Below are 144179 nucleotides of genomic sequence, written 5' to 3' on the forward strand. Positions count from 1 at the left end.
CAAAACACAAAATAACAGACTTCAACTGCAAGTCCACAGGTTTCAGAACTTCTTGTGAATGTATGGGGTGGCCTGGGTGGGCATGAGACTCTGAATCGTTGTTCACATCCTATGTGAGTGTGTGTGTGTGTGTGTGTCTGGGTGTGTGGCGGGGGTATATGGCATGGCACACCTTTTTTTTTATCTTGGTGCCTGATAATTTGCATTAGGAAGCATTACCGTGTATGTGTGTGTGCGTGTGTGTGTGTGTGTGCGTGTGTGTGTGTGTGTGTGTGTGTGTGTATGGGCTGCATGTGCATTCTCAGTTGTACACAGAAAGAGAGCGCTGTGTAAGAAGGAAGGTGTTACAGAGATGTCTCGAATGCTAAGTCCTCTTCTGACGATCCGTGAGAACGGCCTCGTCTTCAACCTGCTCGGCTCCGACTGCACCGTGAGTCCACTTTACTGTTTGTATCGATTCGCTTTCCGCTTTATTACGACACGCTTCCTGTTCTCTTCTGTTCTGATCTTCTGCTAAGAACCAGCGTCAGTGTTCACATGTTGTTTTTGTTGACACCAAAAGTATTGCGTTAATGATACTTTAATACTGATTAGAGGTTCTTCCTGGGCTCTCAGGTGTGAAAACTCTTGTGTCCTGAAGAGATCAGAAAAGGATTAAAGTTACAGTTTTAACTTTTATCTGATACACGGCACTGAAACTGGAGACTCCTTCCATAAACACTAAATCATCAGTAATAACACAAACATGAGTGATTTAATAAAACCCTGTAATTTGCACCGTGCACATCTGACAGTGCTGCTGTTATAGAAAGTTAATCACCACCTTCTGACCAATCAGAAGCCAGAATTAAACAGCTGCTCTATAAAATGCCTGTGTTTACTTACTACCTGATTTGTTTGTGGCTTGTATATCTTTCTCTTCCTGCATTACTAATTTTACTAGAAAAACAACAGACAGTATCCGTGTGTGTGTGTGTGTGTGTGTGTGTGTGTGTGTGTGTGTGTGAGATTTAGGCATCAGCTTGTGCTGTGGTGCAGTTGTACCTGGCAACTAGAGGAAGAACGTCCGAATGGCAGAAACACAGCTGTGGAGTCGTCTGTCTGGTTCAGGATAAAAAACTACATTCGACATTTATACGCCTCTTTTGTGTGAAGGTTTTACACACTTACAACACACACACACACACACACACACACACACACCACACACACACACGCACAATACAACACAATAGAACACAAAAGAATACATCAGACTTTGATTTACTAAAGTGATTTAAAGTTTTATTTAATGATGATGTTATTTTGGTCTTTTTACCTAAAAGTAAATACAAAATATAATTTTGCCTCTTGTTGTGCTTTATGAAATTTAATAATTTAATTTATATAAAAAAAATTAAACAGACAAAAATCGGTATAAATTAAACTTTGATTCTTGGATGTATACATTTTCTTTTATAATTGAATTTACTTTTTTTCTTTGTTTCTTTCTTTTCTTTTTTAAATCTGCATATCATCTGTTCTGAAATGAAAAAGGGGAAATGTAACTTTTTTTTCCAATTCTTCAGTAAAATGGGAAATACTAAATAAATGAATGAATTAATAAAATAAAATCACCCTTTTAAAACCAGGTCACCAGCAGGAGGAAACACACGTACTAAACTGGAAACTGAGTGATCGGCTTTCTATTGATTTCTGTGTTGTTGTTTTTTTTGTTTTGTTGTAGACAAAAATAATAATCACAAAATAATGATAAATTTTTTTCTCCAGACTGTTTTCTAGTTATTCTAGTTTCTAGATATGTTCTCTAGAAATCAGAAAAATAGCATCAGCAGGACAAAAAACCCCTCTTCAGCTGTCATGTCGTCCTTCTGTCCAGTGACCTTCTTGCTGTGTTTATGAAGCAGGCAGCGATCAGTGTTAGCAGAACATCAGGTCACCTTTAATCTACTCACTGATCAGCGATGCACAACTGAAAGGAAAAAGAAATTAAACAAATGAGCTGCGCTGTTCTCGCACTACTTTACTTCTTAATTCCAGTTTGCTTTTGTAAATTCTTTATTCTGCTGATAAAACTTTCAGTACCTGCATGAACAAGTTTTTCAGGGTGTTTTTGGAGATATTAATAACTCAGAGCTCTGTTCTAATATACACGTCAACATTCACTCACATTCTCAGCCATAAAGAAGTGACACAATAAGTCTTTTTATTTCAGCTATACTTAGGCAAAAGTAACAAACTGTTGAACAATAACCAAAATTAATATTTCTGTTTGTGTGTGTGTGTGTGTGTGTGTGTGTGTGTGTGTGTGTGTGTTTTGCACTAGAGGGCTAAGCTGCTCTGGGAACAGGAGCTGTTCGCACCCTTCATTTATTCGACACCCCGCCCCTTTTTCCACACTTTCCCCAGTGACGTTAGTGACACCAGCCTCCACTCTTAAATAAAAAATACTGTATTTATTATTATTATTGTTGTTATTATTATATTTTAGGTTTAAAGTATGTAATGTTAAATTTAACCTTGGATTGCGAGCATAATTTGTTCTGGAAGCATGCTTGTATATCAAAGCACTTGTATATCAAAGCTAATTGTCCACATAAGAAATAATGGGAACTCTGACAATTCGTAACACAACCCAAAAATATTCATATAAAAATAATTAATACAAAATATAAAGTGAAAATAAAACAAATTACCCTTCATGTTACCTTCATGAAGAATCCTGACACACACACACACACACACTTACTCACTACCGGAATCACTGCTCTAAACTATCTCCCGCACTGCTACAGCCTTTTTGTCTTCACAGCGGCCATTGGTGCAGTACAGTTACTAAAGAACAATCACTACACTCGGACAAAAAAAATGCTTTACACGCACACACACGTGGTCACAATGATATAGTAAACGGGGCACGTGTGCACAGATGTTGACCATACAAGTGATGCACCCGCAGTGAGACTGATCATGGGAGACGATTACCCACAATCCCACTGCGCGTGAGAAAAGGACAATTAGCTCAGTTGCGATCACGTGATGCAAAGCGCATTTGTACTACTCGTATTTTAAGACCTCACTCGTTTATTATGTTAAAATTTATACAAAAATAAAATAATGCTCATCTTGCAAAACTCTCACAGACCAAGTTACTCACAAAAGTATTTATTTTTGAGAACAACCAATAGTCAACTGTAATGCCCCTGAGTGATTTGTAATTTAGTTTATATTTTACTAAAATACAAAATAAAGCCTTAAATTGAATCTCCAACTGTGTGTAGATTAAACATGCTGCTTACAGCACACACACACACACCAATAATCCACCAATACACACGCTTGTATTGCCCTCAAATCAAAGGATCAATGCATCTGTGTAGGAATGTTGTGCCGGGCTGAACTTCTCTGATGAGGACGAGGCAAGTCACTTCCACACTGCTGTACAGAACTGCATCGGTGGTACTAAAGGTCCGCACACACACACACACACACACACACACACAATCATCAGCTCTACTTCAGCAGCGTCCCTGTGCTGTGTGTGTGTGTGTGTGTGTGCGTGCAGCTCGTCCCGTGTTCATGCGGACTCACAGTCTGGACTCGACCTCCGGGTGGCTGCTGAGGAATAAACTGAACTCGTGTCTGTCTCTCACCCGGTAAGAAGCTGAACAATAAACCATCATAAAAAAATAATTCATCTAGTAGCGTCAGGGAACCGGTGTGACCCAGATCAGGCAGTTTCTCAGGAGGAATGAAGAGACAGAGTGTGTAAAGACGTTGTGCTGAGACTGATGGTCACATTAATGAGGATTCTACTCTGCTTGTGGGTTTTATTTCTGATGTTAGTCTCAAATAACTTGTGGAAAAACTTCACATTTCTATTTAAATCTGTTCATTCTGAAATAATATATTTGTATGCATGTGCATTCCTAATCTATATATTTGGTAAGTGTTCCAGATTCATACCGTGATGTGCAAAAGTCTTGAGCCCCCTCCCTTATTTCTTCATATTAAATTAAATTAAATAATGTGGATTAAATTAAAGAAATAGGAACAAATGTTTTACTGCATCAGGCTGCAAAGTGCCTGAAGATTTTTAAATTGGTTGTTTATGGTGGGTGGCACAGTCGCCTTGTACCTCCAGGGTCTGGGTTCGATTCCTGCCTCGGGGTCTGTGTGCGCGGAGTTTGCGTGTTCTCCCCGTCCTTGGTGGGGTGTTAAAGCCAAAAAATGAAAAAATCTCATTTCTATCGTATAAAGTGTATTAATTAATCACCGGCCTGATCATATGTCATCATCTGCACCCGTTTCTCCCTTCAGGTCTGCGTCTCCCAAGGATCCACCGCTCCCTGAGTCAGACGTGACCACTCCTCAATCCCTGGCACAGAGGAAAGGACCGCTCCCACCCGTCCCTCATAAGAGAGACACAGGCACGTCTTCTTCCTCTTACTATGAACACCTTAATCAGAAGATTACTATTCCACTCCCTCCGACCTTCCCGGCACCAAAACTGAACATTTACCCGACAGCAGTAAAGAAAAGTGCCAGCTTTTCACCAGTGAGTAAACAACAACAATAACAACAACAAAACAGCAGCACCATCCGTAAGCGTGTGTGGTGTTCTCACTGCACGAGTGTGTCTCATTTCTGTTTATTGTAGGGAGGAAATTCTTCTTTAGCCATTCCGCAAAAAAGTTTGGAATTTTCTGGTAAGCACCTTTTCTCTCTCTCTCTCTCTCGCTCTCTCTCTCTCTCTCTCTCTCTCTCTCTCTCTCTAGCTCTCTCTCTCTATCATTTTTTAAAAACACAAAGTTTTTTTTTTCTAGATGATTTATGAAATGAAGATGAAGAAGCATCTTTTAACAACTCAACATTAACAGCTCATCCTGCATTTAATTCTTTAAAATTTTTTTAAGTATCATATTTGTCTTTTATTTTTTTCTACTTTATCATGTTTTGAAGATCCAGTTAACTTTTTTTTGTGGTTAAAAATGCTGTCTCGTGTGGATTTATTACTTTCCTTTATTCTTATTTTTTTAAATAGCTAAATATATGTTACATTTAAGATACAAAGCTTTATTTACAGTCAATTTTGATCTCAGTGATAATAGACATTTATTTCTGCTTTCCTTTCTCTTTTTATCTTTAATAAAAAAAAATTCTTTGCCTTTAAAAAAAAAATTTTTTCTCTTTGATGAGTGATTTTCATAATCCAAGGGAAATAACTAAATAAAGGTAAAAGGTACACGGTTCTTGCATTGCAGTTCTTTTTTCCTTTTACAGATATACTTAAACTCAACAACTGTTTAATTCCTTATGGTGTATTACACATCCTCAGCTCTGTGCTAGTTTTGGGCTGTGTCCCATGGCAGAGCGAAAGGTCATTTATATCAGGGGTGTTTAAATCAAAATAAGATCGAAATGGTCGCCTTGCACCTTCAGGGTCCGGGTTCGATTCCCGTTCCTGTGTTGTTGGAGTTTGCATGATTCTCCCTGTGCTTGATGGGTTTCCTCCATGGTACTCCGGTTTCTTCCCAAAGTCCAAAGACATGCAAATTAGGATGATTGGTGTTTCCAAATTGCCCATAGTGTGTATGTGTGTGTGTGTGTGTGTGTGTGCCCTGCGATGGATTAACACGCTGTCCAGGGTGTAGCCAGTATTTAGGATAGGCTCCAGTTCCCCTGCGACCCTGAATACAGGTTGGATGATGATCACATTTCCTTACAGTCCATACAGGGTTGAGGGTTCAGCACTGACCTTCTGAGAGGTTTTAATGATGTGTAATTTTCAGCAGTCGCCTTTGCTTGATGGAGGCCAATAATTAGATCTTTCTAAATCACAGGACCACAGGATACATGTTGCAACAAGATTGTTTAAGAAATGACAAGCTGCTCGCTCGCTGCATCAGTTTGGGTTAAAATAGTGTTGAAAATATACATCACTGCATTAATTAACCAATTAGATTTTTTTTTTGTTAGAAAGTGTATTTTTAAAGTGCATTTCTAAATACTTATTAAGAGATTTAACACAATGACTGTAAATACATTTATATTAATAACGTTGGAACTTTGCACACGGAAGTCTGATATAACAACACAGTATATCCAGGGTTATTAAAATTTAAATACTGGAAAAATTGCTTTGACACGTTCACACTGCGAATACAAATAGCTGATGTAATGAGCAGGATTGAGTCAAAGTTTTCAACTATCTTTCTTTCTATAAAGTCCAGGACATCCCCCGAGTTACAGTGAACTGGTAGAAGCTGTACATGAGTTCAGGACGAGGAGGCAGATTAATATGTATTTCAGTGATGGAGGCATGGCATGTTAAACATAATTCAGGTCATCATTTATTTAATCCAGTTTTCACTTTATCCGTGCTGGTGTCTCTGAGAACACTTTGCACATGAATCTGTAGTTCACATATTTCCACTCACGCTGTGATGTGGCTCCTTCAGGTTGATGTCATCTCCATGTTAAAACATCTGATTCAGTTCAGGTGAGGTTTGATCATTATTCAGGGTGGAGGTTAAACATCTGATGGACATATTGTGTCTGCGGGATACGTATGATTTGTCCTCATGTCCATGTCCAGACAACATATGGCTTAGTGATGGTCTGGCATTTTGGTCCCCATTAGTCTCTCACCATGAGGCCCATAAAACTTTATCCATGACCCCTGCATGTGTGTCAGCACTGCTTATAGGGGCCACAAGCTGGGCCTATAAGTGATGCCCATCATTCACTGGCCCCACATGGAACAAGCCTTTTGTGATGGTATAAAGATTTGTCAATGTGCTGTAAGGTAAATTGCCACTGTTGGGCCCTTGAGCAAGGCCCTTAACCCTCAACTGCTCAGATGTGTAATGAGATAAAAAATGTAAGTCGCTCTGGATAAGAGCGTCTGCCAAATGACTAAATGTAAATATAAATGTAAATGTAAATGTGACAAATAATTGAATCTTAATTAACTGATTGATTGATTGATTGACTGACTAATTGATTAATTAGATGTTTTTCTCAATTTGCTCACCTGCAGGTATGAACCCTATTATACTGTACAACAGTTACCCTGAACTGGAGACAAGTGTGTATCTAGAGCTAGCTTCCAATATTCATAACACCCAATCGGAGCTAGCTCCACTCATTAAAAAATACATTTTGTGAGTTCCTGTTCACAGACTGGTTGACTGGTTCAACAATCAACAGTGCTCGTTACAGTGAGACGCCTCCTGAAGAGCTGAAGCCTACACTTCGGATTAAACACAGAGGACTGATATCCAAGCGCGGTGTGATCTTGCACGATGACGCACATCTGCAACTTAATTTTTTTGTGTGTTATGGCATCCTCCCTATACATAATACATGTTTTTTTGTGTATTTGTCTTTTTAAAAAAGTTAATTCAAATCAATTCTACAGCCAGAATGCGAATAATTTCACCCATTCGTGTGTCATAATTTTTGTAGTGACAAATAAAAATAAATTAACAATAAACAGTTTTCGCTGTGTTTTGTCATGACCCTGAAAAATGTTAGAAGCTATAAGCTACAGGCTTAACATTGTGCCTAAAGCTACAAGCTTAATGTACAGGTTAGTAATATTAGCCATAAAGGGGGTAAAAAATCTCCAGATGTTTTTATCCTTTTGATTTTCATCTGACCTTTTTTTTTTTTTTTTTTTATCTCTGCACATGTCCTGATGTGTGTTAGCTGTTCTGTAGCGTGAGACCAGGTGATGTGATGGCTGTAAGTGATGCGGTGCTGTAAGCGAGATCAGGTGTCTGTCAGGACTTCAGTAGCATCTTGCTGGGTATAAAGGTGGAAATATAGCAGCTCAGGTCTGTAGCTCATACCAGCGGTTTACACACATACAGAGCTCTGAGTGGATTAAGGACATTTTAAATGATTATTCCTGATGGATTGTGTCCATGTGTGTGTTTTTTCTCCTGTAAGGCTCGCATCAAGGCTGTGTAGGAATTTCGGCTTTCTTCCAAAACTCGCTCAACTTCTCAGCAGCTATCGTCCCTTTAATCAGGAGCCGTGTCAAGAAAAGAGGGAGAAATTGTTTTGATTCTTTTATTGTGTGTGTATGCATTACAGGTTAAAACTTCAGCGTGTATTGCTGAATCATGTCGGAAATGTATCCCAAAGCATTCCTGAGTGACGGCCTATCTGCACCTGTCAGAACGAAACGACCTGAGGGCTGAAAATTAAATAATACAGGCACTTAACATTACCCTCTCGCCTAAAAGCCGCGGATTGGCTAACATGTAGATACACAAAAGCTACAATACATTACGAGATATTTTAACAAATGTTGAAAAGCCAAAGGTCCTGTTTTATCTTTTAAAGTATAAAACAAAACACTTTATTTGAATGTTCCACCTTTTTACAGTTATCTTCATGCTGCTTATTGACAGGCAGGATAAGGGCCTCGCTCAGGGGCCCAGCAGTGGCAGTTTGGAGCCTTAACCTGCTGAGCCACCACTACCACACCATTCTCAACCGCTTACTCTTTCTGGAAAATTATTTTCCCTATTCATACTAAGCTGTCTATATCCATTAAACTTTTCATTTGAAAACTGCTGCATAGCAAACCTTAACACAGACATGAAGAGCAAATCGCAATGCGTGATCAGTGATGCAAAACTACCAAATGGGCAAAATTAATGCTGTTGCAACAGTTAACAGTTTTTGATGTGTTTGGTGGAATTTTGGAAAATGTAAAAGTCAAGACAAAGGGACATTTCAGTCCCTTATGGTCATTGCAGTTCCCCTTGCCGTAATGGATTTCTATGATAAGGTGGTGTGGTCAAATACTATAGCGGTAAATAAAAACAAACAAACAAACAAATAAATAAATAAATAAATAATAATAATAATAATAGCTTTTTATTTTGTTTTTAATGTTTTTATTGATCTTCAACTAATACGCTTATCCCAGTGTTTATCAGTACATGTGAACAGAGGTTGTGTAGAGATTGTGTGTACGGTTTCTACAGACAGGTTGTAAGTTGGATCGGGCGTTCCACTTACTAACTATTGATGTGAACTGATGTGAAGGTGGGGCGCAGTGGGCCTTTTTTTTTTTAAACATTTGCACCATTTAAATGTTTTACTGTAAGTATCATCACCACACTTTGCTTGAAGTCTTCTTTAAATTAATAAATTTCTTGCCCTCTCTCAGAAATGTCATCACCAGTCCTGATTCAAATGCCCCTTGTAGAGCAGTTTTCATCAACACATATTGGCATGGGCATAAACACAACCGCTGAATGATTTATCAATTAGGATAAAGTTGTTGGTGGTTTTATAGCATTTTGCAAAGTAATACATAATATTTATGTAGTTTTGCCTTTTAACAACCTTAGACCTTAAAGATTCCATGAACAAAATTAACCATGTGTAATATATTGCAAAACTTTTTTCCACCAATGCTTTATCATCTCTAAACAATCAAAAATCATATCAACATAAGTTATATTTTAAAGGTTTGAAGAAGAAGAATTAATTTAAAATATAACAAAAGGTTTTCAATTATATAATATAAAAATTCATATTAGGGTAATCATTTTAAGTAAACACCTCTGATATTTACGCATGTACATTAAAACAGTTTATAATCACAATTTAACATTTTATTAAACTTTCAGGACTTCTGCTATTGATAAATAGGATTTGCAGAAGATTAATTGAAATATTGTTTATTTGCGTATGCAAATATGTATACTGATTCATGATTTTTTTTTTTAAGAATTCTGAAAAACAGGGCAAAAGAAATCAGTTCTCAGTATTTAGGATCCCAATGGCTCATTCGGTCTAACAGTAGGTCTAACATCTGATATAAATTGATACAAGCTGTAATAAAGATGCCTTTTCCTATTCACTGTTGATTTGCTGTAATGTTAAGACTTCCTGTGAAAAGACTTTGTAGCTCAGAGTGTTTATGTTGGAAACCAAACACATACTTGTAATTACTTGTTAGCGTCATGGCACAAGAACTAAAGGGAGAAATACTCCTCGGCTGGTGTCTTGGCTGATGAACTGCATTCAGTGTATAGGGGGTAAATCGGGTACATTTCATTTTGGCAGAGCCATATCTTTAAAGGGAGGAGCTGTGGAGTGTAAAAGTGCCTCAGGCTGGAAGCAGATGTTCATACAGTAGACTCGCATACACACTGTCTCTATCATCTCACACTCGCTCTCTGAGGCTCGGTGTCTCTTTTTCTCTGTCACTTTGGGATGTTGAGTGTTTCATAACGTCTGATTCTGGATCAGTGGGATTGTTGTGTTGGTGCTGAAACTCAGGACCAGAGGTGAGTAGAGAAAAGATAAACGTGTCACTCCACACCAGTTAGAGTTCGGACGATTTTCTTTCTCAGGCAGTTGTCGCATGGAAAAATGACAGTGATGAATCAAGGCTAAAACTTACATAAAACATTTATCATCAGTTTGTATGAATTATTCAGTATTTACACTAACACTTAAATTTTTAGATTTAAAGGTTGGAGAAGGTTTACCTTTCTTATTTAAAAGAATGTGGCTTGAAGCAGCTCTGGGTTATTTACTGCACAGAAAAACTATAGACTTGTAGCATTAAAGGGGTAGTTCCTAAACCCAAACTTATTTAAATAAATAAATAAATAAATATAGAATTTATTTTACCTTAAGTTGCAGTGTAATAACATTCATTGATATCATTGTTGTAGAAAATGTGGACAATTTGGGACTGCTTGTTTGACCTGACTGTATGTAGTTGTAGTTAAAGTTTTTATTTTAAGGTCGTATAAGCATCTCACTGCATATCGTACTGTGTATGACTGTGAATTTGAATTTGAACTGTAAGCTAATATTAAACAAATGTATATAGCATAAGAGCATACTTATTGAACATAGTCATAACCTTCTGAGCTTAGAATATTCAGCTTTCAGAAGCGTGTGCGTGTGTGTGTGTGTAGGTGCAATGCGGCTGCATGTGAGCTGGTTGGTGTTGTTGCTCGGGCTGCGGTGTGTTTGCTCTCAGCAGGACGATTATGAGGAAGACTATGATGAAGAAGAAGAGGAAGAGAGGACCATAAGGGGAAAAGCCAAAAGCAAGCCGCTCACATCCAACCTCACGCCAAAGAACAACGCTCAGGGTGAGACACCACAAAAGCAAAAAACACAAATGATTATTGTTTTTATATTATCTTAAGATTAGGTGTTTGACGAATCTTGGAGATCTCCAAAATTTTTATGTTCCATCTGAAATACAACTCAGTTCCTGAGTTCTGGTTGCTTGATTGTCCTTTTCTTTCACTCCTTTCCCAAGCACGCTGGTTTAGTGTCTGTAGCTTTAAACACCCCTTTGAAGCAGTACATTTTTCTAGCCAATCAGATGCAAGGACCAGAAACTTTAGTGTTTAGGACCTTATCAATCATTTTAGCTTCTTCATACCTGCATTTCTAATGACCCCCCAAAAAAGAGAAACTATTGTGATTAATATAGTAATATAAAAGTTAGACAACACAACTAAGAGCTAAAGAAGGTTAGGTTAGCTAAGGTTTAGTTGCTAACCATTAATAGCTAACCCAGTACTTTTTAAGAGCTAATGATCACTAGGTTAGCCTTACTTATTAGCCGCAAACTGTTGAACACTAACACCTAACCTAATTCTTCTTAAGAGCCAAAGATGGCTTGGTTAGTCATTAGCAGTTAGCCGCTACCCTAACCCTTCTTTTCTGTATTGCTCCTGAAGATGGCTTCCAGAGAATATCAGAACTGGGCAGAGCTGAGCAGTGAGACAGGAGAGGGTCTCTTGATATATGAGGTCACAAGAGGAGGAAAATCTAATTGGCTTTTCAAGCCCTGGCCAACACAAATGTGGAAAAAAGACAAACAGCAGGAAATATTTTATTATCATGGTTTTTTGGTTTGTTTGTTTTTGGTTTGTTTGTTTGTTTACACATACCCAGAGGTCCTAATAAAGATTAGCTAAAATGGTGTGGTATTAAAACTTGAATATGGGCTTTTATATGACCGTTTAGAACATGAACAATGTCCACGTGATATTTATGGTACTGTGGTAGAGTATATCGTGGAGTCCTATAGTGTTATTGTATAGTGAATTGTATAGTGTCCTGTAGTGTGTTATATATTGTGTTTTATTTTATTTTATTTTAGTATTTTATAGTGTAGAATAGTACATTACCTTTCATTTCTAATCCTGTGTAATTATGGAATTACAACCGCAGCTTTATGCTGATTAATCTGAGGAATTTTAACCCTGGAAGATGTGATCTTATCTCGTCTTTCTGTCTGTGTGCTTTATGAATTTAATTCCCATTTACTGTCCCGAGGCAAGTTTCCTTTATGCCATGTGTCATATGTGCTCTCTCTCTCTCTCGCTCTCTTTCTCTCTCTCTTGATCTCTCTCTTAATTGTGTGGGTAATTTATAGGAGCCTTTGGCAGATTTAGATCTCTAGAAAGGAGTTATGGGATACGTCTCACCACAGCTCGGTAATGAGTAGGTGAAGTCACCGCTTATGGACATTTGAGTTTTGAACTTTGGTTGAGGTCCCTGGCTTGTGTTGAACTCCACCTGTCTTTTTTTCATCATTGTTTTAAGTCACTCAGTGGTTACTAGCTGTTCCTGATTTGAGTTTTATTGGCAGCCCTAATGCAACGGCTGTTTCTACATGCCTGGCCCATGCATAAGTGCAGACATTTATTAAGCAACTCAATACATCTGGAATAATTTCTGTACCACAAAACCCAAGATTCACCTGGAAATTTTAATGCGTTGATTGTATTAATTGGTGATTCAAGAAAAAAAAAAAAAACAGTGCCCTGCTGTTGGTGATTTCAGTTGTCTAGTCAGCTTTACTTTTCATTCCATTACAGGCTGTACATGCCACTGCACATGGTATACATGAAGCTATAAATTAAAAGTTTCTCCTCCATCTTGACATAGACAGTATATTTTATAGGAACCAGATGATCAATTAAGTGTCATGATCGACTCCCGCTTTGATTCCTCCATTAATGTTGTTCATCAATATATCACTTCACTTCCTATTTACACAGAGTTCTTCCCAAACTTCTGGCTCCGTCCCTTTATACGTCCCTATTGGTTACTTGATCTTCTGTCTCGAGTCAGGAATCTCCAGTCATTTTTATATTGATTAATCTTGTGCTCTATTGATCTTTGAGATTTCCATAATGATTTACTACATTATCACTGGTGGAATAATATCCAAAACATCTGCATAACTAAATGAGGGGTGTTCAAGTCAAACTGGGACTTGTAATAAGTCTACACGAGTCTACACTTCAAAATGTTGGTTAAATGTACTTCAGTTCAACAGTCATGTGACCATGATTAGTTTTAAAATCTCTTAGGCTTAAGTAGAACATCGTTATTTAATATAACTCATGAAAGCGTGATCTGCTATTTATGTTTTCCTCAGCGCTCACAGGTGACGACTGCAGCCTCGAGCTGGCATTTTTGCTGGACAGCTCTGAAAGTGCCAAGGACAACCACGGCCAGGAGAAGGAGTTAGTCACTGAAGTGGTTGAGCGCCTGCAGAACATGAAGCTCCAGAGTGGAAGCAGGCTGAGTTTCAGATCTGCACTTCTTCAGTACAGCAGTCACGTGATACTCGAGCAGACATTCAGTCAGTGGAAAGGCGTGGCCAACTTTAAAGCCAACATTGCACCCATCACCTACATCGGGCAAGGCACGTATGTGACGTATGCCATCACCAACCTAACACATCTCTACCTAAACGAATCAGGAACCGGAAGTGTCAAAGTGGCTGTGCTGCTCTATGATGGAGTATCTCATCCGAAAAATCCAGACGTATTGTCTGCTGTGACCGATGCCAAGAACCAAGGGGTTCGATTTTTTGCCATTGGTGTCACACCCGCTGCCAGAGAGATGTCTAAACAGGCACAGCTGAGGATGCTGGCCAGTTCTCCACCACACAGCTACTTACACAACCTGCAGGATAAAGACATCGTCACGAAGATCATTAACGAGTTGGTGAGTCCTCAGCGTTTATGTTCTTTTTAATCTTCACTCCTGCTTTTTCCCATGAATCCAGGTTTTTGCAGCAGAATTCATAGTTTATTATTTATAATATTTGTTCATACTCCAATATAAATTAATTTCACTGATGATGATGATATCCCAATGTATAAAATTATAAGTCACAGCTACCAGCATCTTTAAGCATATAAATCATACTTGAGACTCCATTCTATGAATTAAAATTAATGCCTTCTCACAGAAATCTATACAAGCTTATTAAATTATGTTACGTATTTTATATATATATATATATATATATATATATATATATATATATATATATATATATATATATATATATATATAGGTCTCTGTAGCTGAGCAAATACGTATTAGCACCATGTGTATAAATATTTATAATAATATGTACTGTATACAATCTACAATCTAGCTGGCTTAATATCATTTTAACTGCAGAGTTACAACCACAGACGTCATAAATGAAAAAATCTAACTTTGGAAAAAGAAAAAATCTTTGTCCCAAGCTGTAAACGTTTATTTTTGCTGTATCGTCACAGGGCTCTTTGGGGATTTACTCACTTTTGGAGCTAGTGATCATTTGAGGAACTGCACTTTGATCTTGTTTTTAGAGCGCGAGGTTATAAGAATTAACACTTTGATACAAACCTGTAATTTGTTTGCAGCAATGCTGTCAGAGCAGCTGTTATATATAATTAATCAGATTAATAAATGTTAATAAAACACATATTAACCAATCAGAATCCAGAAATTAACAGTGCTTGGGTGTAATAAATTATAAGCAACACTACTGAAAAAAACAATAAAAACAATTGACACATATATTAGTTGCCTTAGTGCCTTCTTGTTAATAGTTTCGTTATCCATCTTCATCCATCTGTGTACATTGCTCTTGTCGATGGTGTTATCTCCATAATAATTCTGTAGCCTTCTGTTGATGTCTGACAGCCTGCGCGTTTGTCAAGAATTTAAGGACAGAAGACCATTAAAAAGAGTTAGCATTTCTGCCAGTACAGTCCTTAAAGATGGTATTGAATAATGTTGTTAATGTTTTATTAATGCTAAAGCTTATAGGCATCGGTGGCTCAGTGGCAGACTTTTTGCTGGCTATATGGAAGGCCTGGGTTCATTTCTCAGCTACTGAATGCAGGGCATCTTTAGCAAGCTAAATGTTTGGATGGTCCGCTGTGGCAACCCCTTAACGTGAGAAGCCAAAAGAACAACATTATTGCTAACGTTAATCATTTGTCTATTATAGACTAAAGCACTAAATGATGTTAAACAATACAACCTTAATGTAATAATATAACATTAAATATTCAATTCAATAGACCAATCAGTTAATTACAACTACAACAAGAATAAATAGACAGTAAAATTTGTGTGGTTAAGTGAATACCTTATTCCTATTATGCAAAATTCACTTTATAGTCAATTTTAGACATTTAGATCAGTCTCCAGTCTTTCAGAAAAAAAAAGAAAAACATTTACTCTTTCTTAATTTTTTATTACACACGGTTTAAACAAGCATATCAGATATTTTCCCCTAATGTGACCTCATATAAGACGAGATCCTCCCCTGGCTTGAGGCTCAGCACTGCAGGTCTATAGAGGGGTGTGTCTCAGCAGTAGCTCATTTGCATAAACACTGAAATGACATGTTTGGAAGGGGAGTGTAAGGAAATAACGGGAGTTTGAGGTGTAACAAGCACTATCTGAGAAGTATTTCAGCTGGAGCATTAACACATACTTTGGGGAAGCTCTGAGACCTTTGGTCACTTGTTACACAAATAGTGAAATATAGGGAACGTTGTGCACATTGTATTTTCCACGAAATACTTCTTTAAAATGTTTATTGTGTGTCAAAAAGAACATACAGGAGCCTCACTAACAGAGAGGACAAACATTGTGGTAAATAATTTACGGTAGAATGATGAATATGTTCCAGATACTCAGTAGTGCTCAAAGCACACGTTTGTTTTGAACCGAACTCCAAAGTTGACTTGGGCCATTTGTAAAAGTCTGGATGGCAGCACGATCAGAGGCGTCACTGTTAGCACAGCTGCCATGAGTCCTGCTTCCTGCTGTCAGGATCGAGTCGTAATGACACACAAAAAACATCTGTCTATTTAATGTCTGTTTTTCTCGCTTTGAACTGGAGACGTTTTTACAGTGTTTTGACTGGATGGAGCTAGCACCAGGGAGAGGCACCGGACTATCAGACTACTCATCAGCTACTGCAGAGTCACATGTCCCTAATGTCCCTCACCTACAGTGAGGTCAATGAGTATTTGATCACCCTGTGATTTTGCAAGTTCTCTTACTTAGAAATCATGGAGGGTTTCTCTTTAGATTCTGTCTCTCACAGTGGAAATGCACCTATGCTGAAAATTGTAGACCCCTCCATGATGTCTAAGTAAGAGAACTTGCAAAACCACAGGGTGATCAAATACCTATTGACTTCACTGTAAGTCTTCTTGATGTCTTTTTAAGCTCATTATTTAATATCCATTTTTTCAGTTGGTTTTTGTCCAGTTGACATTATTAAGTGAACCCTTTTTTTTTCCTAGTTCATGCTTATAGTTTCTGTGTCATGCTAAGTATTTCTGTTTCATACCGCAGTAGGTGTATTTACATGGACAATAATGATCCACTAATGATGGGAATTATAGCCTACTGCTCAATCAGAGCAATCTGACCCGAGCCGGCCCAATCGGAAGAAACTTTCATCAGAATAAGAGTGTGGTGTAAAACTTTACTAACCAGTTTAATAGGTAAACAACAGCCTCAGAAATCACCAATTAACAACCAGCACCTCAGATTAGAGCCGTTATGAAGCTTTACAGAGCAGAAGGAGCAGATATAAATCTCAATGTCAACTGTTCAAATGTATATTTTGGATAAACGGCTTCAGTATTGTTTTAGTGTAGAAAGAAATAAAAATCAGGAACGACCATGGAGTTAGAAAGTGTGCGGTATGTAGGTGACATGATAAATTTGCGGTAAGGGAATTCAGCTTCCCAGTCTTTTTTACCAGTCTTTACATCAGACTTTTATCCACTGGGTCTCTGGCTATCCAATCATAAATATCTAACCAATCCTAGATCCAGCAGATTAAACAGTGTACAGCAGAAGCACTTTGTCCATGTCAAAAAAAGTTATATTCTGATTAAACAGTTAACAGTTAAGCACATGTAAACCCCATGTAAACAGTTGAGTAGGAATCCCTATTTATAATGCCTAGCACATAATATTGTGTTTTTCTGAAGTAAAAAAAAAAAAACAGTAATAACTGATGATGATTCATCGTCTATACCACTTTATCCTGTATACAGGGTCACAGAGGGCCTGAAGCCTATTCCATATGGTATTGAGGTGGTGACATTAACTCCACCAGCTTTATTACACGTTCGTCATTATTTTCCTTTAACAGGACAATAAGGAGTTTATTTCTTAATTATGTATATAATAATAATAATAATAATAATAATAATAATAATAATAATAATAATGATGCACAATAAACTTTATTGTAAGCTTAAATGTGTCTTTGGCCTTCCAGTCACCGGCACTTTGTTTGAACATGGATGAACATGGAGTGTAAATACATTATTGTTTAGACTTAGGATAGTGTCAAGGATCTGCACGTTTAAAAATTCTTTATGAGCTCATTCTCTTTTTTCTTGTTATGTACAGGAGTTTAGATCAGAGCTTCATGAGGGAGTACTGAGTGTTCAATATGAGTGAAGGGCAAGCAATATTAAATATTTAAGGTATTAAAGTTTATCAGATTTCTGCCACTTAACAGCAAAATGAAAATAAAAAAACGAATTATAGTTTTGTATCGTAAAAGTAATTTAGTGTTTTTTATGAATTTTTTTGTTTATATATTACAAACATACCTTTTTCTGCAACATATCTCATTGCTTTTAATTAAGCTTTACACCTGACACACACACACACACACACACACACACACACACACACATCAGACTGCACTTTTACAAATGATCTTCTTTATTTGAGATTTCCTATTACATCACAGTCAAAGCATCTGAGACACATCTACAGTATTTCAGTTACATGTGGTTTACGTTAGTTTGGAATTTTAGGACTGTTTTATCTACATCCATGTCTGAAAGAAAAAATAAATATTCGGAAGTGTAGCTTGTGCATATGGATGACAACAAGATTGTATGATGTGTCAAACCGGGCCGTTTAATAAGTCTGTGTGCACGCAAGTGTATAAACATGATAGACGCTCGTATACTGTACAGATATCTTACTCTTTTAATAGACTCTCCTGCAGTGTTAATAAAAAGCAGGACGTTTTTGTATCTGGATGTGGCAGCGTTTTCCCCAGAGGATATGTCATGCTTGACGTGAGTTATGTAGCCTTTAGATTGAAATGCTTTGTTGTGGTTGTGGATCTTTATATTTTTACACATGCATGAGGAAACTGTCACTGAACAACTGCTAGCCAGAACTTTCATATCACAAAAATACATGATGAACAGGATGTGGGTTTGATTTCAGCAGCTTTAGATGAGTCAGATATAATTATTCATCTTATGGAAAGTTGGCATGTTGTATTGTAATGCTCCAAGGGAAATAATGTAACTCTTAATACTGTTGATTGATATTTCGATCAGGACTGAAGGTTTTATAAAAGGCGCAGTAATGTAAAGGTTGCGTAAAGAGGTAAAAAGTCTGAATTTCCAAGAAAGGTGGATTAATGCTTTCTATTAGCCAAGCATAACAGTTTGTCTCACTCAGATGTGTTGACATGAACTAAAATTCTGATTCTGAAATCCAAAAAGTGCTACAAAGTCAAGACTCGTATCCACTTTCTATAGCTGGGTGAAATACACACAGGCAAAGTCAAACAGGGATGATCGTGTTTCCAAACAGAGGGACGCCGATGAGGGTTAAGATTTAAAGTACCGTTACGCAAAATGATTTTTTTTTTTTTAGCATTTACAGTGTTAGAAAGGCGTACATAGGAAAATTCCCATTGTTGATTTAACACATGTATTGCACATACAGTATGAGTCCCAACTAGACCTATACAGTATAAACACTGCAAGGTTTTAATTCATCATTCAGGGTGTTTATTCAACACCGAACATTTTGCTGACAGATTAATCAAGGAGTAACACAGAGAAGGTGATCACGACAAAGTATTGTCATGACGTGGGCTGAGACAGGACGATAACACTGGGAGAGCGAATTCATCACTGAGTGGTGGCTCAAACGATTAAGGCTCTGAGTCGCCCATCGGAAGGTCAGGGGTTCGAGCCCCAGCTCCACAGGCATTTGTTTTCTGTTCTGGAAGCTCTGTCACTAAAACAAATTCCTTTTACGTGTAAGCGTACTTGGCAATAAAACTCTTTCTGATTCTGATTCTGATTATCAGTTGAGTTTTCCAACTGGGATATGTGGGTGAAAAAAAAACATTTCGCTGTACTGTAAGGTACATGTGACTAATAACTGAACCTTATCTTATGACCATTGTTTAATTGTGTGTCTTATTGACTAACAAAAAATGTGGAAAAAGTGCAAAAAACCTACACTAAAGTTAAAGTAAAGATTCTCTGTGGCAAATATTACTCGAGTAAAAGCAGAAGTCGTCCATTTACTTGTTGCGAGGTCTTATAATATGATGAGAAGGTTCCCATGCCCTCTGTGCCCATAAAATTGACTCCTTATATAGTAACACTTTTTATAACTGTGTCCAGACAAATATACATTCAAACAGCTCGTGTCTGCTGGAACGCTTTTGTTTAACCAGAAAACGCTAAATATATTTCTTCTCGTCTGTCTGTCTGTCTCCGGGTCTTTCTATGACTGACATGACTGGTTCTTTTGATGTATGAGACATGTATGAGACAGGGCACCTGGCCAAAAGCTTAAATATTCTCTCTTTGCTGTTAATAAACAGAGATCCTGACAGCACTTTCTCTGTCTCTTCTACAGATTTAGGGCCACAACAAGCGATAATTCTCTATTTGTCAATTCATCTTAAAACTTAACAATTTAAACACTCTTCATTTGTACTTGTGTACTTGTGTACAGAAGTACTTACTTTCAAATTAACTTAAGTATTAAATGTACAGGGCTTGTCTTAGATCAATTGTATTACATCACAGTCTCTCTCTCTATCTCTCTCTCTCTCTCTCTCTCTCTCTCCTTCCCGGTTGTAAATGTGCTGTTTTTGCTGCTGTCTGCAACCAGCCCCGCTTCTGAATCCAAACACCTCTACATTATTAGGCGTGTCTCCAAGGAAAGTCAAGTCACGCAATTAAACATAATAGTCAGCAGGGGGCGAAATTCCTGCTTCAAATACTACACATCACTGTGGTTAGGAAACGAAATGCCATGCGAAATATACTTAAGCAAAAGTATAGATATTTACTGTGCTTTTAAGTGGAGTCAAAGTAAAAAGTGTCCTCTACTTAACTACTCAAGTAAAGTGAGATTACGTGAAATATCTACTTATGTACAACTCTGTAAACAAGTGTAAACAAAGCAAAGAGTGTCCGTACACAGTGCCTCACTACAATTCCCAGAAAGGGCCAAGCAGGACTAAATTCATACCTTTATAACACACACACACACACACACACACACACACACACACACACACTGCAAAGTATCACACAGGACTTTACTATTTACACTTTTTTTTTTTTTTTTTTACGTCTGACTGTCTTGTAAATAAAAGCCATTGTCTGCACTGGCATCCGTCTCTGCCAACTGACAAGTGATCTTTCTGAAATCTTCCAAACACCCCATAGATCATCACTTAATAATAAAACAGTAAACTGCTGTTAAACATTATAAATGTGCCTGGGTTTTCCTTGGGGTCAGAGTGAGCAGAGCTTAAACATATTTACATACAAGCCATTTAATGAATATAAATCTTTATAATGTCCTCATACATTTTGATTTCCTTTTGAAATACGAAAAATGACTTCCATCCCATTACAGTAAGTGATTATTTATTCATCTCTACAGTAAGTGATGGAAGATTTACTCTGTAAATCTGTGATACTGGCAAAGTTTTAGGTGTAGGGGGGAAATCCAGGTGTAAAAACGAGACTGATGTTTCCCTTTTTCTTACTAGTAACTAGTATCACAGAATCCTTATCTTAATATTATATGAAAAGGAATTCAACGTTCTTGTTTTGTTTTTTTCCTTTCAAGGTGTTCCTCATAAACAAAACTGGCACTGGCCATATCTCAGCAACCGGACATGATACAGTAATAAACCTGGGCATAATAAACCATTAAAATGAAGCTTATTGGAAAAGAAAATTTGTCTTATTGGAAAAGAAAATTTGTTGAATTACATTTATGAAGAAAACAGTTTACATCATGATTCATTCTAACCTTTTATTGCATTTAGTGTGCATCTGGCATCTGTAAGCCATTCTCACGTTCTGGTCTGACTGTCTTCTTTACTTGGCTCAGCTTTACTTTGTCCTTTTTATAGCTTAACTCACTTTATAAAACCATCTCTCCAGAGAAAGATCTGTTCTAGACAGTTCTTTTTTTACTTCCTATTGTTGCTGTTTCTAATTTTCTGACATGCCGAAACATTTAAAATAAAGATAAAGAAAGATTGGAGACGACCTACATACTGTATATGTATTTCCTCACTCCATGTGGCTGACATCTGCTTGGAATTTGCACTTTTTTTCCTTCATATCCGTGTCTGGATATTGTTACAAATGCTTAGGCTAAACTAGTTAGTTTTGATATGGGATTAGCCCCCTTTTTTTGCTAGTATGTTACCCATAATTAGCCATTTTAAGTGACCAAGTGTCCCATAATTCACTTAAAGTCTAAAATCGAAACCTAAAAAGCTGACGAATGTGTACAGAAATGAAACATAAGATTAGCCCACCATTTTTAACAAATAGCTAGCGGATTGTGTGAGATTAGCGGATTTACTGAGTTCTTATTAACATTTTGGTTAGTTGTTAATTAATGAATGTGACCTGTTAGCGTTACACTTCTTGCATTAAGACCTAGCATACACTATAAGATTATACAAGAATATATTCAATATTTGAGTATTTAAATCAGAATTTAAAATATCTAAACAAACACTTGCTAGGGGAAATGAGAGTGTGTGTTAAGGCACGTAGATGGCTTTTTTTTAGTTAATCTAATACATGATAAGGCATGATTTTCTGCGTTTAGCATTCGCACATGGAGTTTGTTCAATCTGAGTCAGCACGTATAATTCCAAAGCAAACTGAATCAAAAGTTAATCCATGACATGATGAGACTAGAGAGAGAGAGAGAGAGAGAGAGAGAGGGAGAGAGAGAGAGAGGGAGAGAGAGAGAGAGGGAGAGAGAGAGAGGGAGAATGAGTCAGAGTAAAGAATCTGTGATGAACTTATGAACTTTATTGCATCAGTTATCTAAAAGTAATACAACATTTGATCAATAACATTATGCCATTGTCAAGTAAAAAAAGATCCATTCATAAGATTTACAGTTTGTTCTCTTACACTTTAAAATAATTCAGTATTTGTGTCTTTAGTAACCCAGTGTAAGGATCTGTCCAATGATGGAACCTTAAAGCACTTTTTAAAATATTGGTTACAGTTGATCATTTGTTGTTTTCCAAGAAGAAACGAAAAGAGTAATATATTACAGTAGACAAGGGGGGAAGAAATCCTAAAAAAAAACAACAACAACAACAGTAGATCCCATATTGCACTAAAGAAAGGCACATCACATGGAAATGGAATGGAAAAGAGGAAACGGCATCGTACAAATAATACAGCAAGCAAATATTGCACTTGAGGAGTGGTATGGCTCAAGGTCATGGGTAAATGACTGTGGAAACAAGTATAGTATTAATATAACATTGTACCACTACTGACAAACATTACAGAGAAGAGTTGTATAATTTTATGGCCATTGAGAGAAAAAATCTTCTGTGGCGCTCTGTAGAACACGTCATCGGTTTCTGCCTGAATTTGCTCCCCTGGTCAGAGAGCACACTGTATAGCAGGTGAGAAGGATTATCCAAGATTGATTGTATTTTGAATAGAATCCGCCTTTTTGCTACAACCTCAACACCTCAAGCTCCATGCCTAGCACAGATCAAGCCCTTTTAATAGCCTTGTCCAGTCTAACTCTGTCCGACACCTTCATATTGCAGCCCCAACAAACTTCACTTGCTGCAATGGGTTTATAGAACGGAGCTAAAAATAATGCCGGTGCTGAAAATACAACCGGCACTTGTAGAGTGCCATTGTGTTAAGTGACCAGTCCAGTTTTTTGTCGAAATTAACTCGCAGATACACTAATGCATCAAGGTTTTATCACAAACATCAGTATTCAGACTGCAGACATAACTACAGACATGTGTATGATTCTGACTCAAACCTTCAGCCTACTATTCATGCATGACATCACTTTGAGCTGGAAGCAGCACGAAGCCAAGTGCCTGCAATATGTCACACTAAAATGTGTGCTTTCATGTGTCTAATTCATATAAAGTCCATGACAAAGTTATTATTTTTTTCCATCTCACTTGAAAGCTATCTCACTTGGCTTCGGGATGAAACTATAGATGGATGATGTCAGCAAATCGTTTTAATAAAGCTGCAGGCGTACCAGATGAGTGCTCAGTCAGCTTTCTGTCCAGGAGAGCACTTTCAATTAACAAAAAAAAAAACAATGTACAGTATTAATTTATTACAATAACAAAATTAAAAAAAAAAAATTAATTAATTAATTAATGATAATAATCAGGGCCCAGAGAATAGTAACCTATTTTTCTTCAGCCCTTAGTTATGTTTTAACCCTTATATATCGCTAAGAATTGAGCATATCATCATTAATTAACGCTCTTACATATGCAGTATTTCAATTCAATTCAATTCAATTTTATTTGTATAGTGCTTTTAAGGATTTACATCATCACAAAGCAGCTTTACACAATCAAAAGAGTATTTGCCTGTTATTATGTCTATTAAAAAACTATGGGTAGGACAAAGCTTGAAAACGGTGGGGAATTGGTTGATAAGGTCCTGAACATGGACGGTTTTGGTTGCTGTGTTCTGATTGGCTAGGAAAATGCCCTTCTTTAAAGCTTTTAAATGTCTAGGAAAATGCACAAAAACCCGTTTTGTTGTTTCACGCCGGTTGGCATCCAGTAAGTTGCATTACCGCCTTAAGTAATGCAACTTACTGGAGTCAACCACCAGAAAACAAGAAAACAGGTTTTGTTAGTTTTGTTTATTGTTATTTGTCTTTTTTAATTGCATTTCCCTAGACATTTAAAGTACAGCAACAATAAACATCAATGTTCAGGACTTTATCAAGCAGTTCTCTACTGTTTTCAAACTTTCCCCCACCTCACTTTTGACAACCAAAATAAAAAGGAAATACTGTAAGAGTGTTCGGGGAATGTTGAATAAAAGCTACAGACACTGAAACATTGCGTTTGGAAAAGGAGTGAAACAAAAATCCAAGCAGACAAAATACAGGATCTAAGTTGCATTTTAGCTGGAATATTAACACTCACATTTTATCACTCATCTAAGTCTTCTGCAAACTTGTCTTTTAAAAAAAATTTAATATGTGACAATTTAATTCATTCTTTTTGTGGTTTGTCAAATAATTTGCTGAAACTTTTTATTAAGCCTGGCAGCTTTTTTAACCTCCAGCCAAGCATGACTTTTTCTACTGCTGTTCTTTTAATTTATCATGAAATATATAATCAAATATATACACTTATATCATGTGCTGTGCAGTGCAATATGCTATGATGTGCTGAATCAAGTGCTCTTTTACCAACATCAGTGTTGGGGGACGTTACTTTTAAATGAACTTAGTACATTACAAAGTTACTGTCATTAAAAAGTAATCAGTTACGTTACAGCGTTACCTTCTAATAAAAGTAACTAGTTCAAGTTTTTTTCCATTGCAGAAAATGAAAACTCCTTTGTGATTCCTCATGCACGTTGCTTTAGTCAAGACCTTTATAATTATTCTACCGTCATCACTAGGTGAAGTTTGGCCCATAATCTGTGCATAATAAGATCTGGCCGTAAGTACGGTTCATCATGATCACCACGAGTTTTGGAGCTGTGATTACGTTCCTATCTTTCGTGTTAGATTACTCGTTACCTCAAAAAAGTAATCCAAGTACTTACTTTGTAATGCGTTACACCCAACACTGACCAACAGTAATGCTTCATGACAAAATGATAATTTTTCTTTTTTATATTCTAGATGAAGTTGGCAGATGAGGCGGTAAGTATGTCCCTAAAAATGTTTAATTAGTCATTAAATCATCACACCTGTCTATGGAACATATATTGTGTCTATGTGTGTGGTTATAGTGTCCTTTGGAGAAAAGGTGTGTATGTGAGAAAGGAGAGAGAGGACCAAGTGGACCAGCCGTAAGTGAACACACCCTAACCTAAAATAAAACACTTCTATCATGATGGGCGTGGTCTCTCCCAGGATTACTCCACCTCTATTCACACTGGATGGATGAGAATATGAATAATGTAACTGATATGTTCTCGGCTTTAGATCGATTTTTGAGCGATGTCTCAGACCGCGATTATTGGAATATACAGCATAAAGGGTGCCAATATTTCTGGATCCAATTTTTAATACACATTCTTTTAGAAGAAGTGAAATAAGAGTTAAGGGAAATATAACTTATGCGTTCCTAAATTGAATGAAAGCTGGAAGTGCCGTGAATCTAGTAGGCCGTCCTGTGGAAATTGGGGCGATTAGACACGGGTCTGTGGGGGATTTGGATTTCTTTTCATGTTTCTTGTTTACACACAGTGTCGTTCAGGGTAAATGGGCGCTGAGATGTTTTTCAGTGTTCACCTCAAGTCCAGAGAATCCAGTGATAATTAACCTGCAAGTTAAAACACATTCACTGGATTCTTTTTCTTTATGTGTGGCATTTATTTGTTCAATGAGTTTTATCAGGGAGAGGAAAAAAGCCTGGAACATTACTGCCTGTTGCGTAAGTCGTTTCTATACAGTACTGTAGATGTAGGTTAGTGCTCTGTAATTAAAGGATTCACTGAGAGTTTATATCCGGCATCTGTGGTGTGTGTGGGATTCCAAATAATGTGTGTTGTCTTTTAAAGAGCAAATACTTTTGTCTCCTTCTTTACATTTCTCTCTCTATTGCAGGGGAAAAGGGGTCGACCAGGAGATGATGGAAGTCCAGGAACAAAAGGGCAGAAGGTCAGAAAAACACATATGTTCTTATTATACAGTAGATTGGAGATAGAAATGCCAAAATGTGTGTTTCTTCTTGTGGTTAAACTATGATATTATTTGTAAAGATTAAAAAACCTCATGACAGAAGACACAAGTGTGTGTATAAAGCATTGTTGGTCATCAGGACCCCCAATATCGAATACACAAGCTTAAATGTGCGGTGTGTGATATTTAATATTTTATTTCAGCATATATCCAACACGTAGGTACAGAATTTTATTATTTTTTTGTGAGTATTTTGTGTTCCTGTTTGCATAGGTAAGATTTTGATTAGTTTAATGATTTCTATTTATTTTATCTAATTTATTATTATATTCTCTCTCTCTCTCTCTCTCTCTCTCTCTCTCTCTCTCTATATATATATATATATATATATATATATATATATATATATATATACAATATGTCCAAAATATTGAGCCAGCCTTTATATTTTTTTATACTGTATATTGCTTTGACTTCCTTGTATTTTTAAATGTACTTTTGAGGAATAGCTCTCTCTGAAGAACTTTTTGGTTCTCATTTTTGGCATGATTTGTCTCTCATTTTCAGGCCAGCGAGCAGTTTCAGCGGGATGTTTTTTCTTTGTTAAGCCCCACAGTGACCTACTGTATAAATCATAAAAGCATAAAACACTGAAAATCTAACGTAAGACATGACCCAGTGAGTAACATGTGCAGATGATGACCGATGGTCAGGCTGGTGATTAGTTATACTGCTGATGCTGAATGCTGAGTAATTGGAAGAGACGAGAGGGGAAATGGGGTCGCTGCTGAGGTTTTTACATAAACAAGCACTTTTTAAATTAAACTGTATGTTTAGGCACTTCGCAGTAAAACGTTTGTTTCCTTTTTTTTATTTAATCTACACGATAAAATTTTATTTAATGTAAAGAAATAATGGCTGGTTAATTTTTTTTTACTGAATATTATAGAAAATCATATTATAATATTTATTATTTTATATATTTTGTTATACCTTATTACACATTATAATATGAACAGGTCATATTATTAATACCAGTATTAATGTAAATGTTAATATTTATAATAGTAATGATGAGAAATAACACAGAAATATTAATAGTAAATAAAGGTGATATAAAGAGTGTTTTAATCACCTAAAAGACACAAATGGGAAGCGTCAGAGAGTGTTTATTATGTAGGATGTTAATGCAGTCCAAAGTTCCTCTCAGCTTTTACTTTGTCAATGTCAATCCCATATACGAAGGTATGTTTATAATTTCTTCATTGTTATTTTAAAGTGTGAGAAAAAGTGGAACATACAGTACGGGATAATGACATCAATCTCTTTAAGATAGTTTTAGTTTAATAGACTAAAATCTGACTTCCTGCAGGGTGAAGGCGGGCAACCAGGACTGCCAGGGCTAAACGGCGGAGAGGCCAGTCTGCATTTTATTCTGTTTTTTTATTTATACATTTTGTTTAATAAAAATCATTACAGTATGTAACATGGATCATAATTCTTTGTCATTGCTGTTCTTTTGGTCATCAGGGCAAATCAGGAAGTAGAGGAGAGAAGGTACGACTCATGGTGGCTCAGTTCAGTATTTCAGTTTTTGCTACATTCAGTTAGCATCATATGCTAGCATACTGGAGCTGATATGACCTGATATGACCTTTCCAATTCCTGCCACGCTCGTCTGTTCATTGTTACTCAGCACTTACACGTGTAGTAAATCATTGCCTGTTTTTTTTTATTTCCCAGGGAGAGAGAGGAGAATGTGGGATGCCTGGTGTCAAAGGAGACAGAGTGAGTATGCAACTCTTCACACACACACACACACACACACACACACACACTTTGATCCTCCACTGGACAACTCTAAATTGAATTAATTTTGAAACGATGTTTTGTGTGATTGGTTTCTAACAGGGTCCTGAAGGTCCAGTGGGCGTCAGTGGAAACAGAGGACTGCAGGTTTGGTGTTTATATATAGTTATATAAATTCTTCTGTTAATTAATGAAGTAAATAATGAGGCAGTGAGAGCCGTGCGGGAGGCAGAACACAGACAGAGGCAGTGGTTAAGGGAAAATCAGGGATCTTTTGAATCCAGTTTATGGAAGATGCAAGAGGGAGGGGGGATAGATAAACAAACAAACAAACAAACAAGTGTCAACAATAGGTAGACAGCTACCAATCTGAAAAAACATCACGACCATGTATTATCTTCTTCATATCACTGTGTCGGCGTGTCTTCTTATGTTTTTCGGTGGTTGTTTTAGGGCTTGCCTGGACCTAACGGTGACATTGGACCCCAGGGACCAGCAGGACACAAAGTAAGCTGGATACACACATCTCTTACACACAGTATTTTGCCAAAGCAGCATTCTTATCAGTGGAGAATTATATTAAAATCACAACTCAGGTTTCTAGCATGTGTTACTGCAGGTACATTAATAAAGACTAAAGCGCAGTAGAGTGTAGACTTGGCACTAAATACAACAAGGCTGGAGTGTCTTAGCTGCAGAGTCTAGTAAAGATTGCAGACTAGATCTAGCTCACTATGCTGACTCTAACAGTGCACTAGCCAAAGGGAACCTTGTGTACTGCGTTCGTTCGGCTGAGACTGGTCTCTGTGCTGTGTCTAGAGCATTACATAATCTAGCTTAGATTAGTCTAGGGTGTAGTTCACTATACAGGATGAGACTAATCCACTATGAAGTGTACTATAGTATAGTATAGTATAGTATAGTATAGTATAGTATAGTATCTATATATGACTACTTATTGTAGTTATCCCAGTCAATATAATGCACCAGTCTATAGTGCAGAAGGTCTATATACAGTGTACTAGCCTAGTCTAAATATTGCCATAGACTCAATCTATATAGTGCACTAAGCTCAGTCTATATCGTGCACTAATCTTATACTATGTAGTGCACTAGGCTCAGTGATTGTGCACTAGGCTCAGTGATCATATTTTATTTCATGCACTAATCTCAGTCTATGTAGTGCACTAGGTTCAGTTCATATATTGCCCAAGCCGGAATCTATATAGTGCACTAGGGTCAGTCTAAGTAGTGCACTAGACTTATTCTATAGCACTATGATCAGACTGCATTGTCTTGCCTAAGTAGTGTGCATGGATCAATAAAGGGAGCATCATAGAGTGTGTTGTGTATTTTATAAAAAACAGCGATCTCATTCTGAGATAAGCGAAGGTTTCAGCATGTGTTTCTGTCAGACACACACACACTCGAACATGGATTAAGTGATATTACACTACTTTGGTTTGACTTTGATATGTACCCTCCCGCTCTACACAAATCCACTGCCAGTCCAGCAGCTGCCAGCGCAATGTTCTTTGAATCACTGACGTGGCATCCGCTGGGTGCCAAGTGTGTTCACTTCAAATTCAAATTCAATTGATGTGCAGTAAAATGCTTATACGACTGCTCGTGACCTTAAAAAAGAAGATTATCAATAAGAAATGAATTAGGGAATAGAATAAGGATAAAACATAGAAAAAACATACACTGAAAAAAATAACTTGTAAGATTTACTTAATAAAATCCTCGTAACAATTTGCACACATAAATTTTAAGTAAATTTTATTGCTCCAATATTAAGTAAAACTCACCCGTAATTGTCAGGTAAAATCTACTTAACAATTAAATTAACAATTAAATTAACAATCAAAAAAATTAGGTAAAAGTTACATAATTATATTTAATGCACAAGTTAGATTTATTTAAAATAATCTAGTAAAGTTAATTTATTGTTGTATCAGCAGGAACCCTTGATTTTATGAAATTATTAAGTAAATCTTACTATCATTTTGTTTTATGAGATTTTCCCTTACTTGGTTTTATTAATTTATATTACTCCCTATAATAATGTACACATTGCTAATTTATGTTTTGCAAAGAAACATTTATAGACATTCATCTATATCATTCATAAATCACACAACCAAAATATAATTAAACAGTTTATTCACCAACATTACCAAATATTTTTGACATTCACAGTCTAGATACAGGTTGTCTTTTTAATAAATGTGCATTCAGATAAATTTTGCATCCATAGGAACATCTGCACAGCACCAGGGCCTGAAATACTTGTTTTAAACAAAATTGTGTAAAATAATAATAAATAAATAAATTAATAAAATACAGCATTCATTTAGAAATAAAATACAGCAGAAAATACATTAAATAAACTGTAGAATAAACTTTAAAACTTAATAGCCCTCTGTAGCAGTGAAGTTGCAACATTCAAATCAGCACTCTGGACTAGTGCACTTAAAAGTATGCCATTGAAACTTAACGCATTAAAACATTTTAAGCTGAACATGTAAACACTGAACATGTTCAGACAAGTAGTCAAGCCATATCAAATGTTTTAAGATGATAACTTTATCTTTAAAGCTTGCACTTTTGGTGATAGCTTAATCCCACCAAGTTCTAAAAGAACTTTCTGAAATAGCTCAAATGTGTAGCGCAGTGCTCGGGGGTCTGCAAGGTTTATGGCATAAATTACTCCCATAAGCAGTGCACATGCATTTGCAGTATTGCCACAATATTGCAAAATTTCCTTTCCTTCAAGGATTATGGATACACCAACTGGTTCCTCCCCTTCAACAGCACGGACAACAAGGATTTTAAGAATGTGCAAACTGGCATCACTTCGTCTGTCCTCCTGCATAAAATTTACAAGTAAATAAAAAAAATATATATATTTTGAGAAACAAAAAAATCTGAATTGCTTCAATCACCCACCTGTGATGACTTCATTATCACAGAGAAAAAATAATAATAAAAATGATTGATTATAAAAAATGACCATCACTTCATATACTTCAGATTGTTAAACTTGGGTTAAATTGCTTTAGCAATAATCTTGCATCAGTAAAACATTCTAAAACATGTCATGAGATGGCTACACTCCATAGATTACTCTGCACCTTTACAGTGTCAGGAAATCCTATGATGAATGCTGAGTTTGTATTTAAAGGGTTAGTCCAAACATAAAAATTCTTTCAATCATTACTCAGATTTATGTATTCATTTGCATTTGGTATATGCTTCTGTCCAATGCAACAAACACTATATTCAAGGTACAAGTTTTTATTTATAACTTGTAATTTACAATTACTTGCTTTTCCTGGGAATCAAACCCATGACCTTGGTAGCACCATGCTCTACGGTTTGAGTTAGATAAACTGTAGATGGTCATCACTAAGCAGGAAATGTCCACCCCTTCATCTAACTTTATCTTGTAGTAAATTTAACATTTTAAATTGTATAATTAATAAGAAAACAATGCTTTACCAGGCAATCATTAGAGATCCTCTTCAGATTCACGTCTCATCTCTACGCTTTGTTTCTGTGAAAATATTTACATTGTATCATTACATAATCTTTTATTAGTACAACTACATTTAGCCATTTCTTCATCTTTTGTAAGTTTGCCTTTATCCAAAGAAAATTACAAAAGAGAAAGGCATCAAGCATGTCAAGCAGTGCTACTAACACAAAGTTTCTGACATTGTTAGAAAAATACAAGATAGAATAGTGAGGGATTAATGAAAAAGTGAGAAGCAAGAATCATGTGTGGAAAGATGAAGCATGCAAGGTCACAGGATGACTTTACTTCTTTTTCTTGTCTGCAATGTGATTTGGACAAATTAGAGCTTCTGTCAATACTGTATGAACATATGTACAGGTTCATTACAGTAAAATTCGGATAAAAAAAAAAACGTTTATTGCTAGTGCTCTTTTACCATTTAATGCTTTAACACACCTGACTCAGTTTGTTCAGAAATGTCATCTCACTGGCGAGCCTTTCTCTAAACACGCCGTTTTCACGAGGGGTGGGGGTAAGAAACACGCATCTCGTTCTATTAAACCACGCGCTCGGTTCGTTATTATTTTATTTATTTATTTATTTAATTTTTACCACAGGACCCCTGTGGGGCTCCGTAGGTTCGGGTTTTTACACGAAAAACGGCGTTTTGTGAATCTCCACACTATTAAAAACCGAAATATTGCTAATTGTACGTCCTGAGATTAAGATGAACATTAATTGGGGGTCATGAAAGTGAGAATACATCCAAAACAGAAAGGTAAACTTACCTCGAACACGCCAAACTCCAGCTCCAGCCACGCCGTGCTGTACCTCCGTGATGATCCCCAACCGACTGATCCACAGCGCGGGTACAGCGTCTCCAAACACGCATGCGCGGTTTAATTTGAAATTTAAACTAAACTTAAAAAGTAAAATTTACTTAATATTATTAGGTTTATGTGCAGTGACTATAAAACATGTAAATGTTACAAGTAAATACATAATAATATTTAACTCTTTCCACTTAGTTAATTTATTACACGAATTAAATGTGTAGGTATTTAAACTTTTACTTAGAAAATTCTAGTTCTCCTTGAAACTTATTTTTACAATGTAAAAATTATGATGGTTGATTTAATATATTTTACCAAACCAAAAAATCATTTTTTTCAGTGTAGCTGCAGAAAAAAATTGAAGAACAAAATATAAAATATGAAAAATTCTTAGCTGTACAAAATATAGACAATATGGCTGTACAAATATGGAAAATACGAAAACTGGTGTGGAAATTGATTTAGAATTTAAAAAGAAATATCCGGGGAGTGTGCAAATATGCATAAATGTGAGATGTAATGACCTACAGTATAATATGCGGATGAGGCGCTCTGTAGAGCTCGTCTGTCCTCCACGGTGCTGATCTCGAACCAGGTCGTGATGTTTCCCGTCAGGATGCTCTCTATGGTGCAGGAGTAAACGTTTTTACGCACCCTGGAGGGCAGTCTGAAGTCTCTCAGGTGTCTGAGGTGGTAAAGATGCTCCCGGGCTTTTTTTCCCCATGGTGTTGATGTGACACATCCTGCGTGATGTGAACACTGAAGCCGTCCACTCTCTCCACACTATGATGTCACTCAGTATGATGTCACTCAACGTTATGTCACTCAGTGTAATAGCAGTCAATGTGATGTCACTCAATATAATGTCACCCTTAAAGTAATTACATTTTTTGGGTCCCCTGGTGGGTCTCCCAGCATAGAATAAGCGGTATAGAGAATGAGTGAGAGTAAGAGGGAGATTCCAGTGCAGAAGATTACATTAGGCGAAATGTAGTGCACTTAGACAAGATCAGAGGCTTGTAGAATGAGTCTAATATTAATGATAAAGCATCAGTAAGGTCTTGTAGCAAAACCCAGCTATATAATCAAATGTGTGTGTGTGTGTTTAGGGAGAGAGGGGCTTTCCTGGGCCACCTGGACCTCAGGGTGAAACTGGAATAGGCATTACTGGACCAAAGGTAAGGCATCATTCAAACCCTAGTTGTAGGACTGGAGTGAAACAGTTGAATGTGAGAAGCATCTGTGTCTGCCTGAGCACTCTGTAGTCAAACCCCGTAGCCACAAGCTTGTGTGTGTTTGAATTACAACCACATCTCAGGAACCAGTGGCTTAAGAGAACGTCTGACCTTTTCAAGGTATGAAATGAAAAACTAGCTTAGAGATGGAATTGTTTTTACAGCATTTCATATCAATGCTTTACTGCAGTTCTTTATCAGCATATGAAGAAAAAAAATGTAAATAAAAAATAATTGTAATTATTATACGTGTGTGTGTGTGTGTGTGTGTGTGTGTAGGGTGAGATTGGACTTCAGGGCAGAGCTGGACCTCCGGGACCTCCAGGACTTGGAGAACCTGGCTTACCAGTAAAGACACACACACACACGCACACACACACACACACACACACACACACACACTTATATAATAATCGGCATTTGTTTATTGGTTCTGTGTGTGTGTGTGTGTGTGTGTGTACTGTAGGGGCCTCAGGGGCCACAGGGGCTGCAGGGAGAAAAAGGACCTCCAGGAGAGGGATTACCTGGGCCAAAGGTAAGTACGTTGTGTCGATATTTGCTTGAAGGAAGTATGGTGTATTCACAGGTGTGTGTGTGACAAATCAAATACTCTGTTTGCAGGAACCAGTCACATGTCGAACTACAGTGAATGATGAAAAATGCTACTTGTGATATTTTTAATACACAAAGCGTTTCAATAAAATTTCAGGAGTTTTTTTTTAATTAATGACATAGATTGGATTACAGAGATGGAACAATACTGACATGTAACTCGCTATGGTCCTTCTTTATTTCCACAGGGGGAGCGAGGGATAGAGGGTCCGAGGGGACTGAGAGGACCAGCCGGACCTGGAATTAAAGGAGACAAGGTAACCATTGGCACTCGGGACGAAGATTAAACATGTCTTTAATTAAACCACTGGGATTTTGCCTTCTTGCCCTCTCAGGTGTGAAAATGATACTTCCTGAAAAACATTTAGGCAAGTCGATACACGTTCAAGAGTGATTGTGTCTTCAGCATCACATTTATCATATATATTTACAACTGTAAGAACAGAATTACCTTCAGGTTTGTTGAACTTACTGTATGTCAGCATGTTTTCTTGCACAACTCAAGGCCGGGATATTGATCTACAACATTTTCTACACCGAGGTCAAAGTACTGAATAGGAGAAACCACACTGAGGTTCGACTCACAGAACCTCTGGATCCAATTTACCTGTAGTGTATGATTAGGTGTCTAAGTGTGTCTATGCAAAACAAGACACGGGATAAGTGATATTTTATTTACTTAAGACTCCTTCATTCGTCGTAACTCATTGTTGATTATTTTCCAATAACAGCATATCACCAATCAGTTTAATTCCTTACTTATTTTACTGAATTTTAAAATGTTATGTGTATTTATGTAATGAATGTTAATTTTAGAAATAAGATTTTAGCTCTGGAGGCTCTTCTGTAACAGTTCATTGGCTCCATTAGATCATGACAGACAAAAATAATTTTCTCTCCCAGTGTCTTGCTGGTTTTATATCCGAGCGAGCCATGGCATGTGAGATTATTTAACCTATGGCTACGACATGCAGTCAGTCAGGGTTTTTGCACAGAGAGAACTTACGTATTATGAATGAATATAGTGAATGGAAAAAGATTGATGATATTACATGTGTTATTAGGGTTCTGTCATTACTTCTGTTATTTAAATAAGTTCCCTCAATAAAGGGAACAATTGAATAAAAATATACTGTGTTATACTGTGATAATATGTAACAGTGATAGTTATTATTATTACTACTGTTAGCAGTTTTACAACCACACGTGGAAAACTGTGTGTTTTAGGGCGACTATGGACCCCCTGGGTTACCTGGAGAGACCGGGTTTCCTGGATTAAGTGTGCAAGGAGACAAGGTGCAGATGTTCATTCCCACATATTTTATGTTTTTGTGTAATTTCCCTATAACTACATTTTTATAATAAAGTCTAGTGTAGTCACATGACGTGTACATGCTTTTAAATGCTAACTTTTACATACCATACTGAGAAAGTGGATTGCAGGGAGACACATTCTATTAAAATATAGAGAGAGATATGAAATACTATACAGTATACATTAGTCAAACTAAAGCATGTGAGTCTAATGGCTTTTTTGATGAACAATGGTCCATGTACAGTATATACAAAATATTTAAATAAAAATGTATTATTCATGAAGGATATCATTTGATATTTAAAAAATATAGCAAAAATGATTCTTTATGTAGAAGAAATAAATATTTAGAATATTTTAAATTTTGCTTTAATCATTATGTAACATTATAATGCTCTAGGTTTGAGGTTCTATGTTTGAAAATCATCAATATAAATATTCTTTTAAAGTGCTGAATAGTTTTTTCTATTAAATATTTGTTATATTTGCTTATTATGATTAGATCGCACAGAATATTTTTTAATCACATTTTTGTTAAAAAGACATTTGACATCTGATCTTCTGGACATGTTTTACATCAATTATGTCTGTTGCACAAAGGTGGTGCTTATGATGCTCATAATTAATGGAAAATCTTAAATGAAAAAATGATACTTTTTGGTTGAAGGGTGTTGAGGGACCACGTGGACCCCCAGGGCTCAGAGGGCCACCAGGAGAAGGTTATCATGGACCAAAGGTAAGAAAATACCAATATACTGTATATATATATATATATATATATATATATATATATATATATATGTACAAAGCATTTATGGAAAAATATATGAGCCAAGTTATGTCAAAAATGACATAATATTATATCGTAAGTTAAATACGGCACCAAAATACGCATCAAGGTATCTGAAACCGAAAGAAACCTGCACATGACTACATTATGACCAAATATCTACAGGGTGATCAAGGATTACCAGGAGAAGTCGGAGCACCAGGGGCGAGTGGAGTGGGAGAACCAGGGCCAAAGGTCAGTGTCTGACATCTGGACAATGTGGATTATACTGTACATAGTCTTTCAGTCACAAACCTCTAGATCAGCCCAGAATCAAGTCAAATCTGGTTTCATATTGTCTTTATTCAGAATGAACAAATCCATCTCACATGAAGAAGGTGGATTGCTCTAAGACCTTTGAACATGATTTAATGCGAAGCATGTTTGTTTGTTTTTTTTCTTCTGCAGGGTGAACCAGGGGCTCCGGGGTTATCAGGGTTACCGGGGTTACCTGGAGAGGATGGCGCACCTGGACAAAAGGTAGCAGTCCTAGACAAAATATCATTTTTCCTTCACTGGATTAACATGTTCCCAATTTACCCAGTCAAGCCAGTGTGATGCAGCTGAATCTTGCACACCGGCTTGTCCCATTTAGGAGTGGGGCTTAGTTTCATAACTGGGATTTAAACCCAAGCTACCATGATGAGAATGCTGCATGTTAGCCACCATCCATCATGCAATATAAATTCTCTGAAAAGATTTTGATTTCTTTGTATATGAGAGTTGAGCTCAGGCATTGGCAGTTCAGTGGTAGGATTCTCACTTTCTTAGTGGCATCCTTACTGCCAGTCCCAAGCCCTGATAGAATGGGGAGGACTGGGTCATGAACTGCAAACTTGTGCCAAATTGAGACAATGGCCATTGTTAAAAGCGCTATATAAATAAAATAAAATTGAATTGAATTGAATTGTATGTGGATCAGATGGTTTACTGTGCCAGTCACTTGATGGGAACATCCAAAAGAACAACAACTTACGTCAGGGATTTAGTATCATTCTATGGAAAATTTGTCACATTTGGAATTGACAATGCAAACATGTTTCAATGTGTTTGTGTGTATGTTTGTGTATGTCTGTGTGCATGTGTTTTAGGGAGAGCCTGGTCTTCCAGGTTCGAGAGGGCAGGAAGGAGCACCAGGTGTTGGAACACAGGGAGAAAAGGTAAGCACTCTCCTCCTTCCTGTTTCTCTTATTCTAAACCCCGACATCCATGTCGTTCCCACTGATTGTCTTAATCAGTCACGTCCAAAACAGTTTTTTGAGATTTTGAATTAAGAACTTATAAAGTGTGTCATACTTCCGCACAGGGAGATCAAGGCCAGAGAGGATTCCGTGGATTATCAGGACCTCCGGGAATCCCTGGGCCATCAGGAGCAAAAGTGAGAATTAAAGAAGAAACAAAATCGTCCTCTTTAAAATCCTTTGGGAAAAGTCTAGATGTAAATACCATTGTGTTTTGTCCTACTCTAGGGTGAACCGGGAGCACCGGGGCGCCTCGGTTTACCAGGACCTCCAGGACGTACAGTAACTGGAGCAAAGGTATAACTGTTGAGGTTATGTTACTGTCAATTTCATTTGTGCACTAATATACTGTATGTAGTAGACTTTGTTATAAACAGGCTTTAATTTTGTTACAGGGTGATGCAGGTCAGCCAGGTCTTCCAGGACCATTGGGGGAGACAGGGTATGGATTTCCTGGACCAAAGGTACTGTATATTATGTTCTGAAAGATAAATAGAAACAGAGCATGCAGATTTAGATAAGGACCTAAGGACCTGAGATTATATTGGAATAAATCTAGGATGCACTCATAGACATTAAAGAAAGATGATGAACTTTCCCTGATCAGGCTCTGATGTACTTTGATAAACAGGCCAATTTATGTGTGGATCAGATGCATTGTGTATTGCTAACAATAATTTGACGTGATGACATTGTGTTTGGAAAGCTGGCAGAGAAAATGTAATGTAAACCAAGTTTTAGTTGCTATTTGCTCACTAAAGTGAAGTGTATGTGAACGGGTACCATAAACACTGCCTGGCCTAAAAAGGTCACCATTTCAGAAGGGTCAGATTATTGGGCTGCATCAAGGAAAGGAAACAACTAAGGAGATTTGAAACTGAAAAACTCTTTAACACTAATTCAAATTTGAAAGTATAGTGCTGAACCATCAACTTTGTGGAAGTAATGTGGTGGAGGAAAAAAATCAGGACTAGAGATCACTTAACTGCTCAATGAAGTTGCATGGTAAAACCATCAACAGTAAAAACCAGAGTTATGTTTAATAGTGAAAGTAAGAGCATTTCCAGACACAACGTGATGAGAACTCACAGGATTGGAACTTAACAGCTATGTGTCCGTAATAAAACATGTTAGTGAAACTAATCAGAAAAAGGCTTCAGTTTGCTACAGAGCGTAAAGATTGGACTTTGGAGCAACAGAAAAAGGTCATGAAGTCTGACGAGTCCATATATTCAGCCTATTCCAAAGTGATGCTCCAATCATGCATCGTGTCCTCTGTACAAGTGTTATGATCTGGGGTCGCTTCAGTTGCTCAGGTCTAGACTCAGCAACGTTATGTGGCAATAAAATGAATTTAGCTGACGATCTGAATGTACTGAATGACCAGGTTATCACATCTATGGAGTTTTTTTCCCCTGATAGCGCAGACATATTCCAGGATTTAGAGAGTGAAAAAGTGGTTCAAAAAATGTGCTGTAATAAAAGCTATTTATGATGGAATGAAATCGTGTAGTGTATAACATCATTGTAGATGATAAAATCAAACAACTATGTTAAAAAAGTTTGTATACAGTAAAATCTGTGATCAAGTAGTTTTTAAGGGGTTAAGTCAGGAAAGTGGAGCCTCTGTTGGTGTGGAAGTGTAATGATTTGAAGGATGTAACAATAGAGTGGATAAATTGAACAATTAAATTCATGTAGCTGACAGACGGTTTAGCCTATCCATGCTGATGCCTGTCCGGAAAAATGTGTATTACAGAATATCTGACATGAAATCAGAAAAAGGTTTTACTTTAGAATGATATTTGGATATTATTATATTTTATAGCCTCCTTCTGTTTTGCTTCTCAGGGAGAACGTGGAGATGCAGGTCCTCCTGGTCCATTTGGGCCAAAAGGAGCTGGCTACCCTGGTCTACCGGTAGGGTCTACCATTGACCCCTGTGAACTTTCTATCGGCATGGAACATGTGTCATTAGTTCTTAATAATAAACAAATGCTTATTCTATGTTTGCATTTATTACAGGGGCCACCTGGGCTTCCCGGGCATCCTGGAGATCCCGGTCCGGAGGGTTTGGGAGTCCCAGGGCCAAAGGTATTCCCTTTCAGAGAAAAGTATGCATGTGTAGGGTGTGGATATATATACAGTAAACATGTTTTGTGTGTTATAGGGTGATATTGGGTTTCGAGGTTTGCCAGGGCCACCAGGACCACCAGGCGAGGGCCTGCAAGGTTTACCAGTAAGTCATATGAGAGTGCTCCTAATTGCCAATACAACCAACTTTAACTAAATCTAATGACGCCCACTGGAGACTATCTGACATAGATGCTAAAAGCAAGTCTGTGGCACGGCCCCTTCAACTTTCATAAGAGATTTAAGTCATATTTGCCTGACTTTCCTATTCGTATCCTTATAAAATAAATAAAATGATTTAATATTATTAAGGATACAGTGTGGGGATCTCCTTCAACAACCCCACAAACACAATATATACAAAAAAATACAGGGGTTTTATGTTTGTGTATTCTTATTTAGTTTCTTCTTCAGGCTCCCCTCATAACAAAAGTTTGTACAGTGTTTAGAGTCAAACGTTGCCAAGCAACAAACACTTTCTTTACTCCCTGGTGAAGTTGATTGAGAGGCAGTTTGCTCATTAATTGTAGACTCAACATTCCTGCTAATTCTTTTCCTGACTCAACAATTGGCAAATGTTAAAAAAAAAAATGGCTGTCTAAATGAACTGAAGGTTCACATCCTTTATTTCCCTGGCTGAAGTTTATCCAACACAAAGTGAGTCTGAGTGGGGTTGTGCCAGGATATGCCTACTAAGGGAATTCCCCTAGGGTTGTGCAATCGCAAAGGAATAAATCATTTGCCTGGACCTATTTGTTGTACATAAAAAATACAGTAATGATATACATCATAAAACAAAGGCTGTTTTTGGCTAGCCAGGGCAGTCAAATTAGACGAGCCCTCCCAGTCTATACCCACCCCAGGAAAAAAATCCAGCACCCCATCTAAAAAATCTGTGCTAATTTATGTAGAGTACAGCCAAAAAAAAAAAACGGAAAACAATTAAGCACAATGACAAGACAGTCCTTCTTTTGGAAATCTTTAGGGCACCACAGGAAGGCCGGGACCTCCTGGTTCACTAGGACCCCCAGGGCAGGGCATACAAGGCCCGAAGGTAAAAGTCACACAAACATTACAAGCAATGATACACCTGGGATATGAATTGTGCTGGTATGAGTGTAACAGATAACACAGTGATTAAAATAGTTTCTCAAATCACAAATCTTCAGTTAACATCAGCGCTGTGTTCAAGACCTAACACTAATTATGAATAAATAAAATGATTTCTAGCATATAATCAAATAGGAGTGTGCATTAAGTAAAATACCAATAGGTGTTAAACATGATTAGAGACAAGAGCAGTACTACTGTGGCTGTGTACGTGTTTGTGTACGTGTTTCAGGGTGAGCTTGGAGCTCAGGGCTTGGTTGGGCCAAGAGGACCACCAGGAGAGGGTCTTCCTGGGACAAAGGTCAGATTCTAACACTGTCACATGTAGAAAATAGACAAAAAGGGAGCGTATATACTTCTTTTTCCACTTTTTTTCCCCACTTCTTTTCTCTAGGGTGACCGTGGTACTCCAGGAGAGAGAGGCCAGAAAGGGGTCAAAGGTGACTTCGGGGATCCTGGATCACCAGGTCAACCAGTAAGAGCCATGATAATATAATTTATTTTCAAATAGCTAGGGTTTGGCTGGACAGTATCTGAATGATAATGTCCAAATTGATTTTCAATATACTCTCCTCCAGATCTAAATCTGATTACTTTAGCATCAGATAAAGTGAATTTCTTTGAATGCTGATTTTAGACCTGATTGTGGAGTTTCCATGTAAATTAAACTGTTTTTGTCTTTCAGGGTCGACAGGGAGTGAAAGGAGAGACAGGTCTGACGGTAAGATTTCTTCTCCACTGCTTTACTAACAGTACATGATACTTAAATCCCTTTTATAATATTCAAGATCGAGAAAATCAAACTGCTTATTAATGATGCATAAATACCACATTTACTGATTAAAATTTCTGAGATTAGAGAGTATTGCAATGTTGTATTTATTATAGAGATACTAAAACTATATACATTATTATGACAGCATATTAATAATCCATGGTGCCTCGTTCATTTTTAGAGAGAAGACGTCATCAGAATGATACGAGAAATATGTGGTAAGCCCTTGCATCTGCCTTTCCATGTTTTATTTACTTCTAGTTAGGAGTATCTGCTCTATTAAAACATTCTGCTCTGACATTTAGGATGCGGGATTAAATGTAAGGAGCGACCGATGGAGCTGGTCTTCGTGATTGACAGCTCGGAGAGTGTCGGCCCTGAGAACTTTGAGATCATAAAGGATTTTGTAATGGCACTGGTGGAGAGAGTGACGGTAGGAAACCGTGCCACCCGAGTCGGGCTCGTGCTCTACAGCTTGGAGGCTCGGCTGGAGTTCGACCTCGCCAGATATGCCGCGAAGCGTGACGTCAAACATGCCGTGCGCAGGATGACTTACATGGGCGAGGGCACTTATACCGGGACAGCCATCCGCAAAGCGACACGTGAGGCCTTCCGCACCGCTCGGTCCGGGGTCTCCAAGGTCGCTGTGGTCATTACGGATGGACAGACGGATGAGCGTGACTCTGTGAAGCTGGAAATCGCAGTGCGGGAGGCACACGCTGCCAACATTGAGATGTTTGCTCTGGGGATCGTGAATTCCAGTGATCCAGCGCAGGCAGAGTTTCTTAAAGAGCTCGATCTCATCGCCTCGGACCCTGACAGTGAGCACGTCTTTCAGATAGATGACTTTAATACCCTACCAGGTAATACATGGTTTATTACATTCCTGAATTACAAAGCTCTGGTAAAATAAATTGCAATTATAAATGTATGTAATGTAACATAAGCATTATTTTTTTTGTCCCATCCCTTTCTGTGTAACATTCAATTTGTTACAATCTGAAAGGCAGCATGAAAATGGAGACTTTAATTCTAGAGATTTAAACTTCGATCACTTCTCGATGGCTTCATTTCAAATCCAGTGTTTAGTGCCGAAAATATGAAAAGTGTCTGAATACTTATGCACCCTACTGTATGTTTTGTACTTTTCATTTAAAAACTTTAACATTGCAACTATTTTTGCATCGATTTTCCACGTTTTCAAAATAGAGGGACACGTTTATGTCTGTGAGTGGTTCAGTCTAATAGAACTCATGCCGGACATTCCCATCTTTCTTTCTCAGCTCTGGAATCCAAACTGGTCAGTCAGTTCTGTGAGGACGAGAACGGAGGCATCTTTAGCCCCATTAATGGCAACATATACAACAACCATCTCAACCGCATCAATGGTCTCTTGTATGAGTCCGATAACAACGGAAATCGCATCAGCAGTGGTGGACATTATAACGGAAACAATGTAGACCCAGTAAACGCCAGGACACACTCTGGAACACATTCAGGAAAACCCTCTGGTACTTATACACATACTGCGATACACAGCGGTACTCACAGTGGAACCCACACTGGTACTCACAGCGGGATCCACACTGGTACTCACACTGGAACAATTACTGATACTCACAGTGGTACACACACTGGTCCTCACAACGGGACACACACTGGTACTCACAGTGGAACAGTCACTGGTACTCACAGCGGTACACACACTGGTCCTCACAGTGAAACACACACCGGTACTCACAGTGAAACACACACCGGTACTCACAGCGGGACACACACTATCTCAGTCAGTCATGGAGGTGGAAGAGGTGACAGTATTCCAGTACCTGTAACCCCACAGGTAAGTTTTCCAGCTCTACAGTATATCTGGTCGGGTAATCATCAGATAGTTCACAAGAAAAAAAATACTTGTTTCTGTTACTCAGCAAACATCTTTTGTTAAGATTTTTCCCCCCTTTATTAATTTAACGTGGGTTCTTGTCGGGTCACAGTTGCAACTGACTGAGAAATACTGGAGAGGTCCAGACTTCTTTAGATCCACCCACAAAGATTTTCAGATTCCAGAATGCTAGTCAACTAAAACATAAAGGATGATGTCCCACTAGGTCAAAAAGTCCAGTACGTTTGAGTAGTGTGAACACCACAAATCACTTCAAAATGTGTTCATGAGCATGGTACACCATAATAGGTCATGGGTCAAATCAAATATGAAAGCCAAATGTAGTAATGTCTCCAAAATATGAATAATGTCAGTCATGGCACAGAGGCCATTATCCTTGTACTTGTTTGTGTTTATTGGCGGATCGCGAACCGACCAAGTCCCTACTGCCATCTGACCAGAGGTATGCTTCTAGGTGCTGGGAGTATATTAATGAAATCGGCCCGGAGATTGATTTCCGAGCTCGGAACGATTTGCGTTTACACTGACCAAATCAACTGGTCCCGGGGCCGAGACTTGAGACTTGTTAACCACATGAACAAAATGATGTTGTCCCATGTTGCGTCTCATCCATTCCTGCAGCCTTGTTGCTCTGAACATTTCTAACTGCTATAGGAATCTGAAAAAAAGCCACTGAAATTGCAAACATTACAAGGTTTCTGACACGGCCTCCTGGGTCAAGAACTTCCTCAAAAGTGCCCTTTCCACCTTTTAGCAATATCCCCATTAGGGGTATATACTTCTACAATTTCAAACTCAATTCAATTTCATGTGTATAGCGCTTTTAACTATTGTTAGTGTCGCAAGGCAGATTCACAGCATCAAAAGAAAACTATGGAAATCTGTATAAAAGTAAAAAAAAATTAGTATAAATCAAAATGAATTAAGGTTTGCAAAGCATGCATGATCTGACTTTTCTGAGGCACCCAATGTCTTTGGACAAACTAAAAGTCTGTTTTTGCTTTGTTTTTGCTTAGGCAAAACTTTTTCAGTTTTTCTTTGTGTTACAAGTGAGCTGAGGAACTAACTGGAACTAAATCATGTACAGTGATCGTAACTTGAGAGCTATACAGTACATATTTTTGCCTCAGTTTGAATGGTTATGAAAGTGTCCTTGTCATCAGGTCCCACACACCATAGATATTCACACACATGGGAGCTCTGAGCACAGCAACACGGGAGACGTTTCATCACACAACAGACCATCTACACGTGGCAGACCATCATCATCATCATCATCGTCATCATCATCGACTGTAGTCACATCATCCACTTCTGTGCATTACATTTCTGCCCCGCGACCTCCTTTACCTAAAGGTAAACACCCGAAACAGTAATGTTTTCAGCAGCCCCTCTTCTTCCTCTGTTGTAAAAATTGAAAAGATATTAACAGCTGCGTTAGCAGGTAATTTGAACTCCTTTGGCTGGAAGAGCACGCTGTAAACCCCCCACACACACACCTGACCTGACTTGGCAGACTGGCTTAGACAGACGGTTGTGTGTTGGTCTATACTGTGTAATGACGAGGTGTTTGTTTGTGTTCATTGTCAGAAATTGTGCCCCTTGACCCCCGCTGTGAGCTGATGTTGGATCAGGGGACGTGTCGCGATTACAGCATCCGCTGGTACTACGACCGCACCGCCAACGCGTGTGCGCAGTTCTGGTATGGGGGTTGTCACGGCAACCGCAATCGCTTCGATACTGAGGACGAGTGCAAGAAGACCTGTGTGGTCCCACGAAGAGGTATACACACCCACACACACTCACACCCACACACACACAAATGCACACATTTGGAGTTGCATGCCTTTTTTTTTATTAGTCTTCCTAATCTTTTCTGTAGCAAAACAATAACCGTTCAGCGAACCGTTTAATTTAGACGATAAATGTGCGAAATGATCAATCTGTGCATGACATTACCCTGTTTAAGGACTTCCAAAGATTCCCTAATTTTTTTTCCTTATTTTATTTATTTTATTTCATTTAGATTTAAAGTACAATAAGGAACTTTCAGGAATGGGATTTATTAATACTTTAATACTTTAATACTTCAATATCATATATATGTCAAAGTTTCATTAGCGGCATGGTGGCTAAGTGGTTAGCACTGTCGCCTTGGGTCCAAGTTCTCACAGTCCAAAGACATGCAAATTAGGCAAATTGCTGATAGTGTGAGAATGTGCACGTGACTGTTGCCCCGGAGGTCTTACCACGGTCGTAAAATGGGAATAAATACAATGGTGATCACAACTGGACTGCGCAGTCGCTAGTTGGACTACAGAGGTTCCTAGACGGATGGATGGAACATTTCATTATAGTTAAATATTATCGTACAGTTATCTGTACAGTGTGTTTCTGGGTTGAGAAAGTGGATAGACATACAGTAAATAAGGCTTAATGATCATCCCTGTCTGTTTTTTTTCCTCAGGAGGATGAGAAGCATGGATGATGCTGATGAAATGACATTGACTGTTATTGACTGTTATAATATCTGTAATACCTCATTTGCCATCTGTCTTTAAGAGATGTGCATGTAAATGGCTTAAATGTGTTTCCTTTTTACAAACTATAAACATGCATAGTTTACAGCAGTGATATCCTGTAAATATTTTTTTATCTTTAAGTACTAAGTAGTCAAATCTGATTGGTCAGGTGGTGTTTAATGAGTTTTCTATAACAGCAGCTCTGATGGTGGTGCAGCTACAAAACACAGCTTTATATTAACGCACTTATACTCATTTGTAGAAAAATCCGGAAATCACATTATATGATTTTTTAAACAATTTATTTGTGAATTACTGTGTCAAATAAGTATTTGATCACTTGCTTATCAGCCAGATTTCTGACCCTCAAAGACCTGTTATTTTGCTTTTAAATAGTCCATATGCTTCCTACGGAGCCACTCCTTGGTTTTCCTGGCTCTGTGCCTTGGGTCATGTTAGAAGACCCAGCCACGACCCATCTTTAATGCTATAACTCAGGGAAGGAGGTTTTTGCCCAATATGTTACAATACATGGCCGTGTACATCCTCTCCTTTATAGAGTGCAGTCGTCCTGTCCCCTGTGCAGAAAAACACCCCCAGAGCATGATGCTTCCAGCCCCATGCTTCACTGTAGGTATGGTATTATTGGGATGATACTCATCATTCTTCTTCCTCCAAACACGGCGAATGGAGTTAAGACCAAAAGGTTCTACTCTTTTAAAAAGTTCTTGGACTTTCGCTCATGACTCCTCTGGATCATCCAGATGGTCCCTGGCAGACTTCAGGCGGGCCTGGACATGGACTGACTTAAGCAGGGGAACCTTCCGTGCGATGCGAGATTTTAAACCATGACGTCTTTACTGTATTACATGTAATACGTGTATTACTGATGGTAGCCTTGGAAACGATGATCCCAGCTCTCTTCGCGGCATTGACCAGCTCCTCACGTGTAGTTCTGGGCTGATTCTTTACCATTCTTAGCATCATTGATACCCCATGTATCTACTTAGACTTTGGCTGATTGTGGGGTGCACAGGTGTCTTTATGACAGCTAACGACCTCAAACAGGTGCTAATTTAGAATCATGAGCAGAGTGTAGCTGGACTATTTAAAAGCAGAATAACAGGTCTTTGAGGGTCAGAAATCTGGCTGATAAGCAAGTGATCAAATACTTATTTGACACAGTAATTCACAAATAAATTGTTAAAAAAAGAAATCATACAACGTGATTTCCGGATTCTTTTTTTTTAGATTCTGTCTCTCACAGTGAAAATGCACCTATGCTGAAAATTGTAGACCTCTCCATGATTTCTAAGTAAGAGAACTTGCAAAATCACAGGGTGATCAAATACTTATTGACCTCACTGCATACTGTATATATGTATATATAAACACCTCACACCAGGAATTGTATGATATATACAGTACTATGCAAAAGTGCCCCCTACCCCACCCCAATTTCTTTAAGTTGAATTACATTAAAAATTACAAAATAAAAGACAAGATTTTAGGATAAGTGGTTGAAGATGGTTGGTTGGATGGATGGATGGATGGATGGATGGATGGATGGATGGATGGATGGATGGATGGATGGATTAAATGAAAAAAATGCAAACAAATGTTTTATTGCAGGAGCCTGTTTCTCACTGGGTCATGCCTAAGTTAGATGCTTTTGTGTATATATGATTTCTAGGTCACTATGTGGCTTAAGAAATTAAAAAACATTCATTTGAAACTGCTCAGGTACAGGGACTGGACTGAAAAATAAGAGACAAAAAAGTCCTTCAGAAAGCCTGGAGAACTATGCTTCAGGACTTCATTAAAAATAAAAAAAAGTCTGGCTCTCTGGAAGCAAAATATGAAGAAATGGGTGTCAAGACTTTTGCGTGAGTTTGTGCTTTACATTTTCTCAATAACACATATAACATCTTTGCAGGGGGTAGAAAAATATAAAATCCTTTTATCTAACGTTTTGGTAAAGTGCACTTCATCAAACCTCACCAGTGTTGATTATTTTTTATCATAAAAGCATGCCACAAGCTTATCTATTCTTTACACAATTAGTGCATTATGTTTATATTTTATATTTTATATATTGTATGTTATCTGTAATTGTTTTTTAATCAATAAGGACATTGACTTTTGTCTGGTGAAGAAGGATGGAATTTTGGGGGAAAAAATCACCTCGATAAAACTGGGATGCTGTTAATTTGTAACTGTTAATTAGATTTTTGCATTTGTTTTTAATTGACAGGGATTTTACAGGGATACATTCTAATTAAAATTTTATTTAACACATACAGAACCATACACAGTATAACATGAAATGCCTATATGACATTATATGTTCAAGAACTAAAATAGAATTAGAATTACACTACTGTACAAGTAAAAAATTTATACTAGAAAGTACAATTGAACTGAAGGTAGAATTTGCAATAAAATATAATAAAATAAACTTAAATCTAAAACTAAGTATGAAATAAAATAGACTTTATGTAGAAATTAAAATTGCACAGGAACATGATTTTTTAAAATGTAAATGTAAACTGTGAAAAAAAAAAAGAAAAAGAAAATGTAGTAAAAATGTAGTGTGAATATTTATAGCGCTTCTGTTGAATGCATTATGGCCTGTGAACAAGCTGTGGTTAAGCCGTGTCTCATGATTAACTCAGTCTAACCCAGTCTAACATACTTACTTCTATATATACAGTATGTGGTTGATTTTAAGATATAATTTTTTGTCAATATGTCTGTGAAATTGTTTGTATTATTCTAGTGTCCAAGGAGCAAACTTTTGTAATAAAAAGGGTCACAATCCTTATCCTGTTTGTCACTTGTTGTTTGTCGGTGTGCGCTGTTCAGTTTTTTTTCTTTCTTTTTTTTTTTGTAAAAAACAATAGAACCTATTATATACACTGCATGTAGCTATGTATGTAGTGTGACCTGCACTGGTTCAATATAATCAATTCAGATTTGCTATGAAATTCCCGCTCTGCTGGTGCTGACTGACATCAGTGGGTCGGATGTTCATTCAATGGCATGAGCACGTATTTGAATATATAGCTTCAGTGGGTAAAGCTTTGGTTTATTAATCAGAAGGCTGTGTGTTCACAACCCATCTCCATCAATTAGTTGTTGTTAGACAGGACCCTTAACCCTGAGCTCAGTTTTATACTTTAAAATATTACAGCTCATCGCTGGAAAAGTGTGAATTGTGTTTACTGTAACTTTTACAGTACCAACTTGGCAACCCTATCTACAGCCATCCTTAACATTGTAAATTAAACCATACCCACATAACTCACTAATCAGTGTAAATTTTCAAAAAATGTATGTTACTTTTTACACTTTGTACTTTTTTCATCAGCATATTAGCAACACAGGCTAACTCTACTGCCTATGTACACTGATCAAATATTTCCTTTACTCCATTCAAGCTTTTTTTTTAATACCCCGATGTACATTTAGTGAGATCATGTATGACAGAATAAAATGGTTATAAGTTTCCTTCCATTTTTACACATTCGAAATACATGGTTATGATTGTGGATGAAAGGTTGCTTTGTTATTGGATTAAACGAAACTAAAGGTTAAAATGAACATGATATAATTAAGGAACAATCCTGTATTATGCTGCAGCATGATTCTAATCCCCAAGTCTTAATCTCACATCTTTACAGTTTTAAAGGTTCTGTATTTTACTATTTTGTTAACATAGACCTCATAGATGTTAGTTAACACTCCAGCTAATAATCCCTAAATGTTTTTTGTATACCGTCTGTTTCACTCCACCACCAAAATGAGCAAGTGGAGGATTTCCCTCATATGAGGTCACAGTTGGGAAAGAAATCTAATCAGCTTGTTTACACACTGGCCAATACAAACACAAAAAAAGAACAAGAAGCAGGGCATAGATTTTTCACCCTTTTTTTCTTGTTTGTACACACACACTGAAGACACATCGAAATGTCTAAAACTGGATTTTGCATAATGGGTCCCCTTTAAACTAGTTGCCATTATCTGAGCTGTGTGTTTGAAAGACAGACCCCCATATTGTGTTACATCAGCTTCAGTTACACCAACTACCCATACTTAAACACACACCCCTCACACTGCAACACATGTACACATTTGTGGTCCTGCCTTAGTGAGGACCTTACATCATTATCAATGCAGCGAATTAACACTATGTTGGCACCGACAGTAAGTTTCACCCTGACGATAACCTCAAAATACAAAAGGGGGAAAAAGTAGTTTTTTAATTTTCGGGGACCAACCAAAGGCCAATATATTCCTATCCTGGTGGGGATATTTGGTCCCCACCATGATATAAAAACATGGCCATACAAACGCACACACCTTCCTGTGGTGAGGTCAGTGTTAATTTTAGTTCTCGGGTGAGTGTAACACGTGGTCCTTTCAGACTAAGAACAATCTGGGGGCACGACAAGGTATTATAATTGCAATTTTAAATCCAAAATACAGAAATTGGAAAAAAAAAAAGGAATATAACAAAAATCTAAATCAAAATCCTTACTTAGGGGGGAAAACTGTGGTTCTGCTACATTGTGGGGATGTTTTTGTTTTTTCCTGCCAAGGTTTGTCCACTTGTCCCATTAGAGTGAATCGTCACTACAAATCCAAACGTACTTGATTTCTGACTAACAGCCTTTATGAAGAATTAATATTTCACCTCTATGATAACATATTTTTTAAATCCTGATGGACATGGTCTCATAAAGGATGCCAGTTTCATCATGATGCTTGATGGGTTTCGCAAATGCACTTGACACAATACGCTTCTTGCAAAAACTGTTCCAGAACAACCGAGCAGCTGACCTTTGTGTCTTAAAATAACAACTGACTCTTGTTTTTGTTCTTACTTTTATAGCCAATGCTATATGTGTTATTTTATCGTTTTGAAAACCCCAGTATTGTGGTACAGAATGTATAAAATAAATCGATAATTTTAAAATTAATTAAACTTAATTAGAAGATGTGACTAAACTTTTGACTGATACTGTATGTTACGGCTTTTGTGTTCACCGGATCTTTCTCCAAATTATAACATCTCCATGCCATTATTAAAAAAACAAATGAAAGAAAAATGGCGTGCATCACTTTGAAACAATTCCATTACAGTATGTCACTTGCAGATTGCATTACAAGGCTCATTGATGCTGTTCAGCCGCTCAGCATTGCCAAACACCTTACCATCTTGCTTTTGGTTTGTTTTTGTTTAATTTGTTACTTATACTATACGTTAATTTCGATATCATTATTTGGATCACATTATGTCTAGCTTTTTTTTTATTGCACCCATAATAAAATCTGAACAGGTTTAGAAATCTGATTGCAGCGTCATCAACAGGTTACAGAGGACATTAAGGTAAACGTGCTAAGTGGAGCTGTGAGTATCCCGTGGCGTCGCAGTTAAAAGCTGTCACCTGTTGCAACAGCTGTTTCTCATCACTGTCACTCTGACCTTAGATGCATTAGCATTCACACACTAACACATACACTTACACAGAGAGAAATTACATCCACATTTTCTCCACAAACCACTTATGAAAGTGTGTCCATGTTTATAGAGTATTACCCTCTCTGAGTGAAGGAATAACATATTGCTCATAGTGTATTAAATCCCTGAGAGTCTCTGTGCAGCCTGTTTTAGGTGACAGCTGCAGTTCGGAGGTGCTGTCACATTTGGTTGAAGGGGGTAGAATGGAGGAAGGGTGCAGGTTAATTTTAGAAGGAGCAGATTAAATAACAGCCTCTTCAAACCAGTAAGCTTTTCGGCACTCTGTCCTTTTCCGGTTGGGACGGCGTGGCAAGCAGGAGTGCAGCCACCTTCTTCTCTCCTTTTCTCTTTTTCTCTTTGTCCTCTGTGAAAATGGATCCTAAAGCCCTGCAGGAAGAGCTACGTCTGTTCCAGAGCACTCTGCTCCAGGATGGGTTGAAAGAGCTCCTGAACGAGAACAAGTTTGTGGACTGCACTCTGAAGGTAGGCGACCTCTGCTTCCCATGCCACCGCCTCATTCTGGCCGCATGCAGCCCGTATTTCAGGGATATCTTCTTCACTGAGGACGGCAAGGTCAAAGAAGACCTTAAAGAAGTGGCCTTGGATGACGCGGACCCAATCATTCTGGACATGATCATCAAGTACCTTTACTCGGCCGAGATTGATCTCACAGACGGAAACGTTCAGGAGATTTTCGCGTTAGCTAACCGTTTCCAGATCCCGTCCGTGTTTACTGTGTGTGTAAACTACCTCCAGAAGAAGCTCTCCCTTGCTAACTGCCTCGCCATCTTCAGACTCGGACTCGTCCTTAATGTACCTAGGCTAGCCATAGCTGCCCGTGACTACAGTGCTGACCGCTTCGAGATCCTGGTCAAGGAGGAGGAGTTCCTTCAGCTGGCACCACATGAGCTCTACGCCTTGATTGGTGCAGACGTCCTAAATGTGGAGAAAGAAGAAACAGTGTTCGAGGCACTAATGAAATGGGTTCGCAGTGACAAGGAGAAGCGAACTAAGGCCCTTGGGGATGCCTTCGAGTGTATCCGTTTCCGTCTGCTGCCTGAAAAGTACTTTAAGGAGAAGGTGGAAACCGATGACATCATTAAAGCTGATCCTGAGCTCCAGAAAAAACTGCAGATCATCCGAGATGCCTTCAAAGGAAAACTGCCCCAGGGAAAAAAGAAAGAGAAGAAGGAAGGTGAAGAGGAGGATGAAGAGGAGCTCCTGCCAGGTTACCTAAATGACAATAAGAGGTTGGGGATGTACGGACGCAATCTTATCCTCATGGTCAATGATACAGCGGCGGTAGCATACGATGTTGCAGAGAATGAGTGCTTCCTCGCTGCTATGGCTGAGCAAGTGCCAAAGAACCATGTGAGCATTTGCACCAAGAAAAACGAGCTCTACGTCATCGGCGGCCTGTTTGTAGATGAGGACAACAAAGAGAATCCTCTTCAGTGCTACTGCTATCAGGTAGCTAATAAATTAAACACACATGAACAAAATAGACAGTAAACAGTATCTAGCTCTCAAAGGAATTATCTTGGTTGACACAGTTACGAGTAACCAACTAACATTAACCGAATACTGTAAGCTAGACAACAAATATGAGCTATTAATTATCTAAGGTTTATTTTTACAACCATTAATCCTCTAAAAATACTAACCACTAACTACCACTGTGCAACTAGCTATTTATCACTAGATGTTTTATTAACCTTTTCTAGCTTACTGACATCAATGCCTAGCTAACTGAAGTTACATAATCTGTAATTAGAGTAAAGTACCCATTATCTATTTTAAATAACATTAGCTATTAGCTAGCTAAGCTATTTTTAGGTCTATATTCAACTTTCTTCTCAATGTAGCATAGCCATCTAAGTCAAATATTACCAAACAAACAATCAACTTGTCCCCACCATGGCTAATGACATTTATCTTGCTAACATCTCAGCAAACTTGGGTATAGTTAGCTAATTAATAACTAATACCTTTGCACCTCTACATCAGCAACTGAAGTAGCTACTGAGCTATAGATAGCAAAAAGTAGTCTCGTATTAAAAAGTTCATAAAAATTATAGCAACCAAGGAACTTAGAAAATAAAAATAAAAGAAATGTTTCTTTAAGTAAACAATATGTTTAACATAAAAGTAATATTTTGTTCAGAATATTCAGACCGGAATGTTTGTATGAAGTAAAAGATATTTAATTTAGCTTAAAACTAACTATTTGAAATTGTTTTTATGCTAATAATATAGTAATGAAATGGTCTACTGTAATCAGACCTGGATTAATAATTAATAATACACTAAACTGTATTATAAAACTGTAATTGATTACATGATTTATCAAAGGTCTTGTTTAAAATGTTTTGAAGTTGATATGCAGTTGTTTTTTCCTCTCTTCCTATTACAATCCTGTTTTACAATTTTCTGACAAAAACTAGGTCTCTATATCAAATAATTTCTAAATTGCCAATCATTACATAAGACATGATCATTAATCACACATCCTCTGAGCCTGCTAAAGGCTAAAGCTATGAAGTATTGAGATTTGCTGTTATGCAAATCAATAGCATTAACGCTGACAACACTCGGGTAACTAAAAGACCAAACAGCACACTTTAAGGCTAAAATCCAAGTTAATATTTGTAGAATACTAATGACACAGTTGTCCTGGTGAAACAAAATTAAACATCACACTCAGTGACCTGGTTTGTGTATAGTGGTGTGATAGTGAACTGAATATTGCAGTCAGCTAATAATAACCTGAACCGATGTTTTACAGATCACTCATCTTTACTAAAGAGTCAGTTAATAATATGTTTATTTAAAAAAAATAAATAAATAAATAAAGACTTTAAAAGGTAAATTACACAATAAAGGAACAATAATACATTTTAATATTTATTATTATAGTGAAGAAAAATAGTTTAGCCTTGTTTAACATGTTTAAAGATGAGCATTAGCTATGCTGTATGCAGCATTGCTTTAAATTGAAAATCCATACCTTTTTTAATTATAAAACATTCCATTTTAAGTTTATCATGGCTGGTGTATATTCTGCAGATGGATGCGCTCGCGGCTGATTGGATTGCGCTGCCCCCAATGCCGAGTCCCCGCTGTCTCTTCGGCTTAGGGGAAAGCGGGAATTTGATTTTTGCTGTCGCTGGAAAAGATCTGCAGACCAACGAGTCACTCGACTCAGTAATGTGTTACGACACCGAGTGAGTTTCTGAGATTTATTCTTTATGTACTACATGTACTTTATAACATAAAGTACAGTGCTTTTATTTGTACAAATAGATCAGTCAGGATCATAAGACATAAAAACGATTGACATTTACAGAAGACAGTACAGTGATGAGACTCTTAGCCGCAGTAAAACATTTGAATAGTGCAAATGTTTTAAAGGAATTGTACACGCAATTATTCACCAACACCACTTACACATAACAGGAACTTAGCTGGGAGTTGACCACACTCCAAACCATTTCCACATGTTTGGTCTACAAGAAGTGCATTAGTGTAACAGGAGATTATTGAGTATTAATGTATTATTATTTTCTCTCATAACTGTGTTCTGTTATTCTGCACAACCAGAAGTCCCCTTTCGACTTAAAAACCCCTCTTACATACAGACATAGAAATAGATAATAACATAAGTAAACAGAATGACAGGCAGAACAATAAAAAAGACAAAGAGATGTGACAGATGTGGTCTGTCTTTGCAGGAAGATGAAATGGAGCGAGACGAAGAAACTTCCTCTGCGCATTCACGGACACTCAGTGGTCTCTCACAATGGCTTGGTCTACTGCATCGGGGGCAAAACAGACGACAAGTGAGTGTGTATGAGTGTGTGAGTTCACAATCTTACTGTAAAAGAGATCTCTTTACAAAATCTTTAGCATGTCATTTTTAGACATACTTTATCCAGACATTGCATTCGACCATGTGTAGCGTCCACACTGAAAAGAAAAGCCAACATATTACATTGAGAGCATTAACACATACCATGCATGCAGAATAAAATCTAATTAACTGCCCATGTGGTATAATATAGCAGTAATAGTGGGGGCTTTATGATGTCATGGTAAAAATTATGTCACTTTCTGTCTCTTTGTCTTTCTTCAGTAAAACTATAAACAAGGTGTTTGTGTATAACCACAAGCAGTCTGAGTGGAGGGAGCTTGCCGGCATGAAGACCCCCAGAGCCATGTTCGGTGCTGTGATGCACAATGGCAAGTTAATCGTCACTGGAGGAGTTACCGAGGATGGACTGACCTCCACCTCTGAGATCTACGACTTCACCACTAACAAGTACTTAAGACATGATTATGATAATAACTAGAGATGCTGGGAATTAATTCCTTTATGAATCACGATTCTTTTGTGTGGTGATTCATATGTTCCTACACTGACTCCAAACTCATTTTTGAAAATAGTTTTTTACATTTAAAATCGAGATGCACCGGTCAATTGGACACTGGTTTTTAGTTTGATCAGCCATGACTGGTGATCAGCCAATCAGCTTTAGATATAACCGATTCTGTACTGAGTACACAAGTGAAAATGCAACTGAAATGCATTTGAATGGCGTTACCTGATCAAAAATCGCTCTCGTTAAAAGCCATGATCAGCCTTCACTCTGCGAGTAGATTAGTCTCAAAACCCACTCTTGTTGTTTGTTTGTTGAACAAAGCCATAGAAGGTATAAAACTTTTGAGTTATGATGCAACTGTTTTTTAAGGTTCAAGGTCCTAAAATTGTAACAAAATCGGAAGACAAATGTAATCTAATTGGGATATTTATCAAATCTGATACTTACAGATTTGCAATATTAATCAAATCATAATATGGTCCCAGGTGATTCCCATAATAACTGCTGTTTATGATTAATGATAGTTAAATATGACAGAAAGTCCCTGCTTCGGCATACAATAAAAGAATTTACACTGCAGGATAAATATACTGTACATTAGTAAGAAATAAATGCTACTGCATCTTAATTTTGTTTTTTTAAGGTGGGACACATTTACTGAGTTCCCACAGGAGCGCACCTCTGTGAACCTTATGAGCAGCAGCGGGAATCTCTACGCCGTTGGAGGCTTCGCCATCGTAGAGCTGGAGAACAAAGAAGTTGGACCATCTGAGATCACTGATGTTTGGCAGTAAGTTTATTTCCCCCTGAAAAAACATCTTGGATTTATTTTAGTGTGATGTTAGTTTAATTCAAGTTTTTTTCTGTTAGGCCAGAGCACTTTAATTTACTGTGTCACTTTAATGAGGCTTTTATAAGTCTGGTTTTTAAATATTTCTTTTCAGGGATGAAAGTGCATACAAAATAGCACAGAAATAGAGTATTGGTGCATTAAATCATTGTTGTGTGTGTGTGTGTGTGTGTGTGTGTGTGTGTGCGCTTGTGTGTGTGCTCAGATACGAGGAGGACAAGAAGCAGTGGAGTGGCATGTTAAGAGAGATGCGCTATGCATCCGGAGCCTCCTGCATGGCGATGCGCCTCAATGCTGCCAGGATGCCCAAACTCTAAACACAACCTCTTTTAAGTATCGCTTCCTGTAGATGTGCTCTTTCTAAGATTACTTAAGAAGAAGAAACTGTTTGGTAACGAATGGGTGTGTTTCTGTATGTGTATGTTTGACCATAGCTTTGTCTTTAATCGCACACTTTTCCTGTGAGTCTTGTGAAGAATCTCAGTGAGATGTATTACACTATTACTACCTGGATGATTAAGCAAGGACTGTTGGAAAATTTTCATTACATCCTGCATTAAGTAAGGGTTCGAGCCTTTAGAATCGATTTCAGTTTATAACGTTCAACACGGCAGTGTGTTAAAGCGGCCATTCTGGAGTGTTAAATGGGCAGTTGTAGCCATAAAGGCTTTTCCAACATGATAACGTGATATTAGTGTGTTTGACATGCAACTGCTCTACAAACACCCAGGCACTAGGTAGTCAGATATTGTACATATAGTGTAAGTGTCCATAGTGTGCAATTTGAGACAAGCCCATACCTGAAATAAGGATAAACATAGTATATTCAGCTGTATAATGTTTCATTACTCCACTCAGATCTTAAGCCTTTTTTTTCTTAATAATACCAAATAATATAAACAACAGATGTGGCCATGTTCTACAGCTTTTTGTTGTTGTCGTTGTTCTTTTTTTTGTAAATTAAACAATTAAACATTTTTAAAACACATCTTGATGTCTGGTGTCTTTAAACAAAATACATTACAGTTGGACAGTAAAAGCCCTCTTGATATGTGTTTGTGTGTGTGTGTGGGGGGGGGGGTTGTGTGTTTAGTATGTGTGTGTAGGATGTGTTGTGGGTTTATATTGTCTATAGGTTGTTTGTGTGTAATATGTGTGTGTATGATTTGTAGTGTGTGTAGTATGTTTAGTGTGTGTAGTGTATGTAATGTGTGTCCATTATATGCGTTTCGCAAATGACCCAAAATATCTGACCTCCTGTTGAGTTGATAGTCAGTTATGTTGTCATTGTGCTGATGTCATAGTGCTTGGGCCCTAAAAAATTATAAAAATCCTTACAACAAGAGGGCCCTTCACATTCAATGACATCAGCACTTTCAGATATCAGCACTATCATGGCAGTGACGATGACACAATACCAATGACATCATCGTGCTGATGTCATAGTGATTGAACCCTTACTAATTGTGTACTTTTATTTACATTATTAAGCATGACCAATGTAACATTTTTAAGTGTATGTGGTAATAATACAATTTAAATTGAAGACACAATCTAAAGTAAACAAAAAACAAATAAACAAAACTCAAACTACAAGGTGGTATAAAAAGGTTTTCACAGATTCGGTCACTTTCGCTGTACGTCCGACTTTAAACCTGGATGTAGAATTTGCTATTGGTGGTCTGACCCTGGGTACGAATTAGTGATGCGCGGCTCGGGTATTTTTCCAACCCGCGGGTCCCGCTTTTATGAAATTATTTGGCCCGCCCCAGCACCAGTGTATCTATTTTTACAACCCGCCCCGCGTCATAAATTCCCGACATCAATTTCTCCTGCACCTCGTCTTCCATCTTCACTTTTATTTCTTTGTTTTTGTTGTGACTGGCAGCGGTAGCTGCTTGGCGCTTTCATGACTTGTCACGTGACGTAACCTTATCAAAGAACGTAATAAAATATGAAAATAGATATTCCCAAATATTTAATATAGGCTATAGGGAATTGCACGCAACATACATGTATTTTTTTATTTTGTTTTTAATGACCCGTCCTGCGGGTTACCAGACGACCCGCGCATCACTAGTCGAATCTCTGATGCACAATGCCACTATTGTTCGCAAATAGGATGACGAGGGGCGTGGCTTTAATTGGGCGCGTTAATATGGGGGCGTGGTCAGGTGTCAAGGCGATAGCAACCTTGGCTTTGTCACGTGTTAAGTGATTTATTTTCATGTTTTATTGATTTATTTTCAAATTATGTAAATAAATACATAAATATTTTTAATAATTGGATAAAAACTATAAAACAAAAAAATCCCGGAAGTACCCCGCGTGAAGGAATAAAAAATCCTTCAGAGAAGGACTGCATTAGCCTTCAGTCCATTATATGCCTTTGACATTTTTTATTGATATGTATAAATTTGAAATAGCAACATAATTTTAACTTAGTATTTAAACGTAATTAATTAATTCCCACTCTTGCTTGTATCGCTTCTGTTTACGTCACTAGGCCCGCGCAGGTTCTTACCCACAATGCACCGCTGTTTTGGAGAGCGCCATCTTTGTAACGCCGTGTTGGAAACCAAGCGCTGAGCCTTTATTTAGCGTTATTAGCCTGCTGATTGCTCTGCGTTTTATGATTGCAAGCTTTTTAGCACGTAAGTGAAAGTTTTGTTGTCAAATAGGAGACAATGGTCCTTATGGTTCTGTTGCAAATTTAATCGCCTGCGCCCGCACGAACTTGTAGCAAATCTATGGCGCCTGCATTTCCTCGAACACCTGTATTCCGACACGTTTCGCTTTTGCTAAAGAAGGAGTAATGGTTTGTCTGAATACGGGTGTGGAAAAATAACACATGCTAGCCATGTAGTTAGCTAGCTAAGCGATTACAGCTTTGAATGAGTGTTGTGTTAAATTTGTACGAAATAAGTGTCGGGACGTTGCTTCGTGAAATGTTTTACATAAAATATAAAAGTTTATTCGGGAACACGTGAAGAATTATATAGATGGTGTTAGCTGGTTAATGTAGCTAGTTATTTGCGCGTGAGGAAGCTAGGTGATTAGCTGGCTCGTCCGGTACAGTGGCTTTTTACCAGTGAGGTATGGTGATTTAAAATGTTATTCATTACCACCAGGCAGAGAAATGGAAGTAAAATGAAAGCTTTTTTATAACCATTTTAACAACTACTAGGATTGGTATGTCTAAATTTTAGCTTTGATTTTATTAGTATTATTATAGCAAAATACAAAACTTTTATCTGTTCTGTTCCTGTCACGTGACTAATTTGTTATCTCAAAGTTCTGATGTGTCTAACGTTTGAATGCTTAGACGTCTAATCATCTAAATTCTGATTTATTAACATGGTAGTCTAATCATCTAAATTCTGATTTATTAACATGGTAGTCTAATCATCTAAATTCTGATTTATTAACATAGTAGTCTAATCATCTAAATTCTGATTTATTAACATAGTAGTCTAATCATCTAAATTCTGATTTATTAACATAGTAGTCTAATCATCTAAAGTCTGTTTTATGTTAAGCATACTTGAGCATCTCGGGTCTGATTTAATCTCAAAATACTTTAGAAGTATCTAGAAGAAGATATACTATCAGAAGTCGTCAAAAAATGGTCGAAGTCTGACTGATCTCTAAAGTCTAATTTATCCTCAGTATTAGATTTATTAAGAAAACTTTGACATCTTGTTTTTGCATTGTCAGCATTGAGCTTGTCAAATGTTTAACGTGTACCTCACAAAACATAAGTGTCTGATTTATTTATGATTTCAGAAATATCATGTATTTAAATTTATGATTTAGTCTTAAATTCTGAAAATAATTCTTTAAAGTCAGATTCCAGCGGTTTATCTCAGAAGTCTAATTTATAACTGTTAGTGCGATGTAACCCTCAAGCTCTGATTGATCAGCAGTTGTCTGTCATTCTGTTCTACCTTCTGTTCACACCATACATCTAATTAAAAAGTGTTTTATGATGTCAATGTTAAGACAGATAGTAAGAGAGAATAGATAGAGATCATAACAACAGTAATATTTAGAGAAACTGTCACTGCCAAAGAAAGCCTTCTATAATAGTCTTAGTTAAACATTAAACAATGTTTTGTTTAAAATACAGCTGCGTTTTTATTAGAAAGGCAAGTCTTTAGTCATCTTTTTTGATGACTTGCATTTTATCTCTTTATACATCTGGGCAGTTTCGGGTTAAGGGCCTTGCCCAAGGCCTCAATAGTGGTAGCTTGTTAGTGCTGGGATTTTAACCTGGGACTTTCCAATTAGCAGTCCAACACCTGAGCTACCACTGCTCTCTTCTTTATTTGCAATGAAGGGAAAAGTCAGACTGGTGAGAAAGTGGCTGTTTATAGCTGCTTTAGCATCCGTGAATGTTGTGTGCATTTCTTTTGAAAATAAAATTAAAATTGATTGTGGACAAATTGCTGTGATAGAAGAGAAATAGAACGCATCCAGATGCACTTTACTAGGGAAGGAGTCCATTTCATTGTGATAACGCTGATTGTGCTGTATCACACTAGTCCATTGATGATTAACAGCACCCCCCCCTCTAGTGTTTGATTCTTTATGTAGTGATAGTTTACTCAGGAGCAAGCGACTGGGAGATAACCAGCTCAGTGTAAAGCTGCTATCCGTGCACATCCACCTAAGGGCTACCTTACCTAAAGTATCTTTCTCTCTTTGTGGCAGAACAATGGGGGTGAAGGTGCAACGTCCTCGCTGCTTCTTTGACATCAGCATCGGAAACACGCTCGGTGAGAACTCCTAAAGAGACTCGCGCTCTGACAGGTTTCTGTATTACACCTGATCAGCCATGATTAACTTGTGTTTGTCTTGTTTTCAGTTGGGCGTGTGGTGTTCGAACTTTTCTCTGATGCCTGTCCCAAGACGTGTGAGAACTTTCGCTCTCTCTGCACAGGTCAGCATAATAAATACTAGCAATTTATTATAAATGATCATATCTCTCAGTACAACATATACTCTTCTGTTTAAGTTTTTTATTTTGTTAACTTTTATAAATATTGCATGTTTTTTAGCATAATTAAAAAATATTTTTATACATGTATATGTTTACATTCATATTCTTGTGACTTTTATTGAAAAATTCTATTAAAAATTTAATTTAATTTTAAGGTGAGAAAGGGATTGGGAAGACGACCCAGAAACCTTTGCACTATAAAGGCTGTCTGATCCACAGGATAGTGAAGGACTTCATGATCCAAGGAGGAGATTTTAGTGAAGGTACAGCAGTGTCCTTGTGGATTTGCTTAAATTTGCTTATAAATCCTGATCTCAGTGCTCTTGTGTGTGTGTGTGTGTGTGTGTGTTTTTTTTTTTTTCCCTCCGTCCTTTAGGGAATGGAAGAGGTGGTGAATCCATATATGGAGGATTTTTTGAAGGTATTTGTTTTCCTTTTGGATAGTCTTGTTTATTAATTAGCACAGGTGTCAATTACTTTACAGAAAACTTTTACGGTGTACTTAAGTGCAGCTGAGTGAAGTCTCAGGTCTTCTACGTTAGGCCGATTTGGTTCGTGTTGTTGAATTCTTGATTCTGATTGGCCAGAATGTTTCTCCTTTTCTCTGACCTCAGCTAGAAATCACAAGGTTCAGTGTGTCCCAGCTGTTACTGATGCGATCAGGTGTCCCCCCCCCCCTTCTCATCAGAGACTCGAGACTTAACTTAATATTATTCACTAAAGCACACATTACAGGTCGCTTTTTTTACTATTTTATTACCCTGTTAACATAGGGCTTTAAGTGTTCTCTGCCTCAGATCAGACACATTTTTCACACTTTAACCTCTCTCTTTTTAACTCCTTTACCAAAAGCACCTTTTTATTGTTTATGTAAATGGGGTACTGCGTGGCCCCATCCTGTCAGAGAACAGTAGAGCTGAGAAACAAGGCAAAGGAGGTTATATCTTCTCTTATGACATCATTTTTTTTCCTTTTTTTGTTTGTACGCTTACACTAAAGACCTGACTGAATATCTAAACACGACTAATAAATGAAGTTTGCTTCATGCTTTACCCTTTAAGGTTACATTTTAATTGAATCATAAATCCTAAAATTGTAACCTTATTGTATCTAACATTTGTATTTGTCCTGTTGTCTCATGTTATAATTTATATAGTAGATGGCCTGCAAGGCTGTAATTCCGTCTCTTTTTTACAGACGAGAGCTTCTCCATGAAACATACTAAGGAATTCCTGCTGTCTATGGCGAATAGAGGCAAAGACACCAATGGCTCGCAGTTCTTCATGTGAGTCAGGAGACCATCAGGGGGCCATCGACCTGAGAGCCAATGCTTCATCGTGTGTTCTGTTTAAAAATATGTTGATGGTACAGGTGCATTTCCACTGAGGTTCTGGGACTAAACGCCTGCTGATGTTTGTCTGATCCTAAACATGCGTCTGTTTTGGGGTGTTTCCGCATATCGCTAGTGTAGTCTCTTACATTCTGGACTGAGTAGCAGCTATAGTGAGGGGTTTAACAAGATAGCTAATGGTAGCTCAAATTATGTTAATTATCTTCTCAAGAGTGCGTCCAGTATGGTCAGTGTTGGAGATTTAACAGTGACCCCAAGATAAGTTGATGCTCTTTGCACATTGTAAGTGGCCCACAACTTTGGATCCATAGCAGTTTTTCCTCACTTGAAATGCCAGGACTGGATTATTTTGAAACTAACAATAGTTAGTAGGAACAGGACCCGACCTAACACCACAGGACTTGGTTCTTCAGGCTGATCTAATAATCACCTTCTAGTTGAAAAATCTCAGCTCTGCTACATTAAGAAATGTTGAGCGTTCTTGTGTTCGATGTATGCGCAAGTGCCATCAGAGATTAACGATTTAAGCATTTGCTGTATTTTACACATTTAAATACATTATTCTCGATGGGTCGACATACTGGTACGCACTGGATATTGACACAAATGTAGGCACTGAACCAAATGTTTGTGTGGGAGATTTGAGTTAACTTGCCAAAAGTGTATATAAACACTGAATGCAATAGACAGGAATGTTGTAAACAAATAATTTCTATAATTATATTGCAGTGCGGTGTCATTCTCAGTGTTTGCTTAGTTTTGATTTCTGTTTATACTTGTCAGCAGTTAGAGCTGACGCGTGAATGGAACTTTCTGCACGCATTTAGCTCTCCTCAGAATTTTAGTTAGGGCGGCACGGTGGGGTAGTTAGCACTGCCGCTTTGCACCTCCAGGGTCCGGGTTCGATTCCTGGGCACACATTCCCGTCTCTCTGTGTAAATTCCCGGGCTCGATTCCCGCCTCTCTGTGTGCATAGAATTTACATGTTCTTTCCGTGCTTGATGGTTTTCCTCCAGGTACTCCGGGTTCCTCCCACGGTCCAAAGATATGCAGGTTAGGCTAATTGGCAACCTCAAATTGCCCGTAGTGTGTGTGTGCCCTGCGCTGGATTGGCACCCTGTCCCTGCCTTGTGCCCTAAGCCTCCTGGGATAGGCTCCAGGTCCCCGCGACCCTGAATACAGGATAAAAGCGGTATAGACGATGAGAGTGAGGTGAGAAATTGAGTTTAATCAAGGTTTAGTTATCAAACGGATCACTCAAGTGGAAATGCATCCCCCCTTGTACCCCCCCCCCCCCCTTGTTAATAGAAGGTTGTTTTTCCAGCTGCGAGTGTGTCCGGGGTGTACCTGTGAATTACCAATGATCATGTGCTGATTGACGAGAAGATGTGCATTAATCATTGTTTTTGTGTTTATTAGATTTGTATTTACATTCTGCCTCACTGTTTTGTGTCCCTGACCATAGAACTACAAAACCTACTCCTCATCTGGATGGGTAAGTGTGTGAGAGGTTTATATAGCAGTTTAGAGTTGTCTGTAAATACTGTAAATCTGACCCTGATTAGCATGTGCCAATTTGATCTCGTCTCCTTCTGTGCAGAATTCATGTGGTGTTTGGTCAGGTGATCTCGGGCCAGGAGGTGATCCGGACCATCGAGAGTCAGAAGACGGACACTAACAGCCGACCGTACGCTGAGGTCAAGGTGCTCAACTGCGGAGAGCTCATCCCCAAATCTAAAGGTGCGTCCGGTTTTCCCATCAGAACTAAACCTGACGTTTGACTGCTTGCATGGCTCGGTATGGATCCTGTATAACACGCTAACGATAAAGTATTAGAATGAGAATGTTGTTTGGCTTTCTTTCTGGCCTGTACCAGCTCTTACACACTTTGTGTAGAAACTGCATTTTGACTCCCTCAGAAATATTCACTTTTTTGCTTTTTTACTCAGTAACCAGTAGACAAGCTGATAAATATGAGCATCAGGAATATCTGTCCATCCCTGTAGGTGCTTCAAACTAACTTTTGATCAATTAATTTGTCATTTGTTATTCCCATAGATATTTCCATGGATATTTAATTATTATTTTTCTGCTGAATAAAATTATTTTCTGATTGTTTGGTTAACTTGCTAATAAATAATAACCCTAAGCTCCACCCTAAATAGTTTTATAAATAAACCTTTTTCCTAAGATATTTATTTTACAAATACAAATTTTGCAACTTAAAAAAAAAAAGTGTCAAGAATTAATGAGTCCTGCAGCACAAAATCAAAGCTGTGACACTTTAACATGAATTGAAAAACTCTTCTGCTTTAACATACTTACTTTAACACAAATTCTGTGAACAAAGGACTCATAAGTTAGGATTAGTTCAGTGTAGGTCTAAATATTAAAAATTATGTTTGCTGTATTCTGCTGAGAATTACTGTAGATATTGCTGTGGAGTGTATTCTAATTTGCTTCACTATCGAGTGCGGATTTTAAGCACTTATCTTTAAAAGCATGCGTTCACAGACTTGGAGCGTAGCAGTAGTGAAAATCTGTCATTTAATTTTATTAGTCTGTACACGCATAAACGGCGTGCGCTTGCAAGCAGTTCTGCTACACAAGCTATTCGCATATGCTGTACGCAGTCTGGATTTAAAGCTGATACTTGTAGACACTTGATTTAAATTTAGAAGTTTGTTTATCGTTTATGCTGTAAACAGCCATGTCAATTGCGAGAGATGTATATCTGTAAAATCTCTGGAGAAATTTCTGGGAAGATGAGGAGTTAAGAACCTTTTACTAATCTGTCTGCACAGTTTATTAATTCTAAGAAGACAGACTTGACTACTTATTCCGCTTTAGAATTGCAAGGTCTGACCTTCTGACCAATCAGAATATAGAATTCAAGAAGTATGAATCTACACGCACGAAGCACCTGAGAGTAGATTTCTCTACATTAGAATTAATATCAGTAGCCACAGCTAAAATAGTTTATCAATTATCCTTTGGTTTAAAGTTCCTAACGTACAACTGTGACAGCATGTTTCTCAGTGTTGGAGTCAGCAGACCGAGGGGCTTTACAGATCAAATCAGCATTTAACATTTTCACTTAATTTACTTAATTAGTCTAATGTATGCTTACAGTGGAACCTTGGATTACGAGTATAATTCGTTTCGAAAGCGGGCTCGTATTTCAAAACCCTCATAAACCTAAGCTAATTTTTCCATGATAGTATAATGGGAACTCAAATTATTCGTTCCATGACCTAAAAAAATAAATACATAAAAAATAAAAAATACAAATAATTAATACAAGTAAAAATACCGACAGATTAGTGTTTCCATTTATGCAGGTGCTGTCTGTGTGTATGTGTGTAAAGCTAAAGTGAGAGGAGGAATCAGACCCTCCCCTCTTTTCTTCTTACACAGTAACCCTTCTTCCTCTCTTATTTGAGTTTCTCACACATATTAACGGAAAGACTGTTTTATCAGAAAAATTAACAAGGGACATCGCTAATGACACTTGCGTGAGCGCATACTAACGGAATCACTGTAAAGTAAAAATAAAACAAATTAATCTGCTCTTTACCTTTGAAAAGAATTGCGACAGCAGTGTTTCCATTAGAGAGAGGGAGAGAGTGTGTGTGAAGGCGAGGGGAGGAGAGGTGTGTTAAGGCGAGGGGATTTGTGTGAGAGAAGGGGCACGATGTTCAATGATGTGCGCGCAGACAAAGTGCAGGCTGATACAGAAAGAGAGAGAGAAAATGAGTCTTTAATCTCTTTAACGAGACTTTCTTTTGCTTTATACGCGCACACGTGTTGTAATAAACAGTACATGCGTGCACGCGTGTTGATTATACCAGTAAGGGACGGGCACTAAGACCCAGCAGGGGAGACGATTATCCAGTCATCTGCAGTGCAAGAGAGAAAAACCATTGCCTCAGTTTTGCGCTCGGCGTCAAAACAAGAAGCGCATGCGTGATACATGATACTCGTAAACCAAGACTTATTCGTTTTCCAAGTCAAAATTTATTAAAAAACTTTGCGTGTCTTGTTGAACACTTCCAAACCGTGTTACTCGCATTCCGAGGATTCACTGTACTTTGTTTAGTAGCCGTGTATGTGTTTAAAGTTCTTCCCATCTTCTGGTTGTACTAGCCAAAAAGGAGAAGAAGAAGAAACAGCAGTCATCCAGCGAGAGCAGTGAGGACTCCTCGTCATCCTCTGAGTCTTCTGACGAATCCGAGGAGTCTGACAAGGAGGGCAAGAAGCACAAGAAAAAACATAAGAAGGAGCAAAAGAAGAAGAAGAAGGAGCAGAAACACAAGAAGAAAAAGGACAAGGGGTCTGTATGCAAACCGGACTCTTCACCTTTACCGTTCTTCTTATAATGATTAAGGTTCCATAGTGTTAATAAGCCAGAAGAGTCTGAATCACACAAGTTATATATTAATTACTGCTTAATTTGTTTTAGGTCTGATAATGAAGAAGAAGCAGCTAAGGATGAAGAGCCTCAGCAACCAGTTTCATCTGTACGTCCAGAGGAAGTCCCGCCCATTCCTGAGAACCGCTTCCTGATGAGGCGCAGTCCACAGGCTCAGCCAAAAGAGCAGCAGACGAAGGAGATGCAAAAGGAGAATTCTGGGAAAGAGCGGCAAAGGGAGCGGGACCGGGAACGAGACAGGGAAAGAGACAGGGAGAGGTGTGTTAGAAAAATATGTAAAGTATAAGAACATTACTGATTCTCTCCTCCTCATGATATGACGTCTTTGTGTCTGTGTGTAATGCTGCAGTCTCAGCTCTAGCTCATGCTGCTTTTGTCTAAATAAGAGATGTGTGTTTCAGACCGATGCAAAACTCGAGACCAAATCGTACACGCCTGGTTATGACCCGATCTGGCCGGAGGATAAAAGGAAGAGGACCCAGGGTGAGAACCTGACTCTGTGTGTTTGTAGCCAAGTGGAGCCAGTGAATCATAACTGGGGGATCTGGGATTAATTTTATAAATTAGTTGTGCTTGAGAAGCGATAGTGGTGCTTGCGAAGCTATTGTTATCCCTCAAGCTTATTATTCTTTTTTTTCTGATTATTCTTCTTCTTCCGTACAAAAGTTGGGCGCGTAATTAGACCCGTCCCCAGTTTAGTACGAAACTAAGAAAAGGGTTGCGTTGTACATATTGAACAAACACAAAATCCACTGTCTTAAAACACCTTTTATGCCTAATATTTTATGTTTAAATAATATCTTTAAATAAAATACAGTTGACCCCTGAGGTCATTCATGAAGGTGACGTTCCTAGAACACCGCCGAGTTGTAAAAACGTGAATTTTGGTTGTGGTTTAAAAATGTGTGTGTGTGTATGTGTATATATATATATATATATATATATATATATATATATTTCATAGTTTAAACCCTAAATATGCCCCCAAACATGCATCCTAAACACCTTAATTTCATTTCACACTCAGCTTAATATATTACTATAAAAAACAAAAGAATGTAAAGACAATCCTGTATATTGTACAGTACTGTACTGCTGTCTCCCACAGTGCTATAATGTAAAATGCTGATGTTACTCCTGTATGTACTGTAATGCATGCAAGCACTTTTTTTCTTTGATATGTCCTGCCGTTTTCTTTGGTATAAGTACTGCTGGGTAAATACAGTAATAATTTGCCATTCCAAGCTGCATTTTCCTCTTTGGTTGCATTGTGTTCTCTCTACAGTACAAAAATTTTCATTGTTGGTCTAAAAGGATTGGTTAAAAAAACTTTTTTTTCATTATTGGTCTAAAAGTTCTCTCTACCGTACTAAATGTATTCATTATTTAATTGTTCATTCAAACCAGGCAGCAACCGAAGACAGGTTAATTTTTCTTGGCTGTTTTCCCCCCCTTTCAATCTAAATCAGCCAATTAGAGAATATTTTGTTCGTGTCGCTGATTCGCCAACACCATACAGCATCAGTAAAACTGTGAGCTGAATCTAGCTGGTTATTTCCTTTCCCTCTTCTCTACACAGCGCTATCGGACTCCATCACGTTCTCGCTCTCGTTCCTGGGATCGTTTCCGGCGTAGCGAGACTCCTCCACACTGGAGATTGGAAATGCAGAGGACGCAGAAGGCCAAACCTAATACACAGACCTCACAGGAGCGCTGGATCAAGGGAGACAAGTACGAATGGCCCACACAAGCACACACAACTTGACTACAATGTCACGCTAATGTTTATAAGGAGAATTGGTAATAAAAGCTTTTTACGATTAAGATCAGGCTGTTTAAAACTTATCAAAGGTTAGGTTATGGTCTCAATCATAGTGTATAAATACTGTCGAACATGTCTGCGAATATTATAGTAATTGTGTGTGTCGGTCTTCTCCAGAGGGGATGCGTCTCAGGAAAAGAATGAAATCTCAGAGCAGCCAGAGAAAGATAAAGCAGACACTAATCAGCCGCGAGAGAGGAAGGATTCTGAGCGAGGCGCCAAAAGAAACAAATCAAGAAGCCCAGATAAAGGAAGAGAGAAGAAGAGCGGCAGACATCGCTCCCGGAGCCAGGACAGGGACAAACGGAAAAAAGCGGATGAAGAGACAGACAAGAGAAGAGGCCGCAGTCGGAGCAAGAGCAAGGAGAGGAAAGGAGAGGAGGATCAGAAACGCAGCAAAACAGATGACAAACTGGGTCAGTCAAGCAGCAAAGACAAAAAGGACAAAGATGCAAGAAAGGACAGAGAGGACAGCAAGAGCAAGGAGAGACCAAAACAGTCTGAGAGAGATGTAAAGGACAAACGGGATGATGGCAAAAAAACAAGGAACGGAGAAACTCGTCGCGAAAGATCAAGAAGCCGAGAACGTGACGTGAAGAGACGCTCCAGGTCCCGGTCCAGGTCCCGATCTAGATCAAGAGGGCGTGGCAAGCGAGAAAGATCACGCAATAGGGGCCAGGGAAAGAGACGAAGCAGCAGCCGGGACAGGAGGTCACGTCGATCAAAAAGCAGAGATCAAAGAGACCGAGGCAGAGAGCATGTGCGGGACCGAGAGGATGGAGACAAGAAGAAGGGTGATGGTAAATCTGATGAAGCGAAGAGCAACGAGAGCAGAGCGAGAGACCAGAGCTCTAAAGAACGGTCTAGAGAGAAACGCCGCAGCAGAGAGAAAAGCGCCAAACGGAGACGTGAGAAAAGCAGGAGCAGCTCAGAGAGCGACGCGGGAAGACGCAAAAAACGAGAGAAGGGTGAGAGTCCCAAGACCAGAGAGCGAGCTAGAGACAAGTCACGCAGCCCCAAGAAGGATCACAAGAATGAGAAAAAGGACTCGAGCTCCAGCGACTCTGACTGATCCTGCTCGTGACCTCCACGTCATCCAAACACCTCATCTCTACTTATGAACTACTGGCGCACCGATCTCACGTGTCCTCTCTCACTCGACCTCTATGTACGATCGCGAGGTTAGAGCTCAGAGCTCCGTCTGAGATCATTCTCATCCGAGGCTGACTGTTTCAACTTGGCAGCTTAATAAACGTGAATTTCTCCTTACACCTGATGTAGATTAGCGGAGTGGCCAAGATGTGTTTGATTTCTGATGCTTGCTTCTGTCATTAATGAGTAATAACGAATCAAAAGTTTATCCCATAGCTAGCAAGTGAACACTTTTATTCTCTGGATTCGTTTGCCTGGAAACTAAGTCTGCTTTAAAGTGGTACACACAATGTAACACAGAAACGGTTTAAAATTATCATGCTTTTCTAAGAACATATCCGAGGTAGCGAGATGTGTTTTTGTGCCATTAATTAAACATTTAGGAAGCTTTTCGCTGTGTTTCAACTGTTAGCTGAAGTGTTCTGTTCTGTTACCACAACATTAACATTTAGGGATTTTGCAAACGCTCTTATCCAGATCACCTTCCATAAGTAAGACTGTAATGACTTTTCAAACCGCTCGTAGATTACATGTAATGTTAAAGGCTGAGATCCTTTATTAACCCTTTTTTTTTTTTTTTTTTTTTTTTAAACCATGAGCTCTTGTTGGCTTTGTGCTTCCTTAGTGAAATAATCAAGCTTTTGCGTAGCGCAGCAGGTGATGGGATCCAGAATAAGTTGTGTGTATTGTACATACATACATACAGCTTCCAGGTCCATCAATGGAGCTGTGCGGCATAACCTGATCTTTTGTTTTTCAGTTTAAGTCAATTCACTGTTTTAAATTCTGCAGCCTTTTTTTTTAGTTACTTAAAACCATTAAGTGCTCTAAATTCCCTAAAAAATATATGCGCCACGGCTTTTGCAAAAAAAAATAAAAAAACGAACAAAATATGCTTGCATTTTCTGCAAAAACACTTCAAAAAAAAATATATATATATATACATCCTATAATGTATTTAATAATTCCATAATAGCAGTGCTTCTCATTTTTTTTTTTTTTTTTTTTTTATGGAATGGTTGGTGTAATACCGCCACCTATTGGATTGAAGTGTGAGGCAGCAGATTGGTTGGAGTTAAGATCACTTTGTGAGAAATGGGACATTTAAACCGTTAAAAGTTACACAGCATTTCAGTGTAGTTTTTAATGATGCACACTGGAATGTAGTATATATTCATATACTATATAGAGTGAAATATAGTTGCGAGACAAAACAGAGAATAAACATAATTGCTATTGAATTGAATCAAATCTAAAAATCACATTACTCCAAAAATTTATCACGATTCTACTTCTGATGCCCAGCTCTGTCCGTCACCCCACTGTAACTTACACTGGTTATTGAATGAAGGATGAAAAACACTGCTCACTGCTAAAGTACTGAGCCTATGTGTCTTCTGGGCAACTGTGAATATAAAGCTAATTACCAGGACATAATATCCTCTACTAAAACGTATTATAAATGCCGTTTCCTGTTGTCTTAAATGTTTAATAATGAAGCTGCACACTTTTCCAATGACAGTTACTTTGAGGGTGTTCAAGTCGATGTTCTTGAATAAATGATTTGAATTGCTCTTTAGTTTCGTTATTGTCAAGTAATTGTAAAGTGCAAACCTAAAGAAGCAAACATCAGACCCAAACCCATCCTGGCTAATTTGACATTTTAAGACATTTTGTGCGTTTAAGAACAGTAGCTGTATATATCTGGCAAACATATTTCTGATTTGGATTCACATCATCTCAAGTAGTTTATCTCCAATTTTTATATTTTGTTCCAAACGTCTCTCCTTGGACAAAGACGAGCATCATTTCAGTTCAGTTTCAAACATGACTGAGTTCATTTGATAAGGCACACAGGTTGGCCTTTCAGAGGTAAGAATTCACCTCTTAAAAAATTAGTGTTGTGCACACAGAGCCTAATTCAGAGACTGCTGGTTCTTAAAAAAAAATACCTTGGTAGTCCTTTATTCCCCCCCATGCAGTTTGCAGGAGTTGTATTTCACGCTGGATCTTCCTTTAGTTAGTGTAAAATGAATGAATGTGCTTTTCCTGGGGTCCTGCGTGACCTGTGTCACTGTTTTGCTCAGTGTTTAGTGTGACATAGGAAGAGAGTTTTGATCTTTTTGGAGTTTTATAAATGGGGGTTTTATGTTTGTAATACTGTCCACTTGAGTGTTCGTTCTGTTTGAAGATTAAACCCGATTCTGAAAACACCTTAAATCCTGTGTATTTCTTCTTGTTTTTTTATTAAGAACAAGTATATATATAGTACTTGGTTGTTACAATAAGCATATAGGTATTGTGTCCATCACACATTTGGAATGTGGTGGAAGCTAAAAACAGTCATGGTCCTATCTTTAAAACTAATTTATGTAGCGCTACAGTAGCATTAGACCTGGAGAGGAGGCATGGCCTAAAGATGGAAATTTTAGCAGGTTGGTCGACTTTTTTGGCTGCTTGTATCAGTTCCATGCAGTCAATTATGCTAAGGTTATATACCCTTTACAAGGGTTTTCAGGTCAAAACGGGACTGATTGTGCAGAATAACAGAACATTTATGGGAGTGAAAACTCCCTTTATTTCTCTATATAATCCCCTGTAACGCTAATGCACTATATTCCAGCCAGTCATTAGTGCTTAGACACCATTAAGGTACAAAGAATGTTTCATTTTTCATCATCACCAAAGGTGTCTTAATATTTTTGGAGGGTAAAGCACGACTTGCCTGTTATAGAAAGGAAGGCTAGGAATTATTGCCACATCCCATCTGTTTAGGCCATTAAAGGAGTTCCTATGAGACCAGCATCGCAAACGTGAAGCAGACAGTCCAATCATGGCTCCAGCATACTGAGAAAACTTTAAAACTCTCTACCTTGATGTTGTCCAAGCACTAGTGAAACACTGAGATAAGTGCATTAGTGTACAAGTCTAAGTAAATTGAGTTTACTCCAATTTGCCTGAACATCCCTTATATTTTCCCCTATTATTTTGTTCATTAGAATAAATGTGGAGGTCTCTGCTACTCTGCTAAAGCTACAGAAAAGGAGTAAAGCAGACAGATTACAACATCAGAGTTGTTTTCAGCATCACATTTATTTTGGAGAAGTCTTATGCAAGCCTGTTTGAAAGGGAGTATAATATGAGACCTTTAAGTGGGGTTGGCGTGGAAATGTGTAAATGAATTCAGGGAGAAGATCCTTCTCATTGTCACACTCTGTCTGATCGCAGGTAAAGAAATGCGCTTAGATATGTCTAGTCGTGTGTGTGGCACTTTGTCCTTTGTTTCATCTACTTTTCCTAGTCACTTGTTTATACAATGTACTGTGACCACATGTTGCTTCTATCATGATTTTATAGTGTAAAACTACATCAAAACTCACTTCAACATATCCCGTTCATAATAGTTTAAATGTGTGTTTTAGACAGGGAACAACTTTTAGTAATCCTATAAATTACTACCACACTCAAGTTCTTGCGAACCACACTCGAGTTCTTGCGATATAGCACTAACTATAAGAATTTTATATGAATGGACAGACAAGCTAAAAAAAACACAATGCCCTGCAAGTATTGCATACAACTTGCTAGTACTGGGCTGGACCCTCTTTTGTCTTTGGGGGCTGCCCTAATTCTTCATGGCAATGATTCAGGAAGAACAGAGAACTGCCTCCCTTGGATTTTCTCTTTTTCAGATCATTAATTCTCAGTAAACCCCACAGATTCAGAAGTTCAAGAAGTTCTCAGACCAGCACATCTGATATCAATAACCATTGCTATGTTCAAAGTCACATAATTCCCTTCCTTTCAGTTTCTGATGATCGTTTTTTTCAGCAGATCATCTTGTTCATGTCACATGCCTAATGCATTGAGTTGCTGCCATGTGATTGGCTGATTAGATATTTGTGGTGTTATGCAGGTTAACAGGTGTACCTAATGAAGTGGCCAGTGAGTGTAAGTAAGTTTAACTAATTATGGGTAACATGGAGATACATTTTGTGCTAGTTTGTAATGGCATGTTTCAAGAGAGGACTATGTTCTTTATTTGATTTTTTCTGTTACAGATAAATATGCTGTTTTTAACTCAAGAGTGCATTATCACCATTATATCACTTACACTACTGGATATAGAATCACCATGCTCATTTGTCAGAATGTGGCGTGATAGTGGAGGTTCATAAGGATATTAAACTAATCTGATGGTTTGTGATGTGCAGATTCCATAAGCAGTGATTTGAGGCCGGCTGTAAACACCCAGAATCCCACAGGAATGCTTAAGTTCCTTTACAAAAGATTTAAATTGGCTGCTTGTTTATGTAATGCTCCAGTTACAGGAAGTGGTAAATAGGAAAATGAAGGGAAATTCATATTATGTAACATGAGAGAAAGCCAGATCTTCTGCGAGAGTTAGAGACTCTGGTGAATACTGGTGTGGAGCTGAAGAGGAACTGGACATCTGATTACGGATACAAGGTTTATTTCACACGGAACATCCTGACCGCTCCTGGTGAGTTTATATAAGTAAAGCAGAAACTCTATAATTTCAGACAGTGAACTATTTTGATAGTTTAATAGCAGAATCAACTGTTATTGAGCAAGGTTATTGGTTGCATTTTCAGATATTTCAAGTTGTTCCATTCTATTTGGAGATGATTTAGTTTGAAGTAAATTTGCTTGTTTTTAAGGATTTATTTGGTGGTAAAATGTTTTAAGTAAAATGTCTCAAGGTAAAAATGTTATAATTGTGTTTTTATGTATTTATTAAAGCATCCAAATTTAGCACAAAAGCATCATATTGAGTTTTACAGCAAAATAAGATAAATCTCAGAACAAATTCAAAACTCAACTGAAGACCCATTTATTCAGAAACGCTTATTTTACATGATGTAAGGCTGCATTCAAATCTCAAATCATAAATCTCTAAACCTCCTTCTGAATTGTCATTTGTTTTTAAATTTCTTAAATCATGACACTGTCCCTTTATATTTCATTTTTTGTTTTGAATTTTTTCTTATTACTTAGTGTTACTGTATCTTGTTTTAGTGTTTAATTGATTCCAGTTTGATCTGGAAGGCGACCTTGGGTGACCAGAAAGGCGCCTATATGAATAAAATGCATTATTATTATTATTATTATTATTATTATTATTAAATCCAATTTTGCAGTTTTGAGAAAAACAAGTTTTAACAAGTAAAACAATAAGCATTATAAATGGATAGAGAATGTTTAGTGAATGCCACAGTGTTATGTCAGAATCCTTTTGATTATATACCAATCAGCCATACCATTAGAACCTCCTAGGATTTGGGTTTTTCTTGCAATTGAAGCAGCTCTCAGGGATGTTGGCAGCTAATCCTTTTTTTCTTTACATTGTGGAATTTATATATATATATATATATATATATATATATGGTCAGAACACAGCAGGTTCACTTTTGAAATACTGATAGTCTGTTTTGTGTACCAGTTGTGTACGGTTGAAATGAGCTGTTGTGATGATATTAAGCAGATGGTTTATCTATTTATTTATTAAAGGGGTTGAGCAGAGTGACGCTTCCTCTGTACAAAGGTATGACTCAACGTCTCCATTATTGAGAACAAACCAGCACTGAAGACAATATTTGGGTTCAGTGATGGTGCAAATGCATGGCTTTTGATGGAAACTGTGTTGAGTAGTACTGTATATTCATATAAAGAAAGCATTACTCTCTCAGCATATGCAGTTTAAACCACCTATGTTAGTTACACATTACTTTGTGTGTAGCCCTTATACAAACAAAGTCAACTGTAAGTGAATTTATTTGAAAGTATCATGACTCCTCTCTGTTTATGAATTGCTGAGAACTTCTGAGACCATCAGTAGGGACTGAAGTAACTGCTTAAAATTTTTGTTTAGACACAGATCAAGACACAGTGGGACAGAGACAGTAAGAGTGTGTAACAGAACAGGAGCTTTAATATCTTTCTGAAGTGGAGTTGGTGTGGAGGTGTGTGAGTGTGAACTCAGGATGAAGATCCTCCTCCTCATCTTCACCCTCTGTCTGATCTCAGGTAAAGAAATGCACTTCAGAATAATCCTCACTCTCAGCAGCAGTGTTACATGAAGGAAGGTTTTGCTCAGATGGATGTTTGGTGTTTTGTTAGATGGAGGAGATTCCAAGGCAGTAACAGGATATTTGGGAGGAGGAGTCCTTATCAAGTGCGAGTATGATATAAAATACATACAGAATGAGAAATATTTCTGTAAGGAGACAGGATTCTGTTCTGAGCAAATAAAAACAGGATTAAAAAACAATTGGGTTCATTCTGGAAGATTCTCACTGTATGATGACACCAAATCAGCAGAGTTTAAGGTGATGATCAGAGAGCTCACTATACGGGACAATGGGACGTACCTGTGTGGAGCTGATGCTCAATCACCGAAAGGTGTTTACTCAGAAGTGGAACTAAAGGTAAAGAAAGGTGAGTCTGCTAATTTTACTAAAAATTCAGTACCAGTAGCATTAGTTACACTGAAAGTAAACAGTAAGAAGTGGTCAAATTATGTAATAAATATTTACACACATTTATTAGGAACACCTACATTTAAACTTATGTGATCGTCCACCATCAGAATGGAGACAGAATGTGATTTCAGTGATTTTGACTGGGAAGCTCTACTCGTATTAATATAGTGCTCCTAATAAAGTGTTCTGTGAGTGTTTATTTACTGTATAGTAGATCACATGATCAATTCTTATTGTTAACAACTAGTTTTCCATACTAAGAGCTCAATACATTAATGCTGACTATAAGGCAAGTTTATGTAAATGTATTCATTCTAATACAGTATGTTGGGTTTTTTTATTTATTTATATAAAAACAACACCAAAACAAAATGTGGCTAAAATCCTCTGGGTTTTAAGGGCCACCAATCAGGCTTCTTATCTGGCATGTGAAGGCGCGGGGTCATGTCCCAGCCAATTACCCCACATCCGCAGGACACCCTTAGTGCCATTCCTAAGGCTGGATGAATATGCTAGTGTTGATTCAGAAAGGTCATCCGGCATAAAAGGCTAAGTCAAAAAACACCCTTGAATCCTGAGCGGCATGGATCTGTGCTGAAAACACAACATTTATTTCAAAATAAAAGTTCCTTGTATGGAAGTATATTATTATTATTATTATTATTATTATTATTATTATTATTATTATTATTATAAAAGCATTATGTGAACTTTCTTTTATCAGGCGTGTCAGGCTCTAGAGAAGTGACTGCGTATGCAGAGACAAGAAGCAACATTAAGTGCACTTATGAGGATGAATACAAAGACAAAATCAAATCTTTCTGCAAGATTGAGACAGATCAGCGCTGCTCAAATCAAATAAAAACAAATACAAAACGTTTATGGGCACATAATGGCAGATTCTCAATTCATGACAACAAAAGTGCAGGATTCTTCAGTGTGTTTATGAGAGAGTTGGTTACAGAGGACACTGGAACATACGCGTGTGCTGTTCATCTGCCTGATGAATCAGAGATCTACACTATAGTGAAGCTGAACGTTACACAAGGTGAGTGAGTAACTAATAGAATATTGTGATTCTGTTTATCATAAAAACATTGCAGTAAAGGGGAAGAAAAACGATAAATGGTTTTCAACATCTGGAACATGTGCCATGTATTTGTATTCAGCCCCTTTACTCTGATACGTCTAACTAAAATGCAGTGAAATCTAAGTTTCTCTGATCAAAATGATCATATACTGTTTATACCATCATTTAAAAAGGCATTGTTCTTTAATTTTTTTTTTTTGCAATATTAATCAGCTCTAATCATCTCAGCTAGTGCAAAATTACTAAAACAGAATGGATTATGTTCCCTACAGTTACCATTTTGTTCTGTCAATATGTGATGTGATCAATGTCTCATATACTGTTCTGTATACTCATCTGTTGTATTATGATTAATGTACAGCTCTGTCCAATAAGACATCCATCAGTGTCCATGTAGGAAAGGATGAGACTGTCAGCTGTAAATACCCAGAATCCTACAGGAACAACCCCAAGTTCCTCTGCAAGAGGCCTGAGTTTGCAGCTTGTTCTTATAATAAAACAGTTAAAGAAAGTATGAGATATATAAATGAAGGGAGGATCTCCCTGTATGATGACCGAAGTAAACAGATCTTCAATGTGAGCTTCAACCATGTGACTGAGCAGGACTCTGGTGAATACTGGTGTGGAGCTGAAGTCAACTGGACATCTGATCATGGATACAAGGTTTATTTCAAACGGATCATCCTGACAGGTAACGGCGAGTTTATGTGATACTGATGTTCTGTAATTTAAAAAATTATTATACATTATTAAGTAAAAATTACTTTTAATTCATTTTAGACATTTATATGAGACTTCAATGTTTATGGACACAAAGAATTTATGCAACAACAACAACAAAAATATTTTGCCTTTTTTTCATAAAAAAAAAATTGTTTAGGAATTTAAACGAGGAAAGGCCATTTAAAGAAGGGGGGGGGGGGGGGTTAGTGAGCAATGTGCCTGGTCCCTTCTCCTCGTGGTTGAGGCCTGAGCACTGCCCAGTGGTTGGCTTTTTTTTTTTTTTTTTTTAATCTCTAGGGCACATAAACACCTCACAACTTTAAATAAAGCACATGCAATTCACTGTTGTAGGCTGTCAAAAGGGAGAAAACTCTTTTTTGACTCTCAAGCTGGGAAGAAGCAAGGACTCTCATTTTCAGCTAGTCCCTGAACTTGAACTGGTTGAAGGAATAGTTTTTTATTTATTTATTTATTTTTTACACACATTAAAGAAGTGCATTTTAGAATAATCCTCACTCTCAGCAGCAGTGTTACATGAAGGAAGGTTTTGCTCAGATGGATGTTTGGTGTTTTGTTAGATGGAGGAGTCTCTAAGGCAGTAACAGGATATTTGGGAGGAGGAGTCCTTATCAAGTGCGAGTATGATATAAAATACATACAGAATGAGAAATATTTCTATAAGGATTCAACACTAGTGTCTTCTGGGCAAATAAAGACAGAAGTAAAAAACAAGTGGGTACATTCAGGAAGATTCTCACTGTATGATGACACCAAATCAGCAGAGTTTAAGGTGATGATCAGAGAGCTCACTGTACAGGACAATGGGACGTACCACTGTGGATTTGATGCTCAATCACCGAAAGGTGTTTACTCACAAGTGGAACTAAAGGTGAAGAAAGGTGAGTCTGCTAATTTTACTAAACATTCAGTATCAGTAGCATTAGTTACACTGAAAGTAAACAGTGTAAGAAGTGATCAAATTATGTAATAAATATTTCCACACATTGAGCAATTTTAAATCTACATTTAAACTTATGTATTGTTAAGTTCCTTATATGGAAGTCCTACTGGTGCGTGTTGAAGGAGAAAGCTTCAAACATCACAATGTGCATTTGGGTTTTTAAACACTTACATTTTACCACTACTGGAACGTGGGAATTAGGGATCTTATAATTATCTTTTTCGTCATAGAAACTACAGGCACAGTGTGGTGTCTATGACATACCTACTTGATAAAAGCCTACCTGACTTGTCCTTTTTTTTTCACTCAGTCATGTTTATGAATTTGGTTCAAACGTAATAAAATGAATTTTATGGGTGGGACAAAATTAAAAGAGTATATTATTATTATTATTATTATTATTATTATAAAAACATGATTTGAACTTGCTTTTAACAGGCGTGTCAGGCTCTAGAGAAGTGACTGCGTATGCAGAGACAAGAAGCAACATTAAGTGCACTTATGAGGATGAATACAAAGACAAAATCAAATCTTTCTGCAAGATCGAGACAGATCAGCGCTGCTCAAATCAAATAAAAACAAATACAAAAACTGAATGGGCACATGATGGCAGATTCTCAATTCATGACAACAAAAGTGCAGGATTCTTCAGTGTGTTTATGGGAGAGTTGGTTACAGAGGACACTGGAACATACGCGTGTGCTGTTCATCTGCCTGATAAATCAGAGATCTACACTATAGTGAAGCTGAACGTTACACAAGGTGAGTGAGTAACTAATAGAATATTGATTATGATTCTGTTTATACGTAAAAACAGGAATATTGAGGAATAGTTCTCTAGGCTTCCTAAAGGACTTTTTTGTCTCTCATATTCAACCAGTCTTTGTACTTGAACAGTGACCTATGACTCATTCAAGCATTTAAAAAACATACAACAATCAAATTTAAATTTCAGAATTAAGAGTGAATCAGTTGTGAGTGTGACTAACAATAACAGACACATTTTGGGGGGCCCTAAAGGCAAAAAAAAAGGTATCAAATGTAGGACATTCATGTCCTTGTACACTGGAACTAAAATCCCAGAACAGGTAAATACTGTAAATAAATTAAGATGCTCATAAACTTCAGCATGAAAGCTCTTCAGTGACCTGCACTCCGCCATTACGTGTGTGTGTGTGTGTTTTCAACAACCAAAAAACATAGGGCTATGCTGATCAGGTATACACATACTTTTGGCCATCGTGTAATTTTAACGTGGCTGAATGACTGATCATACATTTCTCTTGCAGTTTTTCCATTTGTCACTGTGATCACTGTATCTTTGAGTCTGCTGGTGCTTCTGGTTGGAATCTCATTCCTTATTTGGACTCTGCATAGGAGATGCAAGCTTAAAGGCACGCACACACACACACACACACACACACACACACACACACACACACACACACACACACACACACACACACACGGTTCTATTTCTCTTATTGTAACCCACTGTTAACATCTTGAACTGATTCATGTCCAATTCTCCATCCAGTTACTTTTACAGCTGTCTCAAGATTAAAGAAAGCATGTGAAGTAATATTTATTTTTATTGTTCTTATCTCACTGTAGGCCAAAAACCATTTACCCATGTTCCCACAGAGGTGAGTACAAAGTGATAGTGACACTGCTCAATCACATGCTTCACTCTGTTCATAAATATGACCAAACATTTAATGCTTTTAATACCTATATGACTTACTGTTTGCTTTATAATTTCAGACAAATGAAGGAAATCAAAATTACCCAGTGGCTGTCTATGAGACTCTGAATTCCAACATCAGCCAATCACAGTTGATCTATGAAAATTAAGATAATTAATTTGAGTGGCCTGATTAAGTCTACCAGGGTTTAAACTCTGCCTCTAGTCATTGTAAGGTTAACAGCTTCCTTATTACACTACCCTTTACTGTTACTGTTTACCTTTATTGTCTTGATCTAAAAGACAATACCTATCCACTTCAGATATACACCACCTGCTAAACAAAAGTCACATACTCCAATATTATGTTTTTACTGCCTTTAGCTTCGATTGCACCAGGCACTCACCATGTTACTCACCTTGTAACATCCTTGCACCATCACAGCACTTATTTTTATTTCAGTTGCATACATTTTCGTCAGAGATCTTGTTTGATGGCAAGAGAGTATGAATCACCTTATAAAGTTTTCTCCAGCACAAGTCATGCAATATGATTATATTGAGGATTCTGTGGTAAAAAATGATTCCTCATTCTCCCAGAACCGCTCTTTCACAGTTTTCACAAATGAGCAGCCGGGTTGGTGCTCTGATTTATTTATTTATTTTTTTGTCGTGAAGGGCACTTCCCTTTTTACCCTGACACGCTCCTTGCTCTGAAATAGAGTTAATCTGGACTCATCAGACCACATGACCCTTTTTCCATTCCTCCAAATCTTTAGGTTTCCTATAAAACTGAACACTTTTTCTCCTATTTAGTCTCACTTACAACACAGCTGTTTATTCCTAATCCTGTGTGTGTATAAAAATGTTCTTACTTTCACTATTAAACACAGCTCTGATTTGTACGGTGCATTGTTTTCTGTTGCAACTACATCAGACATTTAAGCGATCTCTGGTCATGCTTATTCATGATTTATTTCCGACCACATTTCTTCTGTTAGGTTAAAGGTTTAAAACTGTCCCTTCAGTTTCTAATGCCTTGGAAAGTTAAACAGTAATTACTGGATACTACTGGATACTGTGCCTTTTTTTATCTTTTACTTTTAACATTTAATTATGAAAATCAACCAAATTAGCTTGTTCTTTATTAAAGAAAACATTTTAAAGTCATCAAAACTTGTTCAGCAGTCTAGTGTTTTGCTGTTTTGTTGTTCAGTTCAGAGCTGCTACTTATACTTTCTGCTTTATGATGGTTGGAGCTACACATGCTGCTCCTGTGCTTCCAGTGATCCAGACCCCATCTGTCCTCTGCCCTCTACTGACTCCCTGTGCTGAACTGGACTTCATGTTAGTTTAAAGAACTTCTGTTATATTGCACTTTCACCTGAATAACACACATGCTTTTATAAAATTCCTATTTATTATCACCCAAATGAGGATGGGTTCCCTGTTAAGTCTGGTTCTTCTCAAGGTTTCTTCCTAATGCCATCTCAGGGAGGTTTTCCTTGCCGCCACTGTCGCCGTCACCCTTGGCTTGCTCATCAGAGACATTTCATTTATTCATCTCATTATTATCTAGACACATTTTTTTTCACACATACACGCAAAAATCTTTTTTTTTTTATTTCTTTCATTTTTGTGAAGCTGCTTTGAGACAATGACCATTGTTAAAAGCGCCATATAAATAAAAATTGAATTGAATTATACTGAATGTATATTTGAGTGACATTACAGACACCCACAAACCTTTAAACAGCACCATCATATTAAACGTGCATATCTTATTTACTCATAATTTTTTATGTATGAATTTTAAATAAATCTTTTTTTGCTTGGTAAATAAACATTTTTTTTTTTTTTTGCTCGGTAAATAGATCTTTAAAAGGCCCAGTGTTTAATAATGCTCAGGTGCATGAGTACAGGGGTAGAGAGTGCCTCACATAGTTTTGTCTCAGTACTTCAGTATTTCATATGAAACATCAATAATTAAAATCATGTAATTGCACGTACTCACTTTTCATTTAATGTTATCTTTATGTGACTGTCGATGGATTGGCAGGGTGTACCCGTCTTGTGCCCAAAGTCTCCTAGGATAGGAACCAGGCCCCAGTGACCCTGTACAGACAAGCGGTATAGATGAATGAATGAATAAATGAGTTCATATTGCAATATTGAGTTTTCAATGATTCCTTAGATCTGGCCTTTTTCTTGGGATGGAGTAATGGTACTACACACATATAATAGAAGAAAACGATCATTAAGTAGCCATCAATAAGCTTCTGGCAGAATTCTGGTTTTTAGTCGGATTTGACCAGTCTCTTTGGAAGAATTAGCTAATTTTTTTCTTTCAGATTACTTCTTTACATCCTGTAAATTTATTCGCATTCATTATTTTCATATTTGTGAAGAATAAACAAGTTGGTGTGATTTGAAGGGATGAAGCCAACAGTGATGAAGGTGCAACATATTTTAAGTAAGCCAGTTTAAACTGATTGAAAGTTTAAATCTAACTGTCTGTTAAAAAACACTTGTGCATTGTTTATTCTTTTATATATATATTTGCCACATTAACTTGCATTTTAACTAAAATGCCTAGCTAGTGTGTAGAATCCTTGTCGCCATTTTGGTCGTGTTTCAAATTATTTGGGAACGAGTGTACAAGGAAACGTGATCAAACTCTCCGCTGCCCCCGTGTGGACGCTGCTTGTAACTGCACGAGAAACAAGTTCCATAGCTACAATGCAGTTAATTCTCCATTTACAAATTATGACTTGAATACTCTGACTTAAATATTTCGCAAATTCTGAAAGAGTGTTTATTCATTTGGTTTTTCCCTAGGTAAGTACATTGGTTTTATTAATATGCATAATGAATAAACACTCTCTGTCATAATTTGCGAGTCACTGCATTCAAGTCATAATTTGTAAATGGACCAGTTAACAGTACAGCATTGTAAGCCACTTGTTTCTCGTGCAGTTACAAACAGTGTCCACACGAGGGCAGCGGAGTTTTCATTGTTATGCTGATGACACACAAGTATACGTTTCAGCAAAACCAGATGAGAAAAACCAGCTTACTAAAGTTGAGCAATGTGTGCAGGACATAAGAGATTGGATGTTAATTAATTTCCTTCTGCCTAATCCTGATAAGACAGAAGTTCTAGTCATAGGACCACAAGCAGCTAGAAGTAAGCTTTCTGATCACACTGTGATTTTAAATGGCCTTTCTGTTCCATCAAGTGCAACAGTAAATGGCCTCGGTGTGATTATAGATTCCAGCCTTTTATTTGGAGCTCATGTAGATAATATTACCAGGATAGCATTCTTTCACCTCAGAAATGTTGCCAAGATAAGAAATATATTGTCACTAAACGATGCAGAAAAACTAGTTCATGCTTTTATCACGTCTAGGTTGGACTATTGTAACGCCTTACTGTCTGGTTGTTCAACTAGGTTCATAAACAAGCTTCAATTAGTTCAGAATGCAGCAGCGAGAGTCCTCACTCGAACCAGAAGATATGAGCACATCACTCCTATCTTATCTACATTGCATTGGCTTCCTGTGAAATTTCGCATCGATTTTAAAATACTACTCTTGATGTATAAAGCATTAAATGGTCTCGCGCCGCAGTACCTGAGTGAACTGCTAGTGTCTTATGATCTGCCACGCCTACTTCGATCAAAGGATGCAGGCTGCTTGTCAGTACCGCGTATTATTAAAACTACAGCAGGGGGCAGAGCTTTTTCTTACAAAGCCCCAAAGTTATGGAACAGTCTCAGTGTTTAAGTCCAGGCTAAAAACCTATTTATTTAGCCAAGCATTTTTATAAATAGATTAGCCTTAGGTAAAGGAACAGATCTGGGGGACTCATGGACGTAGAGTATTATGGTGAACTGGTATGTTTAGATGCTGTCTTCCTCACTCTCATTGATCACTCAGGTTTGTTGCCGGTGAGGTGATTGTTTCCTTTACATCTCTGGAAGCCCTCATGTCTGTGTTTCCTTCTGGCTCTCACTTTTTTTAGTTATGCTGTCATAGTTAGTTCTGCCGGAGTCTCTGCTTGCACTCTACAGTTAATATACATTCACTTTTTACATTGTTCGACTGTGACCATACCTAACTGTTATTTCTCCATCTCTTTGCTCTCTCCTTTTCTGCTCTCTCCTCTCTCTCTCTCCCTCTCTCCTTTTTCCTCTACCTATCTCTCTGTCGAGCTATACATGTCGCTCCTGAGCTGCCAGTGATCCAGACCCCCTCTGCCCGCTGGACCTCTCTAACTCATCCTGAAGTCCTGCTTCTGGTTGGAGATCTCATCACATAGATGCCCCCGTTTGGTCTGCCTGGAATGCGTGTGGTGACTGGGGTTGGTTCCACTTTTCCATGAAGGTGGTCCTGTCCTCGACTGATGCAGACAGCTGTTCTCTGAGGACCTGTGACTTCAGTCGCTCAATAGTTCAGGACTGGAATTTCTCACAGTCTACATGAGCCTCCAGGAACAAACTGGACTTTAATCTTACACATCTCCTCTTATACTGAACTTCCAGTCTCGCATATTATTATGCACATGAATCCCTGCTATCTGTTTTCACCCAGATGAGGATGGGTTCCCTGTTGAGTCTGGTTCCTCTCAAGGTTTCTTCCTATTACCATCTCAGGGAGTTTTTCCTTGCCGCTGTCGCCGTCGTCCTAGGCTTGCTCATCAGGGACAATCATATAATTTTGATTCATACACATTCACATTTCATACAAACTTAATTCTTTTGATTGTGTAAAGCTGCTTTGTGATGATGTAAATCGTTAAAAGCGCTATACAAATAAAATTGAATTGAATTGAATTAAATTGAATACTGGTGTGGAGCTGAAGAGGAACTGGACATCTGATCACGGATACAAGGTTTATTTCACATCATGACCGCTCCTGGTGAGTTTATATAAGTAAAGCAGACAGTAAACTATTTTGATAGTTTAATAGCAGAATCAACATTTTTTTTTAATTATAAGATTATTGGTTGTATTTCCAAATATTTTAAGTTGTTCCATTCTATTTGGAGATGATTTTGTTATTGAAGTAAATTTGCTTGTTTTTAAGGATTTATTTGGTGGTAAAATGTTTTAAGTAAAATGTCTCAAGGCAAATTTAGCACACAAAGCATCATATTGAGTTTGACTGCAAAATAAGATAAATCTCAGAACAAATTCAAACTCAACTGAAGACCCATTTATTCAGAAACGCTTATTTTACATGATGTAAGGCTGCATTCAAATCTCAAATCATAAATCTCTACACCTCCTTCTGAATTGTCATTTGTTTTGAAATTTCTTTATGACACTGTCCCTTTATATTTTGTTTTTTCTTTTTATTCTTCTCTTATTACATAGTGTTATCTTGTTTTACTGTTTAATTTATTCATGTTTGATCTGGAAGGCGACCTTGGGTGACCAGAAAGGCGCCTACAGTATATGAATTCAATGCATTATTATTATTATTATTGTTATTAAATTCAATTTTGCAGTTTCGAGAAAAACAAATATTAACTATTTAAACAATAAGCATTATAAATGGATAGAGAATGTTTAGTGAATGCCACAGTGTTATGTCAGAATCCTTTTGATTATATACCAATCAGCCATACCATTAGAACCTCCTAGGATTTGGGTTCTTCATGTGCAATCAAAGCAGCTCTCAGGGATGTTGGCAGCAGATTCTTTTTTTTTTTTTACATCGTGGAATTTATTATTATTATTATTATTATTATTTATTTATTTATTTCTTTTATCAGTGTGGCCTTTATTGTAGCCTTTCCCTAGTTCCAGGTCAGAACACAGCAGTTCCACTTTTGAAATACTGATAACTTTTTTAATACCAGTACCAGTACTGTGTACCAGTTGTGTACGGTTGAAATGAGCTGTTGTGATAATATTAAGCAGATGGTTTATATATTTATTTATTAAAGGGGTTGAGCAGAGTGACGCTTCCTCTGTACAAAGGTATGACTCAACATATAGTCTCCATTATTGAGGACAAACCAGCACTGAAGACCATATTTGGGTTCAGTGATGGTGCTTTATTAAAAAAAGTTATGCCTAAGTTTTGTATTACTTTGTGTGTAGCCCTTATACAAACAAAGTCAACTGTAAGTGAATTTATTTGAAAGTATCATGACTCCTCTCTGTTTATGAATTGCTGAGAACTTCTGAGACCATCAGTAGGGACTGAAGTAACTGCTTAAAATGTTTGTTTAGACACAGATCAAGACACAACGGGACAGAGAGAGTAAGAGTGTGTAACAGAACAGGAGCTTAAATATCTTTCTGAAGTGGAGTTGGTGTGGAGATGTGTGAGTGTGAACTCAGGATGAAGATCCTCCTCCTCATCTTCACCCTCGATCTCAGGTAAAGAAATGCACTTCAGAATAATCCTCACTCTCAGCAGCAGTGTTACATGAAGGAAGGTTTTGCTCAGATGGATGTTTGGTGTTTTGTTAAATGGAGGAGATTCCAAGGCAGTAACAGGATATTTGGGAGGAGGAGTCCTTATCAAGTGCGAGTATGATATAAAATACATACAGAATGAGAAATATTTCTGTAAGGATTCAACACTAGTCTCTTCTGGGCAAATAAAGACAGAAGTAAAAAACAAGTGGGTTCATTCAGGAAGATTCTCACTGTATGATGACACCAAATCAGCAGAGTTTAAGGTGATGATCAGAGAGCTCACTGTACAGGACAATGGGACGTACCTGTGTGGAGCTGATGCTCAATCACCGAAAGGTGTTTACTCACAAGTGGAACTAAAGGTAAAGAAAGGTGAGTCTGCTCATTTTACTTAGCATTTAGTATTATTAGCATTAGTTACACTGAAAGTAAACAGTGTAAGAAGTGATCAGATTATGTAATAATAATTTACACACATTGAGCAATTTATTAGGAACACCTACAAATTCGTAAAGTTATCTAATTGTGGCTCCACCTCAACGCATCCAATCACATTCATAACAAGCCAGAAGCTTCTGGTTACGTTCATATCCACCATCAGAATGGGGACAGAACATGATCTCAGTGATTTTGACTTGGAAGCTCTACTCATATTAATATAGTGCTTCTAATACAGTGTTCTGTGAGATTTTGTTTACTGTATACTAGATCACATCATCATTTCTAAATGTTAACTAATTTTCCATAATATAAGCTCAAAGCATTAATGCTGACTATAAGGCAAGTTTGCGTTAATTCATTCATTCTAATACAGTATGTTGTGGATTTTCTTTATATTTATGTTTATATATTGCAAAAAATTAGTTTTAACATCTTTTGTTCTAGAACATCAACAAGCTGTTCTAATCCTATTAAAAACAAACAAACATCAACAGATTAAAATACTATTACTATTTAAAACCCTTAAAAGCCAAGTGGCACAGATCAGTAATATCGGCAACATGTTTATTTATAAAATAAAAAAAAACACCAAAACAGAAGATAAATCCCCTGGGTTTGTAGGGCTACCAAAGATCTCCAATATTTAAAATGGGGCATTAGTGGCTCAGGGAGAGGCTTCTCATCTGACATACGATGGCGCGGGATCATGTCCCAGCCAATTACCCCACATCCGCAGGACACCCTTAGTGCCAAGCCTGGATAAAAATGTGAGTGTTGATTTAGAAAGGTCATCCGGCATAAAAAAAAGTTCCTTATTTGGAAGTCCTGCTGGTGTGTGTTGAAGGGGGAGGCTTCAGACGTCGCAATGTGCATTTGGGTTTTAAGACATTTTACCACTACCAGAACATGGGAATATGGGAATGGCAAAATGCTCATCTTACAGTGCATCCGGAAAGTATTCACAGCGCATCACTCTTCCCCCTTTTTGTTATGTCACAGCCTTATTAAAAAATGAATCAAATTAATTTTTTTTACCTCAGAATTCTACATACAACAATCCATAATGGCAACATGAAATTGAGAACATAAGACTTTTGCTTATTTATAAAAAAAAAAAAAAATTGAGAAAGCACATGTACATAAATATTTACAGCGTTTGCAAAATTGAGCTCAGGCGCATCCTGTTTCCCCTGATCATCCTGTTTCCCCTGATCATCCTTAAGATGTTTCTGCAGCTTAATTGGAGTCCACCTGTAGTAAATTCAGTTGATTGGATATGATTTGGAAAGGCACACACCTGTCTATATAAGGTCCCACAGCTGACGGTTCATGTCAAAGCACAAACCAAGCATGAAGTCAAAGGAATTGTCTCGAGGCACAAATCTGGGGAAGGTTACAGAAAAACTTCTGCTGCTTTGAAGGTCCCAATGAGCCTAAATAAAATAATCCCAATAAAATAATCCCCCTAAAAATATAAGGTCCCAATGAGCACAGTGGCCTCCATCATCCATAAGTGGAAGAAGTTCGAAACCACCAGGACTCTTCCTAAAGCTGGACATCTCTGCAGCAATCCACCAATCAGGCCTATATGGTGGAGTGGCCGGAAGCCACTCCTTAGTAAAAGACACATGGCAGCCCGCCTGGAGTTTGCCAAAAGGTACCTGAAGGACTCTCAGATTATGAGAAACAAAATTCTCAGGTCTGATGAGACTCTCTGGCCAATCTACCATACAGGCCTGATTGGTGGATTGCTGCAGAGATGGTTGTCCTTCTGCAAGGTTCTCCTCTTTTCACAGAGGACCTCTGGAGCTCTGACAGAGTGAGCATCGGGTTCTTGGTCACCTCCCTGACTGAGGCCCTTCTCCCCCGATTGCTTAGTTTAGATGGCCGTCCAGCTCTAGGAAGAGTCCTGGTGGTTTCGAACTTCTTCCACTTACAGATGATGGAGGCCACTGTGCTCATTGGAACCTTATATTTTTGGGGGGATTATTTTATTGGGATTATTTTATTTTTAATAAATTTGCAAAAATCTCAAGTAAACTTTTTTCATGTTATCATTATGGGATGTTGTGTGTAGAATTCTGAGGATTTATTTTTTTAACCCATTTTAGAATAAGGCTGTGACCTAACAAAATGTGGAAAAAGTGATGCGCTGTGTTTTGAAGGCTGTATATGTTCATTAAAACATTAATAAAAATAAGCTAAAATGCTATAGGTTTAAAGGGTGGGTCAAAATTAAAAGAATAAATTATTATTATAAAAACATGATTTGAACTTGCTTTTAACAGGCGTGTCAGGCTCTAGAGAAGTGACTGCGTATGCAGAGACAAGAAGCAACATTAAGTGCACTTATGAGGATGAATACAAAGACAAAATCAAATCTTTCTGCAAGATCGAGACAGATCAGCGCTGCTCAAATCAAATAAAAACAAATACAAAACGTTTATGGGCACATAATGGCAGATTCTCAATTCATGACAACAAAAGTGCAGGATTCTTCAGTGTGTTTATGAGAGAGTTGGTTACAGAGGACACTGGAACATACGCGTGTGCTGTTCATCTGCCTGATGAATCAGAGATCTACACTATAGTGAAGCTGAACGTTACACAAGGTGAGTGAGTAACTAATAGAATATTGTGATTCTGTTTATCATAAAAACATTGCAGTAAAGGGGAAGAAAAATGATAAATGGTTTTCAACATCTGGAACATGTGCCATGTATTTGTATTCAGCCCCTTTACTCTGATACGTCTAACTAAAATGCAGTGAAATCTAAGTTTCTCAGATCAAAATGATCATATACTGTTTATACCATCGTTTAAAAAGGCATTGTTCTTTAATTTTTATTTTTTTGCAATATTAATCAGCTCTAATCATCTCAGTTAATGCAAAATTACTAAAACAGAATGGATTATGTTCCCTACAGTTACCATTTTGTTCTGTCAAAATGTGATGTGATCAATGTCTCATATACTGTTCTGTATACTCATCTGTTGTATTATGATTAATGTACAGCTCTGTCCAAAAAGACATCCATCAGTGTCCATGTAGGAAAGGATGAGACTGTCAGCTGTAAATACCCAGAATCCTACAGGAACAACCCCAAGTTCCTCTGCAAGAGGCCTGAGTTTGCAGCTTGTTTTTTATTTAAAAAAACAGTTAAAGAAAGAATTAGATTTATAAATGAGGGGGGGGGGGATCTCCCTGTATGATGACCAAGAAAAACACACCATCACTGTGAGCTTCAACCATGTGACTGAGCAGGACTCTGGAGAATACTGGTGTGGAGCTGAAGTCATCTGATGATGGATACAAGGTTTATTTCAAACGGATCATCCTGGCAGGTAATGGCGAGTTTATATGATACTGATGTTCTGTAATTTTAAACATTATTATACATTATTAAGGAAAAATCACTTTTAAATCATTTTAGACAATTACATGATGCTTTAATGTGTATGGACACACACAATCTCTTTTTGCTATTTTGTTTAGGACTAACCAATTTGAAGGAAAGGCCATTTGGGCGAAGGGGGAAAATGGGGAGCAATGTGCCTGGTCCCTCCTATGAATCATTTAAGCATTAAAAAAACAAATCAGGCCGGTGATTAGTGATTAACAGTGAATCAGTTGCGAGTGTGACTGCACTCAGCCATGATCTGTGTGTGTGTGTGTGTTTTTTCAACAACAACAAAAAACATAGGACTATGCTGATCAGGTATACACATACTTTTGGCCATCGTGTAATTTTAACGTGGCTGAATGACTGATCATACATTTCTCTTGCAGTTTTTCCATTTGTCACTGTGATCACTGTATCTTTGAGTCTGCTGGTGCTTCTGGTTGGATTTGGACTCTGCATAGGAGATGCAAGCTAAAAGGCACACACACACACACACACACACACACACACACACACACACACACACACACACACACACGCACACACACACTTGTGGTTTTATTTCCCTTATTGTAAACCACTGTTAACGTCCTGTGTGTATACACATACCAAGACCATCAACAGTCATGACAAGACAGTAAAGAGGTTTTTGCCATAAATACCTTAATGCCATGTCATTTTGTTGAAGCTCTTGTAATACAAGATGATATCCATGTGTTAAACCCTGCCATTTTGTGTTCCTGCATCCACCCCAGTAGTCCCATTAATACCATGGTGTTTAGCTTAGACAGATATGTACTGGACTGATTCAAGAACACTTTTTTCTAATTAGTCTCACTTACCACACAGCTGTTTAGTCCTAATCCTATGTGTGTATGAAAAAGCTCTTACTTTCACTATTAAACACAGCTCTTCTATTTTTTTTTTTGTTGCAACTACATCAGACATTTAAGCGATCTCTGATCATGCTTATTCATGATTTATTGCCGACCACATTTCTTCTGTTAGGTTGAAGGTTCGAAACTGTCCCTTCAGTTTCTAATGCTTTGGAAAGTTAAACTGTAATTACTGGATACTACTGGATACTGGAGTACTTTTACGTTTAAAATTTATTTAAAGCAAATTAGCTTCTTCTTTGTTAAAGAAAACATTTCAAATTCATCAAAATTTCAACAGTTTAGTGTTTTGCTGTTTTCTTGTTTAGTTAAGAGCTGCTACTTATACTAAACGTATATCTGAGTGATATTGCAGACACCCACAAACCTTCGAACAGCACCAGCATATTTAATGTGTATTGACTCCTTATTTTTTATGTATAAATTTTTAATATAACTTGAAAAGACCAGATAGATGGTAACTTTTCTTGCTCCAGTAAATAGATCTTAAAAAGGATAAAGAAACGATCATCAAGTAGCCATCAACACTTAGATATTTGACCAGTCTTTTTGGAAGAATTAGTTAAATGTTTTTCAGATTACTTCTTTACATTCTGTAAATTTATTTGCATTCATTATTTTCTTATTTGTGAAGAAGAAACAATGCACAAGTTGGTGTGAAGTGAGGAAGTTGCAACATATTTTAAGTAAGGTAGTTTAAACTGATTGAAAGTTTAAATCTAACTGTCTGTTAAAAACATATACTTCACGCATTTTTTACTAAGAAGTTTGCAGCTTCCTCGCAAAGCCAGAAAAGGATGTGGTGAGTGCATGGGCACAGATCGTGACAGAAGCAGAACAGTGGGCAAAGAGCTGAGAGCTAGGGCAAAGAGCTGACACTTTGAACAAATAAACACACATTTAGAAAGATTCCCACTGTTTGATGAGACCATCTTGAGCCATGGTGCCAGTTTATCACCACAAATACTTTGGCACAGCAGCGCGCACGTGGCTGCAGGGCCCGATGATGAAACAGAACCCTCTTGGGAAAGAAGAGCGAATATTAAAGAGGATGATGATGGCAGCCAGGTGAGGAGCTGCAATGCTCACAATTTTACAGATGATGACCAAAAGCTGAGGACAATTCCCACCACTGCTCCTGAAGTCCTGCAATGCAGACAACCCCTCACCTGCCACAGCTTGCTGTCATTTATTGTCCCTACACCTCCTTACCCCTTGACCATGACACTGCCCTACCTACTCCAAAGTTTATCCTGAATTAACAAATCACTGCAGTCACATGGCAAAATCTAGTGGAAAGCCTTTTCCAGAAGTGTGAAGGTAAATCAGTTAACAGCGAAGGGGACGATCACCTGAAATGAGATTCTCAAGAACAAACATGTGAATGTAACTTTGATCAAATGAGGTTTCCATAAACTTTTGGCCATATAGTGTACCTTAATGCTGTTACTTTTTAAAATCTTTTCTCTCCTGATAAAGTCCATGTGTGACTGCAGGTAGATATAATTAACCATCCCTGTCTGCATTCCCAGAGCCAGCGTATGCTCGTCCTTCCATTTGCTTATACAGTGTGTTATACAGTAGAATAGTTTCAATAGCATCTATTTCTTTCTTTTAACTTCCGACATCAAAGGTCACAAGGTGGGAAATAACATTTTTTACAAATTACCACTTACAAGGAAAAATGAATGCAGCATTAGCACCTTGACATGTGAGCTGCACTATTTCATTAGTTACAATATTTTGAACCTTTAAGTTAAGTTAAGTATTGTTAATGTGGTATCCTAATATATTTTGTACAACAGTTAGTTCAGACAGAGTAATCTGATTGGATGAGAGGCTTTCCACAAGCGGTGATAATATACAGTAACAATGTCCCTGGGACATTTAACTATATGTATCACTCTGTGTCACAGGTGTGCTAATAACTGTTATTTACACTGACAGTCATACGGTCTGAAGTACTGAGGAGAGAGCAGCTGCCTGCCAAAACTCACATTCAAAACCAGAAGCAATTTCAGATAGAAAACACATCTGATAATGTTATGTCATCCTAAACAACACCTTTGTCTACTTAATAATTGCTTCTGAGTTTTATTTATGCCAGAGGTGAGCTACAAAGCTAATTATCTTCTAACACAAAACTGAATCAGAAATCCCTCTGTAACCCCTATTAAAGTGCCCTCTTTACACTACAGGGGATTGTCCACCCTACAGTACATACTGCACTAGCTTTCCATTTAACGCTATTTGGGATTCAACCCTGGAACCTGGAAGGTAATGGAGCTGATGAAGTGGAATGAGTGGAAATATAAAGAGGAACATATGAGATTTACAGGAATGTTCACCACCTCCATAGGTTTTTTGTTCTCAACTTTTGTCTACATAGTACCAAAGAATTTAAAACTATTTTCACTCCTTTTTAAGTCGGTTGCTAACTGTCGTTCACCGCCTCCGCCGGTCGAGGAAGCATATGTGTTGGCGTGAAATAACTTGTTAAATAAATAATCATTATCCTCATGTTGATAATAAATGGTCTTTGTGGAATTGTTGGAAACCGTTAAAAAAAAAGACATTCAAAGTCATGCTGTTGTGCTGGTTATAATGCTGGTAAAATATCACAGCCGCATCATAGGTATAGTTAGTACAAATGCACAACCTCGAGTGTGATATTGCTTAAATATGCAATATATAATATAGAGTATAATAATATATTCATTTTCAGTAGCCTCTTTATTGTGGTCATGTTAGGAGATCTGGACCCTACACGGATATATACAGTAGTATATCCATATTATAAAATGTCACGTAAATATTATATAAGGTGATTTAGTTAAATCACCTTATATAATACATAACAAAATTCTGTGTGAAATTTTTGTCTCATCACATCACACATTTTTTTTTTCTGAGACGTTTGCAACTTTCTCACACACGAGAAAAGGAAGTGGTCATTGCAAGAGAGAAAGACTCAGGGTAAAAGAACACTTAATATATTTTCGAAGTGGAGCTGCAGTTTAAGTGTGAACTCAGGATGAAGATCCTCCTCATCTTCACCCTCTGCCTGATCTCAGGTAAAGAAATGCACTTCAGAATAATCCTCACTCTCAGCAGCAGTGTTACATGAAGGAAGGTTTTGCTCAGATGGATGTTTGGTGTTTTGGTAGATGGAGGAGATTCCAAGGAAGTAACAGGATATTCAGGAGGAGGAGTCCTTATCAAGTGCAAGTATAATATAAAATACACACAAGAGGAGAAATATTTCTGTAAGGGTTCACCACCAGGATGTTCTGACGAAATAAAGACAGGAAATAATTCAGGAAGATTCTCACTGTTTGATGACAAAACATCTACAGAGATCAAGGTGATGATCAGAGAGCTCACTGCACAGGACACTGGGACGTATTACTGTGCGGTTGGTAGAAATCCATGGAAAAACATTTCCACACCAGTGGAACTGAGGATAAAGGAAGGTGAGTTTCACACCAATGCCCTCTATTTATACTGATGGACAAAAAACATCAGTTAGTGAATGAGCACATGTTTTTATTGAACCAATTATTATTATTTTTTATAATTTCTTTATTAGATAATAGTTATTAGATAAATAAACCCTTCATGTCCAGTTAAAAAAAATATCTAATTCAATGTTTTTCCATAACAGGACTCCACACCACAATTGTTATCCCCTTTACTAGGTGTTAGAGTAATAAGCTTTCACTTTTGAGTTATTTTTATCCTGCAAGTACGCGACACAAATGGTTTAATTTGGATTTAATATATTTATTTTGTTAAAATCTGTATTTTTCTGTATGTGTATTTTTGTAAAAAAAAAAAAAAAAAAAAAAAACTTTTTCTTTAATCCTTTTTTAACACAAATCTAGTTACACACAAAATGTGGCTGGTCATATTTATTAGAACACCCTATATTAGTTTACAAAAAAATTGCTTCAGAGCATGATTAAAATGCTAATATTGTACTTTAAAAATGTTTTTAAATATTTGTTTGAATTATATAAAGTGATTGTAATTAATTTACAAGGTATTTTCATGACCCTATTGTGCTATGTGAATTCCTCCCACAGTCCAAAGACATGCAGATTAGCTTGATTGGCATTCCCAAATTGTCTGTAGTGTGTGCATGCCAATCGATAGAGTGGCACCCTCTTTAGGGGGTTACCTGCCTCACGCCCAAAGACTCCTGGTATAAGCTTCAGCGTGCCCACGATCCTGTAAAAGGATAAGCGCTGAGAATGAATGATTGAATGTCCTGCAACTGTACTTTGACGTATACTATAAGTGTACTTAAAGGTACTACAATGTGTTCATAGCCCACTTTTAGTTTAAATTTTATACTTAAGTTTATAAAGTATACTCTAAAGTATACTCTTAATAAAACTACTAGTTTAACCATTTTATACTGCAAGTAAACTTAACACCATACTTCTTGTTTACTGCTTTTTAATTATTTTTGTTCTTTAAATTTAGTATTAGATTTCTCTTTAGGCATAACTTCCTGTCATTCACATGCACATTTAACGATAATTTAAGTAGACTTAAAGTTAACTAATAAACATGATCACTGGACTACACACACACACAAACACACACACACACACACACACACATATATATATATATATATATATATATATATATATATATTAGTGCTGTCAAAATTAGTGCGTTAACGCATGCGATTAATTTGAAATATTTAACGCATTAAAAAAAATTAACGCAATTAACGCGGTTGCAGTTTTTTTTATTTTCTGTTGTGGCCGACATGTGTTCAACGTGCAAAGTAGTATGGATAAGACCAAGGAAGGACTTTTAGATGGAAAGTTTCAGTATAAAACTCTGCCCGATGGTCCTGTGGATAAAACAAAAGTAATCTGTACATTTTGCAAAGCCGAATTTAAATACCAGAGAAGTAATTCGTCTTTGACATATCACTTAAAAGCAAAACACCCCACCGAAACAATCTCTACAGGGCCTCGCCAATGTAAATTGCATTGATTGTTTTGAAATTCAAATGACACAAATGGCACATACCTGTGTTTTTATTTCTGTAATAAATATGGCTTTCAAGCCAACAGTTAATTTGGAGAATATTGATGGTTTATTGCAGGTATGTTGTTTACATGAGAAAATCTGTGTTACAAGTTAAACAAAAATTCCAATAAACAATCATATTTGAATTTAAATAGTTTCATTGTCTTGAGTTTACATTAATTATTTACATTTACATATCCAAAAAGTTTCAGTCTTTTAATTGTGATTAATCGCGATTAATTGCAAAAAATTGTGCGATTAATTAGTTAATTTTTTTTAATCGATTGACAGCACTAATATATATATATATATATATATATATATATATATATATATATATATATATAAATCACGTTTTAGAACATTATTCTAGAATATACAGTATGCGAGTGTCAAGTTTTTGAATTAAAATACAAAAAAAATCTATTTTTTAAAATAGATTTCCAAAACCTTAATCAATCCAGCAACAGTGTTACGCTTGGCTGCTTTTCATAAGCATTTACATACATCTTTACTAAAACATTCATAAATGACATAAAGGACATAATTAGCACATTTGTCAATTGTTTTTAACAGAAGTGTCGGTCTCTAGAGAAGTGACTGCGTATGCTGGAACAAGAAGCAACATCAAGTGTAAATATAAGAAGTGCTATAATAAAAAGTTCAAATCTTTCTATAAGATCGACACAGATCAGTGGCATGTCAATCACGTGAGAACAAAACAAAAGAGTGAATGGGCACATGATGGCAGATTCTCAATTCATGACAACAGAAGTGCAGAATTCTTCAGTGTGTTTATCAGAGAGTTGACTGTGAACGACACTGGAACATACGCGTGTGCTGTTGCTGTGTCTGATGAAATAGAGATCCTCACAGTAGTGAAGCTGAATGTTACAAAAGGTGAGTAACTAATACACAAGCATGTGACACTGAACTTTATACCTGAACATATACATGTTAAACTTTCGCTAACCAGAGAAACATACTGATGCATTTCATATTAGCTTTGTTATAGGATGATGTGGTAGATAGGGTGTGGTCTTTATTTGTCTTTGCTCCATGAATTTAACACTAGAACAGAATGTATTATATTCACACAGTTACCATGCTACTGTCTTGTATTGTGATGTAATGAATGTATCAAATATAAACTGACGTAATTGCTTGTGATGTACAGACCTGCCCAACCAGAAGCCCATTAAAAAGAGCATCTATGTAGGAGAAGATCTGAATGTTAGCTGTAAATACCCAGAATCCCACAGGAGTGACGCCAAGTTTCTCTGCAAGAAGCCTAGGATTGCTGCTTGTTCTTATAATGTAACAGTTAAAGAAAATAGAAAATATGTAAATACCAGAAATTTCTCCCTGTATGATGACCGAGAAAAACAAATCTTTCATGTGAGATTCAAAAATGTGACTAAGCGAGACTCTGGTGAATACTGGTGTGGAGCTGAAGTCAGCTGGACATCTAATCATGGATACAAGGTTTATTTCACAAAGATCAGCCTGACAGTTACTGGTGAGTTTGTATGAGCACTGCAATACACTGGTATATACTGGACACAGGTTATATGAAACCATAATTGCTTAGAACTGTGACATCAATTTTTTTTTTACATCATCTATGAATTGACTTAACTTTGGATTGACTTAATTAAGATGTTTTTTTTTTTTTTTTACCAATCAACTAGCACTTCACTATGAACCATACCAAACTCAGGCTGAACTTTCATGATTTACTTATAAAATATAACTGACTATTTAGCAATATATAGCAAGTTGTAACCATTTAAGAGGATTTCCTCCACTTGTATAAGAGGTTTTTACAAGCACACCAGTAGTAATGTGTTAAATCCATCCACAGAAACAATAAAGAAGAGAGTTTGCATAGTTTTGGACTCCATTGTCCTTTATGAAAAATCACCAACCACCTTTGAAGGTCCATTGTAGGGATTGATAAGTGGTTTAAAAACTTCAAAGTTTTTTTTACATAGGTTTCATACTGTAGTTTTTTTAAATAGTTTTTTTTTTTATAATCCTAGGTATAAAAAACATCAACCTTGCTCAGAATTGTAAAATGTAGTCACAAACTGCTACAATAGTTCTTTAGTCAGTGACTACATTTTATAATTCTGAGCATACTGTAGTTGACATTTTTGGATACCCAGGATTTAAGTTCTCTAATTAGGTTCTGAATGAAGGGTCTTCAATTTATTGTGGCCTTGTTTAATCCTATATTGTGCTTGTTTTATGTTATTTCTTGCATTATTTTTCTTTCAGAGTATTCACCACCAGTATATACCACTGTGATCATCGTGTGTGTCAGTGTGCTGATGCTCCTAATCTCATTTTTCATTGTAACTCTCCAAATGAGACGCAAGCTGCAAGGTATACACACACACACACACACACACACACACACACACACACACACACACACACACACACAAATTACTAACTTGTGGCTCTGTTTCCCACTTCCCTGTTTCCTCTTCTTTGGACCACATGTAGATTTTAGATAATGTAGATTTTCTATAAAGCTGTGGTCAGCTCCTGTTTTCTAAAGGCATCGTGATTAGATATGGGACCTACAACCAGAAGACCTGCTACTGTGGCTTTGACCTTATTGACCAGCAAGCAATGCATTAAAGTAGTTCAGAAAGCGATTCCTTAAGGCTAGAGCCCTTATGCTCTCGGATGGAACAGGTTCAAAAATGGTCTGGATGCAGTGCACTGCTCAATACTGTTTTTCTGCTAGACTGGACTGCTAGATAGTGTTAAAGTGTATGTGATATGATTGGCATTTCACTCGCACATGGCCCTGCGCCTCCCCAAATCTCCTTGTCTGAGTGTTAAGAGCTCGCTCATGAACATTTACATGAATGTTAAATCAAATTAACAATCTCCTGCCTGCCTCTCTGAATATGGTATCAAGGATTAACAGCATCAAGGCTTGTCCATTTCTGACTGAGAGATTTCAGTCAGATTGAAAATCGCTCAGATAGTTCTGTCAGACTCTCACTGTATAAGGTTTCAGGAAGTCCAATGAAAGGTGTTGATAAAAACAGGCACATTTTATTCAAAATATAACATTTTCTTTTTAAGATTTGATTACAATACTGTTAACTGCTTCATTTCCAATTATAACTTGAATGCAATAGTTACACTAGTATAACACTGTGCAAAAATATCACTATATTAATAAGTGTGCAATTTTGGTAAGAGTCTATTAAATTCATTTGGCATTTCCTTAGGTGAGTGTACTCGTACAAGTCTGCATACTTGTGTGTTTTAAGTAGAAAGCCTAGATTGTGGATGGCATAGATATCTAAAAGGATAGACCGGACATACCCGCTACTTTCGGTGTCCACGTGAGTTGTTGCTTCTGCGCAAGAACCCAAACATATAACATGACTTTTCCCACTTGTTCTTCATGTGATTAGTCACGATTAATTGTATTGAATTAGGTACAAAATATGGACATTCTTTTGTGGAGCAACTGAGGACTGTGGGGACATCTTTCTTTACAGATACTTAGAGGAGAATCACATATATTCCCTGCAAATATCTTTTTCAAATCTGACCTCTTTTTTTTATATAAAACTGTATGAAGAAATGGAAGATGAGGAGTGCTCACACTGTCATTTGTTTACTTATTTACATGAGTATAATAATAAAAAAAATAAAATAAATAATAATAAAACAGATATAAAAATACACTGTTCTCACCTTGCAATTGTACATATGTACGAATACAGGTATGTGTACTTTCTAGTACACATTACTTCTAGTAATGAATAGGAGTGCAATATTGCTTTGTATTCAAGGTTGAGTTACATTGTGATCATGCTTTATCAAATTTAAGTAAAAGTGTTTTTGCTATAGTTTACACAGAAATCATTGTTTATCAACTAGATTAGATTAAAAATAGATTTATTTTAACGAGAGATGTTTCTCATAGAATTGAATGAGCTGTACTGGAGTGTGTACTGGCTGATGTTTACTTCATATTTTGTATTATGAGCTGGCTTTCATAAACACATTGTAATGCTTCTGCAGCAGCGGGTATGGCTGGTTTACTCTTTTAGATGCCTATAGTGTATAGCACCCCTGCCTCCATTTTGGACTTGTTTTAAATCATTTGGGAACCCTTAAACAAGTGAACGTAAACGCTGCTCGTAACTGCAGGAGAAGAAAATGGCTACGACACAGCTTTTAATTTTTCTAAGACCTATTTTTTTGTTTCTGTTTGTAGAAACAGTTAAAAGATTAAAACTAAAATGTAATCAGTGATATTATTATTATTATTATCATTATTATTATTTGAGGTTGAAGCCCACATACATGTCTGTCTGTCTCTCTGTACAGCAGAACTCTCTGTCTAACTTATTTATACAGAGAAATCACATTCTGTAAGGTTGAGTATCTTACGCCTTGTTTACACTAAGTTGCACTTCTTTCATGGTCACACAAATAAACTCCCTCTTCGGTAATCGGAAAGTGAATTACAGATGAGAAATGGAAAAAGTAAATCAGATAAAGATAATTTTTTTTCTTAAAAAAACTTTCTTTTATTTATGCAATCTGAAATAAACACACAAGATCTCTGCAGTGTTAGAGCATTAAACATTAATTTAATTTTTCCTTCTTAGATTTTTTTAAGTACTTGTGTTGAGTTAATGTGGCACAGACTCCTTTACTGCATTTTTCACCAGCCTTGACTGCTCCATATGAACTCAAACTGCATCTCGATCTGAAATGAGAATAAGTTAAGATGTCCTTTTCACTGTTTTTTTTTTTTGTTGAATTTAATTGCATTGCGTTGAATTAAATGGGACATAGACACTAGGACACAGAAAAAAGAAACACAAAGCTGCAGAGCATAATAATAAAAATTTCAAAATATTTTAGTGGTCAGATTACATCATTTCTCATATCAGAAGAGTTTCAGTAATATATGTAATGTCTGTAACCAGTGTTGGGTGTAACACATTACAAAGTAACGCGTTAGAGTACTTGGATTACTTTTTTAATGTAATGAGTAATCTAGCGCATTAGGTCTGCAATTTAAGTAATCAGTTATTTAGTAATTTTTTCAAAATTGTAATCCATTATTCAGACAATTCATGTAATTCATGAGCCAGACAGCAGTCATTCCCAATCCATTGGTAAGTGTGTTTGTGTGTGAAGGTCGTCCTACAAGCCCCGCCCCCCTCTGTTATTCCTGCTGTTATCTCACCTATGCGCTTTGACTATGTGAGGACCGACGCGCAGAAAGATGGAAACATGATCACAGTGGTGAATCATGATGAACCGCACTTACGGCCACCGCGCGAAACCGCGTAGATGAGATGGGGGTATTAGTAGTTAACAAATTATGGGCCAAACTTCGTTGAGTGATGATGGTAGAATAATTCTAAAGGTCCTGACTAAAACAACATGCATGGGGAATCATGAAGAAGTTTTTTTATTTTCTGCGATGGAAAAGTACTTTTATCAGAAAGTAACGCTGTAATATAACTGATTACTTTTTGAAGACACTAGTTTTGTAAAAGTAACGTCCCCCAACACTGTCTGTAACACATGTTCTCTTTATTTTCCTCATCTCATTTTAGTGACACAGCGTTCCAGACAGGTGAGTCCACCCTGACAGCAGTACTTATTCACACGATTTGTGCTTTTAATTCATTTGACAAAACGTTTCTAGACGTTTACACTTCTAAAATGTTTCCCCCATACAGTTCCAGACTAATAGAGGTAATGAAAGTGAATGTGAGCCTATCTATGAGATTATGAGCCCCATCATCTTCGAGTTAGAAGCAGTGCAAGAGAATCCTAAAGATGAAGCCGACCAACTGGATTCAGACCCCCAGAATCTGCAACGCTCCATTACACTGTACTGCTCTTCATCCAAAAGCCTGCAAGAATAACTCATCTTCCACCCTGAGCACTTTCCAATCCATTAACATTTGTTTAGCAGCCTAGTATCTCGATAGAGAGTCTAACACTTCTTAAGTCAGGACATGTGAACAAGAACTGCTACAAAAAGCATATTACAGACCCTGAAACCTGCTGCTCATTTGCAAACCTGAGAACATCCATGGCCTTGCATGGTTTTAGGCTGTTTCCAAAGGTCTTATTATATTATTATTATTATTATTATTATTATTATTATTATTTTTAAAGACTGTTGTTTAATGGTGTCAGATGTTTGTTTTATAACTGGAAACCAGCACACTAAGAGCCAGCCGTCATCCTGATCCTTAAACTTAAGGTCCAAAAAGTGTATAAAAGACATCATGTGTTGTGTGGCTGTTTGAAAGCTTGTGTTGTGAGCTTTTCACAAAACTATATAAAAAGTTCTATAAAAGTTACATTTCTGATAGGAAATGATAATAATGACAATGAAATGTAAAAATGTAATCCGTTTTTTTCAGATTTCTTTGTGTTTTCTTAAACTTTTATACACTGTGAAAAAAAAAACGTGCAGTTGCCATTTCCTAGGTGAGTCCACTGGTTTTTATTAGTCTGCATACTTGTATTTGAAGTAAAACGCCTAGATAGTGTGCAGAATTCTTGTCGCCATTTTGGACGTGTTCCAAATCATCCGGGAATATACTGTGCGTCCAGGAGACCAGGTGGAAAGGTAGCAAGGCTAGAAGCTTAGGATCAGGGTTCAAATTGTTTTACCATGGTGTGGATAGAAAAAGAAATGGAGTAGGAGTTATTCTGAAAGAGGAGTTTGTTAGGAATGTTCTAGAGGTGAAGAGAGTATCAGATAGGGTGATGAGTCTGAAGCTGGAAATTGAAGGGGTGATGTTAAATGTTGTTAGTGGTTATGCCCCAGAGGTAGGATGTGAGTTAGAAGAGAAGGAGACATTCTGGAGTGAGTTAGATGAAGTGATGCAGAGCATCCCTAGAGGTGCAAGAGTGGTGATTGGTGCAGACTTTAATGGACATGTTGGGGAAGGGAACAGAGGTGATGAAAATGTGATGGGCAGGTTTGGTCTTCAGGACAGGAATGTAGAAGGACAGATGGTGGTGGACTTTGCAAAAGAGAAGGAAATGGAAGTAGTAAATACTTTCTTCCAGAAGAGGCAGGAACATAGGGTGACATATAAGAGTGGAGGCAGAAGCACTCAGGTGGACTACATCTTGTGTCGACGTTGTAATCTGAAAGAGATCAGTGACTGCAAAGTGTTGGTAGGGGAGAGTGTAGCCAGACGGATGGTGGTGTGTAAAATAACCCTGGTGGTGAGGACAATGGACAGAGCAGAGGACAAAGTGGTGGAAGCTGAGAAAGGAAGAATGTTGTGTAGTCTTCAGGGAGGAGTTGAGACAGGGTATGGGTGGTCAGGCGGTGCTTTCAGTTGACTGGACAACTACAGCCAATGTGATCAGGGTGACAGGTAGGAGGGTACTTGGTGTATCATCAGGTAAGGGGAAAGTGGACAAGGAGACTTGTTGGTGGAACAAGGAAGTCCAGGAGTGTGTACAGGGAAAGAGGCTAGCTAAGAAGAAGTGGGACTGTGAGAGGACTGAAGAGAGTAGACAGGAGTACAGGGAGATGCAGAGTAAGGTGAAGGTAGAGGTGGAAAAGGCCAAACAAAGAGCATATGAGGACTTGTATGCTGAAGTGCTTAGGAGAGGTGGCAGTAGAGTTTCTAACTAGTTTGTTTAACAAGATCTTGGAGAGTGAGAGGATTCCAGAAGAATGGAGGAGAAGTGTATTGGTGCTGATTTTTAAGAACAAGGAAGATGTGCAGAGCTGTGGCAATTACAGAGGCATAAAGCTAATGAAGCTTTAACTTTTTGAAGCTAAACAATGAAGCTGTGGGGAAGAGTAGTGGAAGCTACAGTAGGGCAGAGGTCAGCATTTGTTAGCAGCAATATGGTTTCATGCCTAGAAAGAGTACATCATATGCAGTATTCACTTTAAGGATGCTGGTGGAGAAGGACAGAGAAGGTAATAAAGAGTTGCATTGTGTCTTTGTAGATTTAGAGGATGCGTACGACAGGGTGCAGAGAGAGGAGCTGTGGTGTTGTATGAGGAAGTCTGGAGTGTCAGACAAGTATGTTAGAGTGGTGCAGGACATGTATGAGAGCTGTAAGACAGTGGTGAGATGTGCTGTAGGTGTGACAGAAGAGTTCAAGGTGGAGGTGGGTCTGCATCAAGGATTGGCTCAAAGCCCCTTTTTGTTTGCTCTGGTGATGGACAGGTTGACAGATGAGGTAAGACAGGAGTCTCCATGGACTATGATGTTTGCAGATGACATTGTGCTTTGTAGCGAGAGCAGGGAACAGGTGGAGGAAAATTTTGGTAGGTGGATGTATGCTCTGGAAAGCAGAGGAATGAAGGTTAGCCGCAGTAAGATGGAATACATGTGTGTGAATGAGAGGAACCCCAGAGGAACTGTGAGGATACATGGAGCAGAGGTAAAGGTGCAGGACTTTAAGTACTTAGGGTCAACGGTCCAGAGCAACAGAGAGTGTGGAAAGGAGGTGAAGAGGTGGGTACAGGCCGGTTGGAATGGGTGAGAAAAGTTTCAGGTGTGTTGTGCAATAAAGGAATATCAGCAAAAATGAAAGTAAAGGTGTACAGGACAGTGGTGAGACCAGTGATGCTCTACAGCTTAGAGACAGTGGCACTGAAGAAAAGACAGGAGGCAGAGTTGAAGATGTTGAGGTTCTCCTTGGAGGTGACAAGGATGGATAGGATCAAGAATGAGTTGTACATGAATGAGAGGACATGAAGTTAGTTGGTGTGAGAGAAGAGGAGGCAGAGGATAGAGTTAGATGGAGGCAGATGATTCGCTGTGGCGACCCCTGAAAGGGAACAGCCGAAAGACAGAAGATTTCCTTTATATAATTCCCTGTAACATTAATGCACTTATTCCAGCCATTCATTAGTGCTTGGACACCATCAAGGTACAAAGATGTGGCCCTTTTCGTCATCACCGTAGGTGTCTTGATAATTTTGGAGGACAAAGCAAGACTTGCACATTATAGAAAGGAAGTCTTAAAATTAATGCCACATCCCACCTGTTTAGGCCATTAAAGGAGTTCCTGTGAGGCCAGCATCGCGAAGCAGACAGTCCAATCATGGCTCAGAACATTAAAACTCTCTACCTAGACGGTGTCCAACCACGAGTGAAACACTGAGATAAGTGCATTAATGTACAAGTGTAAGTAAATGGAGTTTACTTTAATTTGCCTTGAACATCCCTTGTATTTTCCCTCTTATTTTGTTTATTAGAATAAATGTGAAGGTCTGTGTGAAACCTGTAAACAGGTAGGAATTGCTTGAGACTCTCTTAAACATGGAAGTTTCTGGTCCCTGCATTATAATTCACGGTAAAATGCACTTCAACAATGGGTAATCATGGGCAGTTCTTTTAAAGCTACAGAAAAGGAGTGAAAGAAAGAACATCAAGCAGCCAGATTACATCGGAGTTTTCAGCATCACACTCATTTTAGGGAGAAGTCTTATGCAAGCCTGTTTGAAAGGTAATATAATATGAGACCTTTAAGTGGGGTTGGCGTGGAAATGTGTAAGTGAATTCAGGGAGAAGATCCTTCTCATTGTCATGGTAAAGAAATGCGCTTAGATATGTTTAGTCGTGTGTGTGTCACCTTGTCCTTTGTACTATGCCTACAGAACCCACTCGTTTATATGATATAATATGACCGCATGTTGCCTCTAACATGAATATATATATCGTGTCAAACTCATCAAAACTCACTTTAACATATCCCGTTCATAATAGTTTAAATGTGTGTTTTAGACAGGAACAAAGCTATTAAAGGGAAAAACTATTAGTAATCCTATAAATTACTACCACACTCAAGTTCTTGCGAACCACACTCGAGTTCTTGCGATATAGCACTAACTATAAGAATTTTATATAAATGGACAGACAAGCTAAAAAAACACAATGCCTTGCAAGTATTGCATACAACTTGCTAGTACTGGGCTGGACCCTCTTTTGTCTTTGGGGGCTGCCCTAATTCTTCATGGCAATGATTCAGGAAGAACAGAGAACTGCCTCCCTTTTTGCCCTGTTTTTCAGATCATTAATTCTCAGTAAACCCTACAGATTCGGAAGTTCAAGAAGTTCTCAGACCAGCACATCTGGCATCAATAACCATTGCTATGTTCAAAGTCACATAATTCCCTTCCTTCCAGTTTCTGATGCTTGGTTTTTCACCAGATCATCTTGTTCATGTCACATGCCTAATGCATTGAGTTGCTGCCATGTGATTGGCTGATTAGATATTTGTGGTGTTATGCAGGTAAACAGGTGTACCTAATGAAGTGGCCAGTGAGTGTAAGTAAGTTTAACTAATCATGGGTAACATGGAGATACATTTTGTGATTGTTTGTGATGGCATGTTTCAAGAGAGGACTGTGTTCTTTAATTTTCTGTTACAGATAAATATGCTGTTTTTAACTTAAATAGTGCATTATCACCATTATATCACTTACACTACTGGATATAGAATCACCATGCTCATTTGTCAGAATGTGGCGTGATAGTGGAGGTTCATAAGGATATATGAAAAAATGCCTAAATGTAAATGTATATTAAACTAATCTGATGGTTTGTGATGTGCAGATTCCATAAGCAGTGATTTGAGGCCGGCTGTAAACACCCAGAATCCCACAGGAATGCTTAAGTTCCTTTACAAGAGGTTTAAATTAACTGCTTGTTTATATAATGCTACAGTTACAGGAAGTGGTAAATAATAAAATGAAGGGAAATTCATATTATGTAACATGAGAGAAAGCCAGATCTTCACTGCGAGAGTTAGAGACTCTGGTGAATACTGGTGTGGAGCTAAAGAGGAACTGGACATCTGATCACGGATACAAGGTTTATTTCACACGGAACATCCTGACCGCTCCTGGTGAGTTTATATAAGTAAAGCAGAAACTCTATAATTTCAGACAGTGAACTATTTTGATAGTTTAATAGCAGAATCAACATTTTTTTTTAAATTATAAGATTATTGGTTGTACTTCCAGATATTTTAAGTTGTTCCATTCTATTTGGAGATGATTTTGTTATTGAAGTAAATTTGCTTGTTTTTAAGGATTTATTTGGTGGTAAAATATTTTAAGTAAAATGTCTCAAGGTAAAAGTAATATAATTGTGTATTTATGTATTTATTAAAGCAGCCACAAATTTAGCACACAAAGCATAATATTGAGTTTGACAGCAAAATAAGATAAATCTCAGAACAAATTCAAAACTCAACTGAAGACCCATTTATTCAGAAACGCTTATTTTACATGATGTAAGGCTGCATTCAAATCTCAAATCATAAATCTCTAAACCTCCTTCTGAATTGTCATTTGTTTTTAAATTTCTTAAATCATGACACTGTCCCTTTATATTTCATTTTTTGTTTTTAATCTTCTCTTATTACTTAGTGTTATCTTGTTTTACTGTTTAATTTATTCATGTTTGATCTGGAAGGCGGCCAGAAAGGCGCCTACATGAATAAAATGCATTATTATTATTATTATTATTATATTATTATTAAATCCAATTTTGCAGTTTTGAGAAAAACAAGTTTTAACAAATAAAGCAATAAGCATTGTTAATGGATAGAGAATGTTTAGTGAATGCCACAGTGTTATGTCAGAATCCTTTTGATTATATACCAATCAGCCATACCATTAGAACCTCCTAGGATTTGGGTTCTTCATGTGCAATCAAAGCAGCTCTCAGGGATGTTGGCAGCAGATCCTTTTTTTTTACATTGTGGAATTTATTATCATTATTGTAGCCTTTCTCTAGTTTCAGGTCAGAACACAGCAGTTCCACTTTAGAAATACTGATAGTCTGTTTTGTGTACCAGTTGTGTACGGTTGAAATGAGCTGTTGTGATGATATTAAGCAGATGGTTTATATATTTATTTATTAAAGGGGTTGAGCAGAGTGACGCTTCCTCTGTACAAAGGTATGACTCAACATATAGTCTCCATTATTGAGGACAAACCAGCACTGAAGACAATATTTGGGTTCAGTGATGGTCCTTTATTAAATAAGTTATGCCTTTTAAGTTTTGCATTACTTTGTGTGTAGCCCTTATACAAACAAAGTCAACTGTAAGTGAATTTATTTGAAAGTATCATGACTCCTCTCTGTTTATGAATTGCTGAGAACTTCTGAGAACATCAGTAGGGACTGAAGTAACTGCTTAAAATGTTTGTTTAGACACAGATCAAGAAACAGTGGGACAGAGACAGTAAGAGTGTGTAACAGAACAGGAGCTTATAATATCTTCCTGAAGTGGAGTTGGTGTGGAGATGTGTGAGTGTGAACTCAGGATGAAGATCCTCCTCATCTTCACCCTCTGCCTGATCTCAGGTAAAGAAGTGCACTTTAGAATAATCCTCACTCTCAGCAGCAGTGTTACATGAAGGAAGGTTTTGCTCAGATGGATGTTTGGTGTTTTGTTAGATGGAGGAGCCTCAAAGGCAGTAACAGGATATTTGGGAGGAGGAGTCCTTATCAAGTGCGAGTATGATATAAAATACATACAGAATGAGAAATATTTCTGTAAGGATTCAACACTAGTCTCTTCTGGGCAAATAAAGACAGAAGTAAAAAACAAGTGGGTTCATTCAGGAAGATTCTCACTGTATGATGACACCAAATCAGCAGAGTTTAAGGTGATGATCAGAGAGCTCACTATACAGGACAATGGGACGTACCTGTGTGGATTTGCTGCTCAATCACCGAAAGGTGTTTACTCACAAGTGGAACTAAAGGTGAAGAAAGGTGAGTCTGCTCATTTTACTAAACATTCAGTATTATTAGCATTAGTTACACTGAAAGTAAAAAGAAGTGATCAAATTATGTAAAACATATTTACAAAAATGTATTAGCAACACCTAAATTTAAACTTATGTATTCGTCCACCATCAGAATGGAGACAGAATGTGATTTTATTGATTTTGAATAGGAAGCTCTACTCATATTAATATAGTGCTCCTAATAAAGTGTTCTGTGAGTGTTTGTTTACTGTATAGTAAATCACATGATCAATTCTTATTGTTAACAACTAGTTTTCCATACTAAGAGCTCAATACAATAATGCTGACTATAAGGCAAGTTTATGTTAATGTATTTATTTTAATACAGTATGTTGGGTTTTTTTTATATTTATGTCTACATATTGCAAAAAAGTTGTTCTAACATCTATTGTTCTAGAACATTAATAGGATGTCCTAATTCTATTAAAAACAAACAAACATCAACAGATTAAAATACTATTACTATTTAAAAGCCAAGTGGCACAGATTAGTTTGTTTATATTAAAATGTTTATGTATGTTTATGTGTGTTCATTTATGTTTTTGTTATTTTATTTGTTTATATGATTATTTATATAAAAAACACCAAAAGAAAACATGGCTAAAACCAATAACTGATTTCAAAATAGAACTTCCTTATATGGAAATATATTATTATTATTATTATTATTTTTAATTTAAAAGCATGATTTGAACTTGCTTTTAACAGGCGTGTCAGGCTCTAGAGAAGTGACTGCGTATGCAGAGACAAGAAGCAACATCAAGTGCACTTATGAGGATGAATACAAAGACAAAATCAAATCGTTCTGTAAGATCGAGACAGATCAGCACTGCTCAAATAAAATAAAAACAAATACAAAAACTGAATGGGCACATGATGACAGATTCTCAATTCATGACAACAAAAGTGCAGGATTCTTCAGTGTGTTTATGAGAGAGTTGGTTACAGAGGACACTGGAACATACGCGTGTGCTGTTCATCTGCCTGATGAATCAGAGATCTACACTATAGTGAAGCTGAACGTTACAGAAGGTAAGTGAGTAACTAATAGAATATGGTGATTCTGTTTATACTGTATGTAAAAAACACCTTGCAAAAGTATTTTTACCATGTAAACGTTTTCACATTTTGTCATGTTGCAACCCCAAACTTTAATGTACTTTATTGGTCTTGTTAATAGACCAACACCAAGTGGTACACTGCAGTAAAGGGGAAGAAAAACGATAAATGGTTTTCAACATCTGGAAAGTGTGCCATGTATTTGTATTCAGCCCCTTTACTCTGATACCTCTAACTAAAATGCAGTGAAATCTAAGTTTTTCTGATTAAAATTATCATATACTGTTTATAACTTTATTTAAAAAAGGCATTGTTCCTTTTTATTTAATTTAGATTTTTTGTCAGCAATATTACTAAAACAGAATGGATTATGTTCCCTACAGTTACCATTTTGTTCTGTCAAAATGTGATGTGATCAATGTCTCATATACTGTTCTGTATACTCATCTGTTGTATTATGATTAATGTACAGCTCTGTCCAATAAGACATCCATCAGTGTCCATGTAGGAAAGGATGAGACTGTCAGCTGTAAATACCCAGAATCCTACAGGAACAACCCCAAGTTCCTCTGCAAGAGGCCTGAGTTTGCAGCTTGTTCTTATAATAAAACAGTTAAAGAAAGTATGAGATATATAAATGAAGGGAGGATCTCCCTGTATGATGACCGAAGTGAACAGATCTTCACTGTGAGCTTCAACTATGTGACTGAGCAGGACTCTGGAGAATACTGGTGTGGAGCTGAAGTCAACTGGACATCTGATCATGGATACAAGGTTTATTTCAAACGGATCATCCTGACAGTTAAAGGTGAGTTTATGTGATACTGATGTTCTGTAATTTTAAACATTATTATGCATTATTAAGTAAAAATTTTAAACAATTACATGAGACTTCAATGTGTATGGACACAGAATGTATGCAACAACAAAAATCTTTTGCCCTTTTTTTTTACATAAAAAAGACCAACCCGTTTGAAGGAAAGGCCATTTGAAAGAAGGGGTGAAAATGGGGAGCAATGTGCCTGGTCCCTCTTCCTCCTGATTAAGGCCTGAGCACTGCCCAGGGGTCACCTCTTTTTAAAAAAAAAATATCTCTAGGGCACATAAACACCTCACAGCTTTAAATTAAGCACATGCAATTCACTGTTGTAGGCTGTAAAAAGGGAGAAAACTCTCTTTTGACTCTCAAGCTTGGAAGAAGCTAAGGGCATAGTGGATCGCAAAACATGCAGTGCAAAACTCTTAGGCCACCTCTTATTTCTTCATATTTTGCTTTTAAAAAGTCAAAATTTATTGTATTTTTAATGTCTTGAGGAATAGTTCTCCAGGCTTTCTGAAAAACAAACAACAAGTAATTAGTATACTGCTGATGCTGAATGCTGAGTGGTTGGAACAGACGAGAGGGGAAAAGAGGTTGCTGCTAAGGTTGTTAGATAAACACCTATTTTTATCTTAAGGCACTTTGTAGCCTGTCACAGTTAAACATTTGTTCTTAATTCTTTAATTAAATCTACATTTTTCATTTACAGTACAGATGTTCTGGTACATCTTCCCATAGACATGTACTGTATTTATGTCCTGCTCATTCCATGTTGGACTGTTTTATAAACAGCCACAATTCAAAGCAGAATTAAGAGTGAATCAGTTGTGAGTGTGACTACAATAACAGACACATTTTGGGGGGCCCTAAAGGCAAAAAAAAAAAAGGTATCAAATGTAGGACATTCACGAACTAAAATCCCAGAACAGGTAAATACTGTAAATAAATTAAGATGCTCATAAACTTCAGCATGAAAGCTCTTCAGTGACCTGCACTTCGCCATTACGTGTGTGTGTGTGTGTGTGTTTTCAACAACCAAAAAACATAGGGCTATGCTGATCAGGTATACACATACTTTTGGCCATCGTGTAATTTTAACGTGGCTGAATGACTTATACATTTCTCTTGCAGTTTTTCCATTTGTCACTGTGATCACTGTATCTTTGAGTCTGCTGGTGCTTCTGGTCGGAATCTCATTCCTTATTTGGACTCTGCATAGGAGATGCAAGCTAAAAGGCACGCACACACACACACACACGGTTCTATTTCCCTTATTGTAACCCACTGTTAACGCACTGTTGTCTTGAACTGATTCATGTCCAATTCTCCATCCAGTTACTTTTACAGCTGTCTCAAGATTAAAGAAAGTGTGAAGTAATCTTTATTTTTATTGTTCTTATCTCACTGTAGGCCAAAAACCATTTACCCATGTTCCCACAGAGGTGAGTACAAAGTGATAGCGACACTGCTCAATCACATGCTTCACTCTGTTCATAAATATGACCAAACATTTAATGCTTTTAATACCTATACGACTTACTGTTTGCTTTATAATTTCAGAAAAATGGAAGAAATTACCCAGTGGCTGTCTATGAGACTCAGAATTCCAACATCAGCCAATCACAGATGATCTATGAAAATTACGATAATTAATCTGAGTGGCCTGATTAAGTCTACCAGGGTTTAAACTCTGCCTTTAGTCATTGTAAGGTTAACAGCTTCCTTATTACACTACCCTTTACTGTTACTGTTTACCTTTATTGTCTTGATCTAAAAGACAATAAATATCCACTTCAGATATACACCACCTGCTAAACAAGAGTCACATACTCCAATATTATGTTTTTACTGCCTTTAGCTTCGATTGCACCAGGCACTCACCATGGTATAGTTGTAACATCCTTGCACCATCACAGCACTTATTTTTATTTCAGTTGCATACATTTTCGTCTGAGATCTGGTTTGATGGCAAGAGAGTATGAATCACCTTATAAAGTTTTCTCCAGCACAAGTCATGCAATATGATTATATTGAGGATTCTGTGGTAAAAAATTATTCCTTATTCTCCCAGAACCGCTCTTTCACAGTTTTCACAAATGAGCAGCCGGGTTGGTGCTCTAATTTATTTATTTTTATTTTTTATTTTTGTCGTGAAGGGCACTTCCCTTCTTACCCTGACACGCTCTTTGCTCTGAAATAGAGTTAATCTGGACTCATTAGACCACATGACCCTTTTTCCATTCCTCCAAAGTTTAATCTTTATGCTCTCTATAAAACTGAACACTTTTTTCTAATTAGTCTCACTTACAACACACTTTTTTGCTCGGTAAATAGATCTTTAAAAGGCCCAGTGTTTAATAATGCTCAGGTGCATGAGTACAGGGGTAGAGAGTGCCTCACATAGTTTTGCCTCAGTACTTGACTTCAGTATTTCATATGAAACATCAATAATTAAAATCATGTAATTGCACGTACTCACTTTTCATTTAATGTTATCTTTATGTGACTGTCGATGGATTGGCAGGGTGTACCCGTCTTGTGCCCAAAGTCTCCTAGGATAGGAACCAGGCCCCAGTGACCCTGTACAGACAAGCGGTATAGATGAATGAATGAATAAATGAGTTCATATTGCAATATTGAGTTTTCAATGATTCTTTAGATCTGGCCTTTTTCTTAGGATGGAGTGATGGTACTACACACATATAATATGGAGTGGAGTAGGATGGAGTAATGGTACTACACACATATAATAGAAGAAAACGATCATTAAGTAGCCTTCAATAAGCTTCTGGCAGAATTCTGGTTTTAGGTTGGATTTGACCAGTCTTTTTGAAAGAATTAGTTTGAGTGTGTGTGTGTGTGTGTGTCACATTAACTTGCATTTTGACTAGAATGCCTAGATAGTGTGTAGAATCCTTGTCGCCATTTTGGTCGTGTTTCAAATTATTTGTGAACGAGTGTACAAGGAAACGTGATCAAACACTCCGCTGCCCCCGTGTGGACGCTGCTTGTAACTGCACGAGAAACAAGCGGCTACAATTCAGTCAACTCTCCATTTACAAATTATGACTTCAATACTCTGACTTAAATATTTCGCAAATTATAAAAGAGAGTTTTTATTTATTTGGTATTTCCCTAGGTAATTATATTGGTTTTATTAATATGCATAATGAATTAACACTCCAAGCCATAATTTGTAAATAAAGACTATGGACTATGGACACTGAACACTTTTAAGTGTTCAAAATTAAATAAATAAATAAATAAATAAATAGGACATAATGAAATAAATCACTCTATGAATAAATAAGACACAGATATGTAATATGAGAATGAAAAATAATAAAACATATTTTGAAAAAAAAAAGCTTATTATTATGAAATATATTGCACTCTGCTATATAAATGTACTTATTATTATGAAATAATATTTCATGGTCATTATTTTTTTCCAATAACAGAGATTATTGCAGAGGAATTTTATTTAATTCACGCTGTTTATTTTCAAAATGTAATTTTTTCAAAGTCAGTTTTTGTTTCAAAATCCCGTTTTTCACGATGGCCTATTTATTTCATAATGCGACTTTCCAGCAGAATGAGTCACTCTGTCAATCAAGAGCGATAGGGCGGAGCCAGTTGTGTGATTGATTGCTCCTTTATTCAGACGTAAGTATTAGCGCATGAAGTATCGATTTAGGTTTAATGGTGCAATACGTATTCTATGCAGTAGGTGGCAGTACAGAGTCTACTGGTAAATTATCCCTCTCTATCTGATCTGCTAAAATGCGCAGAAGTTCACACCAGTCCGCCATCTTCCATGACTTTTTACTTAGCACACAACTTACTAGTATAAAAATATAACGCAAAAAAGAAATAAATGCTTTTTATGTATATTATTTAAAGTATCACTGAACATACACTACTGTTCAAAAGTTTGGGGTCACTTTCTAACTCCATGATGGTTCCTGATTTTTATTTCTTTCTAGATTGTAAAGGAATGCTGAAGGCGTCCAAAAAATGCATTAATCTCCTTTGAACAGTTAATGGTGAGATGTTTCTGCTACTTCTGCTCTGTAAAGACTTAATAACGCCTCTAATCTGAGGTGCTGTTAATTGTTTATTTTTCAGGCTGATAACTCTAAACGAACTTCTCGTCTGGGGCAGAAGTAGGTTTTGGTCTCGCCCTCCTGGGATGGCCTTCATGAGAGTCAGTTTCATTATGGGTTTTGCAAATGCACTTGACAATACTGTTCTTGCAAGAACTATTACAGAAAGGCTGACCTCTGTGTCTTAAAATAACAACTAACTGTTGTTTTCTTTGTTGTTACGTAATTACATAATCCCGTATGTGTTATTTTATAGTTTTGAAATCCACAGTATTGTTGTAGAATGTAAAAAAATAAATCACTAAACAAAAACAAAGAAATTTGCAAGTGACCCCAAACTTTTGAATGGTAGTGTATATTAGTGTATATTGGGTCATATTTGTAAAACAAAGGAAAAAACATTAAGACAAACAACATATAAAACTATAAAGACAATATTTTAGCAGGTCAGGGAGGATCATCTTAATGCAGTCAGTGTAAGATACACCACTCAGTGTATCAGCAAGCAAGTATACACCAATCAGTTTAAGCTGCAAGTGCAGCAGGTCAGTGATGATGAACCAGTGCCTGCTGATGATGATCAACACCTCTCCCCTGATCTACCAGAGTGAAAATGATGCCAATCAAACTGAACAGGTAAGCTAAAATAAAATCAGTAGCAGCATCAGCTCATGCTAGTAATTATTCTTGCAGTCAATATTATTTCAAAATAATATTTTCTCAGCCTTCTATTGAATTAATATTGTCTACAATAATAATTAAAATGAGTAACTAGTTTACTAGCCCGTGCTAATGCTGCCTCTGATTTTATTCCAGTTTATCTGTTCAGTTGATTTTCACTTGGCTCGGGTACAGAAGGGGAGAGGTGTTGATCATCATCATTACTGACCCTGAGGCTGCTGGATCCAGACTCTCTGTCCCTGACCATAATTTAGCTGTCAGAGCCTGTGGAACTGTAATTTCCCCTCATGCAAAAAGCATAATCTGTTAATTTGAAGAATTTCACAGCATCTGCATTTAAAGCTTTTTCTTCTTGTCGCATAAATTTTCAGCTCCACCTTTTCTTTTTTTTAAATTTTCATCCATGGCAATTATTCATTCTTTGCTGTATCGAGAAAGGATCCAAATCTCTCCCTCTGTAAATTAAAAGTGAATAGGGGGTGGTTTCAGAACACGTATGGAATAGGATTACAATACATTCACATGCACACAAACTGTGACGCTTTGGGCCGGATAGCGTGGAAAAAAGAGCTCAGAGCCACCAATAGCGTTCAGCACAAAACCTTTATCAGCCTTTTCAGCATCACAAAATTATAATACAAGACATACAGTAAAACTAAAGAAAAGGGTAAAACAATAGAGCGTTTCGGGGGGAAGCAGCACAGCTGAGCTCCTGCTCCGTTCTCTCCTCCTCACGTGCACACACACCTCCTCACTCCAGACAGCCAGTCCGCCACTGAGCTTAGCACGTTATTGCTAGCTGTAGCGGAGGTCCGTGGAGCAGGTATCCAGGAAAACTAATTGATGTTAAAGGATCAGCCAATACACACGCAGGTCCAACCCACTGGCGCTGATTGACAGAACGACTCATTCTGCTGAAAAGTCGCATTATGAAATAAATAGGCCATCGTAAAAGAGATTTTGAAATAAAAACTGACTTTGAAAAAATGACATTTTGAAATAAAAACAGCATGAATTAAATAAAATGCCTCTGCAATAATCTTTGTTATTGGGAAAAATACTGACCATAAAATATTATTTCATAATAATAAGTAAATTTATATAGCAGAGTGCAATATATTTCACAATAATATGCTTTTTTTCAAAATATGTTCCATTATTTCACAATATCATTCTCATATTACATAGATGTGTCTTATTTATTCATAAAGTGATTTATTTCAGCATGTCCTATTTATTTATTTATTTATTTATTTATTTAATTAATTAATTTTAAACACTTTGGAGTTCCATAGTTAACAGTATTGTAGCCACTTGTTTCTCATACAGTTACAAACAGTGTCCACACGAGGGCAGCAGAGTGTTTTTATCACGGTTCCTGGTACACGTGTTCCCAAATGATTTGGAACACGTCCCAAATGGCGACAACTATTCTACCTACTGCCTGCGCTGTATTCCATTTAATTGTTGTGTCCTTTTAATATACAGTGGTTAATCAATCGGAATGTAGGTCCTACCGTCGCGGCGCTCCGCGGTACCGTTTGGCTTTGTGCGTTTGCTGGCTTTTACCATTGAGTGGCGCTATATAACTACAGGCTGACGCCTCATGCCTTAGTTCATTCTCTGCTGGATTAATGAGACACAGAGTTTTAGAACTGCACGTAGTAGCGGATAAAATCAAGTAAAACATTGTAGTTAAACAAATTTATAATCACAGAACTAAAATGACAATACAAATGTAGAATTTAAATTAAATTAAATCTTATTAGGATCAAATTTAAACAAAATAAATGTTAACACAGTGAGCCTTTAAATTTTATCACGTGTAATTAGAAAAGACGCGTGTAGGGTTTTGTGTCGTCTTATATCTTGTGTTCTTTAAATTTATAGTAGATTTATTAACTAAAATAAATGACCATAAAAATTATAACATTGTCAGGACGTTCTACTGCGTCAGCTGATGTTGGTCATTCAGCCCCGCTTGTGTTTGTGCGTTATTATAAGAATGAAATGCAGTAGACTGTTATGACCTGTAAACGGGTTCGACCCATGTTGCACGGGCGGCACCATAAAGCACGGACACGAGGCGAGGTCTTACAGGAAAAGGCTAATTTATTTAGGTAAAATGGGGAAGGAAAGTGTTGAAGGAGGGAGAATGGAAAGAAAGGGATAAAGGTTGTGCATGTGCAGTTCCGGGGGCTGTGCCACACTGGCATGCGGGCACACAGCTGACGATAAGTGTTGGTGCGAGTGGCAGAACTGAGCACGCGGAGGCAGCGCTCCTGCACGCTCCCTCGTGACGGCGCTTCTCCCGCTGTCGATGGCCGGCGCGAGTACTCGCTGACGCAAAAACCTAACCACACTTTTCCTCTTCGGCAGCGGGGCTGCGAGGGCGGGCACGGTGCGGGAGTGAAGGTGCCGCGGGAGCTCGCGCAGCTCTTTCTCGCGCTGTCCTCAGCGCGGAGATCAAAGGGCGGAATTCTAGTGTCCTTGTTTAAAGCCCCTCGGGCGCGTCACATCTCCCCACTGACATGCTTTTTTTATATTCTCCATTACATCACGTACTTCCCAGACCTCAGACAAACCTCCGCGCCTTGCTTTTATAATGCGGAGCAAGCCCGAGATCATATTAACGTTAATTATCGCCAGCCGGCACAAATAGGCGGCTCCCGTCCCTTTGCTGCCTATTCAGGGAGCCTACGGAGTGAGGGAGTAGTTATAGTAGATTTGGGCGTACACCCATCGCACGCGCACGCCGTGGCAGATCATCATAATTGTCCTAAACTTGTATTTCATAAGGTTTTCCGAGCGGTGGTACAGCGCAACGGGGGTCATTATTTACTATTAAACATTAAACGAATTTACAAAACTTAATGCGTGCGATTAAGCGCTGATTCCACGTAGGAAAGTAAAGAAGAGGATCCTGATGCTCAACATTCCGGAGACCAAACCCCATTTAAATTAAATTAACAAATATTGCATGTAAATAGCAATAGCCCACGTTTAAAAAAGCATTTTTATTTAGATTATAAAAAAATAATCCTGCATCTGTTTTAGGTGTTCCAGCTGCCACTGTTCTAAAATTCAAATTAATCAAATCTTATTAGGATAAAATTTAAGCACAAAAAATGTTAACACAGTGAGCCTTTTGATTTTATCACTTGTAATTAGAAAAAAAGCGTGTATGGATTTGTGTCATCTTATTTCTTGTGTTCTTTAAATTTATAGTAGATTTATTAACTGAAATAAATGACCATAACATTAAAACAGTGTTAGGACGTTCTACTGCGTCAGCTGATGTCGGTCATTCCGCCCCGCTTGTGTTTTTGCGTTATTATAAGAATGAAATGCAGTAGACTGTTATAATTTGTAACGGGTTCGACCCATGTTAATCAAACAACTCAGTTCAGGTGTAAGTAAATGTCTGTGCTGTTTGAGGGAGGGACGTGCTAATGATTTGGTCGGCTCTGTGTGTGTGTGTGTGTGAGAGAGAGAGAGGGGTGTCGCGGTCGTTTTCAGTGAAACAAAGGCTCAGCTAAAAAATGTTAGGCACATCAGTCACTTAACCACCAATAAAAGGTATTTGAGTGTTATGATAGTTGTAATATAACAGATGCGCACTGAATACTAAACCTAAACCAGGCACGGAGATTAATGAACCAAGATAGCCCCCATACCCGTTTAAAAAAAATAAATAAATAAAAATACCAAAGAATATTATTGTGTATAGACTGATTAAAAACAATGCAATTTATGCTATCATAAGGAAAATAAGTTCTTCCATTCCAATGATTAAAAAAGGTAACAATGTCAACTTTAGAATCTAGAATCCAGGAGATTAAAATTACACAAATTGAAATCAATGAAAGTCTCCAGAAGAGCCTCAGATTCAAGAGGTTTTTAAAGTGGGGAGAAGTGCATTTCAGTTCCTCTGAATAGGTGAGAACAGCCGATTCACACCTGGGGAGGGTGAATAATTTGCATTTGAATGTTGTCTGGCATTGTAAAGCACTATAGTGACACTAAAAGAACAACCCAGGATTAATAGGAATTCTTATACTGCATAAACATTATTTAGCACAAAAAAATTCCTCGCGCTCGGGAAAACTATGCGTGCGGTTGAGCGCTTTTTAGACTATAGGAAATTAAATCGGAGGGGTTTTATTTAGACTATTAAAAAAATAACCTGCGTCTATTTTTAGGCGTGCCAGCTGCCACTTTTTAGTTAGAAGTTTTCAATACAAAGCTTATAATGCCCACATGACATGACGGAATAAGGCACGGCTGGTGATGATTGGGATGATTGGGAGGAGTGGATTTTACTACGCGGTGTGAGTGCAATGGCCATCCGTCTGCTCGCGCTGACTCTGCTCTCCGCGGATGGTACCGCCCCCCTCCCACCTCTCGCTCCTTTGAAGTCCATGGGGCGCGTTCCATTTGCCCTGCTTGCATGCCGCACTTCCGCGTTGTTGCACGCGCGCTGCATACACAGCGCGTATTAAAATCCACTGTAGCCCAACAAACCCCGAGTATTTTATAGCGCAGGGTGCAAGCCCGGGCCACGATAGCAACGATAGCTCACCAGTCATGTGTAATTCTGGGGTCCCGCTGCTTCGCATGTCTGAAGGGGAGGCCGCCTAACTAGTGCGCGAGGAGCGATATTGATTTGGGCGCACGCCGTGACAGGCTGAAAAAACTGTGTCAGATTAATGTGCAAAAACTATATAATAAAACTATATAAGACTACATGCCTTTATAAGACTCAACTTTTATTTAAGCGCACTCACAATAACGAAAAAACGTTGTGATTTTGTAAGTGTTGTGATTTTGTAAGTGTTGTAAGCTGCGCTGCTCTGTATTGTTTTTGGTGAACTTGAGCGCGTCAGAAAATGAACGCAAACGTTTTTTTAAATGGTCAGAGTCAGTCTGCTTGCTGTTTTCCCGACGTGTTCATAATCATTAGTCTACTTCTGCCGGTGCGCTCTGGAAAACTCCATGCATGCGGCAGAGCGCTGATTAAAACTATGGAGTAAATTAAAGAGGAGAATCACGATGCCGAGTCGAAGTCCTGAGCCCAAACCTCATTTAAATTAAATTAACAAATATTATAAGTAAAAAACAATAGCCCATGTTTAGAAACCGTTTATAAATTCTTTCCGACATGAGTTGGCCCGGTGTTATGCGCAGAGCGCCGGGAGATTTCCTGAAGCTCAGAAATCACTGGGCATGTTTTCTAAATAGCCGCTATCTTTAATAACTGATGGAGGTTTTGAGCTGTATACACACGCATTCCTGCCTAAACAACTCTTAAAACTACACCTGTAACACAATAAACAGTAATATTTCAAACATTCTGCAGGCTGATATTTGGAGAAAGGAAAGAATAATGAATAAACCAGTTGTTGGGTCAAAATAACCCAACCAGGTGTTCATTTGTAAACTACATCTCATATGAGCCAACATGAGCAACCCAACAATGTGTTTAAAGTACCTGAAATAATGCAGAACTTAAATAACAATAAACCGATACAGAGATACGCTGTATAACGGTCACTGTTGTATTTACGGCAACGAGCGAAAATGTCACTTTGCGCCACCTGGCGGCCATTTTACGAATGACTTTGAAATGCAACTGATTTATTTTGGCCGCTGACGTTTTTACGTGGCGGTGAGCGCGACGGTAATAACCATTCCAATTGATCAACTACTGTAATAACCTTTTCAATAATAATGAGGTATGAATAATGAATAATAAGTATATAAATTCTTTTTTGAGCTCCATTTTTTTTCACGCTCTAGCGAGACGCAAGGACTTATGGGACATTTTTTTATTCCCTTTTCCGGTGAAGGTGAAGACCTGATGTTCACTCGTTCCCTACAACGTTCGCAGTTCTGAACATTTTTGCTTCCTGCTGTTGGGAATCACACTTAACATGGCTGAACACCCTGTGAAGTATACTTCGCATGGTACTTTGGGCCGATTGGAACGAACCTTTTATCTAGGCCCTGGACGTGTTTCAAATCATTTGGGAACTCTTGTACGAATAAACGTGAGCAAACACTCTGCCCTCTGGTGGACACGGCTTGTAACCTCATTAATAATCACAGCATTACTACTACTACTGCTAATAATAACAACAACAACAACAACAATAATACACAATTTTAACATGTTGTAGCTACTGTATTAGCTACTGGTTATTAGCATGTAGCTTTTCACTGTTAGCATGTGTAGCGTGTTAGAAGCCCTCTTTGCTGGCATGAGCCAAAAATTAACCCGACATGTCTATTCAATGTCCTGATCCAGAGATAAATGTCTTGCAAAATGGTTAGCAGAGTACTCTGTTTGCTTGCTAGGTAGTGCCCCGGCACCTGCTAATGAATTAATCAAAGGCTTCTGTTGACTATGAATGATATAAACCAATCCCCATGTCTCTATGATATAGGCTACTGTTATGAAGAGTTATCACTATGATATACTGTTATAATCCTGCAAAGGGCGGCACGGTGGTGTAGTGGTGTAGTGGTTAGCACTGTTGCCTTGCACCTCCAGGGTCCGGGTTCGGTTCTCGGCCAGGCTCGATTCCCATCTCTGTGTGCATGGAGTTTGCATGTTCTCCCCATGCTTGGTGGGTTTCCTCCGGGTACTCTGGTTTCCTCCCACAGCCCAAAGATATGCAGGTTAGGCTAATTGGCGTTCCCAAATTGCCTGTAGTGTGGGAATGAGCGTGTAAGTGTGTGTATGTATGTATATGTGTGTGCCATGCGATGGATAGGCACCCTGTCCATGGTGTACCCTGCCTTGTACGCCTCTTGGGATAGGCCCCAGGTCCCCACGACCCTAAATACAGGCTGAAGCGGTGTAGAGAGTGAGTGAGTGAGTAAGATAATCCTCCATGGGTTTGAGTTGCTAAGGTGCTAAATGGTTGCTAGGTACATGTCTTATGAGCATCATGATAAACGCAAGGACTGATTGGTTGCCTGAGTTAAATGAGCCCTCCCTATGACTGTAAGACAATTTGGTTCAGTTTCTAAGTTACCATGATATGTCAATGTGATGAGAAAAGTTGTCTTATATGTCAAGCACCTGATTCCTGAATAAGCCACACGATTTGGCACCTCTTTCTTAGGTCTACAACTAATGATACGAGACTCGTTATGTGCCAAACTTTTATATGGAAAAAAAGAAGAAGAAGCCTGTAAGATAATAATAGTGTGCTTTTCAAGCACCACTAACTTTTCCTTTTCTGGAAAGAAAATGTGAAAGAAAATGTACCATTTCTGAAGAAAATGTAAGTTGTGATCGTCGTGGCAAAATTGGGGCCTAGGGCGTGGTTTGGTAGCTTTACAATGATCCTGAGAGACTGATTGGTTGCCTGAGGTAAATGAGCCCACCCCTATGTTAGAATGTTGCTTGCATTACATTTACATTTAGGCTTTGGCAGACACCCTTATTCAGAGTGATGGCGCATGGTACTAACATCATTAGCATTTTGCTAGCTTTAGTTTATTGAACTTAATACTGCTCCTTACTAAACTCTTAAAGGAAAAGAAGGTAGGGGTGCAACAATTAGATAACATGATCAATTTTAATTGGTCAGAATTTGATAAAATCCGAAAAATGACCAATTAATAGCACCTCAGATTTAAGACGTTATAATGTCTTTACAAAGCATAAGTAGTAGATACATTTCAATATCAACTGTTCAAAGGAGATTAATGCATTTTTGGATGCCTTCAGCATTCCTTTACAATGTAGAAAGAAATAAAAATCAGCAACGATCATGGAGTTAGAAAGTGACCCCAAACTTTTGAACGGTAATGTAATTCTACAAATAAATAAATTAAAATACTATTTGCTATTTAAAACCCAAGTGGCAAAGATCTGTGCAGGCAACACAGCATATGTCAATTAGGATTAAAAAAAAAAACTTTTCTGGTGTAAAAATGGGGAAGGCTTCAGACATCAAACTGTGGATTAGGGTTTTTGAATACAAAAATAATTAATTTTATAATGTGTAACATTTACCACAACCGGAATATGGGATTGATGTCTCAAAATAGTAAAACTCTCAAAATTAGTATATTCTTCTTATTATTATTATTTTTGGTTAGAAACAACCGAAAAACATGTTTATATAGTTATATGTTTATATACTTACTTTTTAAAGTAACTAATTAAATTACAAAATTATTGTTATTAAAAAGTAATCAGTTACATTACAATGTTACTTTCTAATAAAAGTAACTACAGTGGAACCTTGGATTACGAACATAATTTGTTCCGGAAGCGGCCTTGTATTTCAAAACACTCGTAAATCAAATAATCAAATCTCCCCATAATAAATAATGGAAACTCAAATTATTCGTTCCACAGTCCAAAAAAATAAACACATGAAAGTAATTAATACCAAATATAAATTAAAAATAAAACAAGTTAACCTGCACTTTACCTTCAAATGAAGTAAAAATAAATCCCGACAGTCGGGTGGTTCCTTTTATGCGCGAGGCGCATAAAAAAAAAGATGGTGTGTTTGCGAAGGTGAGAGAAGCAGGGGTGGGTGTGTGTATGTGAAGGCGAGAGGAGGAGGGGTGTGTGTGTGTGTATGTGACGGTGAGAGGAAGAGGGGTGTGTGTGTGTGTGTGTGTGTAAAGGCGAGAGGAGTGGTGTGTGTGAAGGGGCACGGTGTCCAATAATGTGCACACACACAAAACGACATGCTGACACACAGAGAGAGAAAATAGATCTTTAACCTCTATTGTAATGACACTTTCTTTTGCTTTACACGTGCGCGCACACGTGTGTTATAATAAACAGTACAAGTGCGCTGTACACACACGCATACAAACACAAAATAAAAGATGTTTTACATGCACTCACATGGTCACAGTGTCATAGTAAACAGTACACACGTGCACGGATGTTGATTATACCAGTAAGTTAAGCGAACTAAGACCCAGCAGGGGAGACGATTACCCACAATTCTGCCCGGGCGTCAAAACAAGAAGCACATACATGATACTTGGCGCTCGTGAACCAAGACTTACTCGTTTTTCAAGTCAAAATTGATTTAAAATCTTTGTTTCTTGCGGAACACTCGCAAACCATGTTAAAAACATGTTAAAAACAGAGAGAGTAAACTGAAAGAATACTCATGAACAGTGAAACCTCAGATTGCGAGTAACCCGGTTTGCGAGTGTTCCGCAAGACATACAAAGATTTTCCACAAGACAAGCAACATACAAAAAAAAAAAAACCTCACATGCCACACGATACTCAATGATATTTGGTACTCGTATATCAAAACCTGCTCGTTTATTAAGTTGCTTCTTCTTATAAATGCGCTTCTTGTTTTGACGCAGAGAGTCACGTGATCAGAACTGAGCCAATAATTCTGTCAAAATGGAAACTGATGGAACTGCTCGAAACCGCATAGATGAGATAAGGGTATAACACTATGGCTTTATGACCAAAAAGTTTCACACACACACACTAACGGATTGGGAATGACTGCTGTCTGGCTCACGGATTACATAAATTGTCTAAATAATGGATTACATTTCTGAAAATATAACTAAATAATGGAGCACAAATCACTAAGTCCTGCTGGTGTGTGTTGATGGGGGAAGCTTTAGACATCAAAATGTGCATTTGGGTTTTAAAACCTCGCGCGGTGGCTTTTGGGCGTGGCCACCCCCCGCCGAACCCCGGCCACCCTATTGGCCCCCCCTGGTCTGACCACAGCCATCCATGCAACCACCCGCGCGACGCGGAACCTTTTTTGTACTGCCACAGCAATGCCGGACACTTTTGTGTGCGCACATCCTGGTACCGCCAGTGGAGTGGAGTTCTTTTACTGTCATTGAGTGGAGCCCGGTGGAGCGGATATATTTCTATGAGTGGAGTGGAGTGGAGCGGAGAGGAGTCCAATACCACTGGCGGGAATTTGAAAATGCGACGGAACAACAAATAATTACAGGTAATCTTGTTTAAACACTATTAATCTAATACAAAAGAAAATATAGTAAAAGTATAAGCATTTTCTAACTTCTTTATGCCTCGGTGAATTCGTAATTAAACTGTTTAGTAAGCTACATGAGGCAAAAAAAGAGAAAAAAATAAAATGTCACATTTGTCATTCCAACTAAAGTCTGACTACTTTTTGAATAATTTGTTGATAGTTTTGGTAACATGATAATTGACTAGCATATCTATTGGTGATAGATAACTCCTGCAAATAAGTTAAATCAAACAAAATGTGTTAGTTTGTTAAAAGAATGTTATAGTTTGTTAACTTGGGCTGTCAATTTTATTGTTTGATTTTGCAAGTACTAGCTGTAATGATGGTGATGTGCACTGTATTATGTCAGAGCAGCAGACATGAAGAGAAAGGCATCAGACATAGCTTCCTTCTTCAGCAAGGCAGCAGTTAGCAAGAAACCAGCTGAAGTGCAGAAAGACAGTCAGTTAGATTCAGAGAGCGAGAGGGAAGAGTCCCCAGTGAGTACTGGAGTTGTCCCAAGTCAGCCTCCAGGTATTCAGACCCTCTCACAACTGGCCATACATTTACCCTCTCTGACAATGTCCATTTGTGTGTTATGTACAAAAACAGGTCATGATTAAAGCAGTTTACATTAATTTAAAAAACTTTTTTTAGAGAATAGTTTCAGCACCTTTTATTCAGACACACATTCTTTTTCAGTTGTTTCCCAAAGAGCCCATCAAGGAGCCTGTGACAGTGAGCAGCTAGCCCATGCCAGTGACCCAGGAGATCCTTCGGGTCAGTATTTCATTCAAATGTTTGGTTGTCTTGTGTTGCTGTCCTCTTATTTATTCTGTCTATTAAACAAATCATGCAGAAACAGTTATAAACTTTTTTTTTTTTGTAAAACACCTTAAAATGTGACACTTCTATTTTTAGATGTTAGTGAAAGACCTCATCAGCAGACAGACTCAGAGAGTGAGGTAGAGCAGCCTCCAGTACTGCCCAGTGGATCAAAAGCACCTCCAGGTATACTAAAACCTACACAGTGGTACTGTAAATTGGAATTGTACTCAAACCAGATATGATGCAGTAGCCATATTAACCTGGTAGCCTGATATTTCATTAATCGTTCTGATTCACTCCTATAAAACACCCCAATCTTTCTCCATTAGATGGATGCTCCCAAGTCTGGCCTTGATCATCAATTAGATGTAGAATGGGACAATAGTTACACTTGTGTGATTTTTATCATTAATCTAGTCTGCAATATGAATAATTGAAATTGCTTCTTTTCTTGATATAGACATATCCAAATCAAGAGCTGATGGACCAGTCCAGCCACACCTGAAGATCTTTCCTAAAACACTCCAGGGTGTCAGGAGCAGAAAATTTCAAGCCACATGGTACCATAAACACACATGGCTTGAATACTCGCAGAGCCAGGACTCTGCATACTGCTATGCAGGCAGGCATTTTGGACTCCCAAACAAAGACTCGACATTTACTTCAGGGTTGGGGTACAAGAATTGGAAAAAAGCAACATACAAAGACGGAGGATTTGCTGTACATGAAAAGGCAGAGGCTCACATAAATGCAATGATGGCTTGGAAGGAATTTGAGCGAGGAGAAAAAGCAAATGAATCTTTACTGAGTACTCTAACAAAAGAGCACAGTAAACACATACAAGAAAATCGTAGCTATATCAAAACTGTGGCAGAAGTATTGCTTTTAACTGCAACCCAAAATATCTCACAAAGGGGTCACAGAGAAACAAGTGATGCAGACAACAGAGGAAACTTCTTGGCTATATTGAATGCAATTGGTAACCATGACCCATTTGTAAAAAAGAAACAGGGTCTCGCAATGCAAAATACACTAGCCATCAGATTCAGAATGAGATTTTGGATACATTAGCCGAAATGGTACGGTCTTCCATCATAAATGAGGTCAAGGAAAGTGGTGTCTTCTCTATAATGTCAGATGAAACCAAAGACACAAAAAAGAAGGAACAAATATCTTTTGTGCTGAGGAGCTGTAAAAGAGAGTTTTCTGCACTTTGAATCTGCAGACCAGCTTGATGCTGCAGGATTGACATAAAAAATATTGAGTTACTTGAAAGATATGGGCTAGACTACAAAAATAATCTTGTTGGGCAGTCGTATGACGGTGCTTTTCTCATGAGTGGCAAGCACTCTGGCGTTCAAGCTCGTATTAAGGATGTGGCAAAGCAGGCATTTTATGTCCATTGTAATGCTCATAGTCTTACAGTAATCTGGTTCTTGTTGACACAATCAAAGCTGTCCCACCAGCTGATACTTTTTTTGCGTTGTTGCAGAGACTATATGTATTTATGTCTGGCTCTCATGTTCATATCAAGTGGCTTGACACACAGAAAGAAATGTGTCCTGGAACTCCAAGAGAGCTTCAACGGTTGTGTGACACTAGGTGGGCTTGCCGGCATAGTGCTTGTCATACCGTACTTGAAAGACTACCTGCTATTACATGTGTTCTTGAGAAGGTTGCTGCAGAAAACCATGGAGAAAGGAGCATTGATGCACGGGGCCTGCTCGCTCAAATTGACCTGCAGTTCATTGGCCTTTTAGTGACATGCACCAAGATTTTTGGTGAAGCAAAAGCTCTGTCTGATATTCTGCAGTCTCCCTCTCTTGCTTTGTGTTCAGCTGTAGATCTAGTTGAAGCCCTTGTACAAACTTTTCAGGATTACAGAGATGAGTCCTACTTTGACAGTCTCTGGAAAGAAGTAGTAAATACTGCTGAAAACTCCAATGTGGAGACAGAACCTATTCCAAAAAGAAAGTCAAAACAGAGCAAAATGCTAGATGGGCACACTGTCATGTCATCTGTAGGTGAGCGTTCTGAGCAGACCAGGGACTCTTTTCGTACAAGCATATTCTACCCTGTGCTTGATGTCATGCTCAGTGAATTAAGGAGACGATTCTCAAAACCTAACTGTGCAATAATGATGGGGATTCAGGGCTTGAATCCATCAAGTGCTTCATTTTGCAAAGAGGAGGCTTTATTTTCATTTGCTTCTATTTATGCATGTAACATAGATGACCTCACACATGAGATACATCATATGAAAAGAGTCCTACAGAGGAAAGTAGCATCTGGCATACAGAAGCCCTCCAACATTGTAGAGCTCACTAATATGATTGAGCCTTTTACAGATGTATTTCATGAGCTCTTCCGATTGTGCAAAATTGTCATTGCAATACCAGTAAGTACTGCGTCCTGTGAACGCAGCTTTTCCACACTGAAGCTGGTGAAGACATTCCTGCGTTCGACCATGGATGACAGTAGACTGAGCAATCTGGGTGTTTTGAGTGTGTCCAGGCGAGCAAAGTCCCTGGATATGGAAGATTTTGTAAATCGCTTTAGTGCAAACCACAACAATCGCAGAATACAGCTGTATTGAGGGAAAATGAAGGCCTATTAAAAAAAATAAAAAAAATCGATGAGTTAGATTGATTTTTACAAATTGATAAATAAATCAATTCAGAATTGGAATAAAAAAATTTTCAACACAGGCCTAATCCTTGAGTGTGTGTACAGTATGTCTGTGTGCCCTGTGATGGATTGAGTGTTCAGGGTGTACCCTGCCTTGTGCCCTAAAGCTCCAGGCTTCCTGCGACCCTGAATACAGGATGAAGCGATATAGTCGATGAGTGAGTAATAGCAGTATAGACGATAGTGTAATTTTAATGTGGCTGATCATGCATTTCTTTTGCAGGTTTCCATTTGTCACTGTGATCACTGTATCTGTGAGTCTGCTAGTGCTTCTGGTTGAAATGGTATTCACACACAGGCGCACATGCATGCAAACACATGCACTCACTTTTGGTACTATTTCCGTTTTTGAAACCCACTGTTAACGCCTTAGGTGTGTACACATGCCAAGACCATCAACAGTCAATGAAGAAGTATTTGCCGTAAATACCTAATGATATGCCATTTTGTTAAAGCTTTTTAAATACAAGATGATATCCATGTATTCACCTTGCCATGTTGTGTTCTTGCATCCACCCCAGTTGTCTCATTAATACCGATGTGTTTAGCTTAGACAGATACTGTATGTAATGGACTGATTCATGTCCAATTCCAGTTCCAGTTACTTTTACAGCTGCTGCTGGTTAGATTTACTACTGTACATATCATTAATCATGTCCAAAGGTAGTCAGAAATGTGGTGTCTAACATTTCAAGATTAAAGAAAACACATAACGTAATCTTTATTTTTATTGTTCATATCTCACTGTAGGCCCCCAAAAAATTACCCATGTTCCTACAGAGGTGAGTACAAAGTGCCAGTGACACTGCTTAATCACATGCTTCACTCTGTTCAAAAATATGACCGAGCAAGTAATTCTTTTAATACTTCTAAGACTTATTGTTTGTTTTTGAAAAATAATTTTAGACAAATGGAGATCAAGATGAACCTTGAGACTTTGAATTCCAACATCAACCAAACATATTGTTACGTGGTGTGGTATGGAGAGACGCACCTCGAGATGTTATAATATTTGTAAGAGCCCTGACGCAGGGCTTTAGAGGGGGTCAATGAAATGGGAGTATGTGAGAGTGCTGATTACGATACGCACAGGAAGACCTTTCCGTTTGGAGACAGCATAGAAATATTAATTAGGTAACTTAAAAGAAAACCGATAACACGAAACAAAAACGCTCCGCGGTCTATGGGGCCTTTGCCCCTACAAAGGATTTATAAAAGAGCGAGGGAAAGTTCATGTTTTGCACACTATTAACTCAAAACCGAGAATGCACGCTTAACTATTGCTTGTCGCGCTCTCTCTCTTTCTCTTATTCACCGGCGTCTTAGGATACAGGAGCTGGGTCTTTTCTTTTCTTTTTGTCTTTGGCCCTAATTCCTTATTGGTGCTACCTAAACGATCAGGACCTTTATATAGACATGCCACCAGGTGCGGCGTATCCAGGCTGATTGCGGCGTTGCCTGGCAACTGTGTGTCTATAAAAGGGTGCACCTTTCCTTATGTAAAACTCCGCGTGGTAGCAGCCTGCTGATCTGCCCCTTCCAAACAGTACAAAGCATTTTTGCATGGTTCTGCCCCTCGTGAGACCCGATCGTTACAGCCACTAGTCATCTTAACATCAGCTTCCTCATTACACTGCCTGTTACTGGTCTTGATCTAAAAGACAATAACTATATACACTGCCTGCTAAAAAGTAAAAAAAAAATGTTGCATACTCTAATATTTTGTTGGACTATTTTTAGCTTTGATTTCCCTATGCATGCACCATGAGATTTTTTTTTAAATCCTTGCACCATCAAAGAATTTATTTTCATCCTGGGTTGCATTTATTTTACCTGAGATCTCCTTTTGCTGTATGTGAAGTCTTTTCCAGCACATCCCAATGGCATGCGAAAGGATTACATTCAGGATTCTGTGGTAAAAATGAATTCACATGCTTCCAAAACCACTCTTTTCACAGTTTGAGTTCTGAAATTTGGCTGTGCCATCAGGGAAGGAAAACTCTGATGGAACAATAAAGAAAACATAGATGTGGTAACCTGGTCATTGAGTACATTCAGATTGTCAGCTGACTTTTTTTCCATATAATGTCGCGGAGCCTATACCTGAGCAACTGAAGCAACCCCAGATTATAACACTGCCTCCAGAGGCTTGTACAGTGGGCACAATGCATGATGGGAGCCGCACTTTATGTACATCCCTTCCCTACTGGCCACTGCAGATGAGCGGCATGCTTTGGAAAAGTGTGCAGCCAGGTTGGTGCCCTGATTTTCTTTTGTGAAGCAAACTTCACTACTTGTCCTAACATACTCTTTGCTCTTTAATAGGGTCAATCTGGACTCATCAGACCACATGACCCTTTTCCATTGCTCAAGTCCAATCTGTATGCTCCATATAAAACTGACCAATTTTTTTTCTGATGAGCCTCACCAACAAGTGGTTTTCTTATGGCCACACAGCTGTTTAGTCCCAATCCTGTGAGATCTCATCAGGTTGTGTGCTTTTGGGAATGCTTTTACTTTTACTATTAAACTGATTTCTACTGTGCATCTCTGATCATGCTTGTACATGATTTATTTCTGACAGTCTATTTAGAAGATTTAATTATAAAATAAATAAATAAATAAAATTAGCCTTTTCTTCTTTGTTGATGAAAAGAAATCCATCATAATTTATTTAGCAGTCTAGTGTTTTGCAGTTTTTCAGTAAATATGGCCAAGAGCTGCTAATTACACTGAAAGTATATATCTGAGTGATATAACACCCACAAACCTTCAAACAGCACCAGCTTATCAAATGTGCATCTCTTGTTATTTTTATAAACAAATTTTAAGTATAACTTGAAAAAACAAGGCTCCAGTAAACAGATCTTTAAAAGGGCCAGCGTTTAATAATGCTCAGGTGCATGATTGCAGGCTTAGAGTGGGCCTCAGATTATTATTTTTAATTAATTAATTTATTTTTTATTATTAAACATCAATAATCATTTTCAACTTTTATTATGTGTTTGAACTTATTCACTTTTCATTTAATATAATCTCTTTTTTTCTTATTAAAGCTGTAGTGGTGTAATTGTCTTCAAATATTGTTAGACGTACAGTAAGGGATGAATAAGGTTATAAATACTTTTTCAAGAATGATTTCCTTATTTACTCATAATTCCATGATTAGTTTTGGCAGCTTATCACATCTAGATATAAGTGACCTTGAGTTCCCAGGCAAAATGGCTTGTAAGACATCTGCACCAGAAAGTGGTAACATCCATATATATTTAAAGCTTAAATAAAATTCAGTTCCATTCTGATGTTTTTTTTTTTTTTTTAGTTTATTCTCCAGCTGCTTTTGGGTTGGGTTTGCAATTATTATTTTTTTGTTCACATTCATTTTAATTATTAATTAAAATTAAATTTGGAAAAATTTCTTCAACTTTTTTTCTTTGTGTGGATTGTCATCTTTAAAATAACACTACATATAGTTTACATAAAAAGGGTGAGCAAATAATGTAGGATGTACAAAAACAAATTATGCTAATAAAAATTAACTCAATTAGATGGAAACAGTATAGGCGGCATGGTGGTGAAATAGGTTAGCACCGTAGCCTCGCACCTCCATGATCAAGGGTCTGATTCCCACCTCGGGTCTGTATGTGTAGAATTTGCATGTTCTCTCTGTGCTTGGTGGGTTTCTCTTCCCACAGTCCAAAGACATGTGGATTAGGTTAATTGGCCTTCCCAAATTGCCCTTAGTGTGTTTGTGCATCTTTGCCTTTGATGGATTGGCACACTGTCCAGAGTGTACCCTGCCTTGTGCCCAAAGTCTTCAAGTATAGGATCCAGGGCCTTGCGACCCTGTACATGATAAAGGGTAAAGAAGATGAATGAATGATTTCTTAGATCTGGTCTTTTTCTTAGGATGGAATGATGGTACACATTTAACAGAAGAAAACCATCACCAAGCTTTTGGCAGAATTCTGGTTAGCGTTTGACCAGTCTTACTTGGCATAATTACTAGTGTTTAATTAAATGATGTTAAGATTACTTTAATTCCCATGTTTTTATTCATATCCTGTATATTTATTTGCATGCATTATTTTCATATTTGTGAAGACTTAACAATGCACAAGTTGCACTGTGGGGTGATTTAAAATAATGAGGCCAACACAGTGATGAAGCTGCAACACATTTTAAGTATGACAGTTTGAGCTGATTGACAGTTTAAATCTAACTGTTAGAAACACACACTTCACACATTTTTTTTTTACTTAGCAGTTTGCAGCTTCCTCGCAAAGCCAGAAAAGGATGTGGTCAGTGCATGGGCATAGAACGTGACAGAAGCAGTGGGTAAAGTTCAGAGAGTTTAATATCTTTTGTAAGCAAAGTAGCAAAAGTGTAAGTATAAGTGTAAATTGTGAATGATAATGCTCCTCATCTTCACCTTCTGCTGATATCCTGGCCAAACAAACGCATTTAGAAAGATTCTCTGCATAGGCGTGATATTTTCTGTACTCATGCTGCGCCCTTGTGCCTACACCTGCATCATATCCATGCTGATATTCAGTACAACGGGCACAACCTCGAGTGTGATATCACTTAAGTATGCAATATATAACAGTATAATACTACATTCATTTTCATCCTCTTTATTGTGGTCATGGTTGTAGGAAATCTGGACCCTACATGGACACACAGTATATCCATATTATAAAATGCAGCATAAATTATAGAGGGTGATTTATTTTTTTTTATAAACAATGAAAATCATCGTGATCATTTTTTTTGAAGTGATGAACAGGCACTACTAATCTTCAGATAAACTTTTGGAATTCTGTGTTTTGTAGTTAGCCTCTGTGTTTATGCACACACACAAGGTACACTACAGTTACCACTTAACAAAGTCATGTGTGAAATTTCTCTCATTTCACACATTTTTTTTTTTTACATCGTTTGCAACTTTCTCACACACAAGAAAAGGAAGTAGTCATTGCAAGAGAGAAAGACTCGGTAAAAGAACAGAAAAATGTATATCTTTTCGACGTGGACCTGGAGTTTAAATGTGAACTGAAGATGAAGACCCTCCTCATCTTCACTCTCTGTCTGGTCTCAGGTAAAGAAGTGCATTTCAGAATAATCCTCACTCTCAGCAGCAGTGTTGCATGAAGGAAAGTTTTACTCAAATTGATTGAGTTGGGTGTTTTGATAGATGGAGGAGATTCCAAGAAAGTAACAGGATTATCAGAAGAAGGAATCAAGTGCAAGTGTGATACAAAGTGCAAAAAAGATGAAAAACTGTTCTGTAAGGGTATAGCATCAAACTGTTCTGACCAAATGTATATAAGAAATAGTTCAACAAGGGTCTCACTAATTGACAACAAAACGTCTGCAGAGATCAAGGTGATCGGACAGCTCAGTGCATATAACAACGGGACGTATTACTGCGTGGTTGGTAGAGATCCATGTACAAACATTTCCACACCAGTGAAACTGAAGATAAAGGAAGGTGAGTTTCACACCAATCCCTTCTGTTTATACTCACTGTTTATGGACTTTAAACATCAGTATTCAAAATTTATTTGCATTTTTTTATGAACCAATTTGTTCTAATTAACTAATTATTTTAATTGTTATTTCATTAGATAAATAAAACCCTTAAGGATGTCCAGTGAAAAACAGAGAACACCCCGGGTTTTACTCCTCTTCCTAAAAATGTATACTTACAGTTATTTTTATTAAGTAAACTTCAAGTGTAGTCCCCAAGTATATTTTATGTAGTAAGTACACTAATGTTAACATGCTAGTAGTTTTCTTGTAAAGGTACTATTTCAAATTTACTTCCTGGGACTAAATCAACTCACTTTTTAGTTTATAAAAGTATACATTGAAGTATACTTCATGTGTTTTTATTAACTTTTATTTTGTCATGCAACTAGGTGGCACACTGGCGTAGTGATTAGCACTGTAGCCACGCACCTCCAGAGTTTAGGGCTTGATTTCCACCTCAGGTCTGTGTGCGTGAAGTTTGCATGTTCTCTCTGTGCTTGGTGCGTTTCGTCTGGGTGCTCTGGTTTCCTTCCACAGTCCAAAGACCAGCAGAGACAGTTGATTGACCTTCTCAAATTGCCTGTAGTGTGTGAATGAGTATGTGTGTGTGTTAGATTGGCAGCCTATCCAGGGGGTCCCCCGCTTTCAAGTATAGTCCTCATGTATACTGCGTTATAGGTACTATTCCCAAAATAAAAACAAAAAAGGCTTGAAATATTTCACTTAACATGTAATGAATATATGAGAGTTTCATGTTTTTTAATTAAAAAATATATATATATTTTTTTACATCCACTTGTATATAGTAATTGCCTATAAAATCAGTCAGTAGGAATGAAATCTGTTGCGATACTTTCACATTTTGAAAGAGTTGACAATTAAATCAGTAATTTATTTAGCTGTTTCCGTGTGGCTTAATAACACATACAGGAAAAGATAAGATTTAAGTTGGCATGGTGGTGTTGTGGTTAGCCATGTGGCCTTGCACCTTCATTGTCGAGGGTTTGAGTCCCACCTTTGGTCCTGTCTGTATGTGTTGCATGTTTTCCCTGTTCTTGGTGGGTTTCCTTCAGGTAATTTGATTTCTTCCCACACTCCAAAAACATGTGGGGTAGGTTAACTGACATGTCCTAATTTCACATAGGGTGTGATTGAATGTGATTATGTGTGCATGCTTGTATAATAATACATTCATTTTTAGCCTCTCTTTATTGTGGTCATGGACACACAGTATATCCAATACTGCATAAATTATAGAGGGTGATTTTTTTTTTGTACAGGGTTAGCAAAGGATTGCTAAGAAAAGACAAGTATCTTTGAAATTTTTGAGGCAAGTAAGCTCCCCGCTCCCCTTCTAGTCTTACGCAGTTACTCTTCCTCCACTCTTTTCACATGCGTGCGTGCACACGCAGAAACGGAAACACTGTTTTATCGGAAAAATAAACAAGAAATCTCTCTAATGACACTCAATTGAGCGACACACTGAGAGCACACACAGAGCAGTGTTTACATTGGAGTGTGTGTGAGACTGTGAGGAGGTGGAAAGAAGCACGCTATCCAATGACGTGTGCGCACACACACTAATGGAATCAGTGCAGTCTGATAGATAAAGAGAGAAAATGGATCTTTAACCTCTCTAATGAGACTTGCATTTGCTTTACAACTTTCACACATGCAAACACAAAATAAAATATATTTTTCTGTGCACATATGTGGTCTGTACTATTATGGCATTTAAAAAATACATTTTTGGCCCTTTTGTACGCAATTATGTAGGTGAAGCCACAAAGTTTAATAAAAAAAAAAAACTTTTTCTTTAAGTTGAAAATGAAATGGCATAAATTGGTTAAAGAACTCATCTTTTATAATCATTAAAGCTGTCAGTCATTTTGAAAACGCCTGTGTTAAAATGAATGCTTCGTTTTCATCGTGTCTCCGCTGGAAGGATTTGTGCATATATATCATACCTTCGGTTCTCTTCTATTTTAAATATGTCAAAAGCTGTGCTTAAATTGTACTCCTGGCCAATGCGAAAATGCGAACAGCACGAAAAATGACACAAACTTGCATGAGCTTGTGAGCAGTGCGTTACAATATTGAATTTGGATTGCCTAAACGCCCAACATTTATTGTTCATAGATGATTATACATAGAGAATTTTATATTTAATTTTCACGACAAATTTTACATAACACACAGCATTATTAATTCAAAGGGGATGGTGGTTATATAAAGGGAATGGTTTTTGTCATTTTTTTTAACAGGGAGGATGCCATCCCCCCACATCCCACCTCAAATCAAGCCCTGGGCTTACTAGGTGGTATCAAAATGTTTCAAGACTAGGTTTGTAACGCCAGCAGATGGCACCAAAAAGACCTTACGCACAAATACAAGGAGCACCAACCTTCAGAAGTCAGTGTGCCAAAAGACATCGTCCTGTGTACATCGTGGCTGTTCAACTGGTGCTATTCTGACTGTCATTACCATGTCTGCTATTTCATCACAAACAGCAAGTTAAAACAAGGAGAAAACGAGTAGCACACGCTTAAAGAGTGGAGGACCATCACTGAAAGATGACAAAAGATCAAAAAGGCCTTTAATGAGCTCAACCCCCGGAAAAAAACGTTCAGCACCATGACAGAAAAAGGCAGGTCCACAGCTCGACCAAATGCATTCGACATTTGCTGCATTGTGCATCGAGTCTTTGTCCCCAGGGGCCAGACCGTAAACAGTGAATTCAACTGCCAGGGTTTAAGGTGTCTGAGGAAGAACAAACAGCGAAAGCGACGAGATGTGTGGCATGCAAATCCTAAAACTATATAGCCTTTCATATTAATTTATTATTTAAACAAAAACAGAAATAAAAGTACAAAAGAAACTGAAAATGACATAGCAGTCATATAGCATTGAACAGTAGGAGCTGAGACAAAAGATTAGGCATTTGCATAGAGTACATCTTAACTAAAACATTCATAAACAAAGCCCATAATTAGCATGTTTTTGCTTTTAACAGGAGTGATGGTCTCTAGCAAAGTGACTGCGTATGCTGGGACAAGAAGCAACATCAAGTGCAAATATGAGAATGAATATAAGTTAAATCCTAAATCTTTCTATAAGATCGACACAGATCAGTGGTGTTTTAATCAAATAATAATAAAAATATCAAAACAAAAGAGTGAATGGGAACATGTTGAAAGATTTTCAATTCATGACAACAGAAGTGGAGAATTCTTCAGTGTGTTTATCAGAGACCTGACTGTAGAGGACACTGGAACATACGCGTGTGCTGTTGATTTGTCTGATGAAATAGAGATCCTCACAGTAGTGAAGCTGAATGTTACAAAAGGTGAGTAACTAATACACAAGCATGTGATCCTGAACTTTATACCTGAACATATACATGTTAAACTTTCGCTAATCAGAGAAACATACTGATGCATTTTTATATTAGCTTTGTTATAGGATGATGTGGATAGGTCTGTGGTGTTTATTTGTTTTTGCTCCATGAATTTAACAGTAGAACGGAATGTATTATATTCACACAGTTACCATGCTACTGTCTCAGAATGTGATGTAATAAATGTATCAAATATAAACTGATCTGATTGGTTGTAATGTACAGACCTGCCCAATCAGGAGCCCATCATAAAGAGCATCTATGTAGGAGAAGATCTGAATGTCAGCTGTAAATACCCAGAATCCCACAGGAGTGACGCCAAGTTTCTCTGCAAGAAGCCTAGGATTGCTGCTTGTTCATATACCGTTACAGTTAAAGATAATAGAAAATATGTAGATATCTGGAATTTCTCTGTGAATGATGACAGAGAAAAACAAACGATTCGTGTGAGATTTAAACATGTGACTGAGCAGGACTCTGGTGAATACTGGTGTGGAGCTGAAGTCAACTGGACATCTGATCATGGATACAAGGTTTATTTCACAAAGATCATCCTGACAGTTACTAGTAAGTTTGTTTGAATGTCTTTCACATTTTGACACTGGGTATTTAAAACCCATAATTGCTTAGAACTATTAATGTCACATCCTCTACAGCATCTATGAATTGACTATCGCATTAACTAAATTAAGCTGTTTTTACCAATCACCTAGCACTTCACTCGGAACCACACCAAACTCAGACTAAACTTTCTAACCTACCTATCAACGATAACAGACTATATACCAATATATGGCAAGATATCAAAATTAGATTATTTGCTCCACCTTCTATATAAGAGGTTTTTACCAGCACTCCAGTAGTAATGTCCTAAAGCTATCCACAGCAACACTAAAGAAGATATTTTTGCGATGTTTTGTACTTCATCGTCCTTTATGAAGAGGCACCAAACACCTATGATTTTTTTTTCAACTTAACAATTATCAACTGTTTGATCCTATATTGTGCTTGTTTTATGTTATTTCTTGCATTATTTTTCTTTCAGAGTATTCACCACCAGTATATACCACTGTGATCATCGTGTGTGTGAGTGTGCTGATGCTTCTGATTGGAGTATTATTTTTCATTGCGACTCTCCATATGAGACACAAGCTGCAAGGTATACACACAAACACACACACACACAAACACACACACACACACACACACACACACGCAAATTACTAACTTGTGAATGTGTTTTCCACATTCTAAACACCCCCATAACGTCTTATGTATAGACTTTAACCAGTCACAAGGTCCAATAAATACATTGATGCAACTCTTCTTTGGACCACAAGTAGATTTTTTGATAATGTAGACTTCCTTTAAAGCTGTGGTCAACTCCTGTTTTCTAAGTGTATCTTGTCAGAGCTTGACTTCCTATACAGTATGTTGCTATGTATTGTGGTTTACAAAACCACAGGAAATGATTACTGGTTCTGTCCGTCCTTTAATCTTACACTGCACACTACAGTCATGCTAAGCCATTTTCTTTGTGATAGAGTTTCTGTACAGATATTTAGACAGAAGTAGGTTTGTCCCTTCATTTGCTACTTATTTACTACAGCTATTACTGTAGCAATCACATGCCTGCAGGTTAGTAAATCTTTAATTAGGCATGGCTTTCATTGTGGTTTTCATAGACCCAGATGATGTGTGGCCTTTAATTCACTGTTGCAACACAACCCTCTAATAATAATAATAATAATAATAATAATAATAATAATAATAATAATTCAGATTTCAGTACTGTTCACCATAGCCATACTTTCATGAGTACCACCTACCAGTACTACGAGTAGTAGTACAACCCGCCCATGTTACACTGGATCGTTTTTTTCCCCTGTATTTCGGGTCTCGATAAAGTGACCCTGGTTCCCAATGCTTCCCTCACCAGTGCCTGGGATGACCCACAGGCAGACCTTTTTAATCAGATGAGCAATTAGATCTACTCCTGTGAGTGTTTTCCCAACCAAATTGTTACAGGATTACTCTGCACTATTTCAATGTCTATGAAAAAAAGTATTGACTAGTGCTGAATTTAACTTCTCGTAATGATTAGGAGTGCAGTATTGCTTTGTATTCAATGTTGAGTTACACTGTGATCATACTTTATCAAATTTACAAAGTGAAGGGGAGATTTTGGGGCTGTGTTTCTGCCAAAGTTTTGTGCAGAAATCAATTAAAATTGTTATTTATTACTTTGGAATCAATTTACTCATTGTTTATGAAGTCTTAATTGATTAAGTGTTTAAATGCAGTGTTTCTCTCAGCATTTTACAACAACCAATCTGGTGTCATGATGTCATGTTTGACCGGTCTATCCTTCTGGATGTCTAAAGTGTATAGCATCCCTGCCACCATTTTGGGCGTATTCCAAATCATTTAGGAACGCTTAAACAAGTAAGCAGTGGACGCTGCTTGTAACAGCATGAAACAATAATGGCTACGACTCCGCATTGTCTGTTGCTTACGTTGCTTTTTGAAGACCGGTGATTATATATCACTTTTGTCATGGACCTTTCGTTGATGGTTAAAGAGTTTGTAGAAATAGGTAAAAGGTTAAAGCTAAAAATAATCTGATCAGTTTTATTGTAATCAATGATATTATTATTTCAGGTTGAAGCCCACGTACATGTCTGACTGCCTTTCTGTACAGCAGAACTCTGCATAACTTATTAATACAAAGAAATATATATTTTTAGGGTTGAGTATCTTACTCCTTATTTACACTAAGTTTTAGTTCTTTAATTGTCACCCAAATACACTCCCTGTTCAGTAATTGGAGAGTGAATCACAGATGAGAAATTGAAAAAGTAGAAGTTTTGTCTTAAAATGACTCCGCATTATATAGCATTTATACCACTTGTTATTTCAGCTGTGAAAATATAAACTAATCCCAGTAAAAATATTCAGTTCTGCTTTTCTTATTAATATCTATTGGTGCAGGTGTTTGTTTACTTTGAGCAAGTAGCGCATTAGTATCTTAATGTAAATTAGAGTATTAAACCTGGCACATAACTTTTCATAACATTGCTTTTACTCAACATTTTGATTTTACTTATGATGCAGGTTAAACATCAGACAGAGATCTAAGTACTGCACAAGTGTCAATTAATTCTGTCCAGACAATTTTGAGTGGTGCTGTGACATAATCTGGCTGGACAGACATACAGACAGAAATTTTTCTGAGACTGGTTTCTCCTCCAATGTATAAAACATAAATATATAATTGAAAGAAAGAATTTCTGACCAATATACAGACAAAACCTTTCTTTTATTTATATAATCTGAAATAAACACACAAGATCTTTGCAGTGTTAGAGCTTTAAACATTAGTATAATTTTTCTTTCTTTTTTAAAAGCCTACTTGTGCTTAGTTAATGTGGCACAGCCTCACCTACTACTTTGGCACCAGCCATGACTGCCCTCTTCTGGATGCTGCATGGTAACTGTTTGAGAAAAAAAAATGTACTGTATGCGACTCAGTGTTGTCTGTTGTCAATGTGGCACAGCCTCACCTCCTAAATTTTCCACCAGCTGTGACTACGCTATATGAAATACAAACTACATCTCGATCTGAAATGGGTATTAGTGATGTCCTTGAATTGAATTTAATTGAAATTTATTGGAACACAGACAGCAGGACAAAAAATAAAGAACTATAAAGAGTATAACAAATGCCAAAATGTTTAATGTCTGTAACACATGTTCCCCTATTTTTTCTCATTTCATTTTAGTGACCCAGCATTCCAGAGAGGTGAGTCAACCGTGACAGCAGTAGTACTTATTTACACAAATTGCTCTGTTAATTTATTTCACAAAAATAATTCTTGACTTTTAGACTTCTAAAATGTTTTTTTTAATCCATATAATTCCAGACTAATGGAGATAATGAAAGTGAATCTGAGCCTATCTATGAGATCATGGGCCCCATCATCTTCCAGTTAGAAGCACTGGAAGAGAATCTCAAAGATGAAGCCGACCAACCGGATTCAGTCCCCCAGAATCTACAACACTCCATTAGCCTGTACTGCTCTTCATCCGAAAGCCTGCAAGAATAACTCATCTTCCATCCAGAGCATTTATCAATCCATCAACATTTGTACAGCTGCTTAGTCTCTTAATAGAGATTTTTTTTCTTGCATTTCTTAAGTCAGGAAATGTGACCAAGAGCTGCTACTAAAATCACATTGCAGACCCTGGACCACAAACCTTTTGCTGCTGCTCATTTGCAAAGATGAGAACCATTCATGTTCTTGGATGATTTTGAACTGTTCCCAAAGGTAACTTAAGTTTTAAACAAATTCTGGAAATATAGCCTGATTGTTTAATGATG

At 37.5% G+C, this 144179-nt stretch overlaps 6 protein-coding genes and 1 long non-coding RNA gene across 10 annotated transcripts in view; 6 read left to right on the forward strand and 1 right to left on the reverse strand.

Annotated features, from left to right (window-relative positions):
* The first annotated feature begins 318 nt into the window (after positions 1-318).
* On the forward strand, positions 319-4959 carry si:dkey-197j19.6 (actin nucleation-promoting factor WAS). Of its 3 annotated transcripts, none has more exons than XM_053499593.1 (8): positions 319-430; positions 1015-1155; positions 2327-2413; positions 3381-3468; positions 3566-3656; positions 4321-4558; positions 4661-4709; positions 4827-4959. In XM_053499593.1, exons 1-8 carry the CDS (start codon positions 353-355, stop codon positions 4835-4837), a joined length of 783 nt encoding a protein of 260 aa, XP_053355568.1. In that variant the 5' UTR covers positions 319-352; the 3' UTR covers positions 4838-4959. The 3 variants fall into 3 exon arrangements, with proteins under 3 accessions (XP_053355568.1, XP_053355569.1, XP_053355570.1); XM_053499594.1 differs by having other exon boundaries at positions 1015-1149; XM_053499595.1 differs by lacking the exon at positions 2327-2413.
* A 5218-nt stretch (positions 4960-10177) lies between these two features.
* On the forward strand, positions 10178-46431 carry col28a2b (collagen, type XXVIII, alpha 2b). The gene is made up of 36 exons (XM_053497615.1): positions 10178-10319; positions 10962-11141; positions 13454-14028; positions 25318-25338; positions 25428-25487; positions 26248-26301; positions 27695-27739; positions 27853-27879; positions 28066-28110; positions 28234-28278; positions 28585-28638; positions 33594-33662; positions 33999-34067; positions 34186-34254; positions 34520-34588; positions 35559-35627; positions 36314-36382; positions 36602-36670; positions 36884-36955; positions 37567-37635; positions 37782-37853; positions 37945-38013; positions 38112-38180; positions 39568-39636; positions 39742-39810; positions 39887-39955; positions 40835-40903; positions 41192-41260; positions 41354-41434; positions 41645-41680; positions 41916-41952; positions 42040-42597; positions 43018-43574; positions 44798-44990; positions 45225-45416; positions 46102-46431. The coding sequence occupies exons 2-36, from the start codon at positions 10967-10969 to the stop codon at positions 46107-46109; spliced, it is 3942 nt and encodes a 1313-aa protein (XP_053353590.1). The 5' UTR covers positions 10178-10319; positions 10962-10966; the 3' UTR covers positions 46110-46431.
* On the reverse strand, positions 30306-32744 carry LOC128526056 (uncharacterized). Its single transcript, XR_008360763.1, has 3 exons — positions 32440-32744; positions 31636-31690; positions 30306-31003 (listed from the first exon to the last, which is right to left on the reverse strand). It is a non-coding gene; the product is annotated as an uncharacterized LOC128526056 (long non-coding RNA).
* A 5525-nt stretch (positions 46432-51956) lies between the features above and the next one.
* On the forward strand, positions 51957-57897 carry klhl41b (kelch-like family member 41b). Its single transcript, XM_053498886.1, has 6 exons — positions 51957-53150; positions 54747-54904; positions 55412-55519; positions 55813-55998; positions 56703-56849; positions 57115-57897. Exons 1-6 carry the CDS (start codon positions 52053-52055, stop codon positions 57224-57226), a joined length of 1809 nt encoding a protein of 602 aa, XP_053354861.1. The 5' UTR covers positions 51957-52052; the 3' UTR covers positions 57227-57897.
* Positions 57898-59448: 1551 nt separating this feature from the next.
* On the forward strand, positions 59449-72888 carry ppig (peptidylprolyl isomerase G (cyclophilin G)). Of its 2 annotated transcripts, XM_053498807.1 has the most exons (13): positions 59449-59563; positions 61623-61687; positions 61777-61851; positions 62067-62174; positions 62288-62332; positions 63109-63196; positions 64728-64757; positions 64863-65002; positions 67409-67595; positions 67725-67952; positions 68096-68177; positions 69274-69425; positions 69634-72888. In XM_053498807.1, the coding sequence occupies exons 2-13, from the start codon at positions 61627-61629 to the stop codon at positions 70586-70588; spliced, it is 2151 nt and encodes a 716-aa protein (XP_053354782.1). In that variant the 5' UTR covers positions 59449-59563; positions 61623-61626; the 3' UTR covers positions 70589-72888. The 2 variants fall into 2 exon arrangements, with proteins under 2 accessions (XP_053354782.1, XP_053354783.1); XM_053498808.1 differs by lacking the exons at positions 59449-59563; positions 61623-61687; positions 61777-61851 and having other exon boundaries at positions 62081-62174; positions 64682-64757.
* A 3932-nt stretch (positions 72889-76820) lies between these two features.
* LOC128526375 (polymeric immunoglobulin receptor-like) lies at positions 76821-114215 on the forward strand. The gene is made up of 9 exons (XM_053498172.1): positions 76821-77127; positions 77896-78219; positions 78623-78952; positions 110328-110648; positions 111392-111715; positions 112215-112550; positions 113694-113798; positions 113973-114004; positions 114123-114215. The coding sequence occupies exons 1-9, from the start codon at positions 77022-77024 to the stop codon at positions 114213-114215; spliced, it is 1971 nt and encodes a 656-aa protein (XP_053354147.1). The 5' UTR covers positions 76821-77021.
* Positions 114216-135858: 21643 nt separating this feature from the next.
* The window catches only part of LOC128526819 (uncharacterized), a 10649-nt gene continuing 2328 nt past the window's right edge, over positions 135859-144179 (forward strand). Inside the window, exons 1-7 of the mRNA XM_053498981.1 lie at positions 135859-135967; positions 136064-136360; positions 139415-139747; positions 140024-140365; positions 140844-140957; positions 143581-143600; positions 143722-144179. The exon at positions 143722-144179 is cut by the window's right edge and continues 2328 nt beyond it. Of these exons, the coding sequence (XP_053354956.1) occupies positions 135928-135967; positions 136064-136360; positions 139415-139747; positions 140024-140365; positions 140844-140957; positions 143581-143600; positions 143722-143904 (1329 nt within the window). The 5' untranslated portion in view covers positions 135859-135927 and the 3' untranslated portion in view covers positions 143905-144179. The remainder of the gene's footprint in view (positions 135968-136063; positions 136361-139414; positions 139748-140023; positions 140366-140843; positions 140958-143580; positions 143601-143721) is intronic.

Source organism: Clarias gariepinus, chromosome 6 (genome assembly GCF_024256425.1).
Source record: "Clarias gariepinus isolate MV-2021 ecotype Netherlands chromosome 6, CGAR_prim_01v2, whole genome shotgun sequence".
NCBI lineage: Eukaryota > Metazoa > Chordata > Actinopteri > Siluriformes > Clariidae > Clarias > Clarias gariepinus.

Excerpts from the sequence above, each read along its gene's own strand:
- col28a2b (XM_053497615.1), top strand. The coding sequence starts at position 10,967 with ATGCGGCTGCATGTGAGCTGGTTGGTGTTGTTGCTCGGGCTGCGGTGT. Across the intron at positions 34,589-35,558 it reads CTGGAATTAAAGGAGACAAG|GGCGACTATGGACCCCCTGG; the intron begins GTAACCATTGGC and ends TGTGTGTTTTAG. Across the intron at positions 41,435-41,644 it reads CTGGATCACCAGGTCAACCA|GGTCGACAGGGAGTGAAAGG; the intron begins GTAAGAGCCATG and ends TTTGTCTTTCAG.
- LOC128526375 (XM_053498172.1), top strand. The coding sequence starts at position 77,022 with ATGATCAGAGAGCTCACTATACGGGACAATGGGACGTACCTGTGTGGA. Across the intron at positions 112,551-113,693 it reads GATCATCCTGACAGTTAAAG|TTTTTCCATTTGTCACTGTG; the intron begins GTGAGTTTATGT and ends TTTCTCTTGCAG. Across the intron at positions 114,005-114,122 it reads TTACCCATGTTCCCACAGAG|AAAAATGGAAGAAATTACCC; the intron begins GTGAGTACAAAG and ends TTATAATTTCAG.
- si:dkey-197j19.6 (XM_053499593.1), top strand. The coding sequence starts at position 353 with ATGTCTCGAATGCTAAGTCCTCTTCTGACGATCCGTGAGAACGGCCTC. Across the intron at positions 431-1,014 it reads TGCTCGGCTCCGACTGCACC|GCATCAGCTTGTGCTGTGGT; the intron begins GTGAGTCCACTT and ends TGTGAGATTTAG. Across the intron at positions 3,469-3,565 it reads CTGCATCGGTGGTACTAAAG|CTCGTCCCGTGTTCATGCGG; the intron begins GTCCGCACACAC and ends GTGTGCGTGCAG.
- klhl41b (XM_053498886.1), top strand. The coding sequence starts at position 52,053 with ATGGATCCTAAAGCCCTGCAGGAAGAGCTACGTCTGTTCCAGAGCACT. Across the intron at positions 54,905-55,411 it reads GTAATGTGTTACGACACCGA|GAAGATGAAATGGAGCGAGA; the intron begins GTGAGTTTCTGA and ends CTGTCTTTGCAG. Across the intron at positions 55,520-55,812 it reads GGGGGCAAAACAGACGACAA|TAAAACTATAAACAAGGTGT; the intron begins GTGAGTGTGTAT and ends GTCTTTCTTCAG.
- ppig (XM_053498807.1), top strand. The coding sequence starts at position 61,627 with ATGGGGGTGAAGGTGCAACGTCCTCGCTGCTTCTTTGACATCAGCATC. Across the intron at positions 67,596-67,724 it reads AAGAAGAAAAAGGACAAGGG|GTCTGATAATGAAGAAGAAG; the intron begins GTCTGTATGCAA and ends AATTTGTTTTAG. Across the intron at positions 69,426-69,633 it reads CGCTGGATCAAGGGAGACAA|AGGGGATGCGTCTCAGGAAA; the intron begins GTACGAATGGCC and ends GGTCTTCTCCAG.